At 41.4% G+C, this 144,179-nt stretch overlaps 4 protein-coding genes across 7 annotated transcripts; 1 reads left to right on the top strand and 3 right to left on the bottom strand.

The window, feature by feature from the left end:
- Positions 1–47,986: 47,986 nt before the first annotated feature.
- On the bottom strand, positions 47,987–50,142 carry LOC110530924 (homeobox protein Mohawk-like). Its single transcript, XM_036985536.1, has 3 exons — positions 49,989–50,142; positions 49,659–49,812; positions 47,987–48,659 (listed from the first exon to the last, which is right to left on the bottom strand). The coding sequence occupies exons 1-3, from the start codon at positions 50,094–50,096 to the stop codon at positions 48,307–48,309; spliced, it is 615 nt and encodes a 204-aa protein (XP_036841431.1). The 5' UTR covers positions 50,097–50,142; the 3' UTR covers positions 47,987–48,306.
- An 8,819-nt stretch (positions 50,143–58,961) lies between these two features.
- LOC110529995 (MAGUK p55 subfamily member 7) lies at positions 58,962–109,174 on the bottom strand. The gene is made up of 16 exons (XM_021612742.2): positions 108,988–109,174; positions 108,233–108,310; positions 103,675–103,755; positions 100,903–101,037; positions 94,203–94,284; positions 93,770–93,855; positions 92,236–92,316; positions 91,672–91,868; positions 91,097–91,161; positions 88,565–88,609; positions 84,750–84,920; positions 68,467–68,547; positions 65,956–66,049; positions 61,278–61,386; positions 60,905–61,048; positions 58,962–59,248 (listed from the first exon to the last, which is right to left on the bottom strand). The coding sequence occupies exons 1-16, from the start codon at positions 109,090–109,092 to the stop codon at positions 59,039–59,041; spliced, it is 1,764 nt and encodes a 587-aa protein (XP_021468417.2). The 5' UTR covers positions 109,093–109,174; the 3' UTR covers positions 58,962–59,038.
- A 7,254-nt stretch (positions 109,175–116,428) lies between these two features.
- Positions 116,429–135,092, top strand: LOC110529994 (WW domain-containing adapter protein with coiled-coil). 3 transcript variants are annotated; one of them, XM_021612741.2, is made up of 13 exons: positions 116,429–116,739; positions 117,409–117,442; positions 119,349–119,535; positions 121,982–122,055; positions 125,554–125,669; positions 126,624–126,718; positions 127,104–127,361; positions 128,082–128,207; positions 128,938–129,089; positions 129,357–129,442; positions 129,626–129,806; positions 133,171–133,298; positions 133,413–135,092. In XM_021612741.2, exons 3-13 carry the CDS (start codon positions 119,403–119,405, stop codon positions 133,480–133,482), a joined length of 1,419 nt encoding a protein of 472 aa, XP_021468416.1. In that variant the 5' UTR covers positions 116,429–116,739; positions 117,409–117,442; positions 119,349–119,402; the 3' UTR covers positions 133,483–135,092. The 3 variants fall into 3 exon arrangements, with proteins under 3 accessions (XP_021468416.1, XP_021468415.1, XP_021468414.1); XM_021612740.2 differs by lacking the exon at positions 116,429–116,739 and adding an exon at positions 116,868–117,195 and having other exon boundaries at positions 129,629–129,806; XM_021612739.2 differs by lacking the exon at positions 116,429–116,739 and adding an exon at positions 116,869–117,195.
- A 1,739-nt stretch (positions 135,093–136,831) lies between these two features.
- On the bottom strand, positions 136,832–139,414 carry adipoqb (adiponectin, C1Q and collagen domain containing, b). Of its 2 annotated transcripts, XM_021611257.2 has the most exons (3): positions 139,262–139,414; positions 137,893–138,259; positions 136,832–137,742 (listed from the first exon to the last, which is right to left on the bottom strand). In XM_021611257.2, exons 2-3 carry the CDS (start codon positions 138,215–138,217, stop codon positions 137,177–137,179), a joined length of 891 nt encoding a protein of 296 aa, XP_021466932.1. In that variant the 5' UTR covers positions 138,218–138,259; positions 139,262–139,414; the 3' UTR covers positions 136,832–137,176.
- Positions 139,415–144,179: the final 4,765 nt, after the last annotated feature.

The following is a 144,179-nucleotide window of genomic DNA, read 5'->3' as shown; positions in this document are numbered from 1 at the left end:
ATTGTGATTGTCAAATAACTGCCGGTCCCTTGGTAATTGACCATTAATTAACATAAACACATGTATCATCTCCTGGCTTCCACACATAGCCTACAAGCCACTGATGCATACCTTTGGAACATCTACATTTTAAAAAGTCTAATAAATCCATTTAATATAGCCTACACCATCACAATAAATCCATTATTTTTTGGGGACAGGTCTAAAGAAACATGGTATGAAGAAAATGTGGTCTAGTTCAGAAGAACAGAATAGCATACTCTGTTGTCCTTATGCTATGCCATATGCCTGTGGGCTACACTAGTTCATTTAGCTGACATAATTTGCTTAGAATTCCATGGCATTGTTTTATATTATTTTATAGTATGAAGAATACAATTGAAATTAGCTGAACAAAATAATAATGATATTTCATCAAATATTTGATATGCGGCTCTTCTGTGTTGAGTGGTTAACAAAGAAACAAGTACTCCTATACAGTATGCTTAATTTACAGTTATTTATGTAACTGTAGTTGTGATACAAATGTTGGGCTATATGTTTCAATTTTCAATACATTCTAAGGCTCCATGATGCGACTCTAATGACGATTTGAAAAAAGTTGCATGAAAGGCATGAGCTCTGCTTTGTTTTTTTTTTGCGCAGGCTGTACACACGTCATCAGTCTCTCATTAAAAATTTGACAAGCACTTGATAATGCCTTGAATTTTCCGGCTACATCCCCTTTGTGTGGCCATAATGCCACCTAAAGAAATCCATGCCTTTTGTGGCCATTGGCCGTTGTGCCCTTAGGTTGAATATAATAATTATAATTCCCTTCTCCTGGCTGTGTGCCGAAGCACTTCTCACTCACATGGCTCTCAGTCACCTGATCGGGTCTTTCTCACAGGCTACAAGTGAAGACAGACACATATGGGATGCAACTGTGCGTGTCCTTATCCAATTCCGATGCGCATATTGATGATATTGGAATAACTGTCCACATTTACTTTTTGTCAGCCAACAAGATAAATAGGCCTAATGGACAGCAAAAGCTGTCTACTATCCCCATAGTACAAAAGTTGACCATTTCTGTGCGAGAAATACATTTTCCAAACATAGTCTGGGACAGTTGTGGTATGCGATAGATCCCAGATGAATACAACCACTAGCATAAAAAAAACTGTTTTAAGCAATGAGCCTGATGCAACAGATGTGAACGTTTAGCCTAATAGTTTATCAACATTTTAAGCTATCTCTTCACATTAAAAGCACAGCAATGCCCACACTGCAGTAGGCTATAAGCGCAAATGTTCCATTTAGCAGGAAAACACCATTCTCAAAAGGGACCACATGTGATTATTATAAAAGGGAATTTTTATGGTGAAAATGATCTTCCCCAAACTTAAAACTCACAAGCTGAGTATGCATGCCAATTAGCCTCTACACCCGTTGTGAAGCAGATTAATGTTATTTACCACTTTAGTTGATACAAACCTTATCAAAATATTTTGGCTAGGCTACATGAGGTGTGCGACTATGATTCGATAAAGTTGCAAAAAAAAGATTGAAGTTTGCCTTAAACTGGGCATCATTCACAAGTGATAGGCTAATATTGTCACGCATCACACTATTATTGATTTTATCTTGTCTTTACATATACTGTAGGAGAGTTAAAGGTTATTCCATCAAACTTCAAGTTATTATTATTATTAGTACACAACGCAGAACAGAACAACCAGGTTGAGGGTCTGTGGCCAAAGCCCACGAACAGGAATATTCCAAGTTCAGACAGAAGGGGGAGTCAGATCGCTATGATCCCCAGGAACTTTTGATGTTAGGTAGGCAGCTACAGTAGCTGAATGATGTTTAACATCTTCGGGTTTTGTTTCATTAAATGCATTTTATTTAATCTGGGTGCTTGCGTCACCTACTAACACCCTGGTACTACCCGTTGCTCTCGTTCTCCTCAGTCCGAGAAAACACTGAGAAAGTTATGTTGCAGATTACTCCTTTGTAGAAGTCCATAACGTGAAATAAATAAAACATCCCAAGGTTAATGCTGGATATATTGTTATAAGAGAGTGTGAGCCTATTGAAACATGTAACCTTCAGAGTTTTATTGTTATTAATATAGTTTACAGAGTGCTAAAAGTGCTGCTGTTGCTAGCTAGCATGCCTTTCTGTGATGCAGACGGTTAGCTGAGCTGCCGACTGGTGCTGGCATTGCATTATGGGAGATGTAGTTTTGGCCCACTAAGGTCTGAATGGGATAGAGGCGATTTCACGTTTAACTTGTTTGTGTTGCAGTGTTTTTGTACATGAGTTGTATTTTGGTACTGTCAACACTGAAAGCAGCTAGCAATGTATTGGGGAACTGAGATAGGATATGTGTTTTACCTTCATGCTCCTGTATAGAACAATTTGTCAGATGGTGCATTGGATGTGTTCCTGTCTTGTCTTTTCACAATAGTATTGCAGGTATGGTTCTATTGTCTAAGAATTAAGATTATACATTCGTTGTATTAAGGACGGGTTATTATTTTATACTATACATTATGGCTTTATGTATGAATGTGATTTGTGTGAGTCCGAGAAAACACTGAGAGAAAGAACAACTTGTCAGATGGTGCATTGGAGACTGATGTGTTCAACATAAAACCCAAAAAGACAGCCGTGGTGTCACTTCATTTCTTGGTTCCCCTGTGGTACATGTAAGACCCGCTGCAATACTAAATAATATATGTGTAAAATTCTTATGATTTAAAATGGACCATTATCATGCACCTGTCTCAACAGGGGCAGCGGAAAAAATACATGTCATCTATGCACTTAAATAGCAAATGGAAGGACGCTTTTCCCGTGGTTCATTTTCATGCCAGCCAGGCAGGCTATACTCCTGTTGTAAAGAGAAGCAATGTGCTAAATATTAGGAAAGTTGAGAAATAAATATAGTAGGCCTAGCCTATAGAAAGCTGATGGCCTATAGAAATGTTGTGCAACATGAGCTCATGGGCTCTCGAAGTGTTTGATTAGATTTACATTTGCATTGATGTCAGAGTGATTAGAGGGACAATAGAGTGCGGAGTACCAGTCAGTTAGCAAGTTTGGGAGGCTACTAATGACCGTCAGCAGCATTAGAGCTTGGATAAGCCTAATTACTGTTACTAAACTGTGTAATTTGACCTGTGGAATTTGACTGGTGGTGTGGCGGTAATATGGTCATAACAACCATAGTTGCACCCCTTTTTGACCTCAGAACAGCCTCAGTTTGCGGCATGGACTCTATAAGTCCTCAAAAGCGTTCTACAGGAATGCTTGCCCATGTTGACTCCAACTCTGTAACTGTTTTAAAATCACCATTGGCCTCATGGTGAAATCCCTGAGGTTTCCTTTCTCTCCTCAACTGAGTTAGGAAGGATGCCTGTATCTTTGTAGTTACTGGGTTTATTGATAAACCATCCAAAGTGTAATTATGCTCAAAGGGATATTCCGTGTCTGCTTTTTTTTTTTAACCCATCTACCAATAGGTGGCCTTTGCGAGGCACTGGAAAACCTCCCTGGTCTTTGTGGTTGAATCTGTGCTTGAAATTCACTACTCGACTGAGGGACCTTACAGGTATGTGTGTGGTACAGAGATGGGGTTATCTTTCAAAAATAATGTTACCCACTGTTATGGCACCCTGAGTCCGTGCAACTTATTAAGCAAATGTTTATTCCTGAACGTATTTAGGCTTTCCATAACAAAGGGGTTGAATACTTATTGACTCAAAACATTTAAATTGTACATTTTTTTATGTAAAAATGATTTTGTGGGGTATTGTGTGTAGATCAGTGGCACAAATTCTTGATTCAATTGATTTTAAATTCAGGCTGTAACACAAAATGTGGGAAAAGTCAAGGGGTGTGACTACTTTATGAAGGTGCTGTAACATAATGGTTGAAGACCATTGAATATTTAAATGTATGCTCTTTAAAATTAATGTTGTAACTTTGTCCCAAAAGCATTTAACTGCAGGTTGTCATGTAAAAATCTTCCCGGAAATAGTTCCCAATCGTTCTGATTGTGTTGTGATTGTAAAACAATCACAGCTTAAAAATGCTCCCAGTCAATAATTGCAAGCAGGTCTCTTTGTGCATGGCTGAGCTCGTGCGGATGTCTCTCACACCCTCGTCATTGATTTAGCTAGCTATCATAATTATATGGCTTGTTCTAAGAGGTGTGCATTTTTAGCTTGCTTGTATAGCTAAGTAAACAAATTAAACAGCTAGGTTTTAGCCTAAGTATAATCAACTGTTTCACATCTCATCTAATTACTTTTGATAACCAAATGTATTGTGCTAGCTATGCCATTCTGTGCATCACATGATAGGCTGCACTAGCTAGCTAGCACAACTAGCTTGTGTCCACAGCTAGCTTGTGTCCACAGTCCATAACTTTATCCATCGTCTCTCACATTACCCAAAGCCATCAGTACTGTGGTAGCCCCTGCTGGAGACATCCTCGAAGGGAAAGTAAATGGCAGGACTCCAATGCGAATTCGTGGTAAAGCCAAATCAACTATCAACACTACTACCAAAGATTTACAGTGCCTTTGGTAAGTATTCAGCCCACTTGACTTTTTCCATATTTTGTTACATTACACCCTTATTCTAAAATGGATTAAATAAAACAAAATCTCAGCAATCTACACACAATACCACATAATGACAAAGTGAAAACAGGTTTTTAGATTTTTTTTGCAAATATATATATATATATATATATATATATATATATATATATATATATATATAAAAAAAGAAATACCTTATTTACATAACTATTCAAACCATTTACTCTGATACTCAAAATTGAGGTCAGGTGCATCCTGTTTCCATCCTGATTATCCTTAAGATGTTAGAACAACTTGATTGGAGTCCGCCTGTGGTAAATTAAATTGATTGGACATTAATTGAAAAGACACACCTACCTGTCTAAGGTCCATAGTTGACAGTGCATGTCAGAACAAAAACCAAGCCATGAGGTTGAAGGAATTTTCCGTAGAACTCTGAGACAGGATTGTTTCGAGGCACAGATCTGGGGAAGGGTACCAAAACCTTTCTGCATCATTGAAGGTCCCCAAGAACATAGTGACCTCCATCATTCTTAAATGGAAGAAGTTCGGAACCACCAAGACTCTTCCTAGTGCTGGCCGACCCCCGGCTAAACTGAGCAATCGGGGGAGAAGGGCCTTGGTTAGGGAGGTGACCAAGAACCCAATGTTTACTCTGACAGAGCTCTAGAGTTCCTCTGGGGATGGGATAACCTTCCAGAAGGACAACCATCTCTGCAGCATTCCATCAATCCGGCCTTTATGGTAGTGGCCAGACGGAAGCCACTACTCAGTAATAAGCACAAGACAGCCCACTTGGAGTTTGCCAAAAGGCACCTAAAGACTCTCAGACCATGAGAAACAAGATTATCTGGTCTGATGAAACCAAGATTGAACTCTTTGGCCTGAATGCCAAGGGTCACGTCTGGAGGAAACCTGGCACCATCCCTACAATGAAGCATGGTGGTGGCAGCATTATGCTGTGGGGATGTTTTTCAGCAGCAGGGACTGGGAGACTAGTCGGGATCGAGGCAAAGATGAACGGAGCAAGGTACATGTGCATTTTATTGAGGAGTGGCATCCGTCTGGCCTCTCTACCACGAAGGCCTGATTGGTGGAGTGCTGCAAAGATGATGGTCCTTATGGAAGGTTCTCCCATCTCCACAGAGGAACTCTAGAGCTCTGTCAGAGTGACCATCGTGTTCTTGTCACCTCCATGACCAAGGCCCTTCACCCCCAATTGCTCAGTTTGGCTGGGCGGCCAGCTCTAGGAAGAGTTATGGTGGTCTGACCACTGTTCTTGGGGACTTTCAACCCTGCAGAAATGTTTTTGTACCCTTCCCCAGATCTGTGCCTTGCCACAATCCTGTCTTGGAGCTCTACATACAATTCCGTTGATCTCACTCCTTGGTTTTTGCTCTGACAACTGTGGGACCTTATGTAGACAAGTGTGTGCCTTTCCAAATCCTGTTCTATCAATTGAATTTACCACAGGTGAACTCCAATCAAGTTGTTGAAACATCTCAAGGATGACCAATGGAAACATTGTGTACCTGAGCTCAATTTCGAGTCTCATAGCAAAGGGTCTGAACAAGGTTTTTTTTTTTTTGTCAACATTTCTGAAAACCTGTTTTCGTTTTGTCATTATGGAGTATTGTGTAAATTTATGAGGATTTTGTTTTATTTAATCAATTTTAGAATAAGGCTGTAACGTAACAATGTGGGAAAAGTCAAGGGGTCTGAATACTTTCCGAATGCACAGTGTCATATTCTGCTTCCACCGCGCATTCCACTGATTGTAAAACTCTGTCTTTCAGAAAGTGGAGAGCGTTAGCAACACTTATGCAGTTCTTCGTAATTTGTTTCAAAATAGCATAGTTAAAAAGGATTACCTACACATCCTGAGCTGCTTATGTTATAGACAGAAGCGTGCTACATGGGTTCCTGTCTTCCTGTCTTTTCAGTGGCTAAACCAACTAGGCTCGTAATTTAACAATTTTATTAGTATTTACAGATGGCATATAAGTTTGAGGCACATGAAAGTTCACATTTTCCAGAAGGCATTTCTGCCAAGAACATGCATTATGCAAAAAAAAATATGTGTTTACATTCAAATGCCTCTCGTAGAGTAGTGACGCAAGACATACGCTTAGTTTCCTGAAATGAGTAACAGTTGTCAAAAGTACAGAGATGTGATCAATGTATTCGTTCATACAAGCACAAATGACTCCATCAGGTAGACCATTTTTTTTAAAGTGGTTTTGCTGTTTTAAAGGCTCAATCTGCCGATAGTGAAACTGCCACTGCAACATCACCAGATGTTCAAATGATAAACAGCATTTTCTAGTCTCTTCAAGTTACAAAGCTGTCTAAGTTTACATGCTAGTTTACATAGTTTACATGCTCCTCCTCGGTCACTTGCATTTGAAGATCACATAAATCAGGCTTTGTGTATGTGAAGGTGTGTTACGTGCGTCATTGAATGAGTGAGACCAATGCGCAGCGTGGAAAGTGTTCATGATAAATTTAATAATGAAACGCCGACAAAACAACAAAATATAAATGAACGTAAAGTTCTGCAGGGCTAGACAGCTACTGTGCAAAAACAAGATCCCACAAACTCAAGTGGAAAACAGGTTGCCTAAGTATGATTCCCAATCAGAGACACCGATAGACAGCTGCCTCTGATTGGGAACCATACCCGACCAACAAAGAAATAGAAAACTAGAATGCCCACCCAAATCACACCCTGACCTAACCAAATAGAGAAATTAACAGGCTCTCTAAGGTCAGAGCGTGACAAGGTGACTGAGGAGCGTTAAATATTAAACAGTTAAACTGCAACTGTTAAACTTTTTTCCAGAAAAGGTTTGTTTCTTATTTCTTTGTTTATCAAGGCCTACTATTACAATGCAGAAGACTGGAGTGGCTACTTGGCATGGAGACTGAAGCGCCTGCAAAAGGAGCCTGCAGAGGAAAGAATACATTGTTGTCTTATTATAGGCAGGGACCAGCATCCAGCAGCATCTTGATGGCATCACCGGAAGTAGTGATTGATAAACATGCAGTACCTTGTAAGGCATCTGGCTCACTGGACAGTTTTGATGAGCTTTTCAAAGCTCACTTTATCTTTGGTACCTCAAGTCAGGGTCTGGCAAACATGTACACTTTTCTCCAAATGACAATTTCTGACATTGACGTTGATACAACTAAGGCGAATCCCAGGGTAGCAGAGCTGAGGGCCAGGATGTTGCATTAAACAGATCTGTTTGAGACACAAATGTTTTGTTTTGTTTGCAAATGCCGCCAGGCAAATGCCAACAGCATTGTAAAACATCTGAAGTTAATCCACAGTCTTTGTCCAGGGAAATCTGTGTTTATAGTGTGGTCAGGTTGGTTGTTCACATGTATTTGTCACTTTTTTCTGGATTTAGAAAGTATCATAACAAGGAAAATGAAGAGCGATCCGTAGCAGTTTCTGGTAATTATGGTAGAGGCCCCTCTAACACTGCTAACAGTCTTGCAGCAAACTATTTTGGTGATGTGCTAGCCCCAAGCTCACATTGTGATTCAGCTCTGTATAATAAGAGTATTGCAGATAATTGTGCCGCAACAATAGCTCAACTCAAATCAGCGGGAGTTGGTAAAACAACTGAACACTTTAGTCAGTTCCATGGAAGAGATAGTTGATGATATCCACAGTCAAGCTAAATAGTCAGTCTTTACAGGAAACTGCCAACAATTATATTGGGTGTAAAATAGAATCAGTGTTTTGGGCAAATTAAATTATTTCAGTGTATTGAATTCTGAAACCAAAAGGTTGAAATATTTCTCAGAAGTGGGGAACTGTAAATCCAGTTGAATGTTCTTGGCACAATGCAATAGAACCACTGGAACATATGCCCAGTTTATTGTTACAGATAAACTAATGTATGTACCCCCATTTTGTAACATCTGTTAGAGTTTATTGACAAAAATACTTTGAAATCGCTAATCCTCTTGGATCGACGCGTGGCATGCATAAATTGGGTTCAATTTACTTTAAGAACTGTTTCCAAATTTGGAATTTCTCTGGTCAATATTCACCTGGTTTCTCTATTTCATGCTCAAGACATAAAAACACTCACTCACTACTTGACCCAATTGTACGAGATATAAACATTCTGTAAAGTGAGTTACTGTTAGGTTCCCTTGTACGGTCACCAAATTCATGGTGTATCACAACCGGCCGTGATTGGGAGTCCCTTAGGGTGGCGCACAATTGGCCAAGCGTCGTCCGGGTTTGGCCGGAGTAGGCCTTCATTTTCTATAAGAAAATGTCTTGCCTAGTTAAATAAAAATTTAATCTGTTGCTGTAGCTTATGAGGTGGATTTTGTGGTGTTGCTCTGTTTGCGTGCTACGTGTTGCTGGTCCTATGTTGCTCTGCATGTGTTCACTGCTCATTGTTTGTTCGTATTGTTTTGTAATGGCTTTTAATAACCTGCAAAGGGACTGCTGTTTATTGAAACGTTGATTAATGTGCTCTGGCCCTGTAAAAATAAACTCAAATTCAAGTAGACAAATCGACTGGAGAAAATACAATGTTGACTATTTGAAGCAGCAAATGCCAGTGTTGATCATTTGGAGACACCAACTCACCAAAGGTAAGTGGTAGATTGTATAGTAGACGCCAAGACTGAATGGCATTTAAGCCCAAATCATTGGAACCCTCAAGTAACTTTACTGCAGAGGGCCTGTTATTTATTTCCATATAACCATAGTTGAAGCTCTAAATTCTCATGTCAATTTCTTTTGAGGTTAAATTCTAATTTTTGCATGTGTTGTAGTAGCAATTTCACCTCATATTGCTGATGATATCAACTGAAATTCTCACTTGTATGAAAGTACTGTAATGAATTTAGCAGGCAAGTGTCACACCCTGACCTTAGTGTTCTTTGTTTTCCTTGTTATTTTGGTTAGGTCAGGGTGTGACATGGGTGATGCATGTGTTTTGTCTTGTCTAGGGGTCTTGTATGTTTATGGGGCTGTTTCCTTTCTAGGTGTTTATGTAAGTCTATGGTTGCCTAGATTGGTTCTCAATTAGAGGCAGGTGCTTATTGTTGTCTCTGATTGGGAACCATATTTAGGCAGCCATGTTCTTTGGGTATTTTGTATTTGGGTATTGTTTCCTGTGTCAGTTTTTGTGCCACACGGGACTGGTTCGTTGCCAGTTCACTTTGTTTTGTATTTGTGTTCATGTTGAGTTTTCATATTAAATACAATGGACACTTACCACGCCGCATATTGGTCGGATCCTTGTTTCACCTCTTCATTCAGAGGAAGAGGAGGAAATCTGCTGTGACAGCAAGATTATTTTAACACCTATCCCATAGGGCAGAGTGGGATTTCTCTCCATTGTTTGGCACTGTTCCACATGCATCTCTAGTTTGCAATACTATCTTGGGACTGTCTTCACTAAACTCTGTCTAAAAGTCGTCTTTCTCAGCAAGACAGAAATGGAAGCAATATCTTGCACTGAAAGATTACTCAAAACCCAAATAAACCATGAATACCAAGGTTGTCACCTGTTACTTTTATTTTATTTAACTAGGCAAGTCCAGTAAAGAACAAATTATTATTTACAATGACAGCCTGTCCCGGCCAAACCCTGACGATGCTGGGCCAATTGTGTGCCGCCCTATGGGGCTCCCAATCACGGCTAGTTGTGATACAGCCTGGAATTGAACCAGGGTCTGTAGCTATGCCTCTAGGACTGAGATGCAGTGCCTTAGACTGCTGCATCACTCGGGAGCCCCAATAACATGGAGAGCAGCAATACACAGCTAGGGATTATGTTCAAGTCTGATTGGCCTTTAGCCATGTCTTTATGTTTTTGTGAAGGTGTGATAGGTGGTGCAGTTGTGTGTGTCTGATGGCAATGTGTTCCAGACATGGGAAGCTCTCACAGAGAAAGCAGAATGAAATATACGGTCATCTCTCATGGCAGACGTTTTGGATCTGCTGCCATGGGTTTGGGTTTTCTGTTTTAGTAAAAGTACTAAGTGGAGGGGGAGCCAGGCCATTTAGCATCTTGAACACAAGACGTGTCAGTGGCGATCTGTGCCATTTATGATGACGGAGGACAAGCATGGCCTTATTTCTATTACAGCATGTTGGATGACTGTCATTCATATTCCATTCACCTAGTTCAATGTAACATCGATAGATTTAGGCCCCTACATGATACTTACATTTCCCTATACACATCAGGTTGCTACAACCTAGCCTATGAATTAAAGTTTACAACTTAGGTGCACACAGGTCGAGAGAAAGATTTGAGATGACAGACAGTGACACATTCAATACCGCTTGGCACACTCTTTCCTGAATCTAGCTTATCTAGGGTGCAAACGAGTGTTTCTATTGGACAATTTCAGGTATTTTTTTTTTATCCCTGTTTCACTTGCTTCCGTTTAAGAAACATTTTTCTACAGAATCAGCGGAACAGAGTTCACTTTCATAGCAGCCACGTATTCATTCTATCCTCTATGCACTCTCCTCCTCTTCCCTTCGTTTGTGGACTTGAACAACACATCAGCTGTATGTGACCAGACGAGAGAACCTTTCGAAGCCCAACCATATAACCGCTACACACAGCCTACATCATTGTCCCCATATTAGCTAAAATAACATCCTAGTCAGCATAGCTAATATAACTAATGCATTAGTAAACCCTCTACAATCATGCAGTAACGTTACAGTGTATAGTCAGTAAGCAGTTACACCAGCGGGCCCCGGTGGTAATAAAACCAAAAGCTTACCTTGACTTGGAAGAGTGCCAGCTAGCTAAGATAGCATCCTTCTGTTTGAGCCGTGGTTGAGTAACTAAACTAGCCAGCTGCATTTTCTAGCTATGTAGGTGAAACTGGGGAAAAAAATGACTGTCTTTCTCTCTCCAGCTCTCTCTCTCTTGCTTCTCCAACTCGATAGAACTTTAATAATTTAAAAAAGAATAATGGGCAAAAATTGTACCGTCCAGGTGTGCAAAGCTCTGACTTACCCAGAAAGATTCTAACATGTATTGACTCAGGGGTGTGAATACTTATATAAATGAGATATTTCTGTATTTCATGTTCAACAAGTTTTCAATTTGTCATTATGGTGTATTGCATGTAGATGGGTGAGAAACAATCACTTTAATAAACTATGAATTCAGGCTGTAACACAACAAAATGTGGAATGAGTCAAGAAGTATGCATTTTTTCTGAAGGCACTGTATATCACGGTGTATTAACTAATTGGTTATAGAGCAAACAATGCAATTATCACAACACGTAGCTTGTAATATGCCTTTTTTCCCAGGCTTGGCTTCCCCTTCCTTTTAATCCTTCATCGGATCCTCCTCCCTGTACAGTTAAACTAAATTACTCCCTGTACAAACAAATGTAAAAACATACACACACAGTACATATGCATGCAAACACACAGTACGTACAAACTTACCCATTTGGACACACAGACACACACAGTCCGCATGTTCCAGGAACACCTTTCTTAATTAAGCCCTTCTATATCACTGTCAATCAAATTACTTGAAGAATGTGTTACTTTTGTGAGGAGTATAACAGGAAAAATACCAGCCAGTTAAAAATAGCGGCCAGTCTTCCCACAGATGGGCTGAAATGTGTGATGGAGTGTTGAGAGGTGCGGTAGTGACGTGAGCAGTCTGGCTCGACTAAAGTGTGAACAGGCAGGTGTAAAACTACAGAAAGGCCTCCTGAGAACTTGGAAGTGCTAACACAACAGCACAACCCACCCGCCTTCCACAGCTGTGACAGAGCACCTGCACACACAAAAACACACAAATAGACACAGACAAACAGACAGACAAAGACATACACACTCACTCTCTCATATGTTGTAGGTTTAAATAGGATTTGCCAGTGTCATATACCTCCACAACCTGTAGAGTAACAGCCAAGCATTTGCTGCTCTCTAGTGGTGGTTCAGTCTCCACTATGAAGGTCCATGTGTTTTTTTTCTCATTTTATCTGTCATAGTTGAAGTGTACCTATGATGAAAATTACAGGCCTCTCTCATCTTTTTAAGTGGGAAAACTTGCACAATTGGTGGCTGACTAAATACTTTTTTTGCCCCACTGTATAACACTTTTTCTGTTACTACATGATTCCATGTGTTATTTCGTAGTTTGGAAAAATAGTAAAAATAAAGAAAAACCCTTGAATGAGTAGGTGTGTCCAAACTTTTGACTGGTACTGTATGTGCTGCTTTTAGTGTGTTTTTAGTTGTGTTTTATTGTGTATTTATTGGCGTTCTCTGTATTGGCTGGTGCAATCAACATTTCCCTTCTGGGGGATTAATAAAGTACTATCTTATCTGTAATGACCCTATAGGTGCCTTACGATCTCTCATCATACAATAAAGTATCTACAGCAACAATGGCTAATCACCCAACAACAATATTCTTATACAGGTTTTGTTTCCCTGTAACACGGGATTTGGTCAAGTAATTATGGATTTTGCAAACTGATGTTTTTATTTTTAACACTATCTTATGTGATGAAACAAAGCACTTGCACTCCCTTACATTCATACCCAAAGTCAGAGCAAACATCTTGTGTCTTTTAACAGGAAGTGAACATCAAGATTATAGGCCTATGGCAGACGATTTGCCTCAGTAACTACTGTAGGGATAATAATATTTAACAATCTACATTTAATACATTTTACTATCTGACTCCATTTAATATAGTAAAACCATGTGCAATAAGATTAAGAAATGGTAATGAGAAGAGAATCCAAGGTATTAGGTAGTTCTTCTCAATGAACAACTTTCAAATAGATAACAAACATGGATGCTATAGTATTATTCTCACACATTCCAATAGTCAGTCCGCTGGATACTGTAGAGAGGGAGAGACATTTTGGCCCCTCAAAAGGGGGAAGGGCTGTTTTAGGGCAAATTCCCATGCAGCCCCAGGTGACAGAGAGCACATACGTTTGAGGCAGGGCCTACACTTCCACTCTGCTGAAGTCATCTGTCCCTTCATCTGGACGTTCAATAGAAGGCAGCAGGTTGATCATTTCTCTATTTCTGGTGTCCTTTTCTGCACACCCATGGTCCATTTCTGGCCACCTCAAATGCTCTGTCCAAGTCACTGTCCTCAGCAGCATCTTTAAGCGACTGCATCACAAGGGCATTTCTCCTCTTTGTATCCTCCATTCTCACTGGGTTAGCTTCAGGGAAATGTTGAATTAATTCCTTTTTCCTTTCTTCTCCTGGGGAAATCACTGAAAACATTGTATATCCAACACCTAGTGCACCGACCAGCGCTTTGGATGCCAGGATAGTGACTCTGCTCATAGTATTACTTGGTCCGTTCGGTTTTGCACATTTGTTTTCTATGTTATCAATCACTGTTGTGTTTTTCCTTCAGCAGTGCACAATGTCCACCCAGAGGTTTTGTAAGTGGCTTTATTTTGGTCTGTTGACAGTCACAATGCATTCTGGGATGGGAACAGAACGGAAGCTGCCTGGCACAAAAAGCATCGACTGTCAGCTGTGTGATCCAAGCAAGAGTAAGAACTAGCAAGAACAAGAATGTGATCGCTGTGATTCCCTTTCAAAATAAAAGTCCTGAGATGAAACTGGTACAAAATGTTACAAATTGTCAAAATTCATACCAAAGATGTAGTAGTAAATGGCATATGCTTCACAGAGTTGGAATATTCTTAAACATGATCAACAAAGTAATTATTTAATTTTACAATTATTATTTTGGTATTGGTTCTACATGTTCCATATGCATATCAGTGAGAAATAAACATAAGAGGATCTGAACCATGTAGATGTTTTTCAATCTGTAGAGAGGTTGAATGCCGATAATGTAATTAAAGAGATTCTTCAGTACTTTTGCATACTTTTTAGCCAGTAGTTCTGAAAGTAGTGCTCACAAGCCAAAAAGTGGTCCCCGAAATCGCGTACTATGTTACATGCAGATATGTGCACCACGTCATTGGTCTCTCTGTCTCACTCTGCTGTGTGTGCATCTTGCTAGCTGTCGCTCTAATGTCGAGGAGCTAAGCTCATTGGCTATGAACACGAATTGTTAGGGGGCTGGCCCAGGTGGGGAACAATGTTGGGAAATGTCCAGAAAAATAGTTGCTTTCAAAATAGAGATTTTGTGGCTAATTGAGGTAATACAATAATTCTGCTCACAGATTATGCATATATGAACTGCACATTGACACATCCAGCCCAAAGCGGGTGGTTTAATGGACCCATCTTGCACACATAATTTATGGTGATTAGGTTTGACATTTCACTCAAGAGCCTCAAAAACCCTTTTTAACATGGTAACCAGGGTATCATTAATGTGTGGCGGACCTCTCCAAATGCCTTTCTGATAAGCAAAGAGAGACTGAAAGGAAAGGCTGCTTTTCAAGGCTACTTTTTAAGCATGTCCATTCTTTATGTGTGAGAGCAACCCATGTACATTGTATTGTATTCACTGCAGATTCTACAGTATATGCCACCTAAACCTGCTTTTCCACTGAGCAAGCAAGGTCTTATACGTTATTATGTTTTAGTTCAATAATCACTGACAATGCAACGTCCCACCACACGTACACTGACTGTACAAAACATTAAGAACACCAGCTCTTTCCATGACAGACTGACCAGGTGAAAGCTTTGATCCCCATTAAATCCACTTCAATCAGTGTAGATGAAGGGGAGGAGACAGGTTAAAGAAGGATTTTTAAGCCTTGAGACAATTGAGACATGGATTGTGTATGTGTGCCATTCAAAGGGTGAATAGGCAAGACAAACGATATAAGTGCCTTTGAACGGGGTATGGTAGTATGTGCCAGGTGCACCAGTTTGAGTGTGTCAAGAACTGCAACACTGCAGGGTTTTTCGTGCTCAACAATTTCCATGGTCCACCACCCAAAGGACATCCAGCCAACTTGACACAGCTGTGGGAAGCATTTGCATCAACATTGGGGCTAGTATCCCTGTGGAACGCTTTCAACACCTTGTAGAGTCCATGCCCTGACGAATTGAAGCTGTTCAGAGCACAAAAGGTGCAACTCAATATTAGGAAGGTGTTCCTAATGTTTTGTACACATAGTGTACATAGAGTATATGACACATATGATGTAAAAGATACATCTGATGAGTCTGTGGACTGTGGAAAGAAGTTCAAGGCATGCTTGATCTAGATTTTTCTGGCACATTGTTCCAGGGGATTTTTATTTTATCTTTTAGATTATTATGATTTTTTCTCTTTTTTCTGGTGAAGAACCTACTCATTGGATTGGTGAGCCTTAAAGAGTGGTTCTGGCAGCCGTCCTTGAGCTTTATTCCTGTATAACAACTCCACGGCCCTCCCAGAATCTTCTTGACTTTTTCAATCATCATCTTCAGATACTGTTATTGGCACATGAACAATGTGCAAATAACAGTGCTTGTTACTGTTATTGTTAATAACAGTGCTGGCCACCGTGCTTGTGGCTGTCCAAATAGGATAACTGTTTTTTGGTTCCAGCTAGAACTCTTTGGGTTCCGTGTAGAACCCTCCATGGAAAGGGTTCTACATGGAACCCAAACGGGTTCTACCTGGATCCAAAAGGATTCTACCTGAAACCAAAAAGGGTTCTTCAAAGGGTTCTCTTGTGAGGACAGCCAAAGAACCCTTTTAGCCCTTACAGAATAACCACATGAACACGTTTTCATGCGATCACATGTGACCTTATATGATAACATGTGACATGTAAAGCAACGTGATAACATGAAACTACACATGTGAAAACGTGATCACGTGAAGTGTTCAGAAATCATTTTTTTTTATGTGACTTTCCACATGTGAAAACATGTTTTTTTTTCTGTAGGTTCTAGATATCACCTTTTTTTCTAAGAGTGCATTGTCTATGGAATAAGCATAACCCATGGGTGAATCATGCCCTGTTCTGTGTTTACCAAAGGAGGCAAGCGGACATAGTGTCTATGGAAGAGTAGACCGTTCAAGAGGAGGAGAGCTAGGGCTGGAAATTATACCACTGGGAGAGAGAGGAGAACCACAGGGGGATTTGGTGGGATGGGATAGGAGCAGGAGACCACACCCTGTCTCGCATCCTCATCTCCTCCTCCAGTTTCTGTGGATCTTTTCAATACCCATTCTATTTTATCTCTCAAAACATTGTATTTTGAGCCTGTGTATATGTGAATGACTGATTGAACAAGTTAAATAGTTCATGTAACATAGTTATATTTAGGAAGAATAGTTTATCAACTGTGTTTGATGGTAATGTGCAGCTGTTCTCTCTGTCTGCTACTTTAAAAAAATGCCACAGCTTCTATCATGTTTTAGGGAAGACCCAGATGCAGACAGTGTCAAAGTAACAAAAGTTTTTACTAGAACAGGGTGCAGGCAAAACGACAGGTCAAGGGCAGGCAGAGGTCAGTTATCCAGATCAGAGTCCAAAGGTGCAGAAAGGCAGGCAGTCTCAGGGTAGGCAAAGGTCAATAATCCAGTGTGGTGGGGCAAGGTACAGGACAGCAGGCAGGCTCAAGGTTAGGGCAGGCAGAATGGACAAAACAGGAAGTAGAAACAGACAGGAGCAAGGGGAAAAACTCTGGTAGGCTTGATGAACAAAAGTAACTGGCAGACAAACAGAAAACACAGGTATAAACACAGGTATGTATGTGTGGGGTACAGAGATTAGGTAGGGGTTCAAAAATCTTTGCCTCCCAGGTGGCGCAGTGGTCTAAGGCACTGCATCGCAGCGCTAGCTGTGCCACCAGAGACTCTGGGTTCGCGCCCAGGCTCTGTCGCAGCCGTCTGTACAATTGGCCTAGCATCGTCAGGGTTTGGCCGGTAGGGATGTCCTTGTCTCATCGCGCACCAGCGACTCCTGTGGCGGGCCATGCGTAGTGTCGCCAGGTGCACGGTGTTTCCTCCGACACATTGGTGCGGCTGGCTTCCGGGTTGGATGCATGAGGCAAATGTTGGTCACACCAGATATTGACTTGTTTTCTGATCTACGCCCCTACCTTTTTTTTAAGTGACCAAATTCCCAAATTGAATAATTTCCTTATATGAACTCAGTACAATCTTTGAAGTCAGGGTTTTACATTTTTGTTCAGTGTAAATTGCTACTGTTTATACCACTTGAAAGGAAGAAAAATGATTTTTTTTGTTGACTCCGTAAAGCATGAACTCCGTCAGATTTTTGTCTAACGTCAACTCTGTCAGACTGCTGAAAGACCTGATATGTTAGGGGCAAAAATGGCACTGATGGCTAACCAAATTTATTTTATTTTTATATAGCCCTTCGTACATCAGCTGATATCTCAAAGTGCTGTACAGAAACCCAGCCTAAAACCCCAAACAGCAAGCAATGCAGGTGAAGAAGCACGGTGGCTAGGAAAAACTCCCTAGAAAGGCCAAAAAACCTAGAGAGGAACCAGGCTATGTGGGGTGGCCAGTCCTCTTCTGGCTGTGCCGGGTGGAGATTATAACAAAACATGGTCGAGATGTTCAAATGTTCATAAATGACCAGCATGGTCGAATAATAATAAGGCAGAACAGTTGAAACTTGAGCAGCAGCACAGCCAGGTGGACTGGGGACAGCAAGGAGTCATCATGTCAGGTATTCCTGGGGCATGGTCCTAGGGCTCAGGTCCTCCGAGAGAGAGAAGGAGAGAATTAGAGAACGCACACTTAGATTCACACAGGACACCGAATAGGACAGGAGAAGTACTCCAGATATAACAAACTGACCCTAGCCCCCCGACACATAAACTACTGCAGCATAAATACTGGAGGCTGAGACCCCCTTAACCCCCTTAAACATGGGGGGCGGGGAGTAAATATTCGGAAAAAAATATTGTACTCACTGTTCTGGAACATACTTTAACAATTTAAGTATTTGCTTAGCTTGACATAGATGGGCATCTTTGATAGGGATGAGGGCCACAAAAAAAAGGAACTTGTCATGAGGGGCTGCAGTGGATCATGGGTATGTGTACCCACATCCATGCCCCATTTCCCACCTTGCGAGCAAAACAGTTTGAGGCCCCACTCCTGACAGCAATTCTGCACATTTTGCCATGGGACAGAGAAGATTTAGCAATTTTATAAAAATGTCATGCAATTCTACGCATTTTGCCATGTGGTGGAGAAAAATGTTTGCAGTTTTTAACCATTGTGTTGTCTTAAGGGTCAAAATGACCCGCCACTATGTTTAACAACAGAGAAAAGACCCTAAATTATGATTACTTTTCCTAGAGTGACCACAACATTAGAAAAAGTGAAACATTTACTTTGTTCATATTTCCATGAAAGCTGTACACCACCAGGGTACAAAGATTGTCTTGATCTGGCAGTTATAAAATAATTTACACGCCACAAAAACCACAAAGATACACACATACACACACACAATGAGAAATTCAGATTATATGTGCTACTGATTGAACTCAGACAAAACTAAAATGTTCTTGTGCGTGTGCAGCATCTGGTGTCCATGACTCCACACATGACTCAAGTTCACAGACAAAATGTAAAAACATTTCAGACAAAATAAACAACATTTCTGACAAAATAAACATTTCTTGAAAGCATTGTTTAGGCTATAAAGGTGCTGCAGATGACAGCCCCCCCAGTTCTCTCTTTGCTGAAGCCATGAGTGCATGTTTCAGTGCCCGACAGGTCGTGGATCTGATTTTTTCAGATGTCCCGGAGGAACAAGAGAACAATGATTTAGAAGAGGAGGAGGTATCTGAAGAAGAAGATGGGGAAGAATTACAACCCAGAGCACGATGCATCATCTTCAGATGAAGAAGAAATCCCCCAAGCTGAAAGAGAGACATTTTTGTCAAAGAACAGCAAAATAACATGGCCCTTGTCACCATATGACAACCAAGGTCGGACGGCAGCACAAAATGTCATAAGGATGACACCATGGCCCACAAGACATGCAGTTGCCCATGCCCAGGACATCGCCTCAACATTCTACATGTTCATTACACCAGCCATCAAAAATATAATCCTGGAGATTACAAATTTGGAGGGTTTCTGTAAATATGGAGACAACTGGAAAAGGATATATGAGATTGACCTGCGTGCCTACATAGGGCTGCTAATGTTAGTGGGTGTGTATAGGTCCCGAGGCAAGGTTACATGTAGTCTCTGGAATGCAGAGAGTGGAAGGGCAATTTTTCGTGCCACGATGCCACTGAAAGTCTTTCAACACTTTCTCAATAATGCTACTGTTTGATAACCATGAGTCAAGACCTGCAAGACGTGTGAGAGACAAACTGGCAGCCAAAAGAGAGGTCTCGGAGAAGTGGGTGGAGCGTCTGCCATAGTTCTACAACTCTGGGCCTGAAGTAACAGTGGATTAGCAACTGGTTCCATTCAGAGGTACATTTTTATTTTCATATCTGTAATGTAAGTGATTTGCACTGTTAATTTTATTATGTATTGCTGTAATATCATTTATGTCATTGTTTTCTGTGACACTGATACTAATTACTGATACTAATTTATTTTGACAAAAGATCGCTGTCCTTTCTGGCAGTATATGCCCAGCAAGCCAGCAAGGTATGGCATCAAGATATGGGTGGCCTGTGACACACAATCCAGCTACACTTGGAAGATGCAAGTCTACAAAGGGAAGCCGACCAGTGGAGGCCCAGAGAAGAACCAGGGGATGCGGGTTGTGCTTGATGTGACAGATGGACTGAGGGGGCACAACTCAGCCAGCAGCTCCTGAAGATGAAGATCACCATGGTTGGCACAGTTAGAAAGAACAAGCCTGAGCTTCCCCCTGCACTCCTCGCAACAAGGGGGAGATAGGCCTTCTCATCAAAGTTTGCATTCACCCCCACCACCACTTTAGTTTCTTACCTCCCAAAGAATGTGGTCCTCCTGAGGACACTGTACAGAACGTCTGAGATCAGTGATCGTCATCATCCTGGACTACAACCGCAACAAAGAAGGCATGGACAACCTGAACAAGGTGATTGGAACTTACAGCAGGAGGATGACTGCCCGCTGTTCCCTGGTCATCTTCAATTACATCATTGATGTGTCCTCAGTCAATGCCTTCATGATAAGGAACAAGATCAACCCTACCTGGATACCTGATAAGCGGAACAAGAGGAGGGTGTTCCTGGAGCAGCTGGGAAAGGCACTTTTAACCCCACCCATTCAAAGAAGGGAGCGCCTCCCCTGCACAGAAGCCTCTGCAGCGCTTGTGAAAGCTGTTCAGGGGGCTGAATCTTTGAGCTGCAGGAGGAGATGCCAATTAAGCCCCCCAAAGAAGGACTGTAAAACAAATACTATGTGCTGCACATGTGAGAAATACATCTGCAATGTCCATGCACACACTTGCGTGCTGTCCTACATGTGCTAATTAGAGTTTGTTTTGAATCTGTATCTTATTTTATTCTTATTTATTGATGTTGTTTACACACCTTGTGGGTGGGGGCAACGGTAAAAGAAATGGGTGAAGACTAATATTTTGTAGTTGAATTCCTTGTTGTACGAATTGTAAGAATATATCACTATGTTGCCAAATAAATTCAAGACTGCTGTTGTTTCCCTTCAATAAAATGCATTCAAAACTACTTTCTGAACATTTCTGCTACTTTCTTAGGCTATACAAGTGCTATCTCTTGCTAAAAAATGTATGTTTACACTTATGGAGTACCTTTAGCAACCTCTACTTTAGTAAAGAAAACAATTATGACAGGTGTTGTAATAAAAACAAGTGTTGTCCACTGATTAAATGCAGTCTTTCTGCATTGTGAAGAAGGAAAACCCAGATATTCACAAAGTTTGTGATGCATGACAGGTTGGTTCTTCATCCAAAATAGACTTGGGGTTTAAAATTCAATTAAGCTGCTTTATTTTAGGGATTTAGAGAAAGCTGGTATTTTACCCTTAGGACAAGGGGAGTATACAGAATGTTAAGATTACACAAGGGTTGATATGATAACTGATGATCAATGGGCCCCACACCGGTTGGTAATTTGAAACATGCTTACTACAAGTTTAAATAGCTGGCCGCTAGAATAATTTACCAATCTAAAAAAAAACTCTGACATGGGCTAACCAAATTTTGAAATCGCACCTTGTGTATTCTATTATTCCAACTCTCAACAGTATGTTGAGAGCCCGACTGGGTTAAAAATAAAATCAATTATTATCATTATTCGTCCTACAAAAGGGGGGATTAGCTTGAGATTTTGTGTCACTGATCTACACACACACACACAATACCCCATAATGTTAAAGTGGAATTTTGTTTGAAGAATTATTTTTCAAATTAAGATTTTTTTTTAAGCTGAAATGTCTTGCGTCAAGTATTCAACCCCCTTTCTTATGGCAAACGTTGCACAATCCAGGTGTGTAAAGCTCTTTGTCATGTATACTCCCTCTCTGGCCTCTAGATCACCAGACTGCTGATTATTAAGCACACCTGTCACCATCTTCATGCGCACCAGCGCTTATTGACACTCACCTGGACTCCATCACCTCCTTGATTACCAAATCTATTTATGTCACTTCGTTTTGGTTCCTTCCCCAGGCGTAATTGTTTTTGTTTCATGTTGGTGCTCTGTTCATTTATTAAATGTATTCACTCCCTGAACTTGCTTCACACCTGCCAAAGTGAAGCATAAGGAAATGTTGTTTGTTTTGTTTTGGAGGTGACGTCGGGTCTGGGTTCCGCTGCCGGAGCAACTGAGGATGCCTCAGCCGACTCTTCAGGCTTTCATGCCTTAGCTAGCTTGTCAGGTTTTCAAGCCTCGGCAGGCTCGGCAGGCTCCTGTGCCTCAGCTGGCTTGCTAGGCTCTTGTGCTTCAGGCTGCTCATCAGGTTCATGTGCTTCTACGGAGGCGACCGGTTCGCTCCTGATTCCCGGGAATGTCCCTCTGGTTGGCTTCCTGCGGCTGGAGCCGCGGGGGTGCCGTTAGCGTTACACTATTTGAGACTCACCCAGAAAGACTCACAGCTGTAATGGCTGCCAAAGGTGATTCTAACATGTATTGACTCAGGGGTGTGAATACATATGTAAAATTAGATATTTCTGTCTTTAATTTTCAATAAATTTGCAGAAATGTCTAAACATTTTCACTTTCTCATGTGTGTGTATGTGTGTGTAGCTGGGTGAGGAAAAAACATACTTAATCCAATATGAATACTTTCTGGATGCACTGCAAATAGAATAACGTTCCCTGGAGTATTTAATAGTGCTATAATTCTAAACAAAAAGAAGTTTGTAGAATTTGAAAAATCTAATATTAGCATTACAAACACTGCCTTTAAACATAATAATTGAATTAATTTTATGGTGTCTGACGGAGTTTATATAAATCCTGGTGCATTCTATGAAAATCAAACAAATGAGGTTCTTCTTTTTTAAATGGTCTAATAGTTTAAACATTGGTCTATCAAAATGTACACTGAGTGCACAAATATTAAGAACACCTTCCTAATAGTGAGTTGCACCCCTTTTTGCCATCAGAATAGCCTCAATTTGTTGGAGCGTTGACCCTACAAGGTGTCGAAAGCGTTCCACAGGGATGCAGGCCCGTGTTGACTCCAATGCTTCCCACAGTTGTGAAGTTGGCTGGATAACTTTTTGGGTGGTGGATCATTCTTGATACACACAGGAAACTGTTGAGTGTGAAAAACCCAGCAGCATTGCAGTTATTGACACACTCAAACCAGTGAGCCTGGCACCTTCCATCATACCCTGTTCAAAGGCACTTAAATCTGATGTCTTGCCCATTCACATTCTGAATGGCCCAGAGACACAAGACATGCCTCAATTGTCTCAAGACTTTTTAACTTCTTATGGCTGGGGCAGTATTGAGTAGCTTGGATGAATAAGGTGCCCAGAGTAAACTGCCTGCTCCTCAGTCCCAATTGCTAATATATGCAAATTATTATTAGTATTGTGTAGAAAACACTCTGAAGATTCTAAAACTGTTTGAATGATGTCTGTGAGTATAACAGAACTCATATGGCAGGCAAAAACCTGAGAAAATCCAACCAGGAAGTGGGAAATCTGAGGTTGGTCGATTTTCAACTCAGCTCCTATTGAAGATACAGTGGGATATTGTTCATGTGTCACTTCCTAAGGCTTCCACTAGATGTCAACCGTCTTTAGAAACTTGTTTGAGGCTTCTACTGTAAAGGGGGGCTGAAGACAAGGAATTTTCCGGTTGGAACATTATTGAAGATTTATGTTAACAACTTTCTAAAGATTGATTCTATACAACGTTTGACATGTTTCTACGGACTGTAACGGAACTTTTTGACAATTCGTCTGCAACTAGTGAACGCGCTTCGTGAGTTTTGATTTGTTCACCAAACTCGCTGACAAAAGTAGCTATTTGGACATAAATGATGGATATTATCGAACAAATCTTTTGAATTGTGGAACTGGGATTCCTGGGAGTGCATTCTGATGAAGATCATCAAAGGTAAGTTAATATTTATAATGTTATTTCTGACTTCTGTTGACTGCACAATATGGCGGATATCTTTTTGGCTTGTTGGGTCTCTGAGCACCGTACTCAGATTATTGCATGGTTTGCTTTTTCCTTAAAGCTTCTTGAAATCTGACACAGCGGTTGCATTAAGGAGAAGATTATCTATACTTCCATGTATAACACTTGTATTTTCATAAACATTTATGATAAGTATTTCTGTAAATTGATGTGGCTCTCTGCAATATCACTGGATGTTTTTGGAACTACTGAACATAACGCGCCAATGATTACTGCGATTTTTTTTTTTTATATAACTATGAACTTTATCGAACAAAACATACATGTATTGTGTAACATGAAGTCCTATGAGTGTCATCTGATGAAGATCATCAAAGGGTAGTGATTAATTCTCTCTCTATTTCAGATTTTTGTGACTCCACTCTTTGGCTGGAAAAATGGCTGTTTTTCTGTGACTTGGCTCTGACCTAACATAATCGTTTGAGGTGCTTTCTCTGTAAAGCCTATTTGAAATCATACACTGTGGTGGGATTAACAACAAGATTACCTTTAAAATGTTACAAGATATTTGTATGTTTGAGGAATTTTAATTATGAGATTTCTGTTGTTTTGAATTTGGCGCCCTGCACTTTCACTGGCTGTTGTCATATCGATCCCGTTAATGGGATTTCAGCCCTAAGAAGTTTTTAACCTGTCTCTTCCCGTTTATTTACACTGATTTGAAGTGGATTTAACAAGTGACATCAATAAAAGATAATAGCTTTCGCTTGGTGGATTCAGTTTAGTTTTGAGGATCAGCGAAGTGAAGATGTTGTTTCTCACCTTTACCACCTGGGGGGCGGCCAGTACCCAGTTTTACAGGGGGGGTTGAGACCCAGGTCCTCAAGCTTAAATATGAGCTTGGAGGGTACTATGGTGTTGAATGCTGAGTTATAGTCAATGAACAGCATTCTTACATGGGTATTCCTCTTGTCCAGATGGGATAGGGCAGTGTGCAGTGTGATGGCGATTGCATTGTCTGTGGACCTAATGGGGCAGTAAGCAAATTGAAGTGGGTCTAGGGTGACAGGTAAGGTGGAGGTGATATGATCCTTGACTAGTCTCTCAAAGCATTTCATGATGACCGAAGTGAATGCTACGGGGCGATAGTCATTTAGTTCAGTTACCTTTGCATTCTTGGGTACAGGAACAATGGTGGCCATCTTGAAGCATGTGGGGACAGCAGACTGGGATAGGGAGAGACTGAATATGTCCGTAAACACGCCAGCCAACTGGTCTGTGCATGCTCTGAGGACGTGACTATGGATGCCGTCTGGGCCAGCAGCCTTATGAGGGTTAACATATCAAATGTCTTTCTCAAGTCGGCCACGGAGAAGGAGAGCTCACAGACCTTGGTAGGGGGCTGCGTCGGTGGCACTGTATTATCCTCAAAGCGGGCAAAGAAGAAAATTAGCTCTCTTACGAGTCGACGTGTGAATTTTGATTTTGACTATTTACATCAGATGCGATCAGGACATTTGGGGCCAGGCCGAAACACATAAACATTCATGGACATTTAGTTAACTAGCTGTTGTTAGCTAGTTTGACCTGGGGGATGAACATTAGGGTTGTTATTTTACTTGAAATGCATATGGTCATTTTCTAAATATTATTAAATGTATTGTTTCTCTAATGATTTAACCACAGATGAAATGGGAATCTTAGTTAGATGCTTGGTGATGCGCACATGCAGGATGAAATTATTGACTACCATGGGTTCGTGTTATTGTACAGGTAAATTCAGATTTAAAACATTGTTTGTTTTGTGCCTCCTGAACACAACCCTGGATGAACTCATTGAAATGGTCATGTTATAACTCCATAATGCAGCTTATTGACACTTTATGCAAAGTGAAATCCTCTTCATGCTAGCCTGGCTTACAGTACCTGTGTTAAATGCTGAAGGTTAGCCCACTGCTTTCTCTCATTGATCGTTATTGTTGACTATCTTGGACCTGTCAGGACACAGCAGGAAAGGAGAGGTTCAGGACCCTGACGCTCAGCTACTAGCACGGTGCACAAGGAGTCGTACTGGTGAACCCTAGTCTGAGGTCCTGAGCACTCTTGACTAGTCAGGATCGAGGGAAAGATCAACTGAGCAAATTACAGAGAGATCCTAGATGAAAACCTGATCCAGACCGCTCAGGACCTCAGACTGGGTTTCACCGTCCAACAGGACAAACCCCCTAAGCACACAGCCAAGAAAACGCAGGAGTGGCTTCGGGACAAGTCTCTGAATGTCCTTAACTGGCCAAGTTGCATGGTGCACAGCTATTTTTACGTTTCTCCAGAGATGCTTGATCAGGTTCAAGTCCGGGCTCTGGCTGCGCCGCTTAACCTCTCTAGGGTATGTGGGACGCTAGCGTCCCATCTGGCCAACATCCAGTGAGGTTGCAAAGCGCCAAATTCAATTACAAAAATGCTCATTATAAAAATTCAGAAAACAAAACATATTTTACATAGGTTTAAAGATTAACTTCTTGTTAAACCAACCACAGTGTCATATTTATAAAATGCTTTTCGGCGAAAACATACCTAGCCCAGAACATACCTAGCTCAGAATATAGCCCAGTTGACAAATTGTTACAAACAGTAACCAGCCAAGCAGAAGCGTTACAAAACTCAGAAATAGAGATAAAATTAATCCCTTACCTTTACTCAATAAATGTTCCTTTTGTTCGATGAAGTCTCTTTATACCCAAAAACCTCAGTTTTGTTAGCGCGTTTTCTTCAGTAATCCACAGGCTCAAACTCAGTCAAAACAATGTATCCGTAAAGTTCACAGAAACATGTCAAACGATGTTTATATTCAATCCTCAGGTTGTTTTTTAGCCTACATGATCTATAATATTTCAACTGGACAATAACGTCGTCAACAAAACCCTGCGCCTGTGCATCGACTACCAGGGCCTCAACGACATCACGGTGAAGAACCGCTACCCGCTACTACTCATCTCCTCAGCCTTCGAGTCGCTCCAGGGGGCCACCGCGTTCTCCAAGCTGGACTTAACAGAACGTATACCACCTGGTGTGGATACGGGAAGGGGACGAGTGAAAGACTGCCTTCAACATGGTCAGCGGTCACTACGAGTATCTGGTCATGCCATTTAGCCTTACCAACACCCCTGTTGTGTTCCAGGCTCTGGTGAATGATGTTCTCCGCGACATGGTGAACTGGTTCGTCTTCGTCTACCTCGACGACTTCCTTGTTTTCTCCTGCTCAGCCCAAGAACATGTGCTCCATGTCCAATAGGTTCTCCAACGCCTCGTGGAGAACCAGCTTTTTGTGAAAGCAGAGAAGTGCAAATTCCATCACTCCACCATCCCCTTCTTGGGTTACATCATCACTGCAGGGAGTGTGCAGATGGATCCCAGGAAGGTGAGATAAGTGGTGGATTGGCCCCAGCCTACGTCCAGAGTGCAACTGTAACATTTCCTGGGATTCGACAACTTCTATTGATGCTTTATCCGGGGTTACAGCACCCTGGCTTCCCGCCTGTCTGCATTCACCTCTCCCAAGGTGCCGTTCACGCGGTCCCCAGCTGCTGACTGGGCGTTCCGGGATCTCAAACTGTTTCACCATATCTCCCATCTTGGTTCATCGTGATCCGTCCGGCCAGTTCGTAGTGGAGACCAATGCTTCGGATGTCGGAGATGGGGCTGTCCTGTCCCAGCGTTCTGCCCTGGATACATCCCTGCGCCTTCTTCTCCTATCGCCTCAATGCCACTAGGAGGGAAAAAAATGTGGGGAATCATGAGCTTCTCTCTGTGAAGATGGTGTTGGATGAGTGGAGGCACTTGCTGGAGGGGGCGGAACATCCATTAATTGTGTGGACAGACCACAAGAACCTAGAATATCTCCGCACCACTAAGCATCTTAATTTCAGGCATGCTAGGTGGTCCCTGCATTTCACCTGGTTCAACTTCTCCCTCTCATACCGACCGGGATCCAAGAATGTCAAGCCGGAGGCGCTGTCACGCCGCTATAGCCCCACGGCTACACCCCTGGTACCCGAGACCATCTTCCCACCTCGTACCTCGTGACGCTCTCAGCTGGGGAATAGGGAAGCAGTGTTACCAGCCCAACCCCGGGAGGGGGGCCTACAAGCTTGCCTGCCACTCGGGCTCTATCGGACCCTGATCTTTGTGCGACAAAGCTTTTGGTGGCCTGCCATGGTTCCTAACGTCTCCATGTTCATCGCCGCATGCACGATCTGTACCCAAAACAAAACTCCCCGGCAAGCTCCGGCTAATCTCCTTCAACCTCTGCCTGTTCCTCACCGTCCCTGGTCTCACATCTGGACTTTGTCATAGATCTCCCCCCGTCTAATGGCAACACTGCCATCCCCACTTCATTCCTCTCCCCGAGCTACCCTCCGCCAAAGAGAAGGACCAGCTCATGGTGCAGCACATCTTCCGGATCCATGGACTCCCAGTGGACATGGTCCCCGACCGGGCTCCTCAGTTCTCGTCACAGTTCCGGAAGGCATTCTGCACACTCACTGGGTCGTCGGCCAGCCTGTCCTCCGGGTTCCACCCCCAGTCCAGCGGCCAGTCGGAGAAAGCCAACCAAGACCTAGAGACAATGCTTGCTGCCTGGTTTCCGCCAACCCCACCACCTGGAGTCAGCAACTAGTGTGGGCCAAATATGCCCGCAACACCCAGCTCCCCCGTATCGTCTCGGGCAGAGGTTATGGCTGTCCACTTGAGATCTGCCCCTCTGGGTGGAGTCCCCAATCTTTCCCCCCTGTTTATCGGCCCTTTCCCCATCTCCAAGATCATTAGCCCATCTGCTGTTAGTCTTCTGTTGCCCCGTACCCTCCGTATACATCCCACTTTTCATGTGTCTAGGATCCAGCCCATATCACAGCCCTTTGTCTCCCTTTTCCCCCTCTCCCCCGTCTCATCAACGGCCAACCAGCGTACACTGTGAGGCGTCATCTGAAGGGTTGGCTTCGGGGCAGGGGATTCCAGTACCTGGTTGACTGGGAGGGTTATGGCCCGGAGGAGAGGTGCTGGGTTCCCGCCAGGGACATCCTGGACCCAGGCCTCATCACTGATTTCCAACGCCGGTACCGCGGTCAACCAGGTATGCGCCCAGGTAGGACACCAGGTGGTAGGACACCAATGTTAGCTAACTAGCTAACATTGAACCAATTGGTTAACTTTAGCTAGCTATGACAATCAGTTTGTATTGCTAGTTAAAGCTTGCTGTTAGCTAGCCAGCTGAAGTTAGATGGCTGGCTAGCTACAGTAGCTAACATTACCTGTATGAACTGTTTGTAGTGACGTTATCTCAGAATGCCTTTCGCATCTAATGTATAATAATGCTAAAATATTTATATCTGGATTTTTTTGTCTTTCAGCATCAATCAGTAGAACACATCTGACTCTAATCCACCAGTAATACAGTCATCAAAAAGAGAGCTGGCCCTGGCAAGCAAAGGCAGCAGCGCAGTCATGCACCATTTTTTTACCAACTACGGAGTTGGGAAAACACATGTGGACCTGAATTGTGATAACTGCAGTGGCCAAAACAAGAACAAGTTACTCTTATCTAAACTTTTAGTCTTAATCTTTACTACACTACTCACAGTTTAGCACGTGTCCTCACATGTGAATCCTTAGAGGGTATGAGCAATGCTGAATGTTTTTCCTCCTAATCCTGGACTATCGGACCACCACTTTATTACATTTGCAATCGCAACAAATAATCTGCTCAGACCCCAACCAAGGATCAGCATCAATCAGTAGAACACATCTGACCCTAAACCAAGGATCATCAAAAGCTGTGCTATAAATTCTCAGACAACCCAAAGATTCCTAGATGCCCTTCCAGACTTCTTCCACCTACCCAAGGACATCAGAGTACAAAAATCAGTTAACCACCTAACTGAGGAACTCAATTTAACCTTGCGTAATAACCTAGATAAAGTCGCACCCCTATAAACAAAAAACATTTGTCATAAGAAACTAGCTCCCTGGTATACAGAAAATACCTGAACTTTGAAGAAAGCTTCCAGAAAATTGGAACGAAAATGGCGGTACATCAAACTGGAAATCTTCCGACTAGCTTGGAACGACAGTACAGTATAGAAGAGCCCTCACTGCTGATCGACTATCCTATTTTTCCAACTTAAATTGAGGAAAATAAGAACAATCTTTCGCAAAGCTAACTAAAAAGCAAAATTCCCCAAGAGAGGATGGCTTTCACTTCAGCAGTGATGAATTCATGAACTTCTTTGATGAAAAGATAATGATCATTAGAAAGCAAATGATGGACTCCTCTTTAAATCTGCAAATTCCTCCAAAGCTCAGTTGTCCTGAGTCTGCTCAACTCTGTCCGGACCTAGGATCAAGGGAGGCACTCAAGTTTTTATATATTATATCTCTTGACACATTGATGAAAATAATCATGGCCTCCGAACCTTCAAGCTGCATACTGGACCCTATTCCAACTAAACTACTGAAAGAGCTGCTTCCTGTGCTTGGACCTCCTATATTGAACATAATAAATGGCTCTCTATCCATCAGATGTGTAACAAACTCACTAAATGTGGCAGTAATAAAGCCTTCCTTGAAAAAGCCAAACCTTGACCCAGAAAATTAAAAAACCTATCGGTCTATATCGAATCTCCCATTCCTCTCACAAATGTTTGAAAAAGCTGTTTTTGATACCATCGATCACCACATTCTTTTGGAAAGATTGGAAACCCAAATTGGTCTACACGGGCAAGTTCTTGCATTGTTTAGATCTTATCTGTCAGAAAGATATCAGTGTGTCTCTGTAGATGGTTTGTCCTCTGACAAATCAACTGTAAATGCCGGTGTTCCTCAAGGCTCCGTTTTAGGACCACTATTGTTTTCACTATATATTTTAACTCTTGGTGATGTCATTAGGAAACATAATGTTAACTTTCACTGCTATGCGGACTACACACAGCTGTAAATTGCGATGAAACATGGTGAAGCCCCAAAATTGCCCCCCTTGGAAGCCTGTGTTTCAGACATAAGGAAGTGGATGGCGGCAAATGTTCTACTTTTAAATTCGGACAAAACAGATGCTAATTCTAGGTCCCAAGAAACAAAGAGATCTTCTGATGAATCTTACAATTAGTCTTGATGGTTGTCTCAAAGAAAACTGTGAAGGACCTCGGCGTTACCCTGGATCCTGATCTCTCTTTTGACGAACATATCAAGACTGTTTCAAGGACAGCTTTTTTCCATCTACGTATCATTGCAAAAATCAGAAATGTTCTATCCAAAATGCTCTACTTTCCGGCTAACAGGATAAAGCACTAAATAAACTTCAGTTAGTGCTAAATACAGCTGCTAGAATCTTGACTAGAACAAAAAAAACTGTATCATATTACTCCAGTGCTAGCTTCTCTACACTGGCTTCCTGTTAAGACAAGGGCTGATTTCAAGGTTTTCCTGCGAACCTACAAAGCATTACATGGGCTTTCTCCTACATATCGTTCCGATTTAGTCCTGCCGTACCTCCTTACTGTCCCTAGAATTTCAAAGCAAACAGCTGGAGGCAGGGGACTGTGATTCTCTGCCTCAAACCCTATTACAGGGGCTGAGTCACTGGCTTACTGGTGCTCTTCCGACTCTTTACTGGTGCTCTTAAGAGCACTTTACTGATGCTCTTCCGACTCTTCTTTTGAATTGCTGACGTGATCTTCCTGTCCGGGTTGACAACCCCCTTGGGTTTGTGCTGTGGGGGAGATCTTCGTGGGCTTTACTCGGCCATGTCTCAGGATGGTAAGTTGGTGGTTGAAGATATTACCATCTAGTGGTGGGGGGGAATGTGCTTTGGAAAAGTGGCTGGGGTTATATCCTGCCTGTTTGGCCCTGTCCGGGGGTATCGTCGGACAGTGTCTCCCGACCCCTCCTGTCTCAGCCTCCAGTGTTTATGCTGCAATGGTTTATGTCTCGGGGGCTAGGGTCAGTCTGTTACATTTGGAGTATTTCTCCTGTCTTATCCGGTGTCCTGTGTGAATTTAAGTATGCTCTAATTATCTCTCTTTTTCTATCTTTCTTTCTTGCTCTCTTTCTCTCTTTCTCTCTCTCGTTCTTTCTTTCTTTGCTGGTCATCTATGAACATTTGAACATCTTGGCCATGTTCTGTTATAGTCTCCAACCGGCGCAGCCAGAAGAGGACTGGCCACCCTTCATAGCCTGGTTCCTCTCTAGGTTTCTTCCTGGGTTTACGGCCTTTCTAGGGAGTCTTTCCTAGCCACCGTGCATCTACACCTGCATTGCTTGCTGTTTGGGGTTTTAGGCTGGGTTTCTGTACAACACTTTGTGACATCAGCTGATGTAAGAAGGGCTTTATAAATACATTTGATTGATTGATTGATTGAATGGGTGTAGACAAAGGAGAGCTCTCCAGTGGGTACCAAAACTTTCAAAGGCCCTTTTCTCAAAAGTGAGATTAAAAGTTTATCAACTTTCAAAGCAGATTTACTTTCCCGTTGTTCCTAAAAAATGCAGTGTACGATATACAATTTTGTAGCTCTGAATCTCTACTTTTATCCAATATAAAAAAAGTGTCAAAGTGTCAAGTGTCAAACAGCAAAAATCCAAAAGATGGAGAGTGCTCCACAGTAGATTTTCATATTGCAAATGCACATCTAGTCAAGACCCATGAGTCAATTTTTATAAATGTGCAAAAAAAGAAGAAAACCGTTTTTCGCTGGACCGTTTTTTCGAAATTCTTTCAATTTAAGAACTGTATGAACATACCTTTGTCATATTTTATTGTCACATTTCTTTCTTGTCCATAAGGCATATGTTTTGTCCATTTACAATATGATTTCATAGGAAGTCTAAAGTCGAAGTCAAAAGTCAGTGAACCATTTCCAAATGCCATAAGAAGTGTCCAAATGTAATATGAAAGTATTGAAAGTGCCAAATCAGGATGTTATGTCCATTTGCCATGTACGATCATAGGAATTCGGTTTCCAAACCCAAAAGTCAGTGAACCATGTCCAAATGGCATTTATACTGCCCAAATGATATATAGCACTATGTTAAGCCATGAATCAACCTAGATGGTCTATTTGTCATGTATCATGAGGGAGAAGTGGGACTCTGTTGTCTTTTTAATTATTTTTTGAAAAACATCCAAAATGACCAGGGGCACCCTCTATTGGATGGGCACGGGTGGTGGGTGCTCCCTTCCCAACCGTTGCTCCCTTCCCAATGTGCTTCTGGTAACCCATTCCAATCACCAGGTCCACGGCTTTCCATTTGCAATATGTTTCAATGGGCATTTACCATCACGAATTTGACACACTCAAAAAATACTGCAGAAATGCAAAATTGACTGGCCCGATGAGCTTGGGATGGCCGGGCACTGATAGTGGTTCCTCTGCATCGCTCGTTGGTGTTGATTTTAGAATGTAAATTTGGTAATGGTCTATCACTGCTTAAACATATTGCAATTGGACAAAGTCAGCCAGCAAGTCACCGTCCATCAGTTAATTAGATATCATTCTGACACCAAACTGACACCACAACCACTTTTTCCCACTCGTTTAGAAGCCAACGATCACATATTTCAGAGCAGGCCCATAATTCACAGCGCCTTCTGTTTAAACCATAATAAAAACGTAAAACACATAGTTACGTTCTAGCTGCGGGTCCAGTTCTGACATTATGTGTAGGCCTAGCTGAGGCGACCCTGAATCCCAAGTTTCGGCTCAATAGGTCATTTGGAGCCCGAGAAGCTACCTTAATTGGGGCTGAAAATCCACATTTTCCGTGCGTTGCTACAGGGTCCTTGAGTAAGCTATCGGACAGAAACGTTAGGGTCCGCCTCTATGGGCCAAGGCGGTTTCAAAGCACCCAGTCTTGCGACTCCGGGACTTTTCTAAATGTGATAATTTTCATTAAGGTTAAAATGAATTTAAGTTATTGCAAATGTAAGAGGCTGTTTCTCGGTCTGAGAACCTTCTAGAGCCACATAACTCACCGTGCACTATCGACTTGAGCTCTAGAACAGGTTTCTAAAGTTTCAGAGCTCTAGGTCTGATGGTTCTTTGATAGTTTGAACAATGGTAACTATTGCAGGCTCTGTGTGTCTGTTAGCCCCACACGATGTCACTCCGTCCTTGCTGTGTATGTGAGAGAGCTTTTCTTGGAAATCTGATGGGAGGAATGACTGATTTACAGTTCATGAGGGTTACCTTGTCACACATATGAAGTTTTGGAAAGATGTGACTTTTTTAACCCTTCGAAACAGCCCCTGTGACCCCAATTTAAGGCAAACTGCAGTTTTGGTTTATCAAAACACCTTTAGGGTGAATTTAACCACTACCGGTTGCTCCAGGAAGTTTAGAATCAACACAGGTAGACCTCATAGTGGCCCGATGGATTGTCATCGAAGACAGGTTCATAAGGCCTTCATAACCCACATATGATTCAGGTTAAATTTAGGGGAAAAGGCAATGTATTTCTATGGGGATAGAAGTCATTGCAAACTGTTTGATGTAAACACATTATTTTCACTGTTAAGTGTTAATGCCACACGGTCAAGGTTTGCACAGATCGGGAGGACCTCAGGAATGTTCCTGAGGTCAAATTGTGCTTCTAACCCTAACGGTTCTCCCGCTGTCACCCAAAAGCACCTGAAATTTAGGGCCAGGCTTCATTTTGGGCCTACTTCTTTTCACGGTCACTGCGCTCAGACCGAATGAGCTACGGTCAAGTGGGGCATCTCGTTGAACTCGGCACAGCCTAGAGATTATGGTAATGCCATTGCAGCATCTGTGTGTCTTTAACTTGTTGCGTCGAGCAAACCCGTATCCGGGAGCGTAATCATAGCCTCAAGCTCATTACCATGCATAGTCAAGCATCTTTTAAACAAAATATCTTGTTTAAAACGGGAATGTTTTTTTATCCAAAATTTAAAAGAGCGCCAAGAAGTTAAGCCCCGCACTGTGTCACTCCATCCTTTATGTGTGTGTATGTGTAAGTTTTTTCTTTGACATCTGTTGGGAGAAATGACTGATTTACAGTTCATGAGGGTTGCCTAATCACACATTAGAAGTATGAAGTATGAAGTTTTGGAACGATCTGACCTTTTTAACCCTTCTAAACAGCCCCTATGACCCCAATTTAAGGTACTTCCGGTTGACACAGGAAGCTGAAAGGGAACACATACACAAATTTGAGTTTTAAGTCTTTAGGTTAAGAACTGACTTATTTACAGAGGGTTGAATGAGTGAGTGTTATTTCAGAAAATCACGGAAATCACGTAGTTTCAACACCCACCTTAACAGATTTCTCAAAAATTAGGATAGATAAATGGCTGGTCCTTTTTTCCTGACACTGAAGGTTCATGTACTTTGACGTAAGGCGGTCAAATTAGCGCTCTATTTTAATTTTTGACCTTTAACTTCTTGGAACTCTGGGGGCGCTATTTCATTATTGGATAAAAAAAACGTTCCCGTTTTAAGCGCGATATTTTGTCACGAAAAGATGCTCGACTATGCATATAATTGACAGCTTTGGAAAGAAAACACTGACGTTTCCAAATCTGCAAATATATTGTCTGTGAGTGCCCCAGAACTGATGCTACAGGCAAAATCAAGATACAATTTCAAATAGGAAGTGCACCCAGATTTTGAAGACGCTGTGTTTCAATGAGTCCTTATATGGCTGTGTATGGGTCACGAATGAGCTTAAACTTTCTGTCGTTTCCCCATAGTGTCGACAGCATTGTGACGTATTTGTAGGCATATCATTGGAAGATTGACCATTTTACACTACATATAGTGTGGCCGCAATTATTCCTCGCAATTATTGCGTAATCTCCAGCTGCATGTATTTTTCTGTTTGCTTCCGAGGAGAAACCCAACTGCCACAAATGATTTATCATCGAATAGATATGTGAAAACACCTTGAGGATTGATTCTAAACAACGTTTGCCATGTTTCTGTCAATATTATGGAGTTAATTTGGAAAAAAGTTTGGCGTTGTAATGACTGAATTTTCTGGGTTTTTTCTTAGCCAAACGTGATGAACAAAACGGAGCGATTTCTCCTACACAAATCATCTTTTTGGAAAAAAATGATCATTTGCTATCTAACTGAGAGTCTCCTCATTGAAAACATCCGAAGTTCTTCAAAGGTATTTTATTTGAATGCTTTTCTTGTTTTTGTGAAAATGTTGCCTGCTGAATGCTAGGCTTAATGCTATGCTAGCTATCAATACTCTTACACAAATGCTTGTGTAGCTATGGTTGAAAAGCATATTTTGAAAATCTGAGATGACAGTGTTGTTAACAAAAGGCTAAGCTTGTGAGTCAATATATTTATTTCATTTCATTTGCGACGGGTTTGCGCGACACTAGAGGTTAATCCCAGAAAAATGGCCTTAACTCAAAAAGCGTTGAGGCCTCGACGCATTTTGTTTCTGGGCTAACAGCCCATTAGGCCAAACCTATGCTCACCAAGTTTCGTCTTTGAAGACTTTTCCGTTTAGGAGAAATGGCCATGTCGTGATTGGTGATGTTTTGTACATTTGCAATAAGAATCCATTCGCCATCTGGTGGAATTTACTGGGACAGCGGAAACATGACCAAAATTTGAACATTTTATAAAATGGAAACCGAATGTCTGAGAGACTTTGTTCGATGACTTCCCGGAAGATCTGGCCCCGGTGCACGGCCCGACACCGTCAGCGAATGTTAAACACATTCGCGGACGTCTAGTAAGGGACAGTACATTTGCAATTTGGAGATTCTCATCGATCATACAGCAAATGCAGAAAAGTGCCCTTCAGGTATGTTAGGCCTGAGACAAAGTTAATAGTCGACCGTGCCACTATACCCTCCAGACATTGGCTTCGAGGGCATTATCACTTGGTTTTCATGGATTTCATGGATTTCACCATGAGACCAATGGTGACTTTCTAACAGTTAGAGTTTAATGGGTGTTATAGGAAAAATCTGAGGATGGATCAACAACATTGTTGTTACTCCACATTACTAACCTAAATGAAAGAGTGAAAAGAAGGAAGCCTTTAGAATGAAAATATTCCAAAACATGCATCCTGTTTGCAACAAGGCACTAAAGTAAAACTTTATGTACTCAATACAAAGTGTTATGTTTGGGGCAATTCCAACAAAAAAACATCACTGAGTACCACTCCTCGTATTTTCAATCATGGTGGTGGTTGCATCATGTTATGGGTATGCTTGTCATCGACAAGGACTAGGGAGTTTTATAGGATTAAAAGAATAAGAATATAGCTAAGTACAGGCAAAATCCTAGAGGAAAACCTGGCTGTCTACTTTCCAACAGACACTAGGAGACAAATTCACCTTTCAGCAGGACAATAACCTAAAACACAAGGCCAAATATTGACTGGAATTACTTACCAAGATGACATTGAATGTTCCTGAGTGGTCTAGTTATAGGTTTTGACATAAATTGGCTTGAAAATCTATGGCAAGACTTGAAAATGGCTGTCTAGCAATGATCAACAACCAACTTGACAGAACTTGAAGAAGACATGAAATTGTTGATCGATAGTGCTGTAGCAGTATTGTTTAATAATGTGCTATTGAAATCATCAAGAGTGATAGAGTGCTGCATCAGATGACTTGGCCTCCACAATCCCCCGACCTCAACCAAATTAAGATGGTTTGGGATGAGTCAGACTGCAGAGGAAAAGCAGCCAACAAGTACTCAGCATATGTGGGAACTCATACAAGACTGTTGGAAAAACATTCCTGGTGAAGCTGGTTGAGAGAATGCCAAGAGTGTGCAAAGCTGTCATCAATATAAAGGGTTTTCTAATTGAATAATCTCAAATATAACATATTTTTATTTGTTTAACACTTTTTTGGTTACTACATGATTCCATATGTGTTAATTCATAGTTTTGATGTCTTCACTATTATTCTACAATGTAGAAAATAGTAAAAATAAAGAAATACCCTTGAATTAGTAGGTGTTCTAAAACTTTTGACCGGTAGTGTATGTCCACAAGCCTACCTCAACATTCAAGACTGAGAACACACTTCTCAAGATGTCACCAAAGCAGGTTCCAGCCTTTCTAGGGAGTTTTTCATAGCCACCGTCATTCTACATCTGCATTGCTTGCTGTTTGGGGTTTTAGGCTGGGTTTCTGTATAGCACTTTGTAACACCGGCTGATGGTAAAAAGGGCTTTATAAATACATTTGATTGATTGATTGATTGATTGATTGATTGATTGATTGAGAAAGGGACCAGTGGAAAATACTACTGAGCTATGTTTTAGGGAATCGTCTCAGAGCCCAGTGTATGATTATGTGCTTATGTACAGTGTCAGGAGAATTTTCCCAAATAGAACACGATAAGTCCGCTCTGTCAGATGTCAAAGGCTTCCCATGTCCTTCATCCAGCCAATACTAGCAGATGTTATATGGTTGTGCAGCATTAAAACTCATTCTATAAGACCAAGACACAAGTGGTTTTTGAGCAAAGAACAAAATGCATGTTTCATCATTTTTTGTGACATATACAGTGCCTTGCGAAAGTATTCGGCCCCCTTGAACTTTGCGACCTTTTGCCACATTTCAGGCTTCAAACATAAAGATATAAAACTGTATTTTTTTGTGAAGAATCAACAACAAGTGGGACACAATCATGAAGTGGAACAACATTTATTGGATATTTCAAACTTTTTTAACAAATCAAAAACTGAAAAATTGGGCGTGCAAAATTATTCAGCCCCTTTACTTTCAGTGCAGCAAACTCTCTCCAGAAGTTCAGTCAGGATCTCTGCATGATCCAATGTTGACCTAAATGACTAATGATTATAAATACAATCCACCTGTGTGTAATCAAGTCTCCGTATAAATGCACCTACACTGTGATAGTCTCAGAGGTCCGTTAAAAGCGCAGAGAGCATCATGAAGAACAAGGAACATACCAGGCAGGTCCGAGATACTGTTGTGAAGAAGTTTAAAGCCGGATTTGGATACAAAAAGATTTCCCAAGCTTTAAACATCCCAAGGAGCACTGTGCAAGCGATAATATTGAGATGGAAGGAGTATCAGACCACTGCAAATCTACCAAGACCTGGCCGTCCCTCTAAACTTTCAGCTCATACAAGGAGAAGACTGATCAGAGATGCAGCCAAGAGGCCCATGATCACTCTGGATGAACTGCAGAGATCTACAGCTGAGGTGGGAGACTCTGTCCATAGGACAACAATCAGTCGTATATTGCACAAATCTGGCCTTTATGGAAGAGTGGCAAGAAGAAAGCCATTTCTTAAAGATATCCATAAAAAGTGCCGTTTAAAGTTTGCCACAAGCCACCTGGGAGACACACCAAACATGTGGAAGAAGGTGCTCTGGTCAGATGAAACCAAAATTGAACTTTTTGGCAACAATGCAAAACGTTATGTTTGGCGTAAAAGCGACACAGCTGAACACACCATCCCCACTGTCAAACATGGTGGTGGCAGCATCATGGTTTGGGCCTGCTTTTCTTCAGCAGGGACAGGGAAGATGGTTAAAATTGATGGGAAGATGGATGGAGCCAAATACAGGACCATTCTGGAAGAAAACCTGATGGAGTCTGCAAAAGACCTGAGACTGGGACGGAGATTTGTCTTCCAACAAGACAATGATCCAAAACATAAAGCAAAATCTACAATGGAATGGTTCAAAAATTAACATATCCAGGTGTTAGAATGGCCAAGTCAAAGTCCAGACCTGAATCCAATCGAGAATCTGTGGAAAGAACTGAAAACTGCTGTTCACAAATGCTCTCCATCCAACCTCGCTGAGCTCGAGCTGTTTTGCAAGGAGGAATGGGAAAACATTTCAGTCTCTCGATGTGCAAAACTGATAGAGACATACCCCAAGCGACTTACAGCTGTAATTGCAGCAAAAAGTGGCGCTACAAAGTATTAACTTAAGGGGGCTGAATAATTTTGCACGCCCAATTTTTCAGTTTGTGATTTGTTAAAGTTTGAAATATCGTTCCACTTCATGATTGTGTCCCACTTGTTGTTGATTCTTCACAAAAAAATACAGTTTTATATCTTTATGTTTGAAGCCTGAAATGTGGCAAAAGGTCGCAAAGTTCAAGGGGGCCGAATACTTTCGCAAGGCACTGTAGTAGGATAGGATTAACAAAAGTTAAGTATTTATCCAAATAGCTGCAGTTCATTCAAAGTATTTCCACCTCTACGTTGTGATAATAGTTTTTACCTAGGATACAAATCCAGTCTCTTAAAGTTAATATAAATTAAGTCATTGAGAAAAATAGAAAATGGTTATACAGTATATACAGTATATAGTGAAAAATATAGTTCTCATGTAATCAAACAAATATCATGGTTACAAATAGAAAAATACACACATTGACCCAAAACATGTCACCATCTACCAGCCGATAGAAATAGTGACTCAGAAGAATACTGTAAGGCATAGCGTGGTTAATGGAAAGAACTATGATCTTTTCGGCAGGTTCGATATATGTTTTCTTGTAGGCTTCTGGCTTAATGTAGGTTATCTTGTTGGTTTTTGGTTTCTGGATGAAGAACCCCTAGCCAGCAGCATTCTAAAGAAACAAGAATCACCACTGTGTCTACTGCACTTTTAAGCAAATGTAAAGCTATGTGGTTACTTGGGCAATGTTAACTGCGAGAAACTAAGCAAAACAGTGTTACCCAGACCATGAGGTGAGACTACCAAAGGAAACGTTTCCAAAACGGGTATTTAGTGTTATAAAATCCTCAGTTCTGTTTTTACTCTGAAATATGCTGCTATATTCTTTCATGATTTCAACAGCACATTATTATGCATTACTGCTACAGAACTATTGATCTAATAATTACATTTACATCATGGTAACCATTTGTCCTTTCAGATTTCTCTTTCACAACAAGATTTCTCTTTCACAACTCCTAAATTATTAAAATTAACACTGTCTATTGCCCCACAATACATGTTTATACCTTCGAAAGTGTAAGCTTTTTAAAATGGCAATATGTAACTTTTTGGGCTACTCAACCAAATTCACATAAAAATGTTACTGAGTTACTGTATCTGTAATTTCATTGAAAACAAGTCTAAGAAGCAGTATATCTGTTGTATGTGCACTATTTCTATGCTTCCGGTTAAGTTTAGCTTTTGCATCTTTTACTTTCAGTGTTGTACAAACTTCAAACATTTGAAAATACAATACTTTTGGATATGGAAAATATATTTCACAGCGGTTTAGATGGTACAATGATTCTCTACACTATAATTGCTTGTTTTGTCACAAACTGAAATTAGGTGAAGTTTTAGTGCACTTTTAACATTTTCAGAGTTTATGTAACTCTGGCCAACACTGGTTATTATTGCCTTCACTCTACATTGGTGTTAAGTGTTAAATCGATTCCATCTTAGTATTTTATATATTTTTTCCTTACTACCATTTAACATGAGGGTGTAAACACTTCTTATATAAATTATATGTAATTCAAGGGACCAGAGCGGCCCTGGTCCAGACGATGAAGGGTAAAATTGTCCCTAGATGCTGATCTTGGGTCAGTTTTGAGTTTTCCCCACTAATGGTTAAGGTTATGATTGGCGGAGGGGAAGGCTAGATCAAGAGAAACTTCACCTCGGAGTGGTCTAGACATTGTTTGGCAGGGACACTTTGACAGTCTTTATTTCTGAGATGTGGGAGGACTTTTGGATGATGCAGCTGGTGGTGGTAGTCCCTGTGGCGCAGCACTGCCCCTGGGCCAAGTTAGTCAGAGCCATGGCAGCGTGGATCTCTCTCCACTCTGCCTCCTCCCTCCTCTGGCCTCTCTCACTCTTCCCCTCACTGCGAATGACATAAAGGAGAGATTTAGAGATTTAGAGCCTAGATCGTATCATTAATGCACACTACCCAAGATGAAATCATCATTCACAACAGGGAGACTTCCTACTAACAGACAATAGCCATAGAAATGCATCTGCCTAGATTGCCATTATTTGCTCATCCCAATGTGGGTGTGCCACAACGAAAGGTTGCATTATTACATGTTTATGAATAATACTAAATCTTTATGCTGGACTGTGAAGTGAATATGTCTTCTTTCTTATGCATCTAGAGCGCTTATACTCACTATAAAGAATGGTACACTGGATAGAAGGGGTCCATAAACAAACAAACAAACAAACATACTCTTACCTGTCACATCTAGTTGATGCATAGTTCCCTGTGTCTGAAAACATGGATAGAAAAAAGCCAGACTTACATTTATCGTACAGTAAAGGCCAATTAATGATAAAGTATGGAGTTTTCTGGAACCTATACTTCGCAAATATTTATTTACATACAGTACCAGTCAAAAGTTTGCACACATTGTAGAATAATAGTGAAGACATCATAACTATGAAATAACACATATGGAATGATGTAGTAACCAATGAGTAGGTGTGTCCAAACTTTTGACTGGTACTATGTATGAGTGTTTTTTGGCATTGTGTTCTCTATTCATATTTTTCAGTTTCTGTGTGCATTACAGTATTTGCATGTGTGTGTGTGTGTGTGTGTGTGTGTGTGTGTTTGTGTGCACATGTGCACATGTGCACTTTAACTGCGCCAGAGGGCCTTAACTCAATGAAGTACTCCAGTCTGGCTGCTCATAAGCACTCCGGCCAAAACAAATGCAATTATGTTTCTCCTGTGCCTTTTCAGATGGAAAAATACAATATCTGTGCAGTGTCATGAACACAGACACTCTGTTTCCAGGTCTCCAGAGCTCGTTTGCATCCATAAAGTATTTCACTGTTTTTCAATCAACCCTCTGCCCTCTCCCTTTATGTTTGGCTGAGAACTGCAGATCATCATACATCATAGAAATGTGTATAGGAGTATTGTGTGAATGAGCGACAAGTACTGTAATACTCCCTCTATGGATCTTTAGTGGCAGTGTCTCACCTTCTGGGTGTTTTTGGTTCCACTAAACATATTGATTTGAGCTCAAATGTTGGTTTATCAATCTACAAAATTCACTTTGTTTATAGTTTGGGTGTTATCATCATTTTTTATGATTCGGTTTATAAATGAGTAAGAAATAGTGTGTTGGTTTGCATGTTTGCTCACACGTTTTTCATGTGAACACAGCAGTAGGGCTATCTGTTTTGTTGAGACAAGTCAGACGGACCAAAATATATTTCTCTTCAGGGAGCTATGAGCAGGAAAATTAGAGGCCAATTGCGAGCATACAAAATGCCGCTTTCAAAATGCCTGAAACATCTCAGACTCCTATTTCTATAACAAGGCCCAGGCCAAGAGCAATTATAGGCAGACAATAAATCATTTGACGCCGCTCACATTTTGCTACTGAATGTCTCTACTCTTTTTTGGTGGTTCTGACATTTATGTTTTAAAAAACAACAGTACTTTCTGGAAACCTATTACTAAATAAAAATGCACATGTAAATCATTATGGGGAAATTGTACTCTGCTGTGTTTGTCTCTGCGTCATTTATGTTTTACAAGAATTATCCATTCATTTGACTGAAATAGTGTTTTGTACAAGACCTTAAAAATCATGTTAGCATCTCTCAGACCAAGTCTGACCTGGGACATCAACTACAACAAATATTAAATTCCTTGGCTTACTCTGAAAATAACGTTACCATTCTGATCATAGAAGTCATGAACTCATAAAGTAGTGTTGCACAACCCTGGACTTCAAGGGGATGCAGGGCAGAGAGTTTTCACTTGCCCTCAAAAGTTAGTCAGAGCTGGATTGGCACTACAGATCGAAATCAGTTGCTAATTGAGAAAGATTGAAACCAAACTACCAAAAAGTATAACTGTTCATCTAGGGTATCAGAAAACGAGGAACTTGTGTCTCACCATGAATGTTTTCATTTTGCAACAAACTAGGTAAAAAAAAAGTGTGCAGTGTCCTCACTCCATATAAAACATGAATCCAGTAAGATTTATTAGTCTCTGGCTCCTTGAAGGGAAAGACCACTTGTTATAGTTTAACAGCATATTTCAACGTCAAGATCCCCAGTGTGTAGACGCTTTCTGAAGACTTTCACTTGGCAGGCAGATTTAGTGTTTGATGACCTGTCGTTATATTGGACATCCAAGAAACAACAATAATTAGCATGTCCCAGATAGGCGTAGTGACTCTTACCCCTCCCCAGTGCAGTGTAAAAGTGTTAACGTACTGAATTCTTTCGAGACTGCATCAAGGTTCAGCACTGCTCTCCACTCCCATTCCAGAGAAGCTCTAAGAACCCTCTAAATACTCCAGGGACACACCAAAAAAATCTGCTGTGTGCCTGTATATAAATCTGAAATGTTTCTTGATATCTGAATGTCATGTTCAGTTCTACCAATGTTCTGTTGGTAGCCTACCCTAAAACTAGGTATTTTGTGACATAGGCTAATGAGGTAAGAAATGTATGTGATATATACTGTAATGTTTTTATAAACCAATTTGAGAAACTGTACTTGCAACTTTGAGTGTGGATATAATTATTTGAACTTCCAGAAGCAAGTCTGTGGTGCTTTAGTAACAGGGTCTAAGCAAAAATCCACATTGAAACGCCATTTGTACCAGAAACTTTGGCAAAGGTCCTCATGTCTCACCTTGGGGACAATAAAATCTCAGACATTCTGTAATTGACCCTGAGATCTGCTATTTTCCACCATGGCAAGGAAACAACACACTAGAATATGGATCATGGAAATCATAGGACCAATGAAGTAGTCTAATACTTTGTCTTTGGCTAAACAAGATCAAGGATTTTATAAGCAATGGATTTAGATGTCAGCACAAGTTCTTATTAGCTGTTGCTTTGGTTCCAGGACCTTTCTGGAGTTTAGAGTTGTCAACCTGATTTAGGGCAGTGCTCCTAACTTCGGGTCCTGAAGTGCACCCAAGTGTCAAACATATCTCCCTCTAACCTAGTTGTGTCTTGTCAAAGCTTTCAACATTGACCGATAAGACCAACTGAATGAACAGAAGTTCTGCAAACCTAAAGCGGCAAATCTTAAAAGCTGCAAAATAACTTTTTGGGCGACAAAACCATATTTACGTAGAAATGTGAGTTATAGATCTGTCATTCTCATTGAAAGCAAGTCTATGAAGCGGTATATCTGTTCTATGTATGCTATATCTGTGCTTTTTGTTTCTCAAAATCATTTTCACTTGGTTAATAATACAAATCGGAATAAAAATGATAAACATCTAAAAGTTAAAATGCCACCAATGCGAGAGCACCAACCTCTGCAATATGGACACATTGGTTCACCATGAGCCATTGGCAGCTAAATAAATGAGACAGCCTAGGCCAATGTAGCAGTAGGCCTATAACTTATATTGTTAACTAAGTAAAAATGCATAAATCTGACAAATAAAAACGTAAAATATCCGGATGAAAATGCAGGTACATTTATCTCTCTATACTCCGCCTGTCTGTCACCTTTCTATCTGTCTTACTGGATCCAGCCCAATGACTGTATATGAAGGTCCAGCCCTAAGCTTGCAAACTTTATATCAACTAGCCTATTCTGGACCCTAAGAGTTTCCACACCAGTGAGATCCGGACAGACACAGCTGTTTTTGCGCAAAAGGAAACGTGTTCAGGTAGGCTAATTTATGAGGTTTCCACTGGATATATGGGATACTCAGAGCATGACGTTTTGGTCTTTCAAAGCGAAGCCTGGTGATTATTGAGGGGGAGAGTGTTGGAAAGATTTTTCAAATACTGTGAGGAAATATTGTTCACAATGGACGCATTTTTTAAAAACTAACTTTATTTAAAAAATTACTGAGAAGCTCAGCTTTTTAGCGGTGGTGAGTTAAGACAATCAGAAATCAGACATCCAGTTAGCCTATGTGTGCTAATGCTCGCACGCTCCATCAACATTAAGAGGATAGAAAAAACAGATATGTGCTCATTGCTCACATGGAGCGCTTCAAACAAAATGCAATGAAAACATTGACAAAACTCGTAAATGATGGAATGAAATAAAACAAAACTTGTTTCTCAGAAGTGTAGCAGGTTGTGCCGCTTTCACTCCAACTTCACAGTAAATGACTGTACGCCTAAATAAAACCTCTTTGGGATAGGGGGCAGCATTTTCACTTTTGGATGAATAGAGTGCCCAATTACAACTTCCTGCTACTCATGCCAAGAATATAAGATATGCATATTATTAGTAGATTTGGATAGAAAACACTGAACTTTCTAAAACTGTTTAAATCATGTCTGTGAGTATAACAGAACTTATGTAGCAGGCAAAACCCAGAGGACTAACCATTCAGAATTATTTATTTTTGAGGTCACTGTCTGTTCATTGGGTTCGCATGGGGAAACGATATTTCTTAGGCATTTGTTTGCAGTTCCTACTGCTTCCACTGGATGTCACCAGTCTTTGGAATTTGGTTGAGGTTATTCCTTTGTGCAATGAAGAAATACGGCCATCTTGGAAAAGGGTAACGCTGTTGAGAGTTGGGCAAGACTTGAAAAGTAGCGTTAGTTTCCTCTCGTCCTCTATTGAAAACAGATAGACCCGTCTTCAATTTGATCGATTATTAACTTTTAAAAATACCTAAAGTTGTATTACAAAAGTATTTTGAAATGTTTTGGCAAAGTTTACAGGTAACTTTTGAGATATTTTGTAGTGACTTTGTGCAAATTGGAAGCTGTTTTTTTCTGGATCAAAAGCGCCAAATAAATGGACATTTTGGATATATATGGATGGAATTAATCGAACAAAAGGACCATTTGTGATGTTTATGGGACATATTGGAGTGCCAACAAAAGAAGCTCGTCAAAGGTAAGGCATGAATTCTATTTTATTTCTGCGTTTTGTGCAGCACCTGCAGAGTTGAAATATGCTTCTCTCTTTGTTTACTGTTGTGCTATCATCAGATAGTAGCATCTTATGCTTTCGCCGAAAAGCCTTTTAAAAATCTAACATGTTGGCTGGATTCACAACGAGTGTAGCTTTAATTTAGTATCTTATATATGTGATTTAATGAAAGTTCGATTTTTATATAATTTTATTTGAATCTGGCGCTCTGCATTTTCCCTGGCTTTTGGCCAAGTGAGATGCGACTGTCCCCCTATCCTAGAGAGGTTTAATCCATGCATTAACAGAAATTAATGTAACAAATGACGGGGATTAACGATACATTTACTACTGGTGACGTGTAATGGGGAATTTATGAAAATAAACATTCAAAGGGAAAACAATTAGCAAAAAACAATATTGTGCAAGAACTGTCAGGAGACAGCTGAGCCATTCTGGAGAGACACTTGCCTATATCTTTGCCACACACACCCCTCCCCTTCTTCTTGTCTCAACATTTCCAATTATACTGAAGACACATTATCTTCACATATTTTAGATGCATTGTGTTTCACTGACAGCCGCATCTCAATAATCAGCTAGACCTATTGCCACTCGCGCTGCCCAAATTGAGGTCCTCTAGGCATAGGCCTACACGCTTGAGGTTTGAAACAATAAAGCTTTAAAATAAGCTAATGAAGTCATGCTCTCTGGTGAAGTATTTTTAATAATTTTATTTCTGTATACAGTAGGCAGGAGTAATTATATATTTTTGGCAAATGTAATTCCATTTACTCTAGGCTGCAGTGATACTGTTACCAAATCGTTTCCTATGCTTAGGCTACTCCTCAGAGCACCCTCCTATGCACAATATCTTCCCATGGCTATGCCTCCGCCTCAAAATGTGCAAAATTGCATGAAATTTGTTATAAAATTGGAAAATCTTCTCTCCGCCCCATAGCAAAATGTGTAGAAATGCAGCAAACTTGCTGTAAAATAGCTAAATGTTCTCTAAACTCCATGGCAAATTGTGCAGAATTGTACAAAATTAACTGATGTTGCCCATCCCTGGTTTAGACGATACAATGATTCTCTACATAATGACTGCTTGTTTTGTCACGTAAACTAAAATTAGGCAAACTATTCGAATTTTAGCAACCAGGAAATGGTGGAGCTATTTCTGCATATTCTACCGTTAACCCTTGAAGTAAGCTAGTGCCATGTCACTGATCCACAACCGAGTCCAGTCGTTGTAAAGCTACAGTACGTTAGCTAGTATGTCTGCATATGACATCTCTTATATCCTGCATATGGCAGCGTTCTGTAGACTTTGTTCAGCATTTCAAGTAAAGTGTCTCCAAAGAATAAGAAATCCCTTACCCATATGGTAGAGAGAGTTTGTCTCTGCCTCAGAAGAAGAAGGCGATACGAGTTCGTCGTCACACTCGTTGGAGCTGAACGACCCTGAGTGGTTCCTCAGGTGGGACTTTGTGACGTCATCAGGGGTTGCCATCACGTGTCGTAGGGTGTCGTTAATGTACCGGTTCAGCAAGCTGCTCTTGTACTTGGGGGGTGGAGCGACATAGTCGTCACTGAAGGCAGGATCAGTCCTGTTCTCCTGTTTGATGACACTCTTAAGTGAGGGCCTGGAGAGCTCTGGTTGGCTAGCTGGAGTTTGTAAGTGAAGCTCATCATCTGCAACAAACAAAAAAATATATAATAATAATAATGTTGGTCCTCCGTCAACTGCCTTTGGTCTCCAAAAGAGGCTGAACATCTCAAACATACATTTTTAAGTTTCAACTGCAGTGTTAAAAGGTCAGCAACTCTATTTGTAAAAAAAATACACAGAGAGTTCATTTCGCATAACATAAATTCAGTGGTGTAAAGTACTTAAGTAAAAATACTTTAAAGTACTACTTACGTATTTTTGGGGGTATCTGTACTTTACTTTACTATTTATATTTCTGGCAACTTTTACTTTTACTTCACTCCATTCTGAAATAAAATAATGTACTTTTTACTCCAAACATTTCCCCTGACACTCAAAAGTACTCGTTACATTTTGAAAGGAAAATTGTTAAATTCACACACTTATCAAGAGAATGTCCCTGGTCATCCCTACTGCATCTGATCTGGCAGACTCACTAAACACAAATGCTTCGTTTGTAAAATATGTCTGAGTGAGTGTGACCCTGGCTATCCATCAATAAAATAAAGAACACTGTGCTGTCTGGTTTGCTTAATATAAGGAATTTGAAATAATTTATACTTTTACTTTTGATACTTAAGTACATTTTAGCAATTCCATTTACTTTTGATACTTAAGAATTTTTAAAACCAAATACTTTTAGACTTTTACTCAATTAGTATTTTACTGGGTGAGTTTTACTTTTACTTGAGTCATTTTCTATTAAGGTATCTTTACTTTTACTCAAGTATGACAACTTAGTACTTTTTCCACCACTGCATAAATTCACACCCTTCAGTGTTATTGTAGAGTGAATTTTTTGTTGAATGGCTGGTGTTCATTTTCTACTTTTTCAGAGTTACAGAAATGAAAAAAGTGTAACATTAACTCTGTGTGGTATGGGACACTATAGACACTTGGGGAGTGTTAAAACGAACACTTAGAATGTTTGAGGTTACATCCCCAGCTATAACCCTGCTTAGCCTAGCCTCAGTCTCTCTTACCCTCAGAGTTGGTGTCTTCACTGCTGACACTCATTCTCTCAGCGTTGCCCTGGATGTATTTATTGTAGAGTTTGATCCGTAGAGCCCAACTTAAGTCTGGCTGACTCACTGTGTTCTTCAACCTCCGCCGGGCATTGGCAAACCAGTTTGAGACCTGCAACATAAGCATAAAAAAAATGAAAAAAGGAACATTAATTTGATGAATTTCAGAACTCCAACTTGTCAGCTAACAAAATGTCTGACTAGTTTCTGCTTTTTTCGTCCATGGAGGTATCCATTTGACCAAACCCATACCTTGCTTTGAGGGGTGTGTGGTTTGCCTCCGCTCACCTGTACTAAAGTCATGTGGGACCCCAGGGCGAGCAGGACCTTCTCTGTCTTGGTGGGGTAGGGGTTTTCCTTGTGTTTGTACAGCCACTGCTTAAGAGGCCTCGCCATGTCCTGAAGCGCCTGGCGCTTGTGGCAAACTTTGACCCCGCCCAGACAAGACCTGTGTGTAAGGTGAAATATGATAGAACTATGCTTAATCTTCTGATGGGAGAGGAGTTGTCATCATTTCCTGGTTTATTACAAGGATAGGGTTGCTATACCTGATATTTCAGGAATAGACTAGGACCAAAAATCAGCCCACGCATAGCACTAACTTTGCTGAATTGAAAAATGTACTTTCTACGAATGTGATATGTAGTTGTCTCTTAGTTGTCTATTAAGATTCATGCACTAACTGTAAGTCACTCTGGATAAAAGTGTCTGCTAAATTACTAAAATGTAAAGGTTATGTAAATGTATTTTTGGTGGGAATCCATAGATGTCACTGTTGGGCTGTGTAAGCAATCTAAAGTTTGCACATACCCAATTATTTTGAACACGCTTTTTGATCATGATCATATCCGTCATCTCCTTGCAATTTGAATAAGTAATGTCTAACATACACAACACTTACAATTTATTTTCCATATGACAACATTTTTGCAGAATTACAGACAATGTTCAATATATTTCATAAAATATAAAGTGTTGTTTTTTTGTGTGAAAAAAAAACATATAAATGCAAATATGGGGCTGCACTGGAGATATTTAAGCTGTGCAAAAATACATCTGATCAATTATCACGTTTCCATCCACAGTTTTTATGAGAGTATAGTCATATGGTATATAACAAATCACAACAGCTGTGATGGAAACAGGAGATGTCGGTACAGTTTTAGAAATGCTGACAGAGAATTTGTTTGTTCGACATGATGGGATCTTTTTGTGTCTGTAAAATTAGTTCATGTGAGAAATGGTGGTGGAATTTATGCGCCCATATTGATATAATAACAAGAAGTAAACTTGGAGTCACTCGATGATGTGGTGTGTGTTCCACTACGACTCAGGAAACCGTGCAGTTTATTAGGCTACAGATTAAATCAATTATGGTGATGGAGCTTGATGCTCCTTTACAAAAAATTTTGAGGGTCTTATTCTGGTGGCAGGACGGTCGATACTTGACTACCATTTGACAAATAGAAATATTCTCGCTCTTAACCATAATATTCTCATCAGTATCTGTATCCACGAGCTGTTGGCTAGAGTGTACGTGCCAAGACCAGTCTTGGCCATTTGCCATTTAACTCGAACAGTTTTTGTGACAGAACTTTCGTTAGAGTTGAACATGCACAGGAAACATGGTGAACTTTATATTTTTATTCGGTACATGAAAACTTAAGCGAAAAAGTACATTTTGTGGGCACTACATTTAGTGGAAACCCACCACTGGTAGGAAAATGTGCATAATTGGACGGAAACCTAAGTACATTTTTATTTTATTTTGCCCTTTGTAAATTGCGATGTATATCACCAAAAAAATTGAAATTGTGCTTACCCATACCTCCTATACTTAACAACAGGGTTGTCTTCTATTGCCTGTTGGCATGGTTGTGAGTCTGTATGCTGTCTATCTGTTACCAAACAGTCCACACCGTTTCTCCTGCGCTCCTCCAAAATATTTTGTTGATTTGACCTCTTCACAACAATGTTGTTCATCTTTTGATTGCTCGTTTTATCCAAACAACATCAGACGCAACTGCAGAAGTTCAAATCCGAATACATGTAGTAGCTTTCCATCCTCACTGTGACATATACAAGCAGAGAAGTAACCCAGAGGTCTCGGTGCGCTCAGGACTCAGGCCACCTGTCCAAAAGACAGCTCATCTGGAGGAGCCCCTTGGAACCAGACCTTTACAAACCAGACACTGATGCCAGTCTTGCCTTTACCAATGAGAGAGTGCTGTCTGGGTAGTTCAAGTAACCTGCTCTCCTGTGTCTAACTGAATGGCTATGGCTCTTTCAACATCCAACTAAAGTCAACCGATTTCTCTGCTCTGTGGAGGTAGCTGTTCACTGTATGTCGTACCAAGACTTGGGATGAATACCATGCCACAAGAACGCCAATAGATGAACTAGGGTGTATGGATTGCGCACATCTTGAGCACTTTACCGAGCTTTTTTGACGTTTGTAAGCATTAAGAATGTAGGCTATCATACATTCTTAAGTCGTCTGACACATGCTCCCGATATTTACTTTACAAGGATCACAAAACCTTGTGTTTTTCCTCAACTGCCATGTCTACAGATAATACACTTTTTACGAAGGGATTCTGGAAATGTATAGGTGTAATGACACGGTTTCTAATGCCACTGAAACCCCTCAGCTCTGTTTTGTATGAGCTCAACTGGGTCTATAACTGGAGATCAACATAAATCATCATAAGAGTGAGAGGTAGTCATGTTAGGCGCTCACGATGAAGACAGTAGAAAAGGAACCGTTTTATGGGACACTTTACATTAAGTTGCCCTTACACCTGTGCATTAACACTGTAATTGCACTAGAAACAATTTGTAACATGTTGTTAGATGGTACCAAAGTAGTTACATAGTAATAGAGTTGAGCGGTTGTTGTAAGAGTAATAGGGGATGGTTCCTAATTTCAAATGTAACTAAAGTACCATGTAAGATCAGTGTTACTGTAATATCAGCATTACTACACAGGGGTAAAAGTAACTTAATGTAGTGTTACCAGACATTTGAAAAATATATATACTTTATTTTACAACATCGGTGCACCGACCCCACCCCAAGCAACAGTGTGTGTGCATTAGTGAGAGTGAGTGAGATAGAGAAGAGTGAGTGTAAATATAGTGGTGAGCACACTTATGTGTAAAAAAAAAAAAAAAGGAAGCAGCACTATAATTGATAGTCAGCTGTGTGGTGATGAAAACTCACTCTAACAGAGACATTTCACTGTTCATAAGTTACTTTATGACAACCTTCAGGCTCTGTGCCCAGCAACATGTTGGGCACTTAACTTTTACAGTAATCCCTCAAATGAAAAAGAGTCAAATAAAGGCTTCCAAATACTCCCAACACAAGCAAAAAATGTGTTTTTCTCAATCTCAATCTGTATTGCAGACAGCGCATACCTTCCACTGCAGTTTGACGCTAAAATAAAGTTTTGTACCCTATTGAAGACCAGATTACCAAAACACTATACGGTCCCTGTCTCTGCACTAGGCTACTTGTCACACACACTTGGAATGATAGGGCAGCTTGTACCAAAGTACAGGTAGACTTCTCATGACACCCATAATTCAGCAACAACAGGGAAGGTTTGGTTTAAACATCTCAAAGCTGAAAAACACATGCTGCATCTCCCATCATGGTACCATACATTTCACACATGCATTCCTTAGCGGTAGTCCGAGAATATTACATGGCATAACAGCTCATAAAGTCCTGTCCCTTAGCGATACATTAGACTGCTCTTTCTTCATTCAGTAGCTTGGAGACCTGAGGAATAAACACATTGGGAATTGACTTTGTCTCTTTTAGGTAGCTTGGAGCTGTTATGTTCCACAATAAAACGAAGCAGATTGGTTACCTTAATTTTTTAAACTGTCTGTATGCTTTGAGAGCGTTAAGGACCTATCCTGCCTGGACATGGTTACATTATTGAGTCTACAAGGGTCAGAGTCAATTCCATTTCAACTCGTTCAATTCTGAAAATGTAACTAAATGTAACTGTTATTGTAATTTAATTATGCCAATGTGCTTTCATCAATTGAAAGCCCTTAATCTATTTTATGAGAATTTGTAAGATTTCTTGTTTGCATAAAATAGACGCAGACCAGTCTTTCAATAATATGAAATAGAATTTATTCTCGGAGCGCGCTCCCACTTAATCACGTGCAGGAGTTTATATACAGATCATGACGTCATTTCATTGCTTTAACAGAATCCCCTCCTCTCGACCGGGACAAAGTAAGGTGAAAAGTTCATTCTAACTTACTAACACACTCCCAGATAACTTTTGACCCCTCAACATTATCGATCACCACTGAACTGACAGTTTTAATTAACAGAAAACCTAGGAATGCACTCACTGCCTTATCTAAAAACCCCAGAGCTAAGTTTCTGTAGGGTCAACCATAGACTAACGACCTTATCTGTTTTCACAGTCCACAACCCATTAGTTTTATTCCTAGTTGGAATGGTGTTCATTAACTTTTTATTACTCCTTGTCCGTGTCACACAATCCCTTCTTATGAACTCATATTGTTAATCACTTATAAAACAGAGTATACGTTTACTTAGTTACAATTCTATTTCAAATGGGATATTGTTTATTAATTTACCCATAATAAATTCAACAGTAACGTGTCCAAGTGCCCTCTATTCTTAGTTAGGATCCTCAAAGAAGCATCGTATACTTTTAGCTTGTAAAATATTGCACGTTTACAAAATAGGAATCGATCATATCACTGTGTATATTTAACTGTACTGAAATCAATGGTTCTAATGACCAGTCTACTTTATAGAGGCATTATAAAGGCTCATACACCCTTACAACAAGTTATAAAGCATTATACCTGGATGCTTAAAGTAAAGTATTGCCCTGGACATTCCTTTGTCCTCTAAAATAGATCATAAGTGAACTGCAAGCCACTGTAAACAAAGAATAGAAGGATTTTCATTGGATCATTACACTCTTTTTAATGGGATTGTTATGATGTCAGAGGGTGCCTGTGGATGCTCAATGTGGTTATAAAATTATATTGCCACGCTCAGATGGATCCATGGCTAGTGTCTAGCAGCAAGGCTGCCACGGACAGTGTCCAAAAGTCTGGTATTAGACGGTCTGCAAGATTAGGAACCATAAACCACTATTTCCTCATCAAATAATTTCGCCGTTGAAAACATCCAACAGTAAGCCTGTATCTTTAACTTAGCAATATTCACATGAAATCACATGATTTCCATTGTAATAGTTGCCTTGTAATAGTTGACTTGATGGCAAGACAACAAATTTTCTCTTAATATTTTTATTTCAATGCTTCTGGACGATTCAGACATATTTTCATCAAACAATCAACAATCTCATACAATTACTAAATTCCTAACTCCTAAGTGAGCAGGACCAATTACAGTAAGGTCCGTGATTTGGTAATCTCCGTCTAATTCTACTTGTCGAGACTCCACATCCAATAAAGTATGGCTTTTTATGTTCCTAAAAACTCTTACATGCTGACCACACAGCTAGCTTTGCAAAATACATGCTATTAAATCATTGCACCAACACTGCTCGTGCAAGTCAATAAGTGTCTGCGTAGTCAGGTGCTAAAATAGAACTTGGTTATATTTGTGACTCTTGGCGCGATACGAGTCCCACCTCTCCAATCTCCTCATTGGTTTTTAGGAGCATATATCCACCTGGGTGATTGAAAGATGAACTGAAGTCCACACTCCAGCCCAGTTGGTGGTTGTAATGCACCTTAAAGTTGGTTGCCAACCATCATATAAAGTCCAAAGAAGAAGAAGCCTGAAGGAGGAGAGATTACTAAACTCAGCAAAAAAAAGAAACAACCCTTTTTCAGGATACTGTCTTTCAAAGATAATTCATAAAAAAATCCAAATAACTTCACAAATCTTCATTGTAAAGGTTTAAACACTGTTTCCCATGCTTCTTCAGTGAACCATAAACAATTAATGAACATGCACCTGTGGAACGGTCGTTAAGACACTAACAGCTTACAGACAGAAGGCAATTAAGTTCACAGTTGTGAAAACTTAGGACAAAAAAGAAGCCTTTCTACTGACTCTGAAAAACACCAAAAGAAATATGCCCAGGGTCCCTGCTCAATGTGCTCTGTGTGATTTTGCCTTAGGCATGCTACCAGGAGGCATAAGGACTGCAGATGTGGCCAGTGAGACGCCTAAGACAGCACTACAGGGAGACAGGATGGACAGCTGATCGTCCTCGCAGTGGCAGACCATGTGTAACAACACAGGATCGGTACATCCGAACATCACACCTGCGGGACAGGTACAGAATGGCAACAACAACTGCCCGAGTTACACCAGGAACGCGCAATCCCTCCATCAGTGCTCAGACTGTAGGCTGAAAGAGGCTGGACTGAAGGCTTTTAGGCCTGTTGTAAGGCAGGTTCTCACCAGACATCACCGGCAACAATGGGCACACACCCACCGTCGCTGGACCAGACAGGACTGGCAAAAAGTGCTCTTCACTGACGAGTCGCGGTTTTGTCTCACCAGGGGTGATGGTTGGATTCGCATTTATCGTTGAAGGAACGAGCGTTACACTGAGGCCTGCACTCTGGAGCGTGGAGGGTCCGTCATGGTGGAGGGTCCGTCATGGTCTGGGGCGGTGTGTCACAGCATCATCGGACTGAGCTGGTTGTCATTGCAGACAATCTCAACGCTGTGAGTTACAGGGCAGACATCCTCCTCCCTCATGTGGTACCCTTCCTGCAGGCTCATCCTGACATGACCCTCTAGCATGACAATGCCACCAGCCATACTGCTCGTTCTGTGCGTGATTTCCTGCAAGAGAGGAATGTCAGTGTTCTGCCATGGCCAGCGAAGAGCCCGGATCTCAATCCCATTGAGTACGTCTGGGACCTGTTGGATCGGAGGGTGAGGGCTAGGGCCATTCCCCCCAGAAATGTCCTGGAACTTGCAGCTGCCTTGGTGGAAGAGTGGGGTAACATCTCAGAGAAATAACTGCCAAATCTGGTGCAGTCCATGAGGAGGAGATGCACTGCAGTACTTAATGCAGCTGGTGGCCACACCAGATACTGACTGTTACTTCTGATTTTGACCCCCCCCCCCCCCCCCCCCTTTGTTCAAGGACACATTATTCCATTTCTGTTAGTCACATCTGTGGAACTTGTTCAGCTTATGTCTCAGTTGTTGAATCTTGTTATGTTCATACAAATATTTACACATGTTAAGTTTGCTGATAATAAATGCAGTTAATAGTGAGAGGACGTTTCTTTTTTTGCTGCGTTTAGAAACAAACTCGGTTTACCCTTTTATCTGTGGATTAATTGTCGGAGTACAGGACCATTTCTGGTAAAATAACAACCCAATGTTCATATGCCAGGACAAATTAGCTAGCAACAGCAAGCTAGCTAGCTAAATTGCCATAAATGTTTAATGCTTTTCGACCTGTCCCCAAACTAATATTACTTTGATATTTCAACCAGCGTGTCCTGATCACGTCTGGTGTGGGTGGACAAAATCAAAATGCTCGCGATGGCGCATGCAGACACAAGTGCGCTCGAGTGGTGTGGTCAGCATGTTAGGTGGCTCGAGAGCCTAAATGACAAAACTGACTACACATGACGGTGGTTTCGTCTTTAAGACATGATGGACACATTTACACTCTTTCACACCCAATTGACAGCATCATCCAAAAGAGGAAGGAAATCCCCCTGTACTCACCGGAATGCATCCGGTAAATGGAATCACTTAAAGATTTACTGGGCGTGTTGTGTGCTGTATGTCATTCTCCTCATTAACCGTGAAATATGGAATTGTTGAATGGAAATGTTTGTCAATGATGTCACTTATGACAATTTTCTGACATTGTCTGTAATTATGAACTGTTGACAAGTGCACACTTTACAACTTTGAAATCATACTTATTAACTTTACACATGAATAGAAACAAATTCGAATGAGTTATCTTACAACGTAATCCTTTCACATTCAACCACTCCTCCCACAATGTCTGTACTTTATTACCATTTCAGCAACAAAAGCATCTTCATCTTGTCCATGTTCCCTTGTTAACCTTTCCCTGTCAAAATATCTTCAATTCGTTTAGTTTCACCAACACTTTTTTCATATATTTTGTTAAGTGTTGACTATTCTTGTGTGCACTGTTTCCTTGTTCTAAATGCAGCATGCTGTTAGTGTTGGTGAGTGTCTGGGCTGGGTAATATTTGCTCTGGGATACATTACCGTTAATTGAGGTATTGCAGCTGTCAAAGTAATTACATGCTCGTGTTTGTAACTTGGCAGGGGGAAGGTCTGTGTGACCACAAGCTTTTGGAGGTTTTTTATGTTTCGACCCTAATTGCCAATGTAGAAATGCGAACTCGAAGAAAAGAAAAGCTGGCACGTAGGCGGCAGGGACCAATAACACTGTTTTGGACATGTAAGTACTATGGTCAGACAGCAGGCGTAGGGACTTGGATTCCTATAGTTCTTTAAGAGCCGTGCTCTGTGACTAACTTGAAGTTGGGACTAGTTATTTCTCATGAAGGCTGTCTAGACTCTGTCTACATATTACACATATAAATAATGATTATAGTATTTTGGATCTAGTCAAAGTTTGTACATTATTTTCTCTGCCTTGAGTGGTTCCCCTTACACTTCTGTATTCCTTTAGGGGTGTGACCATGTTCCTTGACATTTCCTCTGTTTTGGCAGAAGAGTCCTTTTCCAGTTTAAAAGAGGAAATCTAGGATTCAAACAACAACGAAGTGGTCACCCCACAGTTAAGGGATGGGACTTGAGAAATGTAACCACTCTCAATTTTGACTAAAAACAGTTGACGGCCATGTGTAATCTATCAGTTTTTTTTATGTGCGTCAAAAGATGAAGTAAGTTGAACTTATGGAGGAAAAAATGGATGTGCAATTCTCTCTCCCTACATTTCTTCAGTCGCTGTTGCCTGAATCACACTATAGGGCCAAGCCTAGCTATACTAGGTTGGCCTGGTTATGCATCCATCAAAGTGGCTGGAACTGTGCTGTAAAGGAAAATGTGAAAACAAAATATCTGACCCCACACAGCACGGTTTGACACTATAGTGTGAACACAGGTGGCCGGTGGCACCTTAATTGGGGAGGACCGGCTCATAGTAATGGCTGGAACGGAATAAATGGAATGGTATCGAACACATCAAACACATGGTTTCCATGTATTTGATATCATTCCATTAATTCCATTCCAGCCATTATTAGTAGCCATCCTCCCCTCAGCAGCCTCCTGTGAGTGTGAATTAGACATGCATAACCAGCCTCCTAGTGTGTTCAGCACACACTCTCTGTGTTCTGTTTGGTATGACTGGTCCACTCCACAGGAATCCACTGAGGCGCCTCCGTCTCAAGCTTTTCCAGCTCCGCCCTCAGTTTGTTGAATGCCATGGCGAAATCGCCATTGACGACGACCATCTCAAACAGGTGGCCGTACTGGCTATCCATGGCTTCTGCTGAGCTAATCATATCTTCAAAGTCCTCTTCCTGTGAGAAACAGGAAGTACATGTGTGAATTCTGAGTTCATACATTCAACAGCTGAATTCTCACCTGTAGGCCAATTGTAGGTCATGCTTTGGAAAGATGGTAGTACGGGTATTTCCATCCAAAAACATGACCTTTATCACTCATTGTCAGGGGAATCTGCCTTAAGCTGCAAAGGGGTTTATGTTGAAAACATCACATCACGTGGCCAATAAAGACCAGCATCACATAAGGCAGGGATGGGCAACTTTGATGGCGGTGCGGGCCACATAAAACATAACCCATCATGTGTACCCACATTTCATGCAATTCTACTCATTTTGCCTTGGGGCGGAGAGAAAAATGAGCAGTCTTGCAGTTAATTTCCTGCAATTCAACACATTCTGCCATAGGATTGAGACAAATGTTTGCCGTTTTTAATATGATAACTTATGATCAAATGGGCCCTACCTCAGTCGATAATTCAACCATGCTTACTACAAGTTTAGATAACTGGCCGCTAGACTGACTTACAAATCAAAAGAAAATTAGCTGACATGGGATAATTGACTGACTGCTGATGAACAACCACATTTTTAAATGACATCTAAGTTGTATATTAATTATGCACCCTTGTTTTCAATACTCCAGCACCCTCCCCTTGTGAGGATGACAAAATAGCCTTTTTCTAAACAGTTTTATGAGATTGGAGAACACATTTTGAGGGACCTTAGACCATTCCCCCATACAGAATCATTCCAGATCCTTGATATCCTTCGTCTGTGCTTACGGACTGTCTTTTTCAATTCAAACCACAGGTATTTAATGGGGTTCAAGTCAGGAGACTGAGATGGCCAATGCAAAATGTTGATTTTGTGGTCAATTAACCATTTCTTTGTGGATTATGATGTGTCCTTGGGGTTATTGTCTTGCGGCCAAGTGTCAGCGTCCTGGCAGAAAAATGTAAAATGTCCTACAATATACAGTCTTTTTTGCTCATCTTTATCAAGGATTCCAATCATTTTGGACTCCACTGTATATGCAGCCCACCCCGCAGCCATTTTATTTGTGACCTTTTGGCCACTGGCTACACTTGTAAGTCAGAGGGTCAACCATGTTTAAACTGAGTTATGTGTAACCTCACACCACCTGATGCTGCCATGTTACAAGACCTGGGACACAAACACGTTTGATCATGTGTGTGTATGCAACAAGTGAGAACAGATACATTTTTTTCAGTATTCCCCTCCACCTCAATGATGATGTGTAGGAAAACTACATTGCAGCAAAAACAAAGAACTGTTTCCATTCAAACATACGTAATCAAAAAATAAAATAAAAAAAACTGGGTGAAACATTTATTATGCATTTAAACAATTTGAGCACCATTTATTAATCATTGTAAATGTTAGTAAGCGAGTTATTTAGAACGACTAACCTAACGATTAGGATTTTTTTTAGAAGGATCTATATTTAACATCTTATGATTGATCTTAGGAATTATTAATGCATGTGTGAATAACTAGCTTTCAAAGTAAAGGGAAACCCGTACATTTACAAATGTAGGAGTAATGATTAATAAATGATGTAAATTATTTATAAATGTCTTATAAATGGTTTGTTACTGAAAGTTGTTATAAACTGTTACCAAAAACAGTTTCACCCAGCCTTGACATTACCGAAAATGTCTTTGTCAGTTTCGTCATATCTTGGGTGGAAATTAATGTAGCTTTCCTCCGGCTAAAACGTAGCTCCTGAATCGATGGTGGCTTCACAAAAACAACACATGGTTTGAACTCGGTTGTGTGTAAGCGCTGTACAGTCTGTGCTATCGAAAAGAGGGAGAAAGAGCCAGGCAGAGGGAGAGAGAGAGAGAGAGACAAAGAGAGATGTACATTCAATTAGAGTTAAGCACACAAATTAGGCCCCATGTCACCATTTTCATGATGTGATCATTAGAAGACCAATAAATCTAATAAATCAAATCATTGGCTCCTTGACCTGTCATTTACTGATCTGGGACTGTGATTGGCCTGCTGGCCCGTCACTCACATTAGGCTGCACATCCAGTAGGCACACCTTGTCCTCCCCTATGACCTTGTGCACTGACTCCAGACTGGTCCCGTAGTAGTTCCCTCTGTGCTCCCCATACTCTAAAAACCTGAGACAAAACCGTACAGAAACACTAGTTAAAATTGAGCCAAACAAATATGAACTTAATGGAATACTTTCATACAGTTGAAGTCGGAAGATTACATACACCTTAGCCAAATATATTTAATACAATTCCTGACATTTTATCCTAGTAAAAATGCCCTGTCTTAGGTCAGTTAGGATCACCACTTTATTTTAAGAATGTGAAATGTCAGAATAATAATAGAGAGAATTATTCATTTCAGCTTTTATTTCTTTCATCACATTCCCAGTGGGTCAGAAGTTTACATACACTCAATTAGTATTTGGTAGCATTGCCTTTAAATTGTTTTAACTTGGGTCAAATGTTTTGGGTAGCCTTCCACAAGCTTCCCACAATAACTTGGGTGAATTTTGGCTCATTCCTCCTGACAGAGCTGGTGTAACTGAGTCAAGTTTGTAGGCTTCCTTGCTTGCACACACTTTTTCAGTTCTGCCTACAAACTTTCTATATGATTGAGGTCAGGGCTTTGTGATGGCTACTCCAATACCTGGACTTTGTTGTCCTTAAGCCATTTTGCCACAATTTTGGAAGTATGCTTGGGGTCATTGTCCATTTGCAACCAAGCTTTAACTTCCTGACTGATGTCTTGAGATGTTGCTTCAATATATCTACATAATTTTCCGTCCTCATGATGCCATCTATTTTGTGAAGGGCACCAGTCCCTCCTGCAGCAAAGCAGGATGCTGCAACCCCCTTGTTTCCCCCTTGTTTCACAGTTGGGATGGTGTTCTTCGGATTGCAAGCCTCCCCCTTTTTCCTCCAAGCATAACAATGGTCATTATGGCCAAACAGTTATATTTTTGTTTCTCCAAAAAGTAAGATATTTGTCTCCATGTGCAGTTGCAAACCGTAATCTGGCTGTTATATGGCGGTTTTGGAGCAGTGGCTTCTTCCTTGCTGAGCGGCCTTTCAGGTAATGTCGATATAGGACTCGTTTTACTGTGGATATAGATGCTTTTGTACCTGTTTCCTCCAGCATCTTCACAAGGTCCTTTGCTGTTGTTCTGGGATTGATTTGCACTTTACGCACCAAAGTACGTTCATCCCTAGGAGACAGAACGGGTCTCCTTCCTGAGTGGTTGGAAGCTGTGTCGTCCCCGTGTTTATACTTGCGTACTATTGTTTGTACAGATGAACATGGTACCTTCAGGCATTTGGAAATTGCTCCCAAGGATGAACCAGACTTGTGAAGGTCTACAAAAAAAATATGAGGTTTTGGCTGATTTCTTTTGATTTTCCCATGATGTCAAGCAAAGAGGCACTGAGTTTGAAGGTAGTAGGCCTTGAAATACATCCCCAGATACACCTCCAATTGACTCAAATTATGTCAATTAGCCTATCAGAATCTTCTAAAGCATTGACATTTTCTGGAATATTCCAAGCTGTTTAAAGGCACAGTCAACTTTGTGTATGTAAACTTCTGACCCACTGGAATTGTGATACAGTGAATTATAAGTGAAATAATCTGTCTGTCAAAACCTGTTAAGGATGCTGCGAATTTTCGCAGCTTTTTGTTAAAAAATCGCGCAACATTTCAAAGTCCTGCTACTCATGCCAGGAATATAGTATATGCATATGAGTATGTGTGTATAGAAAACACTCTGAAGTCTCTAAAACTGGTAAAATCGTGTCTGTGGCTATAACAGAGCGTGTTTAGGAGTAAAAATCCCAGGGAAAACTGTTCACCAAAAACACACAAAAAAAATTCATCCGCCAGTCTTTGAATTGTCTAAGGCGATTACAACGCCTACAGCTTCCACACGATGTCGCCAATGCTGGCATTTCTTTGCACATTTATCCTTGGTGGGATGACGTATAGGCACTTCCTGTCTTGAGGTGCACCCAGGAAATTATGAAAGTAAAAAAAATGGACGATGATTTCAAGACTTGCTGCTATCGAATACAGATCGCCCCGTGATCAATTTGATCGATTATTAACGTTTATTAATACCTAAAGTTGGTTTACAAAAGTCGTTTGAAGTGATTTGTAAAAGTTTATAGGCAACTTTGTTAATTTTAAAAGTGACGTTGCGTCGTGTAAAGCTGCATTTTCCTTGGATCAGACGGCCTTTATAGATGGAAATTTTTGGCATACTTTGACGGATTTAATCGGGAAAAAGACCCAATTGTGATGTTTATGGGACATATAGTAGTGCCAACAGAGAAGCTTGTCAAAGGTAATGAATGTTTTATATTTATTTCTGCGTCTTGTGTAGCGCCGGCTACCGCAAAATCTGTTGTTTAGGTGACGTTTTGGTATTTTGGGGGGGTGCATGCTATCAGATAATAGCTTCTCATGCTTTCGCCGAAAAGCATTTTACAAATCTGACTTGGTGGCTAGATTCACAACGAGTGTAGCTTTAATTCAGTACCTTGCATGTGTGTTTTAATGAAAGTTTGAGATTTATCGAGTACCATACTATAGGTGGCGCTCTGAAATTTCCGCTGAGGTGTTCCTGTGCAGGAACCACGTCGGTAAGAAGTTAACAATTGTTGGAAAAATTACTTGTGTCATGCACAAAGTAGATGTCCTAAAAGACTTGCCAAAACTATAGTTTGTAAACAAGAAATGTGTGGAGTGGTTGAAAAATGAGTTTTAATGACTCCAACCTAAGTGTATGTAAACTTCTGACTTCAAATGTACATGCTAAACAGAGGACACTTACATGGGGAATTGATCCAAAATGCTAATGTCCTTCTTTGTTCATAGACAGCTTTCAAAATAAACCAAATATGTAAAATCGCTGAACTATCCCTTTAACTATTGGTATTTTCTTTAATAACATGTCATTCCCAATTAAGAAAAAAATCCCAAATTCTCGTTCCTTGTCGCTTGCTACCAGTTTTGGTTGTAATGAACTATCAATCCTTATACATGCCTTATACTTGCCTACATTGATGTCTTTGCATTAAAATACACATAAAAGAAGGATGAGAAAACGGGAATCCATCCCAGGGCATTACTGGAATGCCATGTCTTACCTCCTTTCTTCATCTCCTGTCCTGGTTCAGCATTAGAGATAGTAAATGCCATGAAAACATCGGAATATCAGGCTCACTAATTGTCTTTGAGCAATGGCCTAAACTCACCAAAGGCGAGCATGCGAGGCATGTGTGCAATTTATTTTAGAATGCGTTGTTTTGAATTATAATGACCTAACCGATATAAGGTGGGCGGGATGTCCGCTTTGACGCATCCCTCAATTAGAACGTGTCTCTATTTTTGCATTTTTATCGCTATACAAATGATGAAGGTAGGTAAGGGTTGAGTGTCACGGCTGTTGAAGGTTGAGGACCAAGGTGCAGCGTGGTGAGCGTACAATTTCTTTATTTTAAGCAAAATGACGCCAAACAAAACAATAAACACTACAAAAACAAACTGTGAAGCTCACAAGCAAAGTGCTCTAAACAGAGACAACCTCCCCCACACACAGGTGGGAAAAGGGTACCTAAGCATGGTTCCCAATCAGAGACAACGATAGACAGCGGTCCCTGATTGAGAACCATACCTGGCCAAACACAAAGAAATAGAAAACATAGAACACAAAACATAGAATGCCCACCCCAACTCACGCCCTGACCAAACCAAAACAGAGACATAAAAAGGATCTAAGGTCAGGGCGTGACATTGAGGCTTACCATAAATGCTAAATTAGAACAATTCATCCACTTGAGGAAACACAACATTGCTACCTGCCAAGATGATTGGAGATTTTGACTATCCTGCTAGCATACTGTCACTGCTCTGCCTGTCCAATCCACCTCACTCTGCTTGCTCTGCCAACCTGCTTCTGGTGAGTTTTTTCGTTTAAGAGTCCTGACTGTTCCAAATATCTTAGAATGTTTGCGTTTCATATTCAATATGTTTGCATATTAAATAGGAACCACCTGCTTGTTTATTTGTTCAATGACTAGATGCCTGGATGTGTCTTATCCAAGGCTCTAGTGAAATGGAATGCCAACAAATCAAATGCTTGTATGGTAGCATTGCACTCAACATGCAAATATGCATCGTTGGTTAACACCTTACTCAAAAGGGTATAACTGGGGCCTCCCGAGTGGCGCATCGGTCACGGGCACTGCATCACAGTGCTAGAGGCATCCCTACAGATCCGGGTCCAGCGTTGTCCGGGTTAGGGAAGGATTTGGCCAGCTGGGATGCTCTAGCGACTCCTTGTGGCAGCCGGGCACATTCAAAGCTGTACAGTGTTTCCTCCGACACATTGGTGCGGCTGGCTTCCAGGTTAAGCGAGCAGTGTGTCAAGAAGCAGCGCAGCTTACGGAGTCGTGTTTTCAGAGGACGTATCGCTCACGACCTTTGCCTCTCCCATGTCCATATGGGAGTTTCAGTGATAAGACTTAGGGGAGATTGGGGAGAAAAAAAGGGGTAAAAAGTACCACCATTTTGTGTTGAAAAACAATATACTAATGTAGTAACTGCCTTTAACCATATGGTGATCACTGCCTAATGAACAGCATAATCAGTAAAGATCACTGGCATCTTCACTGGCACTCCCATCAAGAAATACGTACTTGTGGTTGACGATGTCCATTTCAAACGTCTGCCTTGAGACAAAGTGGTACTCTACCCCATCTTTCTCCTGCTTCCTCTTCTCTCTGGTGGTGTCTAAAAAGGGAGTACTTTGTAATTTACATTGTGGAGTAATGTTGTGAAAAAAGCATCACCGTGGGGAAGAAATAGAGCGGAATTTAAAATACCCTAATTACAGTTCTAGAATCAGCTCGCCATACCCCAATTCACCGTGACCATTAGGAGAGCAAAAACAACCCTGACCCTGGATCCTGAATTAGAAGCAGTAGAGGGAAACATGGTTTAGGATCCAGAGTTTTTACAGATCAAAAAGGTCAGGAAAACTTCTGGGCCCTAACGTGGTTTAATAAATCCCCCCTAGAGTTGATGTCCGCGCCTGCAGTGGAAAGTGGGAGACCAGGAGACATCTCAAAAATCTGTCTTTTCACAAAAACGTCTGTAGAGTCCGAACCGTTTGGGCTACAAACTCATATGATCCCTCTATGGGACTCTCACGAACTCGATGGTCTTCTCTGTTTTGCTCTACGAGCCCCACAAGCATCATTTGATTTGATTTGGATTTGGACTCATCTGAAGTCGGTACTGCCGGTCTACCAACTTCTGTCTGTAGCGTATGAAAAGTTTGGGCTACACAGTAATATGACCCCACCAGCAAAAGGTGAGACTCTCACGAACACGTACAGTACCAGTCTAAAGTTTGCACTAACCTATTAATTCAAGGGTTTTTCTTTATTTTTACTATTTACTACATTTTAGAATAATAGTGAAGACATTAAAACTATGAAATTACACATATGGAATAATGTACTAAGCAAAAAAGTGCATTTTAGATTTCAGATTCTTCAAAGTAGCCACCCTTTGTTTCAGGACAGCTTTGCACACTCCTGGCATGTCTCAACCAGCTTCACCTGCAATGATTTCCAACAGTCTTGTTGGTCAAATAGCCCTTACACAGCCTGGAGGTGTGTTTTGCGTCATTGTCCTGTTGAAAAACAAACGGTAGTGGGACTAAGCACAAACCAGATGGGATGGTGTATCGCTGCAGAATGCTGTGGTAGCCATGCTGGTTAAATGTGCCTGGAATTCAAAATAAATCACTGACAGTGTCACCAGCATAGCACCCCCACACCGTCACACCTCCTCCTCCATGCTTCACAGTGGGAACTACACTGAGATCATCTGTTCGCCTTCTCTGCGTCTCACCAAAGGACAGATATCCACCGGTCTAATGTCCATTGCTCGTGTTCCTTGGCCCTAGCAAGTCTCTTCTTATTGGTGTCCTTTAGTAGTGGTTTGTTTGCAGAAATTCAACCATGAAGGCCTGATTCATGCAGTTTCCTCTGAACAGTTGATGTTGGCATGTGTCTGTTACTTGAACTCTGTGAAGCATTTATTTGGACTGCAATCGGAGTTGCAGTTAATTCTAATGAACCTATCCTCTGCAGCAGAGGTAACTCTGGGTATGATGTAACTCTCATGAGAGACAGTTTCATCATAGCGCTTGATGGGTTTTGCGACTGCACTTGAAGAACCAGATTGACGGAACTTCATGTCTTAAAGTAATGATGGACTGTAATTTCTCTTTGCTGATTTGAGATGTTCTTGCCATAATATGCACTTGGTATTTTACCAAATAGGGATATCTTCTGTATACCACCCCTACCTTGTCACAACACAACTGATTGGCTCAAACGCATTAAGAAGGAAATCAACTCCACTAATTAACTTTTAACAAGGCACACCTGTTCATTGAAATACATTCCAGGTAACTAAATTACCTGGTGTAGCTGGTTGAGAGAATGCCAAAAGTGTGCAAAGCTGTCATCAAGGCAAAGGGTTGCTACTTTGAAGAATCTCAAATATAAAATATATTTTGATTTGTTTAACACTTTTTTGGTTACAACATGATTCAATCTGTTATTTCATAGTTTTGATGTCTTCACTAGAATTCTACAATGTAGAAAATAGTACAAATAAAGAAAAACCCTTGAATGAGTAGGTGTGTGCAATCTTTTGACTGGTACTGTACATGTCAGCTGTTTTGCTCTAGGCCGCCAACATGACTCACAAGACTCGTCTGAAGGTAGCCCAGTACTAGTTAATGGAAATTAATGGAAGTACAGTATATGGAAATAGTTTAGTTCCAGAAAAAGGTGTTAAATGTGGGTAAAAAAACATAATAATTTCCTGCTCTTTCTTATTTCGCTCAGATATAGAGTTGGACAGACACTTCAAAACAAACTTCCTTTTGACTATCTGTTTTGCCATGTATGAATGTTATTCAATGTGTTTCTATGGGCTAATAGCAATAAAGTCAAGTTCAATAAAATAAAAATGTGATATTTCTTTTTGCCTACAGAGGTCCAAAAATTCTAAATCAAATAGCAAAATGATGCACGATATGATCATCTTAAAATAATTCCAGATGTTAGCTTAGTATAACCCCTCCCCCCAAATCCAAAAGGCTCAGATTTTTAGGTGTTTTAACTCACGTGGAACAGTGACACCATAGTGGTCAGGGTCAGAGAGCAGGAGTCTCCTCTTCATCTCACTCAGCCCAACTCCACTGGGACCTAAAGGGTTAACCACAACACATTAAAGGTGAGCAGCGTCATTGGGCCATAATAAAGTGTTAATTACCACAACACATTATATCAACAGCACTTAACAACAACAGTCAGCATAATCTGTACAAAAACACTCTCAAGTCTCTACCTTTCATATTGTCAACCTGCACTTTTCCTCCACAATACCACCCTCTTAAATTGCAAAGTGATCTTTCATTCACATAAAAACATCAGAATGAACCCTCCAGATGAAATAAGTCCCTTATCCTAGTGATACAGCTGTGATTCAAATCATTGAGATGATAAGTGTGTGTGTGTGTGTGTGTGTGTGTGTGTGTGTGTGTGTGTGTGTGTGTGTGCGTGCAAGAGAGAGGTTGATGCTATTTTGATTTTAGAGTGTGACTATACTGCTCCAAAGACCCTGCCTCTCTATCCAGGTGGTTCAGTATCTGTCCACAGATGCTCTGGAAAAGCAATATCGCCCCATCTAGATGAACTGATGCGATTCCTTCAATGACTCCACATAATATCAATGTCATGGCACGTCTTTGGACAGGATTACATACACGCACATGCAGCATCTGGGAACATCTTTAGGGATCTGGGTTGCGCTCAGGAAAGTAGTAGAGTGCAACGTACTGAGCATTTCTGTCACATATCCCCCGGGTACTGCTGCTCATTCTGTTCACCAGTTCCAGAGGTCGACATCACCGGCCTTCTAGGCTGCACTGAACTGTGTCATTACGCACACCTGGTTCCAATTCCTCACGGATTGTGTTTGTGTAAATGTGCCCTTTGTTCCCGCATAGGGCTGTCGATTATTGTTCCCATGTCTGTTTGTCGTGTGAGTACCTTTGCATTGTGAATTACGGGTCTAGTCCTGTGTTGTTCTATGAGGTTTACCTTAGCTCTTTTGTTTGGGTACATCCCAGTATTTTGTATATGTGTTTGTTTTGGGTGTATTAAAAACCCAGATGTATTCCTGCGCCTGTCTCCAAATCCTTTATACCAGTGTGACAATTTCAGATAGAAATGCCATGAATTTACAGTAGCTGCCATGATAACCTACCTCAACAATATCAGAGAGGCATGACTGTTTTATGTAACGTATTTCTATCTGATAGTTCCACAACGCTGTGCTCTACTGAACATTGCAGATAGAAAAACCATGAATAAAGCTGACATGATTTCTTACTGTACATGTTTGAGAGGCATGTCTGTTCTATGTAAATATTTATATCTCAGCTCTCTACAACACTGTGCCCTACTGAATGCTACCCAGGTCAAAGTCACCGAGTGGTGTCTCAAAGTAAGATTCCAGAAATACATGCCATCTCGATCACCCGTTGCATGACTTCAACACACGCAGTCTTAAGTTTGCAGATCAGTTTAAGGTTTTTATTATACTTTTCACAACCGCTTAAAAAGGTGGTGGAACCACGAGCATGGAAAATATACTTTACTCCTCCCTCACATATCTGATTCATAGTAACATGATCTTGTCTGTTATGAAAAACTATAGCACCAAGCAATGAGGGAACTAGATTATTTGGCCCAGGTTCCCCGGGTGGGAGGAGTTTGTACCAGGTGCATTCATTTTCAAAGGGCGCTCCTCCCTCAACACTTTTGCCCGTTCACATCATGGGCCATAGACCGGAGCATCGCGGTTCAGCTTAATCGAACGCTGCCATTTATTTTGGAAGCTAGAAAGATTGAAAAAGTGAGAGCATGCTTGTGTATGCACGTGTGCATGTATCTGCTCATAAATATCTAAATGAAACAAATGGCAAAACGTCCACCTAATTAGCAAATCTGATCCATCCGTAAATGTGTCACTTGTGGATTAGTGCCCAGGCAAGGTCTCCCCACTCATAAGAGATATATATGGCTCATATATCTCCCTCCCCAATGATGACTTCTGGTAATGGTGGATGGAGACTACATGACATCAAACAGAAACCGGCGGTGGAGTTGGTCCAACTCAATTACAGGGTGAAATTGGATTAACATTTTTTTGATTTTCTTTACATCCCTTACTGTATGTCTGGATGATGAGCTTGCCTGTCATTATCTGTGATCCTATTCACAGTCCAGCCCAGACCTGGGTTCAAATAGCATTTGTTTTCTTACAGAAACTGAGCTCGATTGAGCTTGTCTGGCACAATGGAACCAATGGAATAGTCCCAAAAGTGGCGCTCCAGACAGGCTCAAAGTAAATTATTCTGTAGGTGACGCAAAATAATATTCCCTCTTCAGTTACAACCAGAGGTTGCCAATAGAGATTACATTACAAAGATCTCTCAGCAAAGCCTAGGTCTGAACCCCATAGAGAGAGACATAGTAAAAGATACATACACCAGACTAGATTCCTTGGCCGTAGGAAAGTCCTGAAGGTAAGTTCCAAATATAATCTGTCTGCGAATATTTACATTAGTATGAAAGGAGAGAATTGGAGTGCTTTCTGACAAAGACCATGCATTTGGTTGCCTAGATTTTATTGATTGAGTCATTAAATAGACATTAAATAAACATCTGATCAGAGCCAGAAGTGTATATATATATATATATATATATATATATATATACATATATATGAGTGTAATTTAAGAATGATGACAGCCATAGATCAGACAGGAAACAGTTATCCACACCAAGATTATGGCAAGGCCAATGCGAGACTAAAAACCAAGGATGACCGTAAAGGCATTCTAAATAAGTGAAAACATTAAGTAACGTTCCTCAACATTTCCTTATGGTTTATATTTTACATTATGTAAAAAAATATATATTTAAAAATGTTTTAACTTCTTGGTACTTGGTCTGGATTGCTTAGCTACACCAACACATTTAGCAAACCTAGCACTCTCCAAATTTGGAGAGTTGCCCTATTGTTACACAGAACCAGCAACCCATTCTTTAGACCAGGGTTTTCAAACATACAGCCCGGCCCGCGAGTTTTTAACAAAAAAATATCTATATATGTGACTAAATGTTTTTGGCAGAAATGCCTTCTGGAACACGTGAGCTTTCCTGTGTCGTATTAACAAACTTGTATGCCATCTGTAAATACAAATACAATTCTTAAATTACGGGCCTAGTTGGTTTAGCCACAGAAAAAGGAAGAAACATTACCCCTAGCCATGAGCTACAACATGAGCTGGTCAGTATGCGCAGGTAATCCTTTCTAGCGCTGATTTTCTTAAAGATATCACATAGTAAAACTGCATAAGTGTTGCTCTCCACTTTCTGGAGGAACAAGTTTTTAAATCAATGGAATTAGAGTATGATAGCTAGGAGATGGAGAAAATTCTGCTGTTTGATTGCAAATATGCAGATGGAGTCGAAAAGAGAACACACAGAAGGCTGTTGTATAAAACGCCTGTTTACGGATTACATATTCAAACTATGGGCAACCATGGCATCTGTGACAGAGAGGGAGAAGCGTCCATCCATGTATACAGGTAAGATAGTCTAGCTAGCTACATTTTCAGATATTATACATTTCTAATTTGGTCAGAAAATGGTTAGAGTGAGCTGTTCTCTCATTTGTGCCTGGAAATAGCTAACAAGCTATCCAACCTTAGCCAGTTAGCTTGGGTAACTGCTGTTGTTAGGTCAGAATGCTCGGATCAACTCTACTCCTTGGTCAGAGCATTCAGTGTGCGCTCTGAACGCTCCAAGAGTGTTACGTCTACTCCATTACGCACACCTGGCAATCAATCATTACGCACACCTGCACACCATCCATTACCTCACTTATTAACTCCCCTATATCTGGCACTCCCTTAGGTTCTTTCCCCAGTCAGTATTGTTCCTGTGTTTATGTGATGACGATACTGTTATGTTGTCTCATTCCATGTTTGTTGTTTTATTAAACGTTGCACCCGCTTCTCGACTCTCAGCGTCTCCGTTACAGAATACTGACTCCAACAATGGAAGCAGCAGGAAAACAGAATATCTACCAGACGGTCGACGAGCAGAGATACCTTCTAAGTCAACAACATGACCTGCTGGCACAACTGGGGACGGCTATGGAAGAGGTTCTTCGCAGTGTGCAATGTCTCAAACATACCCGGGAGGCGTTGCCGTCAACTAGCGGAGGATACTCAGTCGAACCAGCACAAAAGCCCATTCAGCAACCCTCTCAGGTGAGCAATGCCTGTTTGTCTCTCCCGGATAAATATGACGGCACCCCATCTAAATGCTGTGGCTTCCTACTTCAGTGCTCCCTCTTCTTTACGCACCAGATGGGAGCCCCCACCATGAGAGGTCCAATTGGAATGGGCCACGGCCGTCTGGGAGAGAGGAGAGGAGGAGCTAGAATCATATGAGGAGTTCATGACTCTGTTCAAATGCATATTCGATCATCCCCCAGAGGGCAGAGAGGGTGGTGAGCACCTACTCCAATTATGGCTCGGACTAGACAGCTGCCGAGTACGCACTCACCTTCCGGACAGTAGCAAAATCCAGTGGATGGAACGAGAGGTCTGCGCGAGGAGGTCCAGAGGGAACTGGCCAGTCAAGATGACAACCTCTCCTTGAATGCACTCATTGTGATGGCCATCATTTTGGATAACCTACTTCGGGAGCATCGGTATTCTCATCGCATCTCTCCCTCAGTGAACACTCTGGATCAGAGCCTGAACCCATGGAGGTAGGGATCATACGCCTCCCCACAGTGGAGCAACGCAGATGGAGTCAGCTGGGGCTCTGTCTGTATTGTGCTCAAGGTGATCGAGAGCTCCTGGTGGTGAAGTTGGCATTAAAGAAGTGAAGACACTGGCTGGAGGGCGCCAAGGAACCATTTGTCATCCTCACCAACCACCGGAACCTGGAGTACATACGGACAGCGAGGAGGCTGAATCTGCACCAAGCAAGGTGGGCCCTTTCCTTCACAAGATTCGACTTCACACGACGTATCGCCCAGGTTTAAAAAAAAACATGAAGGCCGATGCCCTGTACCGTTTCTACGATTCTAGAGAGGGTCCTGTCCGGAACACACCTATAATCCCATCCTCCCGAGTCGTAGCACCTGTGGTCTGGGACGTAGATGTGGACATTCACCAGGCTCTGGAGATGGAGCCCACACCCACTAACTATCTTCCGGAATGCATCTACGTGCCCACGGGGATAAGGGATCGGCTGCTTACCTGGGCACACACAGCGGTCGTCGCTGGACATCCAGGTATTCTCGCACTAACCAATCCATCTCTTAGAGGTACTGGTGGTCCACCTTGGCGCAGGACGTCACTCACGACGTCAAGTCCTGTTCCGTATGTGCCCAAACCAAATCCGCCCGGAACGCTCCAGCAGGGAAACTCCTTCCCCTTCCTGTGCCTCAGCGTCCCTGGTCCCATCTATCCATTGACTTTGGTACTGATCTCCCCTCTGACAGTTTTACCATCATTTTGGTGGTTGTGGATACATTTTCAAAATTCTGTCGTTTAATCCCTCTTTCTGGTCTCCCTACAGCTCTCCAGGTCGCTGGGGCACTATTCCAGCATTATGGCCTTCTGGAGGACATCGTCTCTGACCGTGTCCCCCAATTCACATCACGGGTCTGAAGAGCCTTTATGGAGAAGCTCGGTGTTAAGGTTAGCCTCACATACGGGTATAGGTGGAGAGGAGGGACCAGGAGCTGAGAGGTTCCTGAGGAGTCATTGTCAGGACCAGCAGGGAGCGTGGGCTCGATTCCTTCCATGGGCGGGGGAGTATTCCCAGAACTCGCTTCATCACTCATCTACTGGGTTAACCCACAACACACTGGAAGAGGGTATTCAGCCGGTCCTGGCTCCGTGGACCCCGGACCAGACCGGTTGGTTCAGGCGCGCAGAAGAAGTGTGGAGTGACACTCACGTGTGACTCCAGTGTGCCATCCACCGTCAAAAGGATACCACACATGTACCACACTGGGGATCATGTCTGGCTCTCTACCAGGAACCTCCCAACCTCCCAACCTCTGCCTGCCCTGCAAGAAGCTGAGCCCCCGGTTTGTGGGGCCATTCAAGGTTTTCAGATTCAGAAAACTTTAATGTCCTCAAAGAGGCAATTCATCTTGCAGCAGTCATAAAACATATAACATCTAAAAATAAAAAATAATTAGCAAAGGATATTTACAAACAAATAGGCAGGGTAAGTGCAATTTCATAGTTCAAGTGCAATTAGTCCAACATTTGTTCAGTTGCAGAATTGCATTCGGAATAACAGAGTACTTGGCCCTATTTTTTTAACCTTAGGTAGTATGTACCTGCATCCAGAGGGAAGGAGATGGAATTCAGGGTGGAGTGGATGGGAAGAGTCAACCTCTATTTTATTGGCTCTCCCCAGGTAGAGAGATGACAGTTCTTGCTGCTGTCCTGACTATCTTTCCCAACCAATATTTCTGTGCAAACTTGATATTCCCAAACCAGCAGGTCAAGCTACTGCTTGACATAATGCCCCCAATGAATGATTTATAAAAGAGAACCATGATGGTTAGATAAATGTTATAAAAGTGCAGTTCCTTTTTAGGAAATACAATCTCTGTTGGCCTTTCTTAAAAATAGCGTCAGTACACTGATCCCAGGACAGCTTGTTGTCAATGTCTATCCCAAGGTATTTGTACTCCTCTACTATTTCAATGGCCCACCTTTTACCAGTGATTGTTTATTAACCTTCAGAGCAGAATTACAACTGCTAAAAAAATAAATTGAACACTTAAACAACACAATGTAACTCCAAGTCAATCACACTTCTGTGAAATCAAACTGTCCACTTAGGAAGCAACACTGATTGACAATAAATGTCACATGCTGTTGTGCAAAAGGAATAGACAACAGGTGGAAATTATTGGCAATTAGAAAGACACCCCCAGGTGGTGACCACAGACCACTTCTCAGTTCCTATGCTTCCTGGCTGATGTTTTGGTCACTTTTGAATGCTGGCGGTGCTTTCACTCTAGTGGTAACATGAGACGGAGTCTACAACCAACACAAGTGGCTCAGGTAGTGCAGCTCATCCAGGATGGCACATCAATGCGAGCTGTGGCAAGAAGGTTTGCTGTGTCTGTCAGCGTAGTGTCCAGAGCATGGAGGCGCTACCAGGAGACAGGCCAGTACATCAGGAGATGTGGAGGAGGCCATAGGAGGGCAAAAACCCAGCAGCAGGACCGCTACCTCCGCCTTTGTGCAAGGAGAAGCAGGAGGAACACTGCCAGAGCCCTGCAAAATGACCTCCAGCAGGCCACAAATGTGCATGTGTCTGCTCAAACGGTCAGAAACAGACTCCATGAGGATGGTATGAGGGCCCGACGTCCACAGGTGGAGGACGTTTGGCATTTGCCAGAGAACACCAAGATTGGCCAATTCGCCACTGGCGCCCTGTGCTCTTCACAGATGAAAGCAGGTTCACACTGAGCACGTGACAGAGTCTGCAACATCCTCCAGAATGACCGGTTTGGCGGTGGGTCAGTCATGGTGTGGGGTGGCATTTCTTTGGGGGGCCGCACAGCCCTCCATGTGCTCGCCAGAGGTAGCCTGACTGCCATTAGGTACCGAGATGAGATCCTCAGACCCCTTGTGAGACCATATGCTGGTGCGGTTGGCCCTGGGTTCCTCCTAATGCAAGACAATGCTAGACCTCATGTGGCTGGAGTGTGTCAGCAGTTTCTGCAAGAGGAAGGCATTGATGCAATGGACTGGCCCGCCCGTTCCCCAGACCTGAATCCAATTGAGCACATCTGGGACATCATGTCTCGCTCCATCCACCAACCCCACGTTGCACCACAGACTGTCCAGGAGTTGGCGGATGCTTTAGTCCAGGTCTGGGAGGAGATCCCTCAGGAGACCATCCGCCACCTCATCAGGAGCATGCCCAGGCATTGTAGGGAGGTCATACAGGCACGTGGAGGCCACACACACTACTGAGCCTCATTTTGACTTGTTTTAAGGACATTACAAAGTTGGATCAGCCTGTAGTGTGGTTTTTCACTTTAGTTTTGAGCTCGACTCCAAATCCAGACCTCCATGGGTTGATAAATTTGATTTCCATTGATAATTTTTGTGTGATTTTGTTGTCAGCACATTCAACTATGTAAAGAAAAAAGTATTTAATAAGAATATTTCATTCATTCAGATCTAGGATGTGTTATTTTAGTGTTCCTTTTATTTTTTTGAGCAGTGTACTTTCCCATTGTTCCTCAACTCTAGTGTATGATATACCATTTTCTAGCTCTGAATCTCTACTTTTATCCACTTTAAAAAACGGCATTTCAAATTTTGCTACATTAGACCGAATATAGCCGGGTGTTCACTGAAATTGGTCTTATGTAGCAAATTTGTCACATTTTTATTTTTTACAATGGATAAAAGTAGACTCAGAGCTACAAAATGGTATATCATACACTACAGTTGAACAATGGGAAAGTAACTTTGCTTTGAAAGTTGGTAGACTAAGAAAATGGCCTTTGAATGTTTTGGTACTACTACTGGAGAGTCCTTTGTCTACACCCATTCTGCATCGTTCACACCATCTTAAGCTTTAACCCCACTCATCCCTTTAAGGGTTGATCCGAATGTACTAACAGCAGTCAAGCACCCAAGCTAACTTGCTAGCTACTTCCAGACATCTAAGTGAGAGAGAGAACAGCTCACTGAACATAACTCGTCCTAGCAGAGCTGGTTAGGCTTTTATGTTATCCAGAGCGTTGATGACTGCAACTGTGCTGTCAGATTGTCTGTTTGTAAATTCACTGGACGCTTTGGCCGACGAGTAGGGTTGATCCGAATGTTCTGACCTCACAACGGCAGTCAAGCACCCAAGTTAACACTGGCTTGCTTGCTAGCTAATTCCAGACACATAATGAGAGAACTCCCCACTCTGATAATTTTACTCACCCTAGCAGAGCTGGTTAGGCTGTTTTCATGTTATCCAGAGCATTGGTTACTAGAACTGTGCTGCTGGCAACAATTTAACATTTACTGACACTTGCCATATTCAACGGATGTTGAGCGTTCGTAAATTCAGTTGTTCTGCGCTCTCTTGCACACTCAGATGCTCTGAAATTGGAGTAGATCGCCAGACTGAATTTACGAACGCACCGAAAATGGTTACTTGCATAGTGGTGTCTTTTGTTAAAACATGTAGCTAGCTAGCTAAACAATGAAGCATAATCCCAACTCATGACGTTACTACCCTGCATTAATATGCGGGTAGCTAACCAACCAGGTGCAATGTTAGCTAACTAACATTAGGCTATAGCTAGCCAAGCAAATGTCTCTTTCTGTCAAAATTAGAAACGTGTAATACCTGAAAATGTAGGTAGCTAGACTATTTTACCTGTATACATCATTCATGGTGGACACATCTCCTGTCGGATGCCATGGTTGCCCTCAGTTTGAAGATGTAATCCGGAGACCGGTGTTTTCTCAATCTCCTTAGCTATCATACTCGAATTCCACTGATTTCAAAATGTGCATGCTACAGTGGCAAGAACCCTTTGGAGTTACAGTGCCTTGCGAAAGTATTCGGCCCCCTTGAACTTTGCAACCTTTTGCCACATTTCAGGCTTCAAACATAAAGATATAAAACTGTATTTTTTTGTGAAGAATCAACAACAAATGGGACACAATCATGAAGTGGAACGACATTTATTGGATATTTCAAACTTTTTTAACAAATCAAAAACTGAAAAATTGGGCGTGCAAAATTATTCAGCCCCTTTACTTTCAGTGCAGCAAACTCTCTCCAGAAGTTCAGTCAGGATCTCTGAATGATCCAATGTTGACCTAAATGACTAATGATGATAAATACAATCCACCTGTGTGTAATCAAGTCTCCGTATAAATGCACCTGCACTGTGATAGTCTCAGAGGTCCGTTAAAAGCGCAGAGAGCATCATGAAGAACAAGGAACACACCAGGCAGGTCCGAGATACTGTTGTGAAGAAGTTTAAAGCCGGATTTGGATACAAAAAGATTTCCCAAGCTTTAAACATCCCAAGTAGCACTGTGCAAGCGATAATATTGAAATGGAAGGAGTATCAGACCACTGCAAATCTACCAAGACCTGGTCGTCCCTCTAAACTTTCAGCTCATACAAGGAGAAGACTGATCAGAGATGCAGCCAAGAGGCCCATGATCACTGGATGAACTGCAGAGATCTACAGCTGAGGTGGGAGACTCTGTCCATAGGACAACAAATCTGGCCTTTATGGAAGAGTGGCAAGAAGAAAGCCATTTCTTAAAGATATCCATAAAAAGTGTCATTTAAAGTTTGCCACAAGCCACCTGGGAGACACACCAAACATGTGGAAGAAGGTGCTCTGGTCAGATGAAACCAAAATTGAACTTGGGATGTCATTTAGGTCAACATTGGATCATTCAGAGATTCTCACTGAACTTCTGGAGAGAGTTTGCTGCACTGAAAGTAAAGGGGCTGAATAATTTTGCACGCCCAATTTTTCAGTTTTTGATTTGTTAAAAAAGTTTGAAATATCCAATAAATGTCGTTCCACTTCATGATTGTGTCCCACTTGTTGTTGATTCTTCACAAAAAAATACAGTTCCAGGGGGCCGAGTACTTTCGCAAGGCACTGTATACATACAAATAAATACACACACACACACTAAACAAAAATATAAACGCAACATGCAAAGTATTGGTCTCATGTTTCGAAATAAAAGATCCCAGAAATTGTCCATACGCTCAAAAAGCGTATTTCTCTCCAACACAATGCCACAGATGTCTCAAGTTGAGGGGCCGTGCAATTGGCATGCTGACTGCAGGAATGTCCACCAGAGCTGTTGCCAGATAATTTAATGTTAATTTCTCTACCACAAGTGGCCTCCAACATTGTTTTAGAGAATTTGTCAGTACGTCCAACCAGCCTCACAACCACAGACCACATGTAACCATTGGCTGGGCCTGGCTCCCCAGTGTTTGGGCCTGGCTTCCAAGTGGGTGGGCCTATGACCTCCAAGGCTGACCCATGGATGTGCCCCTGCCAAGTCATGTGAAATCCATAGATTATGGCCAAAAGAATTATTTCAATTGACTAATTTCCTTATATGATCTGTAAGTAAGTAAATTTGTTGAAATTGTTGCATGTTTCTTTTATATTTTTGTTCAGTATATATTATTATAAACCATCAAAATAAAGTCGCACTCTCCCATGTATAATCTCCCAGCAATTTAATGGGTATTTACCAACGTTTTGGCATCACTGTGCCTTCCTCAGAGTAATGTCATGAATACTTGAACTAGGTTATGAAGACAAACAGTGCAATTAGTGTAACCAGGGGTGTGTCATAATGATTAAGTTCATTCAAATTAATTTGTGAAACTGTTTAAAAAATTAGTATATGGCATATTAAATATATTACACTATTGTTATTATATAGAAACATAATGGAATATTGTACATCATATTAGCATCAACATACATTATTGTTTCATTCAATTTCACATAATAATTTCGTTTCATTTCTATTACATGTCATCTTTTGGTTCAACCTTAATATATAACGAGCATCATCAACAGGGAGAACATATTAGGTGTACGCTAATAAGCTGTAAAAATATTTTTTAATTTATAAGACTTGTTCATAAATGAACATTTGTTCATAAGGACCTGAGATCAAAGTCAATATTCAGACCACTAGGGGTCAATGTTTTTAGATAGGATATCCAGTAAGCCTCCCTTCGTAGTAGTAGGATCTCAATGTTACCTCCTCTCCTTGGTAATACTCCTCTCCTTTGTAATATTTTAATTGTCTTTTCGTTTGTCCTACGTAGGCTTTTCCACATGAACAGGTGATGAGATAGATTACTCCCTTTGTCTTGCATGAGATGTTACCCCTAACAGGGATCTTTCAACCTGTATGTGGGTGTCTGAAGAAAGACGTTTTTTTTAATAGTGCTATTGCACTGTGCGCATGAGCCACATTTGTTGTTCCCTTTTGGGATAGGTGTCAAGAGTGTCTGAGTAGGCTCAGGGGGTGTGTCAGATCTCACCAAACTATCTCCAATATTGCGACAATGCTTATAGACCACCAGTGGGGGTTCCTTGACGGGGTGTGCCATTTTTTTTTTGTCCGATTGCATAATTTGCCAGTGCTTTTTCAGGATTGCTTTCATTTTCTCCGAACTCTTGGTGTACTTAATGCAAAAGACAGTTGCGTTGCTTTTCTTCTTTGGTTGAGTTTAGTAATTCCTCTTGGTTTTTGAGATATTTTCATCATGGCAGCATCAAGACTTTTGTCCTTGTAGCCTCTCATTTTGAATTTCTGTCATTTTTTTTGCATTGTTGTCAAAATCTGACGGGTGGCCACAGATTCGTTTAACGCTGCTTAACCGGCTATATGGTAGACCATTCTTAAGGGGATGCATACTATCCGCACATAGCAAGGTATTGCGATCTGTGGGCTTTGTGTATAAGTCTGTGTGTACGCGTCATTCCTCTTTGATAATCCACAAATCCAGGTAGTTTATTTCTCTCATCAGTGTACATGGTGAATCTGAGGTATTCAGAGCTCTCGTTTAGTTGAGTTTGGAATTAATTTAATTACCGCTGACTTCCTTCCCAGAGCACAAAGACATCATCTATGTATCTTTACCATATACAGGGGGGCAAAAAAAGTATTTAGTCAGCCACCTATTGTGCAAGTTCTCCCACTTAAAAAGATGAGAGAGGCCTGTAATTTTCATCATAGGTACACTTCAACTATGACAGACAAAATGAGAAAGAAAATCCAGAAAATCACATTGTAGGATTTTTTATGAATTTATTTGCAAATTATGGTGGAAAATAAGTATTTGGTCACCTACAAACAAGCAAGATTTCTGGCTCTCACAGACCTGTAACTTCTTCTTTAAGAGGCTCCTCTGTCCTTCACTCATTACCTATATTAATGGCACCTGTTTGAACTTGTTATCAGTATAAAAGACACCTGTCCACAACCTCAAACAGTCACACTCCAAACTCCACTATGGCCAAGACCAAAGAGCTGTCAAAGGACACCAGAAACAAAATTGTAGACCTGCACCAGGCTGGGAAGACTGAATCTGCAATAGGTAAGCAGCTTGGTTTGAAGAAATCAACTGTGGGAGCAATTATTAGGAAATGGAAGACATACAAGACCACTGATAATCTCCCTCGATCTGAGGCTCCACGCAAGATCTCATCCCGTGGGGTCAAAATGATCACAAGAACGGTGAGCAAAAATCCCAGAACCACACAGGGGGACCTAGTGAATGACCTGCAGAGAGCTGGGACCAAAGTAAAAAAGCCTACCATCAGTAAAACACTACGCCGCCAGGGACTCAAATCCTGCAGTGCCAGACGTGTCCCCCTGCTTAAGCCAGTACATGTCCAGGCCCGTCTGAAGTTTGCTAGAGAGCATTTGGATGATCCAGAAGAAGATTGGGAGAATGTCATATGGTCAGATGAAACCAAAATATAACTTTTTGGTAAAAACTCAACTCGTTGTGTTTGGAGGACAAAGAATGCTGAGTTGCATCCAAAGAACACCATACCTACTGTGAAGCATGGGGGTGGAAACATCATGCGTTGGGGCTGTTTTTCTGCAAAGGGACCAGGACGACTGATCCGTGTAAAGGAAAGAATGAATGGGGCCATATATCGTGAGATTTTGAGTGAAAACCTCCTTCCATCAGCAAGGGCATTGAAGATGAAACGTGGCTGGGTCTTTCAGCATGACAATGATCCCAAACACACCGCCCGGGCAACGAAGGAGTGGCTTCGTAAGAAGCATTTCAATGTCCTGGAGTGGCCTAGCCAGTCTCCAGATCTCAACCCCATAGAAAATCTTTGGAGGGAGTTGAAAGTCCGTGTTCCCCAGCAACAGCCCCAAAACATCACTGCTCTAGAGGAGATCTGCATGAAGGAATGGGCCAAAATACCAGCAACAGTGTGTGAAAACCTTGTGAAGACTTACAGAAAACGTTTAACCTCTGTCATCGCCAACAAAGGGTATATAACAAAGTATTGAGATAAACTTTTGTTATTGACCAAATACTTATTTCCCACCATAATTTGCAAATAAATTCATAAAAAATCCTACAATGTGATTTTCTGGATTTTTTTCTCTCATTTTGTCTGTCATAGTTGACGTGTACCTATGATGAAAATTACAGGCCTCTCTCATCTTTTTAAGTGGGAGAACTTGCACAATTGGTGGCTGACTAATTACTTTTTTGCCCCACTGTATGTTCCCCCTGTTGATGATGCTCATTATATATTAAGGTTGAACCAAAAGATTACATGTAATAAAAATGTAATTATTATGTGAAATTGAATGAAACAATTATGTATGTTGATGCTAATATGATGTACAATATTCCATTATGTTTTTATATGATAAAAATAGCGTAATATATTTCATATGCCATATACTATTTTTTAACAGTTTCACTAATTGATTTTAATTCACTTAATCATTATGACACACCCCTCACTACAGTCATTAGTTACACTAATTGCACTGTGTGTCTACATAACCTGGTTCAAGTATTTATGACATTACCCTGAGGAAGGCACAGTAATGCCGAAACGTTGGTAAATACTTATTAAATTGCTGGGAGATTATACGTGGAGTGTGCAACTTCTTTATTTCAATAGTTCATTTGCTGTTAGTCAGCACCTCCACACAAACTATTATTCTGGGTGTGTGTCAGCTCATGTTTTTTTATCCAGTTTTTATTATTAGAAATATATAATTGGTTTGGGGGGGGAGACAAACTCAGTATACTTCAAAACTACTACAACCAAATCGAAACATGTAGAAATTATAATTGACCTACATTCATAGTTTCTTGACTATGTTCCGCTCGCTTATAATCACCGAAATGAAAGCTAGAGATGACCAGGAAGCATTCCCCAAAAAAATGGCAAAACTGATGGATAGAGGACAATTTTTTTCGTAACAAATTTTCAGTGCAGCCCTCCGGACCTCGTTGAAGAGCGAATGTGGCTCTCAGGGAAACATTTGTTTGACACCATATAACTATTTTGGAGTGAGCATGTTACAATATCATTCCAATTCCACTGTAACCGCTCACGCCATTTGATGCCTGCTATACCATAGCTGCTTTTAGCAACGTTGGTGTATTTACTCTAGCGTTGCTCCCTATTGGGTTAAATACAAACTGTCCATGGGAAGCCAAAAGTTCAATAAAATTCTGTTGGTGGGCAGGAAGGTTGGTGCTTAAAACGGCGGAAATTTGAGTCAAAATATCTAAAAGGAACGTATTATTAAAAACAGGCTTTCCAAAACATGGTCCTCTCTGCTTACCTCATGTTAAATTAAAAAATCCTGCAGGTGTGCCATATGTGCACAAAAAAAATTAATAACTTGGAGGGGACTTTTATTTTGACATGAGGTAAGCAAAGAGTAAGTTGGTCTTCAACAAACCCACCTTTGGAAATAAGAATGACCTTTAGATCTTTTGTCTCAAATTCGCACTGTTTTAAGAAAAACAGTCCTGCCCTCCGGCACAGTAAGTTGAAATTTAATTTAACTTCTGTCTTACCCGGACTGTTCAGTTTTTTTTCAACCCAATAGGGAGCAACACTACTGTATTTTTATTTTAACCTTTTATTTATCTAGGCAAGTCAGTTAAGAACAAATTCTTATTTACAATGACGGCCTACACCAGCCAAACCCGGACAACGCTGGGGCAATTTTGCACCACCCTATGGGACTCCCATTCATGGCCGGTTGTGATACAGCCTGGATTCGAACCGCTTAGACCGCTGTGCCACTCGGCATTGCTAAAAGCAGTCAGGAAAGTTCGCATTTGGAAAATGTTCAGACCCCTTGACTTTCTCCACATTTTGGTACATTAAGCCTTGTTCTAAAGTGGATTCAATTATTTGTTTCCCGTATCAATGGAAGGTTTCTAGAAACCTGTTTTGTTTTTTCATTATGGGCTATTGTGTGTAGATTGATGAGGAACACAGTTCATTTAATCCATTCTAGAAGAAGGCTGTAATGTAACAAAATGTGGAAAAACAGAAGGGGTCTGAATATTTTCTGAATGCACTGTATACCCAAGCATGAACAAGCTTTATATGGCTGTGGTGGTCTTTATATGGCTGTGGTGGTCTTCATATGGCTGTGGTGGTCTTCATATGGCTGTACTGGTCTTTAGATGGCTGTACTGGGTTTTAGATGGCTCTATTTCTTGGTATATGCTTGTCTCCTACTCACCAACCAGCAGGACCAGCCGACGTCCCTCTTTATGCTCCCTGCAGTACGGTGCCACTTCCAGGTAGGTGGGTGTCTGTGTGGCTCCTCCCATCTCCTGGCTCTTCCTTTTAGACTCAACATTCCCACTCCTACCGCCCCTCCTGCCCAGCCGGAAACTCCTTCTCAGACCAGCTGCAGGGAAAGAGATACCTGTCACACACCTGTCACTGTGTGCATGTGTGTGGGGGTGGGTGTGTGTGAATGTTAATTTCAATGTCTGTGTGTTCTAACAGTCAAATCAAATGTCTCACCAGAGGCAGCACATGCAACAGAGCAAAATAACACAGTATTAGATGTTACGCAGTTGGCAGCTACAGTACCAGTCAAAAGTTGACACACATACTCATTTAAGAGTTTTTCTTTATTTTTACTATTTTCTACAATGTAGAATAATAGTGAAGACATCAAAACTATGAAATAACATATGGAATCATGTAGTTACCCAAAAAGTGTGTTAAACAAAAAAAATATATTCTACATTTTAGATTCTTCAGTAGCCCCCCTTTGCCTTGATGACAGCTTTGCACACGCTTGGCATCCTCTCAACCAGCTTCATGAGGTAGTCACCTGGAATGTATTTAAATTTACAGGTATGCCTTGTTAAAAGTTTGTGAATTTTCTTTACTTCTTAATGTGTTTGAGCCAATCATTTGTGTTTTGACAAGGTAAGGGTGGTATACAGAAGACAGACCTATTCGGTAAAATACTAAGTTCATATTATGGCAAGAACAGCTCAAATAAGCAAAGAGAAACGACAGCCCATCATTACCTTAAGACATGAAGGTCAGTCAATCCAGAACGTTTCAAGAACTTTGAACATTTCTTCAAGTGCAGTCGCAAAACCCATCATGCTCTAGGATGAAACTGGCTCTCATGAGGACTGACACAGGAAAGGAAGACCCGGAGTAACCTCTGCTGCAGAGGATACGTTCATTAGAGTTACCAGCTTCAGAAATTGCAGCCCAAATAAATGCTACAGAGTTCAAGTAACACTATTTGACCAAGACGGAGAGTGATGGAGTGCTGCATCAGATGACCTGGCCTCCACAATCACCCAACCTCAACCCATTTGAGATGGTTTGGGTGAGTTGGGCCGCAGAGTGAAGGAAAAACAGCCAACAAGTGCTAAGCATATGTGGGAACTCATTCAAGATTGTTGGAAAAGCATTCATTATGAAGCTGGTTGAGAGAATGCCAAGAGTGTGCAAAGCTGTCATCAAGGCAAAGGGTGGCTACTTTGAAGAATCTCAAATATATTTTGGTTTGTTTAGCACTTTTTTGGTTACTACATGATTCCATATGTGTTATTTCATAGTTTTGATGTCTTTACTATTATTCTACAATGTGTAAAATAATAAATAAAAATAAAAATCCTTGAATGAGTAGGTTTGTCCAAACTTTTGACTGGTACTGTACATGTCTTACATGAACCCTACTGCATATAGTCACCATATTTAATGTAAGATGAGCAGACTAATGGATGTCTGCAATTACACAAACAGGGAGCAAAATAAACGCGTCTCGAGTGCTGGGTATGATGACATACAGTGATGACGATGAGGAGGAGGAAGAGCTGCAGACAGGCAAATGTGTATGAGATTTAAAAGAGCATCACACAGAACTGTCACCAGTCTCACCACCAAAGCTGTTGACAAGCACTGTCGACCATCTCAACAGCTCAACTCCACCACTCTGAGGAGACTAAGGAGAGGACAACATACGATTGAATGTTCTCTCATGCATTCGCTTGAATGAAAACAGAGCCTATGCCATGTGTATGTGGTCTGGCCCGGATTGGCATGTCCTCCATGGTGTAACTGCCTGCTACAGATGTGGGTCTTACATTGCTATGACATCAGTTGCAGTTTAAATCAGTTAGCATAACAGGAATTTTGGGCCTGTTTTCCTTGTTGCATGCTACAATTACTGTCATTTTGTCTGTGTTGACTTCACTTTTAAAGAATGAGTTTTACCGACTTCATCAATCAGCACAGTTGGAAGAGGGTGCCAGAGATTGAATTAAACCAATATCAGATTTGATTCATTTGATTACATTGACAACAGCATATTCATGTAGTTTAAGGAAATAGGATATTGAGTATGCTGAAAACAATCTCCAAGACGCTGTCACCAAGAGTCAGTCTGAAATTATCGACAGAATCTAAAATAGTAAAAATAATTATGTGTTTCTCTCCTAGCTGCACTGCCAAACACCCTCCATATAGTACTGTACTGTTCTGAACATACTAAAACCTGCAGTCAGTGCGTGTATTATTTTGCTTCACTTTCAAATTCAAACTTCCTCCTACAGCACTAAACTACTATGAAGTGCACACTACATCCTCCTTCACTCAGAAGTTTACCTATGTCCTTTTCCCTCTAAATAATCTAGAGTACTTCAGTGCACTTCACATGTAGCGCACATGCATGTCATACCACACCAGTTGCTCCTCTCCCGTATCTCCTCTTCCAAATTTTGCTGTTTTTCGCTCTCTCTATCCCTCGCTCTCTCTCTAACCGTACCTGCTGTCTCGACCCCTGAATGCTCAGCTATGAAAAGCCAACTGACATTTACTCCTGGGGTACTGACCTGTTGCACCCTCTACAACCGCTGTGATTATTATTTGACCCTGCTGGTCATCTATGAACATTTGAACATCTTGAAGAATAATCTTAAATGGCCACATACTCTTGTAATCTCCACACGACACAGCCAGAAGAGGCAGGCCACCCCTCAGAGCCTGGTTCCTCTCTAGGTTTCTTCCTAGGTTCCTGCCTTTCTAGGGAGTTTTCCCTTGCCACCGTGATTCTACATCTGCATTGCTTGCTGTTTGGGGTTTTAGGCTGGGTTTCTTTATAGCACTTTGTGACATCTGCTGATATAAAAAGGGCTTTATAAATCAATTTGATTGATAGCTAGCGTGCTGTCAGTCATGTGGCATCCATTAAACAATCAATATCACTTTGGAACTGAGACTCAGAAAAAGTACAGAGCGTTACCACATCCTGTTCTGGAATCTGGACAGACACTACACATGCGCAGCATAAATTTATGACATGCTGTAACTTCAGTAGCCAATAATACACAACACCTGACACTTTACTCAGTCAAACCTGAAGCAGGAGTGCAAAATGATATACGAGGATTCCATTGACATCAAATATGCGGGTAGCTATTCAAATATGCAGGTATCTATTATTCTCATGATCTTGCTGCTTGAAACCTAATAATGCACCGGTGACCTTGAACAAGGATCAGACAGCTACCCATTGTTTCTATTATTCTGTCTGGGAAATGCATTTTAAGCTTCGATAAAGCAAAACACACACACATTCTCTCTCACACACACACAAACAAACTGACACACACACTATTGCTACACCGGCATCAAACACATCCAAGGGATCTGAAGAAATGGGGAAAATGATCTGGCTGTTTAAAATTCATGCTCTTTCCTTGGCTTCCCCTATAGCTCTGGGGAGCACATTGAATACTGATTGAATAATCTGGTTTGTAAATAGAGCTTTTTTTCAAACCAGAAACGGACTGACCATATGGCAGTTCGGGAAAATGCCAGATGGGCTGGTCCATCTTTAACCTGATGTGTCTTTCTAAAAACGGGCAGGTATGTTAGAAATGCCCGGGTCGATTTATGGTTCTAGTCCGTCGCAAGTTCAACCCCTGCTTGGTTTTTCATTCCGTGTCTGGATCTTATTGGTAGTAAGGTGATGATACATTTCCCTCATCCCTATCCCTGGAAAAGGTAACATCTCACCGATGTGGATTCCTGTAATAGCTCCATAGTCTGCATCCTCCACCACTGTAGAGAGAGGGAGAGAAAAGGATGGATCAAGGAACAGAACATAGTTTTAATTCCTAATCAAATCAGTACAGTACATTACTTTTTTTATATTATTATTTTGAACAGAGGGTTTAAATAGTTTTTTTTTACATTGTTCGATAGAACAATAAAGTGAAAGAAGACCAACTATGACAAGCAAGCAGTACCTTCCTCCTTTTCTGAGAAGCATGGATACAAAACAAGACAAGTGAATCATGGAGACAGTAGTTAGTTATGTCTCTACACAGATGAAGGTAGGAATACTTATAAAACAGTGGTTCATAAATAGGCCCATAAAGCAAGGGTTGGCATCAGGCAGTCCGCAGGCCAAAATCAGCCCACGAGTGATTTTTTGGGGGGGCCCCAAAGTTTTTAGTAAAAAACATAATACAAATGTTTTGGGTAAAAAAAAAAAGACTGTAAAATCACCAGGAATTCAGCTTAAAATGTGTTTAATTTAGGAAACCTATTCCCAAGTATTTCCACAAAATAAAAAAAGATGTGATCGTGTCTCAATCAAGCTATAACATTTTTATTTTCAAATACAATCTCATTTGGGCTTAGTTATGTTCAATTTGCGGTGATGAAATTATTATATTTACTTTCCCGGCACCCAACCATTCGCTCTGGCATTTTGAACCATTTAATTCATGTGTCTGAAGGTACAAACTCTGCCTACTCAGCTTGCCCGGAGAGCAAATCAAGTGCACCTATAGACCTAGCACTAACCAATCAGATTGCTTAGATCACAGTGTCAAAATAAATTGATAATGTGATTTACAAACGTCTTAAAACCTTGACTAGAGACAGACTGTCAAGGAATACAGCAAAAAGCTGCTGTTTTTGTGAGTGAGTTCATGTTTAAGTTTTTATTCACTGTCAACACTTTTTATTCAACACTTTTATAAGCCATGAAATGTGCTCCTCCACTCATGCTGCATCCAGCATTGCAGCTTCAATGAATGAGCAGCAAAGTGTATCGATAGGCTTGCATTATTATTATTAACGGCCATGTGTTTGTAATATCAAGTGTTATTTTACTTTCTCTGGTCAAATAAGTAACATACATTTGTGCAAGCGCCCGCATGCTTCCCATCCGAAACAGTTCGGAACAGTTCATGCGAACTATATTGTGATCACGTTTGTTCGTTTTAGTCTTTGGCAAGGGATTTTTTTTGGTTGTTCGTGCACACAAAATATTTTCTCGAGGCAAGCCGAAGTTCAGGAGCTGAAGTCTACGCCCCTTCATCGGTCATTGGTCAACAGTAAGGATTCTTCAATTAAGTATTTGTTGTCATTCAACGATAGAAGACTTGTTTCCATACACATTTTCTCACTTGAGAAATACTGCACCAAACATCTTAGTTAGATGCATCAAAATTAATGACAGATTTCTTGAGTTATCTTAGAATAAGTCTGACTACTTTGAGGAAGTGTATACTGGCTATGGCATCTCAAGATGGACAAACAGTACTATTGCCACTTTTTTCAAGTGTAGCTCTTAAGGGAGTATGCAAGCTCATTTGTTCGGTTCGCCTAGCCACTTTCACTATTAATGGAGAGGAGAGAGCTGAGGGACGGTCCAACGGTGAGAGGCGGACCCTCTGATGCTCTCCCTCTCCGCTGAGACTGGCAATCAGATGCAGACACAATCAGTCCAGTAAAATAAAGAAAGCACATCATTTAAATGTATGCTTACTCAGCTTTGCCTCACAAGTAACACAACAAATGATGATCTACCTATTACCGGTGTGATCATATACCTCAAGTTTTGAAATATAATTTTTAAATGGTATAAGAAGAACAACATTGTCAGGGCAATTCAAGCATATCCAATATGCAGTGATAATGTACTGGGCATATAGCCTACTACAAACATCACTGCTACAGAACTGTTTTTAAGTCATGTTAAAAAAAAATCTGAGTGTCAGATCTCAGCCTTCTTTTTGACTCAGAAAGGGATCTCGGCTCAGAAAACTTTGGGCACCACTGCTCTAGATTAACTATTCAAGACCCATCAGTTGCTACCATTTGGGAAACACTGACGTAGTACATAGTGCTTGAGTATGTTAACTGATTAACTGAGCTACTCCTTGTGAAAATGTAATAAGTAATATGGTATTGCAGTATAGTATTTGAAAGTATTGTTTATTTAATCCAGATCTGGACCTGTATCCAAACAGAATAGAACATTGGTTGTAAGTGCTGAGAATACTCTTATGGTTAAAAATAAAAGCTATGTTTTAAAACAGGTTTTAACAGGATTCCTAGGACCTTTTCTGAGATGCTTTATGGATTGACCTTGGTGCGATCCTAAGGGATTCCCTTCCACATGTGGCATGTCCCTGACGAGTGACTTTCACCTTGACCTTCATGTATGACCTTAGACCTTCGGCCTTTGTCCTGGGAGAGTGTTAAATGACTGTTTATTCCCTGCAGGTGGGGGTTTATTGGAGAGATCATCACCTGTCACTTTGTTTGGGACTCTCTGAGGTTTAAATAAGGCTTTGGGCCGCTGGAGAGCGACTCTCCTAAAGGAAAGAAAGAGAGAACAGTTATGCCATTGTATAAGAGTACAATTTACCTGAGTGAACAATTTTGGTGCCATAATGGATCAGACTAGGAATAATGTTCCTCAAACCTCAATTTGTCTAGTTTCAATTTATCAAAGGGTTCAGAACTCCAGGTTGACCCCCCTTCACTGATTTTTATTTTATTTTTACTGTTGTTAAAACCTTTCTGGAGCATCATGCTCGACTGAAAATATACAAATTTAAAAGACCAAAGAAACTGGGGACTTTACTGTGTTCTCATCTTCTAATTGAACATTCATGTACTGTTCTCGTGTTTGAGATGTCATCTCAAAGTGATATAGACGTACAATAGCGGTTTGTTTTGCTGTCAAATAACTTTTCTCGAGTTAAGAAAATGGTTAAGATTGGAGTTGAGAAAACTACATAATAAGACAAACTAACACAAAGCTGATGTGAGGGTAGTTATGAATGTCTGTGCATAGATTGCCCATGGACATGGAGGCCCACCTCTCCTGAAGTTGCCTGGAGGGGATGAGTCCTGCTCGGGAGTTGCTGTCACCATGACGACAGGCTTGCCACCAGGTGTCGTCCTCCTGGTTAACGATCTGAAGGATGTCCCCCCTCTTGAAGCCCAGCCCTGCCTGTCTGCAGGGGATGGCAGGGTCCTCCTCGGGATTGTAGTCAAAGAGCGACCGTACAAATAACTGAGAACCACAACAAAAAACACAAGAGCTTTACTTCATACATTTTTTTACCAGATATGTGCAATGAAATATGTTCATTTACATGGTCAGCAATAATAGTATGGCACCCCTGGATCAAATTAGGGTTAGGTAGCCCTTTCACCTTGTCTCGGGCTCAGGTATTGGAACCAGCAATGTTTGGTTACTGGCCCAATGCTCTAACTGCAAGGCTACCTGCCACCAATGATTCAACAATAGCGTCTTGAACATCCTAGGAGAAAGTGCTGTGAAGGTGGTGTATGGGTTTCATTTTGCTATCTCATACTCAGATGCTGTTATTTGTCTGAAATGCCAAAGAACCAATATAAGCAGAGCACAATAGCTTTACCATAGTCTCATTGGCTGACAGCTCTTCCTTGATGCCAGGTACCGGTATCACTTTAAACGTCACCTCTCCCTGCGATTGAGCCTGGCACAAAGATAATCACAGAATGTAGACTTGACTGACACACAGACAGGTACACATTAGACCACACAAACACATCAGGGATGTGTGATGCAAGCAAATACATACAATGATCCAAGCTTACAAGCAGCTAGCCTCTTAAATGTAAAGTTCCCATATTTGGGGACCCTATTTGATTTATTTTATTCAATTCAGTCTGGTGTGAGAACGGTAGCTCCCATCTGCTCCCATCTGCAAAAGCAGGGTATCTGCGGAAAGCTGAGTATCTTGGCTATTGATCTGTGCCTTAAAATATTTGGTGTCTTACTACCATATATGGGCATATGAATGTATAAGGGCAAGCCAAGCCGCTGACTTCATTTCAAGATGGCTGCTACCTACATACATTTAGCGTTGTAAAGCATAAACAAAATAAATACAGAATAGTTTGATTCACACCGAAAGCCGGGACTCCACAGATCATGAGGGTCTCATTTGTCTGCCTGTGACCTACTGTTATTGATCACCAGCCCTGAGAGTCCAAATGTTTATTTTACACAACGTTTTCACCAAACAGCAAATATCTTACAAGGTAAGCTTCAATTTGGTCTGTGTTGGAGCTACATGGGGGGTATGGTTGGTCAGAACAATTCTAGCCTATTGCCAATGTTATCTGATGATGTATGACTTCATGTCAAAATCGAATGTCCACTGAGTGACTATATTTTTGCGCATGAAAATTTTGATGAAAACACTTGGATATCTCCTGTATGTCCCCCGACATCACCACAATGTTTGAGAGAGGTTGGTGTTGTAGAAATTTTGTTTTTATAGTGAACAATAACTTTTAGGCACATCCATTGTGCAAAAACAGTGCAATTATCACATGCAGACACTTTGGAGCGGTTGAAAGGACACTTGAATGTACCCCATATACCCCATTACACCACCACAATGTTTGAGTGAGGTTGATATGGTAGAAATTGTGTTTTTATACTGAACAAATAGCATTTAGTGGCTGTAAATGTGTAATAGCACTGGAATTAATAACACTGACACCACTTAAACATCTGCCCGTTTCTATCAATCCCAGTTTTTTTCTGATATTGTTCACATGTTGTGGAAGCCATCTGATGTATTTCCAGCTCTGGGCATCAATAATTCACTTATAGCTTGTCAATGAAAGATTACTTTAAAAAAAAACTGTTATTTTGTGTGTGCATGATCTTGTGTATTCTGAACTATGTAACTCTTATCTATCTTCTGATCATTTCCTCAAAATCTCCGAGATGTCTTCTTTCCAAATATACCAAGTTTGGGCATGTCAGAATCATGTATTACACATGAATAGCAGTTACTTTTGGGTATGTCTATTTAGGCGGAAATCTACATTTTGACATTACATCTAAGCTAGACACTAGCCTCACTTGGCCAGACTTACAGACTTGAAACAGACCACACACACACACACTCACACCATAATAGGAATGATTTCCTCCGGTGTCTTATCCTCCATTTGGACTCCATTGACTTCCCTTAGCTCATCGCCCTCATGAATCAGACCTGCAAAATATCTTTGATTAAAGAGCACTAAATTCTCTGAAACGTTTTCTAAATGTATGATTACACTGCTATTACATGGTGTATATGTAAAGGACATCACTCTGCTTGCTTAGTACCATTTCCTCCTGATTCGGCCCATACCTGGCAAGAACTCGGGACCTCTGACTTGCAAGCACACGTGACCACCCTCCTGAAGTGTCTTACCAATTGGCGCCACTCAAAAAGCTAGCTATTTGCTGCCGCAAGTGGGGACACTTCAGGCTGGGGAGTAAGCTTCACACATCCCAATGTAATATAGTATCGATATAATTTAATTGTTCATCAATTCATTTTTTAATTATTTTTACCACTTCTGTCTGCAGCACCCCCTCTCATGATCCTTGCTACAACTATAGCTCCAGTGGATTCATCTCTCTTTATGGTGGCCCCCTGAAAGAGAGAGAGAGAAAACAGCTGGATAAACAAAAGGGAGCATGAAGAAAAAAAGGAGGGATGAGAAAGTGAGTGAGGGCCAAAAAGATAGACGGATGGTACAACAAGGTCTTCAATGATGTTAATAACAGAGAAAACAATCATGTCTGCTCACCGTTTGCTGCTCCCAATTAGCAATTTTCTAATAAAGCCATGAACATTGATGCTGTTACCCCAGGCCTTAAATGTCACTTAATTTGCAACTGTAATTTGTTTAGAGACAGAACCATTTTGGGAGTGTGTGATGGACATAATTACATAACTGGAGAGGTTATCAGACTTTTTTTTTTTTTACCAGATGTTATCAATGGGAGGAAAAACACATTGGAAACACAGCATTTCATGCCATTGCCAACAACCAGGTCACGTCAAGGTGGAGAACTTTGCATTACGGCTCAGACAAATGGCAGCATATTGCATCAACAAAACAGATCCCGAAACATCCATACGTGTAAGTTTGGTATAACGGTATGTTTTCTATTATTGGCCGGAAATACCAACCAACCACGATTGTTCACACACACACACACACAGAGAGAGAGACCCACACACAACAATGCTCAAACTCTGCAATGTGTCACTATAGATATATGGCAGCAAAGATATGGAAGAATTGACTCTCCAAAGCTTTAGTATGGAAAGACTTTGCAGCCCCCAGGTTTATCTGTAACCCTGTTCCTTATGCTGTCTTTCGAACTTGAGGCTTTTGTCCTGGTTACACCTTTACATGTGTAAACTTAGGCTACTTAGCTACTTAGGCTATAAATAGACTACAATAAATTGACAATAGGAATATTCTTAAAAGCTATTTTCTATGGCTTTAACCCTCAGCAAATGTCCCATATTGTTGCCGCATGAGCCAACCTGGCCTCAGGGCAATTCGTATGATTTGGTTTGCTTATTTGACCCCTTTTATATGTAGACAAAACCTGCAATCTTTACCATACAAACTTCTTTATACCGCCATTTCTTTATATCTGAAAGGTGTAGGGGGTAAGAGTCGCGGTACAGTAAAACACGCCAAGGGACGTAGACATGATTGCAGTATATTCTTGAAAGCGATAATCGAGAAGTAGCATTGGCACACACTAGGCTCTTATGCGCTGCGACTCCGACGTCCTGACGCACAATGATCACTTGGGTGTACCATTCCTGCCCATGTTTCCAACCCCTCCCACCCTCCTCAGTGCCGGTTACACACAGGGATGTGTATAAGGGGGTATACTGGCAAGAAAGTGGTAAAAATGGGACTGTTTGAAACGGGGTCATATAAACATTGGCAGATTTTTTTTACAGGTAACATACTGTGAATTCTGTCTGAAATACTGTAGGTATTTGTGTCCTTCCATTAAGTATGATATGATAGGTTACTTTAGATAACATTACGAATGGACTAGCGGTCATACAATAGCATACGAATGGACTAGCGGTCGTACAATAGCATAGGAATGGACTAGCGGTCGTACAATAGCATACGAATGGACTAGCAGTCGTACAATAGCATACAAATTGGAGACGTATAGACGGGTGCAACAAAACCGATGCATGCGCAACTTTGAGGCAAAAAAACTGTCAACTCCAAAGGATTATTGACAACGTGAACTATATTTCGTCGCCAAAGATTTATTGAAAACATATATACATTTACACAATAAGCACTTGAATTGGAGGCCAGGCTGCTTGTTGCTTCAAATCAAATCAAAGTGTATTTGTAACGTGCGCCAAATACAACATTTACAGTGAAATGCTTACTTACAGGCTCTAACCAATAGTGCAAAAACAGGTATTAGGTGAACAATAGGTAAGTAAAGACATAAAACAACAGTAAAAAGACAGGCTATATACAGTAGTGAGGCTATATACAGTAGCGAGGCTGCATACAGACACTGGTTTGTCAGACTGATTGAGGTAGTATGTATATGGTAGATATGGTTAAAGTGACTATGCATATATGATGAACAGAGAGCAGCAGTAGCGTAAAAGAGGGGTGGCAGGTGGTGGGTGGCGGGACACAATGCAGATATTCCGGTTAGCCAATGTGCGGGAGCACTGGTTGGTCAGCCCAATTGAGGTAGTATGTATTGATAAAGTGACTATGCATATAGAGTGCCTTGCGAAAGTATTTGGCCCCCTTGAACTTTGCGACCTTTTGCCACATTTCAGGCTTCAAACATAAAGATATAAAACTGCATTTTTTTGTGAAGAATCAACAACAAGTGGGACACAATCATGAAGTGGAACGACATTTATTGGATATTTCAAACTTTTTTAACAAATCAAAATCTGAAAAATTGGGCGTGCAAAATTATTCAGCCCCTTTACTTTCAGTGCAGCAAACTCTCTCCAGAAGTTCAGTGAGGATCTCTGAATGATCCAATGTTGACCTAAATGACTAATGATGATAAATACAATCCACCTGTGTGTAATCAAGTCTCCGTATAAATGCACCTGCACTGTGATAGTCTCAGAGGTCCATTAAAAGCGCAGAGAGCATCATGAAGAACAAGGAACACACCAGGCAGGTCCGAGATACTGTTGTGAAGAAGTTTAAAGCCGGATTTGGATACAAAAAGATTTCCCAAGCTTTAAACATCCCAAGGAGCACTGTGCAAGCGATAATATTGAAATGGAAGGAGTATCAGACCACTGCAAATCTACCAAGACCTGGCCGTCCCTCTAAACTTTCAGCTCATACAAGGAGAAGACTGATCAGAGATGCAGCCAAGAGGCCCATGATCACTCTGGATGAACTGCAGATATCTACAGCTGAGGTGGGAGACTCTGTCCATAGGACAACAATCAGTCGTATATTGCACAAATCTGGCCTTTATGGAAGAGTGGCAAGAAGAAAGCCATTTCTTAAAGATATCCATAAAAAGTGTCGTTTAAAGTTTGCCACAAGCCACCTGGGAGACACACCAAACATGTGGAAGAAGGTGCTCTGGTCAGATGAAACCAAAATTGAACTTTTTGGCAACAATGCAAAACGTTATGTTTGGCGTAAAAGCAACACAGCTGAACACACCATCCCCACTGTCAAACATGATGGTGGCAGCATCATGGTTTGGGCCTGCTTTTCTTCAGCAGGGACAGGGAAGATGGTTAAAATTAATGGGAAGATGGATGGAGCCAAATACAGGACCATTCTGGAAGAAAACCTGATGTAGTCTGCAAAAGACCTGAGACTGGGACAGAGATTTGTCTTCCAACAAGACAATGATCCAAAACATAAAGCAAAATCTACAATGGAATGGTTCAAAAATAAACATATCCAGGTGTTAGAATGGCCAAGTCAAAGTCCAGACCTGAATCCAATCGAGAATCTGTGGAAAGAATTGAAAACTGCTGTTCACAAATGCTCTCCATCCAACCTCACTGAGCTCGAGCTGTTTTGCAAGGAGGAATGGGAAAAAATGTCAGTCTCTCGATGTGCAAAACTGATAGAGACATACCCCAAGCGACTTACAGCTGTAATCGCAGCAAAAGGTGGCGCTACAAAGTATTAACTTAAGGGGGCTGAATAATTTTGCACGCCCAATTTTTCAGTTTTTGATTTGTTAAAAAAGTTTGAAATATCCAATAAATGTCGTTCCACTTCATGATTGTGTCCCACTTGTTGTTGATTCTTCACAAAAAAATACAGTTTTATATCTTTATGTTTGAAGCCTGAAATGTGGCAAAAGGTCGCAAAGTTCAAGGGGGCCGAATACTTTCTCAAGGCACTGTATGATAAACAAAGAGTAGCAGCAGCATGAAAAAGAGGGGTTGGGGGGGGGGGGGGGGGGGGGGGTACCGCTTGCCATGCGGTAGTAGAGAAAACAGTCTATGACTGGGGTGGCTGGGGTCTACACCGCCCGGTGTAGAGGTCCTGGATGGCAGGCAGCATAGCCCCAGTGATGTACTGGGCCACACGCACTACCCTCTGTTGTGCCTTGCGGTCAGAGGCCGAGTAATTGCCGTACCAGGCAGTGATGCAACCAGTCAGGATGCTCTTGATGTTGCAGCTGTAGAACCTTTTGAGGATCTCAGGACCCATGCCAAATCTTTTTAGTTTCCTGAGGGGGAATAGCTTTGTTGTGCCCTCTTCACGACTGTCTTAGTGTGTTTGGACCATTCTAGTTTGTTGTTGATGTGGACACCAAGGAATTTGAAGCTCTCAACCTGCTCCACTGCAGCCCCGTTGAGGAGAATGGGGGCGTGCTCGGTCCATTTCCTGTAGTCCACAATCATCTCCTTAGTCTTGGTTATGTTGAGGGATAGGTTGTTATCCTGGCACCACCCGGCCAGGTCTCTGACCTCCTCCCTATAGGCTGTTTCATCGTTGTCGGTGATCAGACCTACCACTGTTGTGTCGTCTGTAAACTCAATGATGGTGTTGGAGTCGTGCCTGGCCATGCAGTTGTGGGTGAACAGGGAGTACAGGAGGGGAGTGAGCACGCACCCTTGGGGAGCTCCAGTGTTGAGGATCAGCGTGGCAGATGTGTTGTTACCTACCCTTAACACCTGGGGGCGGCCCGTCAGGAAGTCCAGGATCCAGTTGCAGAGGGAGGTGTTTAGTCCCAGGATCCTTACCTAAGTGACGAGCTTGAACGCTGAGCTGTAGTCAGTGAATAGCATTCTCACATAAGTGTTCCTTTTGTTCAGGTGAGAAAGAGCAGTGTGGAGTGCAATAGAGATGGCATCATCTGTGGATCTGTTTGGGCCGAATGCAAATTGGAGTGGGTCTAGGGTTTCTGGGTTAATGGTGTTGATGTGAGCCATTACCAACCTTTCAAAGCACTTCATGGCTATGGACATGGGGTCCATAGACTACAGACTACGGGTCTGTAGTCATTTAGGCAGGTTGCCTTTGTGTTCTTGGGCACAACGACTATGGTGGTCTGCTTGAAACATGTTGGTTGCTTGCTGTTTGGGGTTTTAGGCTGGGTTTCTGTACAGCACTTTGAGATATCAGCTGATGTTCGAAGGGCTATATAAATCAATTTGATTACAGGCTTAAATCAGGGACATGTTGAAAATGTCAGTGATGACACCTGCCAGTTGGTCAGCACATGCCCGTAGCACACGTCCTGGTAATCCGTCTAGCCCCGCAGCCTTGTGTATGTTGACCTGTTTTAAAGTCTTTCTCAGGTCGGCTTCGGAGAGCGTGATCACACAGTCGTCCAGAACAGCTGATGCTCTCATGCATGCCTCAGTGTTGCTTACCTCGAAGCGTGCATAGAAGTGGTTTAGCTCGTCTGGTAGGCTTGTGTCACTGGGCAGCTCGCGGCTGTGCTTCCCTTTGTAGTCTGTAATAGTTTGCAAGCCCTGCCACATAAGAAGAGCGTCGGCGCCTGTGTAGTATGATTCGATCTTAGCCCTGTATTGACGCTTTGCCTGTTTGATGGTTCGTCGCAGGGCATAGCAGGATTTCTTGTAAGCTTCCGGGTTAGAGTCCCGCACCTTGAAAGCGGCAGCTTTACCCTTTAGCTCAGTGCGAATGTTGCCTGTAATCCATGGCTTCTGGTTGGGGTATGTACGTACAGTCACTGTTGGGACAACGTCCTCGATGCACTTATTGATGAAGCCAGTGACTGATGTGGTGTACTCCTCGGAAGAATCCCGGAACATGTTCCAGTCTATGTTAGCAAAACAGTCCTATAGTTTGGCATCTGTTCATCTGACCACTTGTTTTATAGACCGAGTCACTGGTGTTTCCTGCTAATTTTTGCTTGTAAGCAGGAATCATGAGGATAGAGTTGTGTTCAGATTTACCAAATGGAGGGTGAGGGAGAGCTTTGTTCGCGTCTCTGTGTGGAGTACAGGTGATCTAGATTTATTTTCCCTCTGGTTGCACATTTAACATGTTGATAAAAATTTGGTAAGTTTCCCTTCATTAAAGTCTCTGGCCACTAGGAGCGCCGCCTCTGGGTGAGCGGTTTCCCGTTTGCTTATACAGCTGACTGAGTGCGGTCTTAGTGCCAGCATCTGTCTGTGGTGGTAAATAAACAGCCACAAAAAGTATAGCTAGAAACTCTCTAGGCAAGTAGATTGTGCAATTTATCACAATATACTCTACTTTAGGCGGACAAAATCTAGAGACTTCCTTAGATTTTGTGCACCAGCTGTTGCTTACAAATATGCATAGACGACCGCTGCCCCCCCCCCCGTGCTATTCTATCTTACCTGGTGGTGCAGCGTATATCCCGCTAGCTGTTAGCATTTGTGGCTAATGTTAGCAGATAATGTAGTGAGAATTCACGTATCGGTTAGGAGAATAAGGAAGGTTAGAAAACGGTTAGGTCAAATCATACAGTTGTCCCCGACAAGATTCAAACACGCAAACTTTGTGTTGCCAGACAGTCACATTATACTCGACTGTCATCCTTATAATGACAATCCATCATTATAATCTTCACTCATCATCCCTGACCATCATCCTTTTATTTAATTTGTAACGTAATACATTTTTTATACATCATACTAAATGGAGGTGCACAAATATCCAACGTATGGCACTGATTTCAGGCTGCATGAGTACAATCCTAACTAGAGATCTCAATTAAGGATTCTTCCCTACGACCATGATCCACTCACCAGTGGCTCCTGGCTTTTGAACAGGCTTATAATCTTCACAGAGTCCTCATCCTCTTCTTCAATGTTATCAGGTAGGGGTGGCAGCTCAGGGTCATAACCTTTCTGTGCTACTATGTCGTGAACAGAGAGAAGGCCCTGGACAGAGAACGTTAGAAAACAGCAAGAGTAGCTTTTCATATACAGCGAGGTCTGAATTGATTGACACCCTTGATAAAGATGAGCAAAAAGAACTGTATAAAATAAAAAAGTCAAATATTGAGCTATAATGCATGTTAAAAAAATTGTGAATTCATATTATTTTATACTAATACAGTTGCTCAGATAAATAGATTTTGTTTAACAAGTAATATTTGTATTTCTCAAAAATGTAGGGGTCAAAATGATTGACACCCTTGTTTTCAATACCTCACCATGCGAGGTTAACGGCACTGAGCCTTTTTCTATAATGCATTCTTATTTCGAAGTCAAACCCACCACTGGTGTGCATCTATTTTCATGTCATCTGACCAAAGCACCGGTTGGGCGCCGAAGACGTGGATGTCGATTAAAGCAGCCCTCTTCACCTCTCTGATTCAGAAGGGGTTGGGTTAAATGCGGAACAAACATTTCAGTTGAATGCATTCAGTTGTACAACTGACGAGGTATCCCTCTTTACCTTTCCCTTTATAATCCAAGTGCCAATGCCGTTTAGCAAACTTCAGGCGTTTACATTTGTTGGATGGCATGAAAATAGAGCTCTTTAGTCACGCACACCAGTGGTGGATTTTGTGTGGAAATGAGAATGCATGAGCAATAAAGAGCCCCATATCTACTGTAAAATATGGTGATGGATCTTTGATGTTATTGGGCTATTTCACTTCCACTGTTCCTGGGGCCCTTGTTAAGGTCAACGGCATCAATGGCTAGAACTTTACATAGTATCAAGACATTTTAGCCAAAAATCTGGTTGCTTCTGCCAGACGGCTGAAACCTGTCCGCAAGTGAATCTTCCAGTAAGACAATAACCCTAAGCACACATCAATTATTTGAATGATTTATTTTATACTTTTCATTTTTGCACATCTTTGTCAAGGGTGTCAATCATTTTGCACCCTGTGTCTATTAGTGGGGGTCGGTCCAGGTAGGAAGAAAAGAATACACCTATCTATCTATCTATCTATCCCTCTGTCTGTCTCTTTGTGATACGTCTGTCCATAGTGATGAAAATAAAAAAGGCCAATACAATACTGGTCAGCTCATAACAGGTTTTATAAAAACAACATCCAGTAACGTTAACAGTAACAAGCATACGTGTGAGCCACCAAGTGAGAGCCAGGAACAAACAGGTCGTTAAAGCTATCCAAATAAATCTGCAGTGAAATCCTGGTTGTCCCAAATGACACCTTTTGCCCTATATAGTGCACTACTTTTGATCAGGGCCCATAGGGAGTAGGGTGCTATTTGGGACGCATTCCTGGGCTGCCAACAAGCCCTCGTTAATAAAGGAGCTCCACTGCAGCCCTGGAAAACCAGGCACTCTGCTTTTTAATTAGACTGAACAGTTCCAGAATATTAGTGCTTCTGAGATACTGTCAATAGGATTGAATAGAAGCACATGCATTAAAGGGCAATATGGGATTCAAACAGGTTGTTATTTTTCAAGAATCAATTGTTATATATATAATTAAGTCCAAAAATCGCCGCATCAATCCTAGATTGCCCCTTTATTCGCTCAGTTTCTTTCTCTGCCCGATGCAGACTGGCTGCAGTTGTAATGACAAAAATGAGCATGATTGGTTATGTTACCTTTGCTGCTAATGATGCTAATTTGAAGATGTTAATAGCTGTGTGTAAAGGGAAGATGAAGGGAGGGGGAAACAAAACTACATTTCACACCTGGATAAATTTTTTGCAAACTAAATGGGCTGTGTTATTAGTAATTATAGGCTATACTGCAACAGCACCTGTTGATTAGTCAGCAGAGGTTGTGTGTGCGTGTGTGTGGGTGGGTGGGTGTGTGTGTCCATGCTTGTGTTTACATGCATGCAATAACATTGGCAGGAGGAACAGATTACTTTAAGGCCAGGCACCACAGACTAAAATTACATATTTTGCATCTACTTTTTCTTTCTATTTTGCACCATTAAAATGTGTATTTTCAAAAAGTAAAAAAAAATAAAACAATAAATGTTTTAAATACTTTTGTTAGTTTATCATATTAAATCAAAATGTCATGAATTGTAACCACTTAAATGGACATACATCCATCATTTCAAAGCTTGCTATATTGAATCACACATAATTTAAAAGCTAATTTTCATGTCAACTCATTTTTCTCAGCCTCAGAAGAATCTACATTCCCCACAATTTGTGTGGTTATCATAATACTTTAAAAAAAATGACAGATAGAAAGTTGAAAAAAGTAGGCCTATTTATCCACAATCGGCTATGTGTAAGTTCAGTCCTGGAGTGTCTTGACAACATGAAACACAAATTTAGGCTGACTTCATCTAGTGTCCAGAAAAAGGTATTTGCGTAATATGCAAATACCGTATATACAGATATCACCAAATACAACATTTCAGAAGAATTGCAATCCCCAAAATGATTATATTTGTGTCCACATTCTGGTAAAAGTTGATTTTGAAATGATTAAGGTGGGAAAAAATACCTTATTAGGGTGTGGTGCCTGGCCTTAATGTGTGTCTCTAAAAGAAACGGAATGAGGCGTGTGTTTGACTGATTGAGACGGTCTGACATTATTTACTTTCATATCCTTTATGGGAGACTCACCTTGATGTGCGGGTTGGAGAGCAGGCTGATCAACTCTGAACATTCAGCACTAGCCACTTGAGTCCACAGCTCCTCAGCCAACTATGACACACAGACACACGCACACAGTATGCAGCCTCTGATATAACAATGAGGATGGCGTGTTGTGGTTAGATGTTTAGGGGGATACTGTTGTAACTTATTGCTTCAAGACAGCTGCAATGTTTCCCCATAGATGCATCCAAGGCAGATAAGAACAGCCTCCGGGGGGGGGTGTATCTAGAACCTAAAAGGGTTCTTCGGCTGTCCCCATAGGATAACCCTTTGAAGAACCCTTTTTGGCTCCAGGTAGAAACCGTTTAGGTTCCAAGTAGAACCCTTTTGAGTTCCATGTTGAACCCTTTACACAGAGGGTTCTACCTGGAACCAAAAAGGGTTCTACCTGGAACCAAAAAGGGTTCTCCTATAGCAGTGGTTCCTAAACTTTTTATAGTCCCGTACCCCTTCAAACATTCAACCTCCAGCTGCGTAACCCCTCGAGCACCCGGGTCAGCGCACTCTCAAATGTTGTTTTTTGCCATCATTGCCATCATTGTCCTCATTGTAAGCCTGCTATATGATACATTTATTAAACATAAGAATGAGTGTGAGTTTGTCACTTCCCACGAGCCGGGTTGTGACAAAGAGCTCTTATAGGACCAGGGCACAAATAATAATAATATAAATAATTTTGCTCGTTATTCAGCCATCGTTCATATAAAAGCTTATTTGTTCATAAAAAATGGTGAATAACTCACCACAGGTTAATGATAAGGGTGTGCTTGAAAGGATGCACATAACTCTACAATGTCGGGTTGTATTGGAAAGAGCCTCAATCTTAAATAATTTTCCACACACAGTCTGTGCCTATACTTAGATGTCATGCTAGTGAGGGCCGAGAACCCACTCCCACACAGGTACATGGTTGCAAAGGGCATCAGTGTCTAAACAGCGCGATTTTCCAAGGCAAGAAACTCTGAGCGCAGCCCTATCCAGAAATCTGGCAGTGCTTCTGATTAAATTACATTTTTACAGAATCGCTTGTTGCAATTTCGATGAGGCTCTCTTGATCAGTGGATCAAGTGGAATGGAGGCAGGGCATGAAAGGGATAACGAATCCAAATGTTTGTGTCGTCCATTTCAGCAAAGTACCTGAGTAATTGCGCACCCAGCTCACTCAGGTGCTTCGCTATATCACTTGACATGTCCGTTAGCTTGTGTTCAGTTGCACACAAAAAAAATCATACAATGATGGAAAGACCTGTGTGTTGTCCTTGTTAATGCAGACAGAAAAGAGCACCAACGTCTTAATCATAGCCTCAATTTTGTCCCGCACATTGAATATAGTTGCGGAGAGTCCATGTAATCCTAGATTCAGAACATTCAGGTGAGAAAAAACATCACGAGATAGGCCAGTCTTGTGAGAAACTCTTCATCATGCAAGCGGTCAGACAAGTGAAAATGGTCAGTAAAGAAAACTAAGCTAGACTCTTATTATTTTTTTTTAAACGTGTCAATACTTTGCCCCTTGATAACCAGCACTTCTGTACGTTGTAAAAGCGTTACATGATTGCTGCCCATAATGATTGCTGCCGTATAGTGCAGAAAATACGAGAATGCAGGGGCCTTGCTTTAACAAAGCTAACCATTTAGTTAACCATTTTCACTGTTGTGTCCAAAACATCTTTCAAGCTGTCAGGCATCCCCTTGGCAGCAAGAGCCCCTCGGTGGATGCTGCAGTGTACCCAAGTGGCATCGGGAGCAACTGCTTGCACGCGCGTTACCACTCCACTATGTCTCCCTGTCATGGCTTTTGCGCCATCTGTACAGATACCAACACATCTTGACCAGGAAAGTCCATTTGATGTCACAAAGCTGTCCAGTACTATATAAATATCCTCTCATGTCCTGGTTTCTAGTGGTTTTCAACAGAGGATGTCTTCCTTAGTTGACCCCCCATAAACGTAACGGACATATACCAGGAGCTGTGCCAGGCCCGCCATGTCTGTTGACTCATCCAGCTGTAACGCATAGAATTCACTTGCTTGTAGGCGAAGCAGTAATTGTTTCATGTCATGTCATTGATGCATCGTGAAACAGTGTTGTTTGATGAAGACATTGTCTGTATAGTTTTTTGGGCCTTTTCCCCCAGCATTGTCCCAGCCATATTCTCAGCCGCAGGAACAATTAAGTCCTCCACAATAGTATGGGGCTTGCCTGTCCTAGCCACTCAGTATCTCACGATAGACGCTTCTAGCCCCTTCTTATTAAATGGTAACGGTTGCTTTCATACATGTCTTACTACTCTTACTATTCTCGCTCAAAAAACTCCTTTGGCTTATTTTTGAAATTGTCATGTTTCGTTTCTAAATGTCTGTGCATGAGTGAAGGTTTCCCGCGAGAGAGGAACGGTTAATGTGATTGGATGTTCATTATTTGACATTGTGTTATTTCACTGAACACTAGGTGGTTTAATTTTATTTTTGGCAGTGAAACGAGGCAGTTCAGGTGAGGAGAAAAACCCAAATGTATAGCCAATCACCCAAATGTATAGCCAGTTAGAAAATATAAATGTACTGTTTGAAAATGTGAAGAATTCCTTTTTTTTTCCAAATGTGATTTTCCAAATCACATTTTTAAGTTGGCATAGCCCTGAAGGCATTGCGCGTATCCCAGTTAGGGAATGCCTGTCCTATAGGGACAACCGAAGAACCCTTTGGTTTTGGAACCCTTTTCTAAGAATGTGCTTCAAGATGTAATGTGCAACGCACACACACCAAATAATCCATAAATCTGCCTGAAGGTCATTACTTTCCGCTGTGAGCAAACAGAAGCCATTTTGAAGAAAAACAGCTCTTTGGTTTGGCCCCTTCAGTAGACATTGATGATTTAAACCAGGCCTGGAGTGGCTTTCAGACAGGACCTTGAGTAAGGGGACTGGGAGGTGGAACAAGGACAGGGCATAAGGAAAGAGGAAAAGGGGCTATTGGAACTATAGTGAAATTAAATGAGGAGTCACTGACCGCAACTATATCTTTTCCACCGGTTTACTGAACTCTGCATGTTAGACACAAGTAAGGATGCCCACATTGGACATACTACAGAACAGTGGGGTAGGGGAGTGAGATAAGGAGAGGTACTTAAAGGGGAGGGGTAAAGTAGAGAATTATGGGAGAGTGGGAAATCTCAGTGTCACTTTATAGAGTTGACATTAATGGTAGTTCTCAAGGCTGAAACATTCCACTTGGGGTGAAATTATTTTAACACCTTAATGCTGAAAACTGTCCCATGATGTCACTCTGTATAAAGGAGATAAAATAATATTACTGTAAAACAAGGCTTTGCCTCAGTTGCATAGTCCATGGATGTCATGAATAATATTAACTTTACTATTACAAAGTGTGATTGTTGACCAAAAAAAGTTTAATTTGAATCTATACAAAACACTAACGTCAAAGTGCCAGAACAATACACAGAAAAAAACACAAAATTCATAACTACAATATAGTGTCAGCCCCTTTGTTCTGAACTGAGCTCCAGGACAGGAAATAAACTGCTCAGGGATGTTACCATGAGGCCATTGGTGATTTTAAGAGTTCAATGGTTGTATTGGGAAAAAACTGAGGATGGATCAACAACATTGTCATAACTCCACAATGACAGAGTGAAAATACAAATCTACAGAATAAAAAAATATTCCAAAACATGCATCTTTTATGATACAAGGCAATAAAGTAATACTGCAAGAAAATGCTAAATTAATGAATAAATAAATGAATGAATGCTAAACCTTATGTTTGGGGAAAATGCAGCACAACACGTCACTGAGTAACTGCCTCCTTTTTTTCAAGCATGGTGGCGGCTGCATCATGGTATGGGTATGCTTTACATCGGCAAATACCGGCGAGGTTTTCAGGATAAAAAGAAACGGGACGGAGCTAAGCACAGGCAAAATCCTAGAGGAAAACCTGCTTTACACCAGAGATTGGGAGAGGGATTTACCATTCAGCAGGACAATAACCTACAACTCAAGGCCAAATCTACACTGGAATGGCTTACCAAGAAGACAGTGAATGTTCCTGAGTGGCCAAATTACAGTTTTGAACAAAATCTGCTTGAAAATCTATGGCAAGAAATGAACATTTCTGTCTAGCCATGATCCCCAACATCTTGGCAGATATTGCACAATCCAGGTGACCTACCCAAGAAGACTTACTGTATTTGATGCCAAAAGGTGTCTAACATGTATTGACTCCAGGAGCTGAATACGTATGCCACAACTATGTTTTAGTAATTGCTTTGTTATTAACCTTAAATACAATTTGACATTGCAGAGTTTGTGTAGTTGACAATTAAATCAATTTTAAAATCACACTTTGTAACACAACAAAATGTGAAGAAATCCAAGGGGTCTGAATACTTTAGCAAGGCACTGTATGTAGGGACACTTGTGCAAAATATCTCTTCCTTTATCTATATTTATATCCAGCCATCCATTCATCCATCCATCCTAAGGATGAGTGCAAAGAGAAAGACTTACGTTACAGGCCAGACTCTTTGCGTTATCCCGGACCGGGACAGGATTCCTTGATCCAAACCGCCTCAACCTCGCATGGATCTGAGAAAGAGAACGAGTCAGGCTATGACACTGGGGGTTACTATTACAGTGCATCACCGGTGATGTACATCTGTTGTATTCATTAGTGCACACCACAGCCAAACGTTCTGAGGAAACAAGGCGACTATAATTTGGCCACTCAGGAACATTCACTAGGCGGCTTCCACCCGATTACGTAACCCTGCACCTTAGAGGCTGCTGCCCCATATACATAGACTTGAAATCACTGGCCACTTGAATGGCACACTAGTCACTTTAATCATGTTTACATACTGCTTTACTCATCTCATTTGTATATACTGTATTCTAGTCTATGCCACTCTGACATTGCTCATCCTAATTTTTATCATCCTTAATTCCATTATTTTACTTTTAGGTTGTGTGCATTGTTAGATATTACTGCACTGTTGGAATTAGAGACAAACACATTTTGCTACACCCGCAATAACATCTGCATGTGTATGTGACAAATAAAATTTGATTTTGAAAAGTTCAGGTAGTCCCTCCCTGTTTCGGACTGTTTGCTTCCGGTTAGTTCCTAGTGAATACTACCCAGTACATTTCCATAGCTACACACTATGACATACTGTAATTGTACATGATAAACTCTCAGATATCATTACTATAACAGAACTGTAGCATTGCCATTACATCACAGTAGTTAAAGCCAGTTTCACCTTGACCAGTAGATGGAATCTCCTTTCCATGATCATGCTTTTAAGAAATGTAAAGTCCTCATTTCTGTCCATTATAGATTTCATCCCAGAGATCACCAAGGACATCAGTTCAAACACACCTGAAGTAGAGGAGAAAGGAGTTAACAAACATGTGCACGCACACACAGACTGTACCAATCAAAAGTTGACACACCAACTCATTCAAGGTTTTTATTTTTTACATTGTAGAATAATAGTGAAGACATCAAAACTATGAAATAACACATATGGAATCATACAGTAACCAAAAAAGTTAAACAAATCAAAATATATGTAATATTTTAGATTATTCAAAGTAGCCACCCTTTGCCTTGATGCCAGCTTTGCACACTCTTGGCATTCTCTCAACCAGCTTCATGAGGAATGCTTTTTCAACAGCCTTGAAGGAGTTCCCACATATGCTGAGCACTTGTTGGCTGCTTTTCCTTCACTCTGTGATCCAACTCATCCCAAACCATCTGAAATGGGTTGAGGTCGGGTGATTGTGAAGGCCAGGTCATCTGACGCAGCACTCCATCACGCTCTTTCTTTGTCAAACTCATTCCAACGCCCGCCCAGTCAGCAGAGAAATAACTGTGGCAACCTTGGACCTCTCGGTGGTGGGAGCTCCCATCTTGTACGTAAAGGAGCACTGAAGTAGAAAGCCCCAGCATTTAGATGGGGTGCCATCATATTTATCCGGGACGAACAAGCAGGCGTCGCCGACCTGAGCGGGTTGCTGAATGGGCTGTTGTGCTGACACTACAACCAGTCGACCCAGTGTGTTCTTTGCGATGTTGCACACTGCGAAGAAACTCTTCCATAGCTGTCCCCAGTTGTACTAGCTGGTCATGGTGTTGACTTAGGTTTCCCTGCTCGTCGACCGTCTGGGAGATGTTCTGTTTTCCTGCTGCTTATGTTGTGAGTCAGTATTCTGTAACGGAGATGCTGCGAGTCGAGAAGCAGGTGCAGGGGAAACGTTTAATAAAACAACAAACCGAGACAACGTAACAGTAGCGTCTAAGCATAAACACAGAAACAATACTGACTGCGGAAAGAACCAAAAGGGAGTGAGATACAGTATAGGGGAGGTAATCAGGAATGTGATGGAGTCCAGGTGAGTATCATGATGACGTGCAGGTGCGTGTAATGATTGATGCCAGGTGTGGGTAATGATGAATCCAGGACCAATGGTTAGTATACCGGCGACGTCGATCGCCGGAGGGGAGTAGACGTGATACACACACACAGACGCAGTCCACCTACTCCTCTCCCTCCATTTACAAGAGGGTCATAAATTGCCAGTCAGAGGGCAAAGTCAGGGGTCATGTGGGATGAGTCAGAGGTGTCAAAGGTCAAGGGTGTGGTGAAAACATCAAATAGGGGAGCCCATATAAGGTATTCCCAAACAGACTCTCCCACATCTACATTTCAGTATGCCCAAATAGTCTTCAATGTCTTCCTTTCCTTTATTCCATTTCCTTCACAAACACTGATCTGGCCTGACTTTTTGGGAGAATACTCATAATGTGCAGGTCGCTCCATCAGACAAACACACACCTTCAAACTTACCTCCTGGTCCAAAAGAAAGACTAAGCATACTCCTTGTCTGTGGAAACCCATATCGAAAAGAATCATGATTTTTTTTTTGAAGTAATCTAATAAGGATCTGGTATGTTTTTCCTTATATCTCAGTTGTGTATGTGTATATATTTGTGTTATCCCTATACACTGAATTGCCCTACAGAGCATTCAGAAAGTATTCAGACCCCTTGACTTTTTCCACATATTGTTACGTTACAGCCTTCTTATGAAATTATGTAATAGTTTGTTTTACCCTAATCAATCTACACCTAATACCCCATAATGAGAAAGCAAACACAAAATTTGTTTAAAACTGAAATATCACATTTTCATAAGTATTCAGGCCCTTTACTCAGTACTTTGTTGAAGCACCTTTGGCAGTGATCACAGCCTCAAGTCTTCCTGGGTATGACACTACAAGCTTGGCACACCTGTATTTGGGGGGTTTCTCCCATTCTGCTCTGCAGATCCTCTCAAGCTCTGTCAGGTTGATGGGGAACGTCGCTGCACAGCTATTTTCAGCTTTCTCCAGAGATGCTCGATCGGGTTCAAGTCCGGGCTCTGGCTGGGCCACTTAAGGACATTCAGAGACTTGTATTGTCTAGGCTGTGTGCTTAGGGTCGTTGTCCTGTTGGAAGATGAACCTTCACCCCAGTCTGAGGTACTGTGTGCTCTGGAGCAGGTTTTTCCATTAAGGATCTCTCTGTACTTTGCTCCGTTCATATTTCCTTCGATCCTGACTAGTGTCCCAGTCCCTGCTGCTGCTATCCTCACAGCATTTTGCTGCCACCCCCGTGCTTCATTGTAGGGATGGTGACAGGTCTCCTCCAGAAGTGTATCTTGGTATTCAGGCTGGCCACTCTACCATAAAGGCCTGATTGGTGGAATGCTGCAGAGATAGTTGTCCTTCTGGAAGGTTCTCCGATCTCCACAGAGGAACTAGAGAGCCCTGTCAGAGTGACCACAGGGTTCTTGGTCACCTCCCTGACCAAGGTCCTTTTCCCCCGATTGCTCAGTTTGGCCAGGCGGCCAGCTCTAGGAAGGGTCTTGGTGGTTTCAAACATCTTCCATTTAGGAATTATGTAGGCCACTGTGTTCTTAGAGACCTTCAATGCTGCAGAAATTCTTTGGCACCCTTCCCCAGATCTGTGCCTCGTCACAATCCTGTCTCGGAGCTCTACGGACAATTCCTTCGACCTCATGTCTTGGTTTTTACTCTGACATGCACTGTCAATTGTGGGAACCTATATAGACAGGCCTTCCAAATGATATCCAATAAATTGAATTTACCACAGGTGGACTCCAATCAAGTTGTAGAAACATCTCAATGATGATCAATGGAAACAGGATGCACCTGAGCTCAATTTTGAGTCTCATAGCAAAGGCTCTGAAAACTTATGTAAATATTTTTTGATTTTTTTTCTACGTTTGCAAAAATGTATAGAAACCTGTTTTGGCTTTGTCATTTTAGAGTATTGTGTGTAAAAAAAAATGTTTTTAATAAGGCTGTAATGTAACAAAATGTGGCAAAAGTCTAGGGGTCTGAATTCTTTCCGAATGCACTGTATATGTTTAGGGCTAAATTAAATATATTCTTACTGAAGAAATATGAAAACCATATGCGCAACCATGGTAGCAATTGAAAGGGAACGGTTTGGAGACAATGGGAAAAAATATTAGACCAAAGGTGAGTACACAGCAGTTCACCTGACAAGACTGAATCCAAACATTACACTGTTGATTTATGTACATTTTATATTTACTGTACTTTGACGTATTTGTTGATAACGAAATCTGAAAAATATACTCTGCATACATTCAGTAATATGATGACTATTCCTGGAAAATGAGGGGTAGTCAAAACATATATATATATATTTTACAAGGGTTTGAGTAAGAGGACTAACTGGTGTCTCCAAGTGGCCACAGATCTCTGCAAAATACGACATTACAGTGTTAGGCTTTCACAAGGCAATTCAGAGAAACAGATCATAATTGGGGATCGCATAGAAATGAGTCATGAGTGCATTCAAGTGTGTGTGCTGCAGCAAATTTTCGACACAATAAACAAACATATGCTCATTCTGTTCAGAACAACCTATATGACGACATGTAATCTTGTAACTGTACATCAAACATAGTGTCAGAAATGTTGACACTGTATATGACACAAGTTTTATGATTTGGAAATGTGAAGAGCATATTTGGACTCATGGGTGTTTGGCTTTCTTTTATGACATCCAAGCGGTATTTATTATAATCCTCCGCATATTATCTTTCAAAATATATTGAGCCATCTTAATTTACAGCATTTCCCTCACTCAGACAACAAAACATTTGCAAAAGTTGCCTTATTACCGGGAGGGATCGGGGCAACTTCTTGTCGCTCAGTGCTCAAGTTCAGATCAGCTGTCAGTCAAAACCCACACAGTGCTGTGAAGCGCAGAGCCAGGGCTCTGACGTCATGTATAGTATACTGTACAGCCACTACATAGGAGCTTATAAGTGCCCAAATCTGCCATTTTCAGTACGTACACTGTATACGTGTTTAAATGTAAAGGTATACCTTATATGACATACACTATTGAATGATTGTGGTGCAATTCCTACAAAGATATGATATGACATATTTGAGACAAAATTTATTAATTAAATGAGTAATTTATGAATATTATAAGAAGGTGGGGGGACTCACAACTTACTATTGAGAGTAGGAATAGTAGAATACACCAGCGAAATTTGGTTGTTCATCAGCTGTTTCTCTCTGTTGACACAGTCACTCAATTAGCCATGTCAGGTAACAATGTTTTGTGTTGTTATCTGACATATATTTACAAAAAATATACTGTATATGGGGGATTAGAAATGATGCAGACAATTACTTTGATGGAAGCTACAATCTCTCTGCAATATTAAGGCTGATCTACCCCCAAAAATCCAAACAGGTTTTGCTTTAAAAGTGCAAAACATTATCTCTACCCCATGGAAAATTAGTATAATTGCATGAAATGTGTTATAATATTGCTAAATGTTCTCTCCGCCCCATGGCAAAATGTGTGGAATTGCAGGATATTAACCTTAAAATGTTTCTCTCCACCATCAAGAGGGCAGCCACAAAAATGTTTTGTCACAAGGTGGGTGGCCCCCCAACCAAATCTCGCATAGGGCACCAAGGCTATATTATAAGAAAAGTTGATGTACTGAGTATGTTCTGGGAATGTATTCCTTATATGTTTCACATTGTTTTTTATAAATCAACACATAAAAAGAAACATGACAATATCTCGAAGAAAAATAAATTATTTGCATATACATTTAGATTTTTAGGTATGAGTTTCCATGGTTAAGGCTGGGCAGCACCTCCTACTGGACAGTTGATTTATCTACAGCTATGCCTTTGATCTTCCATCCAGGGTTTTAACCAAGCCCAGTATTTTGACATGCACACTGTGTATTCTACTATTCTGACTCTCAACAGTAAGTTGAGACCCATACTGTGCCTGGAGCCGCCTCTGCCTTAGATGGCTTAGCTTACTTGTATGTTTTTCATACAATACATGCAAGAGCTTGCTATTACTATGATCCAAGTGCTTGAAATGTGTATGTCTCATGTATGTGAGACCTTAGAAGGCATATAAAATACATTCAACATTTCTGTTATGTCTAAATGGTAACCACCCATGTAAGTAAGATATTACAAGAGTCTTCTATGAATCTTGTAAGTGTATTTTCTGACATATTTATTATTTGCAAGTTCCAGGTAGAATTTTGTTAAATTATTCTAGATCTTTTCCATAATTGGGAAATAGCACTGCAATGTGAGAATGTATATATCTGCATACTGTTGTGAGATTGGCCTGTATTCACTCATCCATTCATTCTCTATCAAGGCAGGCCCTTTTTTTAATTATCAATTGGCTGCCTCACAAACATATTAAATATGTACTGGTTTGCCAACTTGGACTGTTGCAGTGGCTGGCACGACATCCTAAACAAAGGACAACAGAATTATGATCTCACCTAGTATAAGAGACTAAAATTACTGGAGCATACACTGAAACAGTTCTGTATTTCTTGTTCTCAGTATTTCATTCTAGTGTCCAACAATCTTAAAGGCCCAGTGCAGTCAAAAACGTTATTTCCTGTATTTTATATATATTTCCACACTATGAGGTTGAAATAATACTGTGAAATTGACGATAATGCCCTTTTGGTGTAAGTGTTGTTTGAAAAGACCGCCTGAAACTTCAGTCTGTTTTGGTGGGAAGGAGTTTTGGCCTGACTTATGACATCACCAGGCAGTAAATTAGCTAATGGACCAACAAAAAAGACAGCTCCAAACCAGCTAGTTTTCAGTTTCCCCTCCCCACTCAGACCACTCCCAGACAGTCCTAAAAAAAATATTGTTTGAGAAATTGCTCTTGCTAAGAAGCTATTTTGTTTCTTTTTTAATTCAAACTTTTTTGATTGAAACCAATCACAGTAAGGTGCCCAGAAATGATTTGATATTGAGATAAAAAATGGCTGCATTGGGCCTTTAATGGAGTAGAAAAAGAAAAGAAAACCGCTATGGTCCGAAAACATGTTCTGCTATATGGTATTACTGCCACCAAGTGGATAAGATAGGTCAAATGTTTGCAATTTAGCAGATTTGACATGTCCTTTTTTTGAAGATCTATTATGTAGTTCATTCAGTGTAAGACCTGACTGATTTCAGATAGAAATGTGAGTTATAGATCTGTGACTCTCATTGAAACCAAATCTTTCAATAGTCCACATTCTTTCTACACCCTACCTAGTGCCATGTTATTGAAGTGTAAGTTCTCCCAACCAATTATACAAGTATATGCTCTCTCACCACAGAATCATAGCTTTTCTGTCCTTCATGTGACATCATTGATTGATGTACACAGATTGAAAGTACACTGAAACCGATCAAGCAAATGCATCTGTGGGATACGTGAAAGCAAGTATATGGCTGCGATTTATATTCCTAAGCAGTTGACTAGCAAGCAACTGAGTCAGTTTGTGACTTTTGTTGACAATAAAAATATGAATATTGTACTGTGTGAGTGGAAAATGACTCAATACTTTAAAGAGAACGGAAACAACTAAAAATGGTGCTTGATAAATCAGATGAACTGTGTTGAATCTGCACACTGTTGAATCTGCACGTCTGCACACTGTTGAATCTGCACACTGTTTGTGACCAAAAAGAACAGATGGCTTTTCCCTCCCTAACAAGTTTGTTTATTTGTTTTACAAACCATCCTCTACAGCTATTGGATCAAAATAAAGTAAATAATGTAAATAGTGATGGTGTCAATATGCAATTCAGCAAGCTCAGCACAGTACAAATTAGGTAACACTCACCAGAGAGAAAATTACTCCATGGATGTTTCTCCTTCTAAAACGTGAGATGTTGGGTCCATTTGAACATCCACACGTGAACAAAATAAGAGACAAACATAGAGTAAAAGCAGTAAGAGCCAGTCTGATCCAGACAGTATTGGTCCATGTGACCTGTCACCAGCTCTGACCCAAATTTACCAGGCAAGCGTAAAGGTTCAATAAAACTTTGGTGCAAATGTCCCCCTCGCCCTACACGTTTCCCCATCAGTTCTATATCACGAGGTCGGTTCATTTGGATCTGAGTGGACCAGAACAGGCATTGGAAAGCAGAGGCCAAACAAAGGCATGGTCTGATGTCTCCTTGCCATTATATAGATGAACAGACAGACATACTAGACAGACAGCGATACATAAAAACAGCATTGGTCCTGATTGGTAGGCTGTCCAGATCAGGGTCAATCCCTGCAAAATATGGGAAGTGTTCTTACTGGCCCAGATGGGCCACCGTCTATTTAGGCTTTTGTCTCAGCCTAGTGCTGTGAAATTCAACAAACTATCACTTTGATTAGATTGGGCATTGCTTTGCAAAGCCCATGGATGAACTAAGAACACTAGGGGAAGGGGATAGTGATTGATTTATAATTTAATGTTGCATTGGGCACTGTGAGAGTTTTTTTTAGACTATCGAAATAGGCTACTGGGGTAGGGGAAAGCGCATATGCCTACCACTTTTATAATTACTTTTGTGAACCTTGCTCTCATCATCTCCTTTTCTTAGCCATGTGCATTAGCAGTTAGGTGAGCTGTGTTGTTATTTCAACCATTGTATTTCCTCTGTGTCCACCTTTCTTGGTGAGAAAGTTATTTGTAAGACTGCGTTGCAAACCCTTTATAAATTATGATTTGCGACTCTTTTCCGACATGGGAGTATCCCGGAAATAGCTAAGACATTGGAGGCGGGGCAGTTCGCATTGCTTCGTCTGTTTCCTTGCACTGCACTGGAGAGATTGTGCAGTTTAGGCGAGCAAAAAATGTACCAAAGGCCGTTTTCAACATAGCGTAGCTAGCCACTGTAAAAATTTAGTTGCTAGCGTCCCTAGCTGGCTAACTAAATACAGAGACGTCGCCAAGATTAAGTTACCAAAGACGAGAATACTATTTTGTTGTCCATAGTTCACCCCCTCGCGCGCACACACACATCAACACGGCATTGATGGTAATGCATGCAAGGAAACAACCGAGACTCAGCGATGGGTAAACGACAATACGTTTTACTGCCACTTCTCATTGACGGCTCCACCACTCCTTTAAAACAATGCTGCCAACTATCATGTCTAGCTAGTTACAGCTAACTCGATTTTCGCTAGCTAGCTACTTGTAGCATATTTTGCAGCGCGAGCAGAGACGGCATCAACATTTTAGATGCGTGCCCTATAACTTGGCTAACTTTATTTTCCTATATTTCAGGTGCAACGACCGAAGGGATTCCCAACCCTATCAGGTAAATGGTGAATATAGGCTAATTAGCTAGCTGCCTGGTTAACAAGTATCTTATCTAGCTAACTTAGTTAGCTACTATAACTGGTTAAAATAGCAACCTAACTAACGTTAGCTAACTTAACTCGTAAGCTAGGCAGGCCTCAGCCTGGCTTTGCAACTCCCAAGCCATGGCTCAGTTTTGTGCAAAATTACGTTACTGAAGATACGTTGGCCTACATCTAACGTTAGCTATTTACACTAGCGAACTACGTAATGTGTTTAGAAACAACTGATGGTTAACTAGCCAGGTAACTTAACTAACTGCTGACTGTTTTCCCGTGACGTAGCTAGCCAACGCTAACCATGTTTACCTTTACGAGAGAGCTTGAAATTGCAGGCCTTGATACCCAGCAGGATAACGAATGTAGCATTACCATATCGTATATAACCTACTAAATAGCCAATTTTCTAGCTAGTGTAGCTGGATAATTATCTTCTGATCGGTAACGTTATCTGGCTAACGTTAGTAAGAGCTAACTATAGCTAGGTCTTTATCAATAAAACCTCAAGGTGGAGAGCGCTGAAACCATTGACAACTACATGACATTTTCAAGAGATTGTTAAATAAATATTAACTATTTGGTTGTAATAACCCTTTGAAGAGCGTAGTCAGAAATACACATTTCCGATTGCGCCCATTTAGCGCGAATCCAAGTTATACAGCAAGTAACCGCATGCTTTAAACGATCAGCAAATATCAATTGATCATGTACTTTTAGATACGTGAGGGTAGCCTCACGATATCGCATATTGGCCACCATTAATTTGATATATGTGAACGATAGCTACCTGACAAGCCTTTGCGCTTTGCCTGTCAAGCAGCAGAAGGGCGCATTTGCCGATGTAGGCCCTACTGTTGGCTGATAATGTTTATTGTGCGAGCTACGGGTAGAAACGTTGTACAGTTGGCTAAACAGTTTGGTAAGTAGACCTAGTAACGTGAGTGTACTTTTTTCTCTCTCCAACCAACGTAGCTATGTTACCTAGCGAAGTTAGATAACGCTATCCCATTTTCAACATTGCTTTAAAGAGTGTTTAATCGCAATTGCTGACAGACATGATGGACCACATCAAATTGGCTAACAAATCACATATCACGTCAATATGGCTAGTTTAACAAGCTAACTTTGAGGGGATAAACAAGATGGCGATATCCAAATACTGTTTAATCTATGGTGGTGATGACAGTAGTCCGACTGACAACTTTTTACAAGGATGAGGAGTTGCAGATGTCAAACTCTTTCCAAAATCCCAATCGCTGATGAAGCAAGCGAAATTACACGTCGGTTGTTTAGCTAGCGACGTGACAAATGGATAGGCTACACTCACGAATTTGAAAATACATTATGCATTGATGTTTAGCTACTGACCATAAAAAAAGCATTGTTACTTGCAATATAACTATTACAGAGCTAAATGTGTAGTCCTGACTATGCTCTTCAAGTGGTGATGATATTAAAACCGTAGCTGTCAACGGGTTTTTGCAGAGCTCGGGGTCTCCTTCCCCCCCAGCAGCCAAATCGAACGCTCTTCATCATGTTGTGGCGTTTTATTGATAATGACCTATACCGAAAGTTAGCTAGCCAACTACATAGCTTGCTAGTCTGAATACTGCACAAGGATTAACCCACCTTAAGATGCTTTATAAAAGTGCAACAATTACAGAACCGTAATGACAAATGCAGGCAAAAATAATTGGGTTAAGGTTAGGGAATAAAAAAGGTTGTGCATACATAGGCAGGAATGAGAATTACAGCACAATGTCAAGAGTGGGAAATAGGCCTACAGTATAATGTCAGGTGTTTATCAAACAGAAGAGGTGGCTTTCTATTGATATGTTGACTAACACAAGTCTATTTGTATTGCAGACTCACAAATCCCAGCCAAAGAGTCAATCTACCACCCTTCACGGTCACGATAAAATGCGAGATGGGTTATCAGATCCTACACCGCCCTACAAAATGCTCCGGCGCTCTGATGAAAGTCCGGTCAATAAGTACAGCGACGGGCACAGCAAAACAAAAACATTTCACACACTCCGAGGCAAAGATGGTGGTAAGCCCAAAGAGAACCGAGCTACACACAAATGCAGATGTTCCCTTCTCTGTATGCTTGTCAACAGTACTGTGTGCACAGAGAAGCTTGCACGTTTGTTCAGCCAGATGAGAGCTTAACCTGGTCCTAAGTATGTTTGTGCTGTTTAGCCAATTCCTGTGGTTTTCGTTATGCCAAGCAACCTTTTGGAGTTGGCTTTATCTGGGACTAGGCTAGCGAGATACTACATCAAATTAAAAATAATCTGTTATCTTGTTCTGCTGCTTAAAATATATACAGTGCCTTGCGAAAGTATTCGGCCCCCTTGAACTTAGCGACCTTTTGCCACATTTCAGGCTTCAAACATAAAGATATAAAACTGTATTTTTTTGTGAAGAATCAACAACAAGCAGGACACAATCATGAAGTGGAACGACATTTATTGGATATTTCAAACTTTTTAACAAATCAAAAACTGAAAAATTGGGCGTGCAAAATTCAGACCCTTTACTTTCAGTGCAGCAAACTCTCCAGAAGTTCAGTGAGGATCTCTGAATGATCCAATGTTGACCTAAATGACTAATGATGATAAATACAATCCACCTGTGTGTAATCAAGTCTCCGTATAAATGCACCTGCACTGTGATAGTCTCAGAGGTCCGTTAAAAGCGCAGAGAGCATCATGAAGAACAAGGAACACACCAGGCAGGTCCGAGATACTGTTGTGAAGAAGTTTAAAGCCGGATTTGGATACAAAAAGATTTCCCAAGCTTTAAACATCCCAAGGAGCACTGTGCAAGCGATAATATTGAAATGGAAGGAGTATCAGACCACTGCAAATCTACCAAGACCTGGCCGTCCCTCTAAACTTTCAGCTCATACAAGGAGAAGACTGATCAGAGATGCAGCCAAGAGGCCCATGATCACTCTCGATGAACTGCAGAGATCTACAGCTGAGGTGGGAGACTCTGTCCATAGGCCAACAATCAGTCGTATATTGCACAAATCTGGCCTTTATGGAAGAGTGGCAAGAAGAAAGCCATTTCTTAAAGATATCCATAAAAAGTGTCGTTTAAAGTTTGCCACAAGCCACCTGGGAGACACACCAAACATGTGGAAGAAGGTGCTCTGGTCAGATGAAACCAAAATTGAACTTTTTGGCAACAATGCAAGACGTTATGTTTGCCGTAAAAGCAACACAGCTCACCACCCTGAACACACCATCCCCACTGTCAAACATGGTGGTGTCAGCATCATGGTTTGGGCCTGCTTTTCTTCAGCGGGGACAGGGAAGATGGTTAAAATTGATGGGAAGATGGATGGAGCCAAATACAGGACCATTCTGGAAGAAAACCTGATGGAGTCTGCAAAAGACCTGAGACTGGGATGGAGATTTGTCTTCCAACAAGACAATGATCCAAAACATAAAGCAAAATCTACAATGGAATGGTTCAAAAATAAACATATCCAGGTGTTAGAATGGCCAAGTCAAAGTCCAGACCTGAATCCAATCGAGAATCTGTGGAAAGAACTGAAAACTGCTGTTCACAAATGCTCTCCATCGAACCTCACTGAGCTCGAGCTGTTTTGCAAGGAGTAATGGGGAAAAAATTCAGTCTCTCGATGTGCAAAACTGATAGAGACATACCCCAAGCGACTTACAGCTGTAATCGCAGCAAAAGGTGGCGCTACAAAGTATTAACTTAAGGGGGCTGAATAATTTTGCACGCCCAATTTTTCAGTTTTTGATTTGTTAAATAAGTTTGAAATATCCAATAAATGTCGTTCCACTTCATGATTGTGTCCCACTTGTTGTTGATTGTCCACAAAAAAATACAGTTTTATATCTTTATGTTTGAAGCCTGAAATGTGGCAAAGGGTCGCAAAGTTCAAGGGGGCCGAATACTTTCGCAAGGCACTGTATAAACTGTTGATTGGGCTATTAAAATCACTTGGACTTCTTCTGCACACGTCACCTGCTCAAAACATGCATAGATACTCGCGTACAACAAGACATTGACCACTGGAAATATTTAAATTACTATAGTCTAGCCTAAGGCCCAATTCCTGACTGAAGATATACACACAACTGTTGGTCAAGTCTATACACAGACATCAATGCAACATTAACATAAGAAGTTATGTAGCTGGTGTTCCACAAGTGCTAGTATATGGTAGCCTGGGCACTAGTTTATAGCTAGTTAACTTGTTACTGTCTTGTCAAATGAGCAAGCGCTGTAGAATGCTAAAACTGACATGCACCTAGGCGATATTAGTATTCTCTTGTGCACTAAAGTATACATTTTTGACATACTGTACCCGGGTACTTCATAAAATGGATAGCCACTGTAAATTCCATGTTACTGCACAAATATTTTGTTCAATGAATGGGTAGCCTCACTTGTCATGTCTATCATTGCTAATTCTGTTTTATTTCTCATAAGTGTTCTCGTTGTTTATTTTATAGGTACCAGCTGCTCTCCGCAAGAGAATGTGCACAACCACAGCTCCCACTCAAATCAAAGCAAGGCGTCAGACACAGTAAGACTTCTTTCTTCTTGAACAAATTATTTCTGAAAGTAGGCATTCACCAGGCTATGGCTATAATAATACATCATGGGCCCGCCCCTGAGCCACAGGACAAACTCATATACAAGTCATAGGCAAGTTCTATAGCTGCGCTAATGAGAGCATCTTCACTGGCTGCATCAGTGTTTCGTATGGCAACTGCTTGGCATCTGACAGCAAGGCGCTACAGAGGATAGTGCGGACACGCAGCCTGCCACCAAGGACCTCTATACCAGGCGGTGTCAGAGGAAGGCCCTAAAAATTGTCAGACTCCAGCCACCCAAGTCATAGTGTACTCTGCTACTGCACGGCAAGCGATACCAGTGCACCAAGTCTGAAACCAACAGGACCCTGAACAGCTACCCCCCCAAGCCATAACACTGCTAAATATTTAACCAAAAAGCTACCTGGGCTATCTGCATTGAGGCCACCCCCCTTTTTGTACTACAACTCTTTTGACTCGACATCAAATCAAATTTTATTGGTCACATACACATGGTTAGCAGATGTTAATGCGAGTGTAGCAAAATGCTTGTGCTTCTAGTTCCGACAGTGCAGTAATGTCTAACAAGTAATCTAACAATTTCACAACAGCTACCTTATACACACACAAGTCTAAAGAGATGAATAAGAATATGTACATATGGATGAGCGATGGCCATGAGGCATAGGCAAGATGCAGCAGATGGTATAGAGTACAGTATATACATATGAGATGAGTAATGTAAGGAATGTAAACAGTGAGTGGCATTGTTTGATGTGGCTAGTGATACATTTATTACATCAATTATTAAAGTGGCTAGAGATTTGAGTCTGTATTTTGGCAGCAGCCACTCAATGTTAGTGATGGCTGTTTAACAGTCGGCTGGCCTTGAGATAGAAGCTGTTTTTCAGTCTCTAGGTCCCAGTTTTGATGCACCTGAACTGAACTCGCTGTCTGGATGATAGCGGGGTGAACAGGCAGTGGCTCGGGTGGTTGTTGTCCTTGATGATCTTTTTGGCCTTCCTGTGACATCGGGTGATGTAGGTGTCCTGGAGGGCAGGTAGTTTGCCCCCGGTGATGTGTTGTGCAGACCTTACTACCCTCTGGAGAGCCTTACAGTTGTGGGCGGAGCAGTTGCTGTACCAGGCGGTGATACAGCCCGACAGGATGCTCTCGATTGTGTATCTGTAAAAGTTTGAGTGTTTTTGGTGACAAGCCACATTTCTTCAAATCAAATCAAAAATCAAATCAAATTTATTTATATGGCCCTTCGTACATCAGCTGATATCTCAAAGTGCTGTACAGAAACCCAGCCTAAAACCCCAAACAGCAAGCAATGCAGGTGTAGAAGCACGGTGGCTAGGAAAAACTCCCTAGAAAGGCCAAAACCTAGGAAGAAACCTAGAGAGGTACCAGGCTATGTGGGGTGGCCAGTCCTCTTCTGGCTGTGCCGGGTGGAGATTATAACAGAACATGGCCAAGATGTTCAAATGTTCATAAATGACCAGCATGGTCGAATAATAATAAGGCAGAACAGTTGAAACTGGAGCAGCAGCATGGTCAGGTGGACTGGGGACAGCAAGGAGTCATCATGTCAGGTAGTCCTGGGGCATGGTCCTAGGGCTCAGGTCAGTTGAAACTGGAGCAGCAGCACGGCCAGGTGGACTGGGGACAGCAAGGAGTCATCATGTCAGGTAGTCCTTCAGTCTCCTGAGGTTGAAGAGGTGCTGTTGCGCCGCCTTCACCACACTGTCTGTGTGGGTGGACCAATTCAGTTTGTCCGTGATGTGTACGCAGAGGAACTTAACTTTCCACATTTTCCACTGCTGTCCCGTCGATGTGGATAGGGGGGTGCTCCCTCTGCTGTTTCCTGAAATCCTTGATCATCTCCTTTTGTTGAAGTTGACTGTGAGGTTATTTTACTTACACCACACTCCGAGGGCCCTCACCTCCTCCCTGTAGGCATTCTCGTCGTTGTTGGTAATCAAGCCTACCACTGTAGTGTCGTCTGCAAACTTGATGATTGAGTTGGAAGTGTGCATGGCCACACAGTCGTGGGTGAACAGGGAGTACAGGAGAGTGCTGAGAACGCACCCTTGTGGGGCCCCAGCGGGGTGGCTATTCTGTTTCTTACCCTCGCCGCCTGGGGGCGTCCCGTCAGAAAGTCCAGGACCCAGTTGCACAGGGCTGGGTCGAGACCCAATGTCTCAAGCTTAGTGGCGAGTTTGGAGGGTACTATGGTGTTAAATGTTGAGCTACTGCTTATTATCTATCCTGTTGCCTATTCATTTTCATTCCAGTATGCACATCGACTCGGTACTGGTACCCCATGGATATAGACAAGTTATCGTAACTCATTGTGTATTTATTCCTTGTTATCTTTCTAGTTTTTTCTCTCTCTGCATTGTTGGGAAGGGCCCATATGTAGGCATTTCACTGTTAGTCTACACCTGTTTACAAAGTCACAAATAAAATTTGATTTGACGTAGACATTTGAATGTGTAGTCCAGTTTCGTTTGACAAATGACCAATTGGCTCTGTCCGGATGACAGAGACAATTGAGGTCATTTGTCACACGAAACTGGACTACACATTCAAATGTCTATGTCAAATCAAATGAAAAAATCAAATCAAATGATGAGATTTTGGTTGGTTGTTCTCTGGTGTTCATCTCCATCAAGATGTTGATGGTGATGGTAATCAGTCTTTCAAGAGGAGATTCTTTCCACAGCTCACCACATACATACATACATACATACATACATACATACACTTCTGCAGAGAAACAATGGGGTAGATTTACTTTTGCATCGAGATATCAGCCCCTCGAACCGAAGGGTTAGCTCCGCATGCATTTCAAGTCTTTCAACACTGTCTAGTCTAGGCCTATGCTCACATCCTGTATTTATTTATTGTATTGTATTTACTTGATGCCTTCTAACATTGCTTTTTGTATGTTGTAAAAGAAAAATGTATTGACCATTTTCCAAATTCCCTAAATGTGTTTTCAAGATGAAGCACATTGTTTCTTACATTTGAATCGGTTAGGCCCAATACTTAAGCAAGGATCCCCACACAGGATTTTACATGTGAATCTGATCACTAGCCACCAGCCTTTCCCCTGATTTTACATGTAGTGCTGATCACATCCCCAAATGTAGGCCTACTTGATCTTAAAGCTAGAATCCTTAGTTGGTGATACTGCCATGTCCGTTTGGGATATTACAACAACAATAAAGTTACTGCAAACAATGAACACTGATTTTATTCCATTGCATGCACGTTAGATCTTTACTGCAAAAAAACAAAACATTCCCACTGCCTGACACCCCTCTCCTCAGTTTCATCAACAAAATAAAAACAATTGGAAAAGTGCTAGGGAGTACAGTAGTGCTGTTTCCCCACATGCAGATTCAAACTTGGTTTGCACTCTGCAAAACCTACCCTAGAGTGTTAGTTAACCTATTTGTCGTGCCTTCTTCCCTCAGCCTCATGAGCCTGCAGACGACTGGTCCGAGCACATCAGCTCCTCCGGCAAGAAGTACTACTACAACTGCAGGACTGAGGTCTCTCAATGGGAGAAGCCCAAAGACTGGCTGGAGAGGTAAGGACTTGAATCATGGAAAAAGTGTCACTCCTAAGCGCCATACTCTTCGCCTCTTTTCCCTCAACTCTTCCGTTTCTACCCTAAAACCCAATACAGAATCCATAGCCGCGTGGCTGCCGTAGTCCGACTGCCCATTCTAACATATTTATGAGCCTAATTTCATTGATTGAATTATTGTAGGGCCCTATAACATCCCTGATGCGGAAAACGCAGATGGAATCTCTGAATCCAGACATTAAAACGGAATTCAACAATTTTAAATGTATTCAATTTGCAAGAATCAAAATGCATCAGTTATTAATATTTTCTTTCAACCTTCTGTAGAGCAACGTGGGAATTCCCCTGTATTTGTGCGTGCATCTGTCTACTTTGTGTATGCCTAGCTGTTAGCGATGATGGTAATGACAACGGTCAACGATGGAAAGGCTTTCTCAAAACCCTTTTTAATTACATTTTCACTACAAAGTATCCTATGCCTACCTGGCAGAATGATATCATGATTATTGTAATCAATCCAGTGGCAATTTGTTTAGCAAACTATGCAATCACATGTGTGCTACAGAAACACCGCTAACCTAAGTCTCTGCGAACTTGATTTAAAGGGTTTTTCCAGATCTCAAAAGTGGTGTCCTGATGTGGTTTAAGCATTGTTGTGGACTTGGATTTTGTTTTTCTATTAAAGTGATTTTGGTAGCGAAAACCTGAAGAGAAAAAAAACAGAACAATTCTAAATGGAAAAAACCAAACAGGCAACAAATAAAACTGAGTTTTTGGGCCCTACTATATATAGCATGCTAAAATGTCCCAAAACAGAGATTGGTAGATTACGCATTCTGACAGAAGTCTGGACATGAAATTACATTCCCAATCTGTATTCAACCAGCAATTACACTCCTCTTAATTTAACTTAAACCTGACAGTGACCTTGCGTTTGTGTTTCATTGTGTCCAGAGAGCAGAGGCAGAAAGACCCATCTAAGAGGGAGTCCAACACTTTCCCCAAAGACCGGGACTACAGACGAGAGTCTGTCGACACAGCCACCACAAGTGAGTATAAAAACTACAGAGGTAGAGCGTATGGGAGGTGTAGTCTAGGTTTCAGATGCAGCAGTAACATCTGGATTTTTACTTGCCTGCCTATTTAAAGAGTACCTTTTTGTTGTGATATTATGACTATACTTGTATATGAAATCATCTACAGTCTTACAATATGGCCAATGTGTCAATAGTGAGACGTGACTTATTTTCCTTGTGTCCTCTCCTTCCTCTGCACTGATCTGAAAAGACTTGACAACTATGCATTATGGCGATCACCTTTTCAATGTGTGAAAAAAGTTGAGGTGGAAAGGAAGTCACTATGAACTATAGAGGTGTATCCTATGTGTCAAGCCAGTGTCCGCAGCCCTAACTTGTTGTTCTTTTTGCCCCACAGAGAGCACTTCAGGGGACAAGTCCTCCAAATCTGCACCTTCTCAGTCCTCTTCCTCCACCAATCCGGGCCTGAACCAAGCATCTGGCTCTAACCCCACCCCTTCATCTTCCTCCTCCACGGTCCCGGTGTCCCCCTCTGTCCAAACCCAGGCCTCGGGCCTGCTCCAAGACCCCGCCCTCCTGCGGCAGCTCCTCCCAGCGCTGCAAGCCACTCTGCAGATGAACAACGGCAGCATGGACATGGCCAAGATCAATGAGGGTGAGTTGGCCAATTCCACATTTCTCCTGCTTGATCTTTAGCGTACCTGAGTTCAAATGGCTCACTGGTTGAAAAGGGCTTAATTGGCACGAGCCCCAAGTCGCAAAATAGGACTTTAAGCTCAAAGGGCAAATCTGAGTGACATGTTTTCTATGTAAATGTTCATGGAGCATAAGTATTGTAAAACATGGGAGTTACAGCCCCCCCCCCCACCGCTGTACTGAAATGTGAAACACATTTGGATTTTCTGATATCTGGAGTTATTATATGACCACAAAACCAACGTGGATTTGATCTTCAGTCTGATCCCATTTGGTTTCTAGTTTATCTTACTCCGACCAGATATTGAATCGGCTTAATTCACCATATAGGGAGTAGCTTAATCGAGGCGAAGGGTTGGTGGGTTCTATTGTTGTGGATGAGTGATCCTGAGAAAAGGGATTCTTGCCTACCAACTGGGTTGTAAATATAAAATCATCAAATTAAACCACCCATTCAATGACAGTTTTGTATAGCCTATATCATGTCTGCTCACCTCTGTTTCACTGTCACTCAACAACCCCTCTCCTCTCTTGCTCTTTGTTAATGTATGTGTATGGATATGGACCCATCTGTGTATGTGTTACAATCATGCATACATACACAAGTTTGTTGCCTGTTTGCTTGTGTGTACGTATCTGTATTTTTCTCATTGTCCTGTGTGTTTTTTCCCTCCTCCAGTCCTCGCGGCTGCTGTCACCCAAGCTTCCTTGCAGTCTATGCTTCATAAACTCCTCACTGCTGGACCGTCTGCTTTCAACATCACTTCTCTGCTTTCCCAAGCTGCTCAACAATCCTCCAACCAAGGTATGGCTGCTGTTATGTCACCTTTCTGGTGATCTTTTTGATGCCTTTCTTTTTTGTTAGATAGACTGGTTTTACAGATTTTTCAGTGTCTTGTGGTTGGTAAATAGAGCTATGCTTACATTGCACTCTGACATGTTATTCAGAAAGAAATACATTGTAAGCATTTTCCTATTAAATGTTTTCAAGGAAGCTGTTGTTGTTAAAATCTGTAACTGGAAATGTTACTTATCTCTCAAGAAGGTGTATGGGCGTCCTTCAGTTCAGGGCAACATCTGATTTGGTTTTCTGTTGAATAATTTAGAAAATGTTGCTATTGACGTATTTAACCAGGGTAGTCCTCAAAGCAACAATAGCCACGGAGTTTCACAAAGTTTTGGATGCATAAGAAAAATAAAACCTTTAAAATTATGGTCCTTCTAGGCAAATGTATAATTTATATACTGAACAAAAATATAAACGCAACATGTAAAGTGTTGGTCTCATGTTTCATGATCAGAAATAAAATATCCTACAAATTGAGTGGGCACCCCTGCCCACTCATGTGAAGTCCATAGCTTTTATTGAAATTAAATGATTTCCTTATATGAACTGTAAAATCTTTGAAATTGTTGCATGTTGGGTTTATATTTTTGTTCCGTATAGTAATAACCTTTGTATTTGAGATTAAGGTTGCTTTCATTAAAAATATTTCCTCCTTTGTCATATTCCCCTCCTGGACATGAACCAATAGCGGCCCAGCAGGCGAGTCAGTCACCCATATCGCTAATGTCGGACACCTCCTCACCCCGCTCATATGTGTCACCCAGGAACGGCACGCCCCAGACCAACCTCCATAACCAGAAACCCCCACTCAGCATGCCTCCTGCCTCCTCCCAACCAAAGGTCAGCACCTTCGCGGAAACTCTAAACTTGTCAAATAATATTATGATTGGGGGTGTATTGTTTTTTTTTCATTTTTTTTTTCATTTCAACCCTGTGACCTGTTTCTTTCTCCCCACGTCACCATTCTTTTATCTCCATTCACCTCTGCTCTCTTCTCTCCTTCCCCGTTTCTTGCTTTAATTTTCTTAATTGTTTCCTTATCTTACACACTCCCTTTTTAATGGCTTACTCTCTCCATCCCTCCCTCTCCCCTCTGTGCCTCTGTAGGTTACCCCAGTGAAACCAGGACCAGTTTCCCAACAGGCTTCAGCAGAGAAACATCCAGAGGACCCCCGAACTCTCCGACAGCGGAGGTAGTTTGAAATGTAGAGGCACTTGTGTATATCTGGAAGGCTTGAATGCATAAAAGTGCTTTTGTAGTAGCCACCTATCCAAACCTTTCCAATCAACACAAGTGTGTAGGTGGTAGACTGGAGGTTGTTTCTGGATGGAGCCTTTACTCTCCTTATAACGACTCTGCTTTCTCTCTTGTCCAGCAGTCAGGGGAGTCCGCCATCAGGACCTAACGGCAACGCCACCGGCGGCCATTCGGTTCTCAACGTCGCCTCAGCCCAGTCCAGCACTCCCGGCTCCTTCACTCCCTCGCTGGCCTCTCACTTTGATGAGAACCTCATCAGGCACGTCCAGAACTGGCCCGCCGAGCACATCGAGAAGCAGGTAGGAGCTCCACTGTTAAGTGCGATAACGGGATGATCAACATATGAGAACACCGAGTTAGTAGTTTGTATGTTAATATCTGTCAACTGTATGACTACGATTTTAATGGGTTCAATATTCATCATGAAAATAATACCATACTGTGTGGATATAACAGGAATACACAGAAGGTCATGTTAGTTGTTAAATTAAGATTTGTGATAGCAATTTAGTAGTCATGCATTGATGTTAGTAGGATATATGCATGTCATTGAGTTGTGTATATATTATTACGTAACGGCAGTTTTAAATAGCACTACCATACAATCACATTTCGTACCTACAGTTGAAGTCGGAAGTTTACATACACTTAAGTTGGAGTCATTAAAACTAGTTTTTCAACCACTCCACAAATGTCTTGTTAACAAACTATAGTTTTTGCAAGTTGGTTAGGACGTCTACTTTGTGCATGACATAAGTCATTTTCCCAACAATAGTTTACAGACAGATTATTTCATAATTCACTATCACAATTCCTGTCGGTCAGACATACACTAAGTTGACTGTGCCTTTAAACAGCTTGGAAAATTCCAGAAAATGATGTCATGGCTTTAGAAGCTTCTGATTGACATAATTTGAGTCAATTGGAGGTGTACCTGTGGATGTATTTCAAGGGCTACCTTTGAACTCAGTGCCTCTTTGCTTGACATCATGGGAAAATCAAAGAAATCAGCCAAGACCTCAGAAAAATTGTAGACTTCCACAAGTCTGGTTCATCCTTGGGAGCAATTTCCAAATGCCTGAAGGTACCACATTCATCTGTACAAACAATGGTACACAAGTATAAACACCATGGGACCACACAGCTGTCATTCCGCTCAGGAAGGAGACTCGTTCTGTCTCCTAGAGATGAATGTACTTTGGTGCGTAAAGTGCATATCAATCCCAGAACAACAGCAAAGGACCTTGTGAAGATGCTGGAGGAAACGGGTACAAAAGTATCTATATCCACAGTAATAACCTGAAAGGCCGCTCAGCAAGGAAGAAGCCACTGCTCCAAAACCGCCATTAAAAAAAAGACTACGGTTTGCCAAAAAATATAACTGCATATGGGACAAAGATCTTACTTTTTGGAGAAATGTCCTCTGGTCTGATGAAACAAAAATAGAACTGTTTGGCCATATGTTTGGAGGCTTGCAAGCCAAAGAACACCATCCCAACTGTGAAGCACGAGTGTGGCAGCATCATGTTGTGAGGGTGCTTTTCTGCAGGAGGGACTGGTGCACTTCACAAAATAGATGGCTTCATGAGGTAGGAAAATTATGTGGATATATTGAAGCAACATCTCAAGACATCAGTCAGGAAGTTGATCACAAATGGGTCTTCCAAATGGACAAGTCAAGGTATTGGAGTGGCCATCACAAAGCCCTGACCTCAATCCCATAGAAAATTTGTGGGCAGAACTGAAAAAGCGTGTGCAAGGAGGAAGGCATACACAAACCTGCCTCAGTTGCACCAGCTCTGCCAGGAAGAATGGGCCAAAATTTACCCACCTTATTCTGGGAAGCTTGTTTAAGGTTACCCAAAACATTTGACCCAAGTTCAACAATTTAAAGGCAATGCTACCAAATACTAATTGATTGTATGTAGACTTCTGACCCACTGGGAATGTGATGAAAGCAATAAAAGCTCAAGTAAATCATTATCTCTACTATTATTCTGACATTTCACATTCTTAAAATAAAGTGGTGATCCTAACTGACCTAAAACAGGGAATTTTTACTGAGTTTAAATGTCAGGAATTGTGAAACTGAGTTTACATGTATTTAGCTAAGGTGTATGTAAACTTCTGACTTCAACTGTTGAACACATCAATGCGAGCTGTGGCAAGAAGGTTTGCTGTGTCTGTCAGCGTAGTGTCCAGAGCATGGAAGCGCTACCAGGAGACGGGCCAGTACATCAGGAGACGTGGAGGAGGCCGTAGGAGGGCAACAACCCAGCAGCAGGACCGCTACCTCTGCCTTTGTGCAAGGAGGAGGAGTAGGAGCACTGCCAGAGCGCTGCAAAATGCATGTGTCTGCTCAAACGGTCAGAAACAGACTCCATGAGGGTGGTATGAGGGCCCGACGTCCACAGGTGGGGGTTGTGCTTACAGCCCAACACCGTGCAGGACGTTTGGCATTTGCCAGAGAACAACAAGATTGGCCAATTCGCCACTGGCGCCCTGTGCTCTTCACAGATGAAAGCAGGTTCACACTGAGCACATGTGACAGTCTGGAGACGCCGTGGAGAATGTTCTGCTGCCTGCAACATCCTCCAGCATGACCGGTTTGGTGGTGGGTCAGTCATGGTGTGGAGTGGCATTTCTTTGGGGGGCCACACAGCCAGAGGTAGCCTGACTGCCATTAGGGACCGAGATGAGATCCTCAGACCCCTTGTGAGACCATATGCTGGTGCGGTTGGCCCTGGGTTCCTCCTAATGCAAGACAATGCTCGACCTCATGTGGCTGGGAGTGTGTCAGCAGTTCCTGCAAGAGGAAGGCATTGATGCTATGCACTGGCCTGCCCGTTCCCCAGACCTGAATCCAATTGAGCACATCTGGGACATCATGTCTCGCTCCATCCACCAACGCCACGTTGCACCACAGACTGTCCAGGAGTTGGCGGATGCTTTAGTCCAGGTCTGGGAGGAGACCATCTGCCACCTCATCAGGAGCATGCCCAGGCGTTGTAGGGAGGTCATACAGGCACTTGGAGGCCACACACACTACTGAGCTTCATTTTGACTTGTTTTAAGGACATTACATCAAAGTTGGATCAGCCTGTAGTATGGTTTTCCACTTTAATTTTGAGTGTGACTCCAAATCCAGACCTCCATGGGTTGATGCATTTGATTTCCATTGATAATTTTTGTGTGATTTTGTTGTCGGCACATTCAACTATGTAAAGAAAAGTATTTAATAAGAATATTTCATTCAGATCTAGGATATGTTATTTTAGTGTTCCCTTCATTTTTTTGAGCAGTGTATTTAGCCATCACTTCAACTACAAAGAGCTGAACTACCAAAAAAAGCTGGGGCTGGCTAGTCAGAAGCAGCAGATGAGCTGCCTGCCTTAGGGTACTCAGACAACAAGGGTTCACTTGCTTTCACTTCTTTTGCACACATTGATAGCAGGTTATGGAACCAATAGGCAGGCCTACGACCCTATACATAGTGAGTGTTGGCTTTTCGGTAGTCTGACTAACCGGTACTGAAACACATTTCTGATTTGGGATTTCCTTCTGAAGAAGCTTGTTTTTTTCTTTCTGATATTTGCTCTCCATGCTAAAGGTTCATTTGTGTTTTGGTGCACTCTCTCAACCAGCTCCGCCTTTCTCTTTCAGGCAGCACGGTTACGGGAAGATGCCCACAACATGGGCAGTCTCTACATGTCTGAGATCTGCACTGAACTCAAGAACCTCAGATCATTAGTCAGAGTGTGTGAGATCCAGGCCACGCTGAGGGAACAGAGGTGAGAACAGGACAAGCGAGCACACACATCATAATTGTCTTGTGCAGTGATTGTGTCTATATGTCACACGATAAATTGCTTATTTTTTTAAAACTGTCCTTTTCTTTCTCCCAGAATACTGTTCCTTAGACAGCAGAGCAAAGAACTGGACAAGCTGAAGAACCAGAACTCTTACATGGTCTGAGAACCTGTGTGGGAGACGAAGGACGGTGAACTGCTTAAGACTGCAGTCAAAGCCCTCAACGAGGTCCTCTGTGCCCTGGTCTGAACACTTCTGAAACGTCATGAACCAAAGGGCAAATGAGGAATACGGAAAAGAGTCTGGGCCTGTTGAAGACATCATGGGCCAAGCATACCATCATGGGCCAAGCGTACCATTGCCGAAGCCCCTGAAAGTGTAGATTTTATTAGGCGTCCAAGATTTAAATTTTCTATGAAATTGCAGGCTGAAAGAATACGAAGCCTAGTTGAGCATTTCATGGACACCCAAACCGGTCGATTCTGAGGAACCTACAGGTCATAACTTTTTCTTACCTGAGAAACAGCTGCCGCCTTTTGGAATCGTGGACTGTTTGTTGCACTGGAGAAACTGAGAATATCTGGCTTTTCCTCTGGAATAGCCAGTTTCGGTTGGGAATGCATACATTATGCATAATGCATTAACTGAAGTTTCTAGCGTGAACTCAGATTGGCTTGAGATGTATGAATCAACTGATTCATGAACACGTCTAAAGCATAGACTTGAAGGAGTGCAAAGAAGATTCTTGAATGAGCCAACTTTGATTCCTTCCAGACTCATATAGTTAGGAATCATGAATTTAGCAGTCCCAGGATCATGGGTTCATTATTAGCGGAGTACTTTTTTTTAATGTGATCTGACAAAGATGCATAGCTGCTTGATGGAAGTTTGTCTGTCCATGCTCTCTCCCCACTTTCCTGCTGGATGGAAATAGTCTGTAGACTTCCTAACTTCCCACCCCAACATGACTATGACCCCCCTCTAACGTTGGGCCAGGTGACTCAGAACATGCTGCCCCATGGAGTAACCTTCTGGTAACCTCCCAGTCCATATCACTAAACCCTCAACAGAATCCTACAATAAAGGGCAACGTTCTCATCCTCCACACCCTCTGAATATCCTCCTACGCGCACCTCCATCTATACCCCCATTTGATCTGTACTTGATTATTTTCCCAGTTTCTCCCGAACTTTGATGCTTGTAAGCTTGTCTGTTTTGTCTAGCTTGAGTCTGCAGAATAATTCATTCCTTATCATGTGCAGTTTCTTGCAAAATTGTGAAAGGGTCTTTAGTTTTATGTGGTTATGTAAACCTAAATTATTGCACATTATTCATTTTGTCCTTGTGAACAAGATGGGATAATTTTTTCATGGGACTCACCTTTGTCTTGACTATACTAGCTAAGCCAGTACAGCAGTAGTTAAATGGATTCCGTAGTTAACGTTTGCAACATTTAGTTTTACCGAAGTTAAACTTTTTTTAGGCCTCACTAAATAAAGTAACTATTTTACAATGAAACGTTCACATGACAATGCTGTCTCACTCTTCCACAAACTTAGCTTCGCCTTCCTTCTCCTAAGACCCCTCTGATCGATCAGTGGCGTGCTGAAATTTGGGAAGGCACCGGCCAAAGTGTTGGTCTGTAGAACAGGAGTGACGTACACACTTATCAGATAGCGGGGGACCAGAGGTTTTTGTGAGGATGGGGCGAAAATAGCTTTGTATATTATTTCTTTAAAAGTATATCAGAATAAAATAAATTATTCTACCACAAATCTCTTGATATTCTCATTTTATTTATCACCGTTATACTGATGTTTGCAAGAAGGCAAATGCATTATTCCAGAGTTGTTCAAAACAAAATGGTATCTTGCCTCCAACTGCAAAACCTGCCAAAGATAACACAAAAATCCCCAATCCTTTAAACCCTCCATGACAAAGCAGAATCTTTCTTCTTTCTGTCTGTTGTAAACATGCTCGTCATTTAATGATTGCTGCATGAATTCAGAAATGTTGGTCGTACTTAACCTGCAAACAAAAGTACAGTTGTGCTAATTCAAACATAATGCTCAGTTGCTCCCTTCATGCGACACTAGATGGCAATATACAGCTGGAAATGGCAATGATCATTCTGTTCTGTGGCTCGTCTTTTACATTTGTCTCCTCGATTCCCTTGTAGGCATTTAATTAACATTTGGCATATTTCTCAACAATGGTTACTGAATACTGTCCTGTCATTACCTCTCTTTCACTGCTGATTGCTATCTGTTCATGCTGTCTGATCTCATCAAGTTTTGCATTGTGATATTCCTCCGAATTTTGATGGGTGGTTTTAATCTAGGTTGAAGATATCTTCAACCTATGTTTCAATCAGGAAATATGAATCCAATCAGCGGACCTTAGCCACTGGATACATGCATGAATAGTGGCCCTTATTATTGATTTGATGGTGCCTAAAGCAATGAATCAGAGATTATCTTTCATAAGCATTTACATTCTTCACTAGCAATTGTTTTTTTTTTATTGTTTTTTTACTATTTATGGTATGGAGCTATTTTTAGAGCACCGTGATTTGAAGGTTGAGGTATAAAATACATATTTACATTTCTGTCTCGTCGTCATAAGTGGGTCTTAACATTGAACAGGAGATGGGTAGGTATTAAGTTTCCATTGGGTCCTTCATAGGCAGGTTTTATGGCCAGCATTCTGTCATTGACTTGGTCTTTTTTTTCTCTTCTTCTCAACCAATAAGTGTCTTAACTAGAAAACCAACACGTATGCAACCCTCATGCCGATCATGTAAACACTTATTGTATCAAGTCCCTGAACAAGGCACTTGTGTGCTGAGGAATTTCTAGAGTAGACATCTATTGGTACTATTGACAGTACTCATGTGGCCCTGACTAGTCTCTTGTGGTTCCCTGACCATTTCAGTGGCCAAGAGCAGCATGATACAATTTCATTACTATTTAGTCTTAGCAATATAGACCCTCCAGAATGAAGAGCTTAGTTATAATTGGTTCATGAGCAAGTGATGCAATGTACATGGAGGTCACCCATTGGCTCTGGAGGTGGGTTCCCTGAGTCACATCTAGAAGCCACTGCTCACATTACAACAAGTTGCACTGATCTCCAGTTTTTATTTAAGCCTCAATGTTGGCATAGAGACAAGCACAGTGAAACTTCTTTCAGCAAGTTTTTACTAGAATACAGATTTATTCAGTTAGGGGATTGCATCCCACCACAAGTAACTTTGTCCAATGATAAAAGCCTTAGTCATCAAACCATAAGTAGGCTATACTACTGACACCCTAACTGACTGTTTGGCTAAATGGGAGCCAGCAAATGTCCAAAGGGGGCCTGCCTGCCACACTCCTGAAGTGTTTTGGACACATTTGCTCAAACCTACCCACGCCCCTATCGTAGCAGCAAAGCAAAACTCACTTGCTGATCTTGTTTACAAACCACTGCTATGTGAAATGGCTATCTGACAAAGAAAGCATATCTGATGACATTTTACATTTGCTATAACACATTTTATTATTTCACAGACACTGCCCAAATATGTGACACTGCCATAAAGCCATCCAGGCAATACTCTTTTTGTTAGTGCACAACTTATTACATTGAATACTAAATGTCTCTATTGCTAGAATCCACCTAACAATTGAAAATGTTATAGATCATACAACTAACACATTTAAAACATTTGGTGCATTCTTTTAAAACATACTAATTTAAGAAGCTACTTATTACCCCTGTCCCCAGTCAGAGGGCAATGTATGCATATAGAGCAGTCAGGAAAAATTCACTACAGCCCACCCAGCTCTAAATATCACCCTTCAGGTCCTGCACAACCTCAGTGTCTACTAACTCCAACAGAGCGACGTCTCCTTTCCTCCAACTCTCCCATGTCGGGATACAAAAGAAACCCGGAGAAGGTGGAGTCGTTGGTGTTGTCAGCATACACCCCCCCAAAATCCTCATCTCCGTAGATCTGCAGCCAAACCTCGTCCCCAGACTGCAGCCTCAGTATGAGGGCCCCCGAGGCCTGGTCCACGTTGCCCTCGTGGTACTGGTCGTAGGTGAACATGACGGGCTTGTCGTTCTTGAACAAGCTCACCCGAGCATCTTTGGTGTAGACTGTGAGGTGGTATGTGAAGAAGTAGACCCCGGGGAGGAGGCAGTGGAACTTTCCGCTCACGTCATCATAGTGGTGCTGCTCGTTGTGGAAGAATTTATTGAAACGGATGGGCACGTTGGTGGCGGGGACGGGATCTGTCAGGCCCACGCTGAAGGAGGAATGATACAACAGGGCGCTCTCGCCCTGTGCCCCCTTCAGACCGGGGTTGCCAGGGAAACCGCGTGGTCCCGGAGCGCCGTTGCCGCCCTTTTCGCCAGGCTCTCCCTTCTCACCTGGTTCACCTGTACACACAAAGACATCGCCAGAGTCGGGGAGAACTTAGAGGCCTGTTCTGGTGTTCGTTTGACTGTGCCTCATGCGGGTTACTGTGATTAGATTTACTGTGAACTTTGGATGATGTAGCAACAGCAAAGAAGAGTTGGTCTTCTTACCTGTATCTCCTTTCTCACCTCGAGGGCCGTCGTGCCCGTCTCTACCGTCTCTCCCTAGGTGCCCACTGTGCCCTGGAGTGCCTGGCACTCCTCCCATCCACATGGCACAAGGCTGCCGGTTGTCAGTCATGCCGGCTTCTGTCCCAGGACCCTCGGGCTCTTCCACCTCCACCGCCGCCTCTTCATTGTCTGCAGCTGCCTCTTCATCTTCTACAGCTGCATCCTCGGCTGGTTCCTCTGCCTCTTCTCCATCTTCCTCCTGAGCCACGCTAAAGCTCCCAGCCAGCATCAGGCCCAGCAGCAGCAGGCTCCACATTAGCTTCATGGCACTTTCTATATAACCCCACAACCTGTATAACCTTTGACACTGATGGAACAATAAACACACATCAGTATCACACAGGTTAGTGCTATCAAGGCTGTATCACAACCGCCCATGATTGGGAGTCCCATAGGGAGGCACACAATTGGTCCAGCGTCGTCCGGGTTTGGCCGGTGTAGACCGTCATTGTAAATAAGAATTTGTTCATAACTGACTTTCCTAGTTAAATATAGCAAGCGTTCTCTCACTTTGGGTCAAGGCTAGGCCCCATGCCCAAGGCATGCAATGTCCCTGAGAGTGAGGGTTTGCAAATGGATATTGGATAAGGAGACCTCTGACAAGTTCCACCTTTTAGTATTTAGTTAAAACTGCATGACATATTGAGGTCACTTGGTGGTGAGTCCATCTGCAAAGTGCTTGCTTTGAGCAAAGGACGTGTATAGTGTTGAAGCTTTACTGGATCTTTTTTTGGCAATATTACTGTAATCTGACCCATATTTGACCTCTGACCATTTTTTGACAGGCATTATTATGACAACATGGAATACTTCTAAGGCATGGTAAGACCCCAATACTTTTTTTATGCCTGCTACATGTACCCTAGAAATACATTTTTTGGGGGGTCTGGACATGTGCTAAATGCTGTGAAACATATAATTCCAGAGCGCCCCGGCAGCTATTGATTGTAAGGCACACGCTGTACAGCCATGACTGGTTTTGTGCTAGGTACTTAACGTCTAAATGAAAGACGCTATTGCAGTTAACAGGCGAATGAACAAAAAGCTAGACAAATAATGCTCTTGGCGGCCAAAATCATTGCCATCTTACCAGCAAAGATACAATACAACTTCAAAGAAAATACCTCAAAAGTTGTATGAAATAGGATTCAATTACAAAATAGGTTCATATCAATTTGGATCCAAAATGTTTACAGGGAATAGGTAAACAGTGTTCCCCTGGACGGTTGACCGCGATAACATCATCTGATCACATGCTTTGCCAATACCTGTAAACCTGCCACAAAGGTCAGAGGTTACAGTCCCTTACCTTGTCTATGTTTTTCTCCCTCGGAGAGGCGAGTGTTCAGTGGCGTCCCCTAAGAAAACCACCCTCACTCAGAGGCTGCAGTGTGTCACAGTCCAGTTGTCCTGTGGCCAGTGTCCTTGGGGGACATGTGTAACTTATTACTGATTGCCTGTCACACTATATTTATCTCTGTCCTACTTTATTTATGGGCCTGCTGATCCAAAAGGGCAGTGGGGATTAGAGTGCCCCCCCCTTCCCTCCCCCTAACCCTGGCTGTCCACTCTGACTCTCTGCCAGCCTGGTCACAGTGTCACTTAGAGGGGGGGGGGGGGGGGCTTAAGGTGACCGATTTCTCTCCAGAAACAGCATAATCTCTTTTTTTTTAACCTGGTGAAACCTTTGAGCAACGAGGGCTAATGTTTTTTTTGCCGTTCCAAATATGTGTGGCACAAAACTCCCTGACGTGAATCATCTCGTTCCCAAGACAACCGATCCACAAAGCTATCTTTACTTGTTTGCCTTGTCATGTAGACATGGTGTTGTCAGACACACTTAACACATTTGTGGTGGAAATGTTCATCTGAAAACATTTGTATCATTGTCCGCTATCAACTGGACATGTTAACGCCAGTTATTTGAAAAACCTGAAATGTCTGTTTATTTATTCTCTGTGACATCAGTGTATTAGTAAGTGTAAACCGAGTCTATAGGGCTTTATAATAATGTGGATACAAATCTCAAATTTATGACAGTGATGAGGACCTTAGAACTGATTACTCAGTCATCTGATTCACACCTGGAAGAAGAAGCCTCAACTAATACAAGTTAGAGAAATGTTACTTTGCCCCTTACAGCCACCGTATCAGATACACTCCCCTACAAATGTATTTGAACAGTGAAGCTAAAACTTTTAATTTGGCTCTATAATTTGTGCAGAATGTCACCTTTTATTTGAGGTTATTCCCATATCTGTTTTAACATTTAGAAATTAATGCACTATGAGTCGAGTCCCCCCATAGAGTGCCACGGTATGAATCATAATGCCCATAAAACCTAGCGGTCAAACAAGGAAATAATTGCAATTGTTTTTCCACCATTCATTTTTCCCATAGAGGATTTTAAAAACACTTAAAATAAGGGCTGTGTTTTGTGTAGGCCTGGTGGGACGTTTTGATGACTGTGTAAATCTCTCTAGGACAGGGTCACTTTTATCAATATATTTGCTTGTATTTACCCCTCCGAAATGAAATGCTAATTAGTTGCTAATTTTAAGTGTTTCTAAAATTCACAATGGCGAAAAATGAATGATGGGAAAACGATTGGAACCATTTCCTTGTTTGACCACTAGGTTTTATGGGAATTATGACACCACCACTGTGGTGCTCTATTTCAAGGTGCCTTAATTAAGTATTTGGACAAATTCACTTGGTGTATTACATTTAGTCAACTATTTTCTGCCATGTTCCTACAGTAGCAAGCAATATCTACATCAAGCTTGTGACTCTACAAACTTGTTGGATGCATTTACAGTTTGCTTTGGTTGTGTTTCGGATGTGCCCAATATAAATAAATGCTAAATAACGTATGGTGTCATTTTGGAGTCCCCTCTATTGTAAATAAGAATGTAATATGTTTCTAAACACTTATACATTAATGTGGATGCTACTATGGTTACGGATAAACATGAATGGATTGTTAATAATGAGTGAGAAAGTTACAGATGCACAAAGAACATGCTAACCTCTCACCATTACAAATAACACTAGAGGATGGCATTTCTTGGGGGGTATGATATTTATGCGTCTAACTTTCTCACTCATCGTTATTCCCGATTAATTCAGGACTATCTGAAACATTTAAATTCATAATTTACAATAAAAGTCACTCCAAAATGACACAATACATTATGACACACTACATTATTTACCCTTCACCTTCTGTACTGTCGCCTTATAAAACATTTGGGGCTCTATTTTTGGCTGGCGCTAAGGAGGCGCAGGTGTGAAACGCAAGTTAGTTTGCAATTTCGTAATGTAAAAACTGACACACTGGTATTTTCCAGCCCTTTAACGGCAGGTTCGGCAATTTACCTGTATCATCAGCTCACTTGCGCCAAGGTAATGGCATGGATTTTGAGAGCGGAAGCACAGCCTATCCTGCCATGACGCACAGTGCCCATGGAAGACAGATGTGCCTTCTATGCCATTGCATCTCATATTTAGAAATGTATTGGTTCCCCCCCCATTCCGTTTAATTTGATTAAAAACCAAGCATAGCCTACCCTCCCCTTAATCAAGGCTGGTTTAGTAGTATCGCATAAGGTGCTTATTTTTACCCTGGCCATTAGCCGAGTAGCCTATGAATAAAGGCGTTTTAAATGGTCTACTTAGTGCCTTGAAATATTTGAGTTTTTTGCATTCATGCGTTTTCGTTATTCACATAACTGCTATCCGTCCCCGTTTTCAAAGAGCGCCCCTTGTCCGATTACCAAAGGCTCCTCCAAACTATTCAGTCCTCCCTCTAATGGCATATCAACTGCAGATTTTTTAAATAATCTGCCTCGCACATAGGCAACAATACAATTGACAGAAGCCTAGTATCCGGGTTCCTTGGGACGTCCTTACCTCATTTGAAGTTGATACAGTGCCTTGCGAAAGTATTCGGCCCCCTTGAACTTTGCAACCTTTTGCCACATTTCAGGCTTCAAACATAAAGATATAAAACTGTATTTTTTTGTGAAGAATCAACAACAAGTGGGACACAATCATGAAGTGGAACGACATTTATTGGATATTTCAAACTTTTTTAACAAATCAAAAACTGAAAAATTGGGCGTGCAAAATTATTCAGCCCCCTTAAGTTAATACTTTGTAGCGCCACCTTTTGCTGCAATTACAGCTGTAAGTCGCTTGGGGTATGTCTCTATCAGTTTTGCACATCGAGAGACTGAAATTTTTTCCCATTCCTCCTTGCAAAACAGCTCGAGCTCAGTGAGGTTGGATGGAGAGCTTTTGTGAACAGCAGTTTTCAGTTCTTTCTACAGATTCTCGATTGGATTCAGGTCTGGACTTTGACTTGGCCATTCTAACACCTGGATATGTTTATTTTTGAACCATTCCATTGTAGATTTTGCTTTATGTTTTGGATCATTGTCTTGTTGGAAGACAAATCTCCGTCCCAGTCTCAGGTCTTTTGCAGACTCCATCAGGTTTTCTTCCAGAATGGTCCTGTATTTGGCTCCATCCATCTTCCCATTAATTTTAACCATCTTCCCTGTCCCTGCTGAAGAAAAGCAGGCCCAAACCATGATGCTGCCACCACCATGTTTGACAGTGGGGATGGTGTGTTCAGCTGTGTTGCTTTTACGCCAAACATAACGTTTTGCATTGTTGCCAAAAAGTTCAATTTTCGTTTCATCTGACCAGAGCACCTTCTTCCACATGTTTGGTGTGTCTCCCAGGTGGCTTGTGGCAAACTTTAAACTACACTTTTTATGGATATCTTTAAGAAATGGCTTTCTTCTTGCCACTCTTCCATAAAGGCCAGATTTGTGCAATATACGACTGTTGACGATTGTTGTCCTATGGACAGAGTCTCCCACCTCAGCTGTAGATATCTGCAGTTCATCCAGAGTGATCATGGGCCTCTTGGTTGCATCTCTGATCAGTCTTCTCCTTGTATGAGCTGAAAATTTAGAGGGACGGCCAGGTCTTGGTAGATTTGCAGTGGTCTGATACTCCTTCCATTTCAATATTATCGCTTGCACAGTGCTCCTTGGGATGTTTAAAGCTTGGGAAATCTTTTTGTATCCAAATCCGGCTTTAAACTTCTTCACAACAGTATCTCGGACCTTGTTCTTCATGATGCTCTCTGCGCTTTTAATGGACCTCTGAGACTATCACAGTGCAGGTGCATTTATACGGAGACTTGATTACACACAGGTGGATTGTATTTATCATCATTAGTCATTTAGGTCAACATTGGATCATTCAGAGATCCTGACTGAACTTCTGGAGAGAGTTTGCTGCACTGAAAGTAAAGGGGCTGAATAATTTTGCACGCCCAATTTTTCAGTTTTTGATTTGTTAAAAAAGTTTGAAATATCCAATAAATGTCGTTCCACTTCATGATTGTGTCCCACTTGTTGTTGATTCTTCACAAAAAAATACAGTTTTATATCTTTATGTTTGAAGCCTGAAATGTGGCAAAAGGTCGCAAAGTTCAAGGGGGCCGAATACTTTCGCAAGGCACTGTATTTAAAATGGTTAGGGTTTAGGGTAGGGACGTCCCAAAGATCCGGGTGTTGCACTAACCCAGCCGAATAAGAGTTTATGACAACACAAAGACCGTCAATAACCACCACAACTTGAGACAAACACATTCAGTATTAAGCCATGGAGCTCATTAATTGGCCAGTGAATGGCCAAGCCTTCATCAGACCTACAACTTGTTTATTCATCAAAACCCAGTCCTTTCGCGGCACTGCCAGCTACTGCACTTATAATTCCGGCTGTGAAAATAGCAACAATATTTCCGGACCTATAGAGCCAGTGCTTAGATCTACCATTCGGTTAGGTTTGTTAAAATAGAGCCCTTGATCTCAAATCCAAAATGCTTGACTATAGAGCTAAATAGCTTCACTGGACAGCTTCACTGTCCAAATAAATACATAGGGAAGTGTAGATGGCCGTCCAGGACAAAGACTATGAGGCACCGTCATAAACCTTATCTGACAATTATAATCAGAGAACTCTCATATTTGCTATTCATCCAACGCAAATATTCTCTGATACACCATTCAAATCACAACCTCTCCTCTGTGGGTAAGGAGCTGCTCCAATTGCAAATAAATGCACCCTCACTGTCTGAATCGTTCATTTATTTATATTAATTTCTCAAACCAACCTTAGCCTCAGTAGAAAAGTAATCTATGAACATG

Source organism: Oncorhynchus mykiss, chromosome 8 (genome assembly GCF_013265735.2).
Source record: "Oncorhynchus mykiss isolate Arlee chromosome 8, USDA_OmykA_1.1, whole genome shotgun sequence".
Taxonomy (NCBI): Eukaryota; Metazoa; Chordata; class Actinopteri; order Salmoniformes; family Salmonidae; genus Oncorhynchus; species Oncorhynchus mykiss.
Note: the sequence above shows the minus strand (reverse complement) of the source record. Positions and strands in the feature narration are given on the sequence as shown.

Bases quoted from the DNA above. Each gene is read 5' to 3' on its own strand.
- LOC110530924 (XM_036985536.1), bottom strand. From the start codon at position 50,096: ATGGCGAGGCCTCTTAAGCAGTGGCTGTACAAACACAAGGAAAACCCC. The intron at 49,813-49,988 runs GTGAGCGGAGGC...CTTATGTTGCAG, and splicing joins CCCACATGACTTTAGTACAG to GTCTCAAACTGGTTTGCCAA. The intron at 48,660-49,658 runs GTAAGAGAGACT...TGTTTGTTGCAG, and splicing joins TGAAGACACCAACTCTGAGG to ATGATGAGCTTCACTTACAA.
- LOC110529995 (XM_021612742.2), bottom strand. From the start codon at position 109,092: ATGTCCTTGGTGATCTCTGGGATGAAATCTATAATGGACAGAAATGAG. The intron at 103,756-108,232 runs GTAAGTCTTTCT...TGTGTGTCATAG, and splicing joins CAAAGAGTCTGGCCTGTAAC to TTGGCTGAGGAGCTGTGGAC. The intron at 68,548-84,749 runs GTGAGTAGGAGA...TTAACCCTTTAG, and splicing joins TCGGCTGGTCCTGCTGGTTG to GTCCCAGTGGAGTTGGGCTG.
- adipoqb (XM_021611257.2), bottom strand. From the start codon at position 138,217: ATGAAGCTAATGTGGAGCCTGCTGCTGCTGGGCCTGATGCTGGCTGGG. The intron at 137,743-137,892 runs GTAAGAAGACCA...TTGTGTGTACAG, and splicing joins AGGTGAGAAAGGAGATACAG to GTGAACCAGGTGAGAAGGGA.
- LOC110529994 (XM_021612739.2), top strand. From the start codon at position 117,155: ATGGTAATGCATGCAAGGAAACAACCGAGACTCAGCGATGG. The intron at 126,719-127,103 runs GTGAGTATAAAA...TTTGCCCCACAG, and splicing joins TGTCGACACAGCCACCACAA to AGAGCACTTCAGGGGACAAG. The intron at 129,807-133,170 runs GTAGGAGCTCCA...TTTCTCTTTCAG, and splicing joins CCGAGCACATCGAGAAGCAG to GCAGCACGGTTACGGGAAGA.